The 144179-nt window shown below is 43.4% G+C and overlaps 1 protein-coding gene across 1 annotated transcript; it reads right to left on the bottom strand.

The window, feature by feature from the left end:
- Nucleotides 1–63891: 63891 nt before the first annotated feature.
- LOC146866030 (annexin A1-like) lies at nucleotides 63892–132539 on the bottom strand. The gene is made up of 13 exons (XM_085633047.1): nucleotides 132398–132539; nucleotides 105584–105666; nucleotides 100351–100435; nucleotides 96573–96667; nucleotides 94780–94893; nucleotides 93239–93329; nucleotides 87513–87592; nucleotides 83788–83844; nucleotides 76983–77076; nucleotides 75150–75245; nucleotides 71553–71611; nucleotides 65578–65700; nucleotides 63892–64232 (listed from the first exon to the last, which is right to left on the bottom strand). The coding sequence occupies exons 2-13, from the start codon at nucleotides 105650–105652 to the stop codon at nucleotides 64170–64172; spliced, it is 1026 nt and encodes a 341-aa protein (XP_085489173.1). The 5' UTR covers nucleotides 105653–105666; nucleotides 132398–132539; the 3' UTR covers nucleotides 63892–64169.
- Nucleotides 132540–144179: the final 11640 nt, after the last annotated feature.

The raw sequence follows: 144179 nt of genomic DNA, 5'->3' as shown, positions 1-144179 counted from the left end.
TTCAGACCAGCACCATGTGTAACCTGGGTGACTGACTACACTCCAGCAAGGGCAACCAGCCTTAGTGATGCTGAATGTATTTGTATAACTGACTGAAACCTCAAACCCCACTCGGTTGTGAATACTATCCATGATTCCACAGGATAACCAGCTGCCTGTGTGCTAAGAGTCTGCTTCTGCACAAAAAAATGGCTCCCCCTTTCCATCTAATACAAATGTAAAATCACCAGAGCAATACGCAATAAATCTCTGCCTGTAATTCCTATTTGCACACAGATTCATGTTTTCACAATAGTCACAAAACGAAATTTCTTTGCCAATTTGAAAGCACACTTACTACTCTTTTTTTGGCAAGTGATAAGTGCTTTTACAGACTGACACATTATGAATCCACTTTTCAGATTCTGATAAAAGCACATGTCCAAACTGCTTTTTAAGACCAGCACCATGTGTAACCTGGGTGACTGACTACACTCCAGCAAGGGCAACCAGCCTTAGTGATGCTGAATGTATTTGCATTACTGACTGAATCCTCAAACCCCACTCGGTTGTGAATACTATGCATGATTCCACAGGATAAGCAGCTGGCTGTGTGCTAAGAGTCTGCTTCTGCATACAAAAAAATGGCTCCCCCTTTACATCTAATGCAAATGTAAAATCACCAGAGCAATACGCAATAAATCTCTGCCTGTAATTCCTATTTGCACACAGAGTCATGTTTTCATATTAGTCACAAAACAAAATTTCTTTGCCAATTTGAAAGCACACTTACTACTCTTTTTTTTGGCAAGTGATAAACACTTTTACAGACTGACACATTTTGAATCCACTTTTCAGATTCTGAAAACAGCACATGTCCAAACTGCTTTTTAAGACCAGCACCATGTGTAACCTGGGTAACTGACTACACTCCAGCAAGGGCAACCAGCCTTAGTGATGCTGAATGTATTTGCATTACTGACTGAAACCTCAAACCCCACTCGGTTGTGAATACTATCCATGATTCCACAGGATAAGCAGCTGGCTGTGTGCTAAGAGTCTGCTTCTGCATACAAAAAAATGGCTCCCCCTTTACATCTAATGCAAATGTAAAATCACCAGAGCAATACGCAATAAATCTCTGCCTGTAATTCCTATTTGCACACAGTCATGTTTTCATATTAGTCACAAAACGAAATTTCTTTGCCAATTTGAAAGCACACTTACTACTCTTTTTTTTGGCAAGTGATAAACACTTTTACAGACTGACACATTTTGAATCCACTTTTCAGATTCTGAAAACAGCACATGTCCAAACTGCTTTTTGAAACCAGCACCATGTGTAACCTGGGTGACTGACTACACTCCAGCAAGGGCAACCAGCCTTAGTGATGCTGAATGTATTTGCATTACTAACTGATACCTCAAACCCCACTCGGTTGTGAATACTATCCATGATTCCACAGGATAACCAGCTGCCTGTGTACAAAGAGTCTGCTTCTGCATAAAAAAAACCTCCCCCTTTCCATCTAATGCAAATGTAAAATCACCAGAGCAATACCAAACAGCTTTCTGAGACCAGCAACATGTGTAACCTGGGTGACTCACTACACTCCAGCAAGGGCAACCAGCCTCACTGATGCTGAATGTATTTGCATTACTGAGTGCAACCTCAAACCCTTAAAGTATTCCTTATTTTTACCAGTACACCTTAAATTTTCGTGAAAACATAGTCCATATTATTTTACATGTTCCTCACATTTAAATTTCTCCCAAAACAGAAAATAATAAACACAACTTCAACAAAAGGAATTCCAATTCTATTATTCATTTCTTAATTTACCATATACATCCCCTCTCAAACTCTAAACTCACCTTTAAAATTAGTTAATTGTAAAAGAAATGTGGCACTCAAACAGCAGATTATCAGAGCCAGGATCTCTGTTCTGTTCACCTCTCTCCTCTCAGCAGAACCAGATAATGGCAAACTTTCCCTCTCTTTTTCCACACATATACATGTTAATTTCAAATCTCAGTGCTTCCCCCTTTTTTTCAAATGTAATCACACATTTCTATTGGTTGAAAACCAACCCTTTTCCAAAAGTACCCTTCCCCCAACTTGACTTCTGCCTAGTACCCTTCCCCCAACTTGACTTCTGCCTGCTACCATAGCAACAGCTCATGGAACACTGCTGTGTGGAGTTAGGTCAGAAGTTCAGCAGACAATGTTTCATTTTTAAAGTGCAAGAGTGCTTGACTTTTCAAACCTAACAGCAAATCCATAGTACTGTTCTTTGGTAACACATTTTTCTGTACCAATACAAAACATGCTTCTATAAATTTAGACATACAGCCTAGTTTTTATTCTAGAATGGTATGAAGCATGTTTTGTATTGGTACAGAAAAATGTGTTACCAAAGAACAGTACTTTGGATTTGCTGTTAGGTTTGAAAAGTCAAGCACTCTTGCTCTGTGGAATTGAAACATTGTTTGGCGAACTTCTGACCTAACTCCACACAGCAGTGTTCCATGAGCTGTTGCTATGGTAGCAGGCAGAAGTCAAGTTGGGGGAAGGGTACTAGGCAGAAGTCAAGTTGGGGGAAGGGTACTTTTGGAAAAGGGTTGGTTTTCAACCAATAGAAAGAGAATAGGAGAGAGGTGTAAAGAAAAGAGATCCTGGCTCTGATAATCTGCTGTTTGAGTGCCACATTTCTTTCACAGCTAACTAATTTTAAAGGTGAGTTTAGAGTTTGAGAGGGGATGTATATGGTAAATTAAGAAATGAATAATAGAAATGGAATTCCTTTTGTTGAAGTTGTGTTTATCATTTTCTGTTTTGGGAGAAATTTAAATGTGAGGAACATGTAAAATAATATGGACTATGTTTTCACGATAAATTAAGGTGTACTGGTATAAAAAAAGAATAGTTTAAGGGTTTGAGGTTGGACTCAGTAATGCAAATACATTCAGCATCACTAAGGCTGGTTGCCCTTGCTGGAATGTAGGCAGTCACCCAGGTTACACATGGTGGTGGTCTGAAAAAGCAGTTTGGACATGTGCTTTTAAAAAAATCTGAAAAGTGGATTCATAATGTGTCAGTCTGTAAAAGTGATTATCACTTGTCAAAAAAAAAGAGCAGTAAGTGTGCTTTCAAATTGGCAAAGAAATTTCGTTTTGTGACTAATGTGAAAACATGACTCTGTGTGCAAAGAGGAATTATAGGCAGAGATTTATTGCGTGTTGCTCTGGTGATTTCACAGTTGCATTACATGGAAAGGGGGAGCCATTTTTTGGTACAGAAGCAGACTCTTAGCACACACCCAGCTGCTTACCATGTTGAATCATGCACAGTATTTACAAGCGAGTGGGGTTTGAGGTTTCAGTCAGTAATGCAAATACATTCAGCATCACTAAGGCTGGTTGCCCTTGCTGGAATGTAGGCAGTCACCCAGGTTACACATGGTGGTGGTCTGAAAAAGCAGTTTGGACATGTGCTTTTAAAAAAAATCTGAAAAGTGGATTCATAATGTGTCAGTCTGTAAAAGTGATTATGACTTGTCAAAAAAAAGAGCAGTAAGTGTGCTTTCAAATTGGCAAAGAAATTTCGTTTTGTGACTAATGTGAAAACATGACTCTGTGTGCAAAGAGGAATTATAGGCAGAGATTTATTGCGTGTTGCTCTGGTGATTTCACAGTTGCATTACATGGAAAGGGGGAGCCATTTTTTGGTGCAGAAGCAGACTCTTAGCACACACCCAGCTGCTTACCATGTTGAATCATGCACAGTATTTACAAGCGAGTGGGGTTTGAGGTTTCAGTCAGTAATGCAAATACATTCAGCATCACTAAGGCTGGTTGCCCTTGCTGGAATGTAGGCAGTCACCCAGGTTACACATGGTGGTGGTCTGAAAAAGCAGTTTGGACATGTGCAATTAAAAAAATCTGAAAAGTGGATTCATAATGTGTCAGTCTGTAAAAGTGATTATCACTTGTCAAAAAAAAGAGCAGTAAGTGTGCTTTCAAATTGGCAAAGAAATTTCGTTTTGTGACTAATGTGAAAACATGACTCTGTGTGCAAAGAGGAATTATAGGCAGAGATTTATTGCGTATTGCTCTGGTGATTTCACAGTTGCATTAGATGGAAAGGGGGAGCCATTTTTTGGTGCAGAAGCAGACTCTTAGCACACACCCAGCTGCTTACCATGTGGAATCATGCACAGTATTTACAAGCGAGTGGGGTTTGAGGTTTCAGTCAGTAATGCAAATACATTCAGCATCACTAAGGCTGGTTGCCCTTGCTGGAATGTAGGCAGTCACCCAGGTTACACATGGTGGTGGTCTGAAAAAGCAGTTTGGACATGTGCTTTTAAAAAAATCTGAAAAGTGGATTCATAATGTGTCAGTCTGTAAAAGTGAGTATGACTTGCCAAAAAAAAGAGCAGTAAGTGTGCTTTCAAATTGGCAAAGAAATTTCGTTTTGTGACTAATGTGAAAACATGACTCTGTGTGCAAAGAGGAATTATAGGCAGAGATTTATTGCGTGTTGCTCTGGTGATTTCACAGTTGCATTACATGGAAAGGGGGAGCCATTTTTTGGTGCAGAAGCAGACTCTTAGCACACACCCAGCTGCTTACCATGTTGAATCATGCACAGTATTTACAAGCGAGTGGGGTTTGAGGTTTCAGTCAGTAATGCAAATACATTCAGCATCACTAAGGCTGGTTGCCCTTGCTGGAATGTAGGCAGTCACCCAGGTTACACATGGTGGTGGTCTGAAAAAGCAGTTTGGACATGTGCTTTTAAAAAAATCTGAAAAGTGGATTCATAATGTGTCAGTCTGTAAAAGTGATTATCACTTGTCAAAAAAAAGAGCAGTAAGTGTGCTTTCAAATTGGCAAAGAAATTTCGTATTGTGACTAATGTGAAAACATGACTCTGTGTGCAAAGAGGAATTATAGGCAGAGATTTATTGCGTGTTGCTCTGGTGATTTCACAGTTGCATTACATGGAAAGGGGGAGCCATTTTTTGGTGCAGAAGCAGACTCTTAGCACACACCCAGCTGCTTACCATGTTGAATCATGCACAGTATTTACAAGCGAGTGGGGTTTGAGGTTTCAGTCAGTAATGCAAATACATTCAGCATCACTAAGGCTGGTTGCCCTTGCTGGAATGTAGGCAGTCACCCAGGTTACACATGGTGGTGGTCTGAAAAAGCAGTTTGGACATATGCTTTTAAAAAAATCTGAAAAGTGGATTCATAATGTGTCAGTCTGTAAAAGTGATTATGACTTGTCAAAAAAAAGAGCAGTAAGTGTGCTTTCAAATTGGCAAAGAAATTTCGTTTTGTGACTTATGTGAAAACATGACTGTGTGCAAAGAGGAATTATAGGCAGAGATTTATTGCGTGTTGCTCTGGTGATTTCACAGTTGCATTACATGGAAAGGGGGAGCCATTTTTTGGTGCAGAAGCAGACTCTTAGCACACACCCAGCTGCTTACCATGTTGAATCATGCACAGTATTTACAAGCGAGTGGGGTTTGAGGTTTCAGTCAGTAATGCAAATACATTCAGCATCACTAAGGCTGGTTGCCCTTGCTGGAATGTAGGCAGTCACCCAGGTTACACATGGTGGTGGTCTGAAAAAGCAGTTTGGACATGTGCTTTTAAAAAAATCTGAAAAGTGGATTCATAATGTGTCAGTCTGTAAAAGTGATTATCACTTGTCAAAAAAAAGAGCAGTAAGTGTGCTTTCAAATTGGCAAAGAAATTTCGTTTTGTGACTAATGTGAAAACATGACTCTGTGTGCAAAGAGGAATTATAGGCAGAGATTTATTGCGTATTGCTCTGGTGATTTCACAGTTGCATTAGATGGAAAGGGGGAGCCATTTTGTGGTGCAGAAGCAGACTCTTAGCACACACCCAGCTGCTTACCATGTTGAATCATGCACAGTATTTACAAGCGAGTGGGGTTTGAGGTTTCAGTCAGTAATGCAAATACATTCAGCATCACTAAGGCTGGTTGCCCTTGCTGGAATGTAGGCAGTCACCCAGGTTACACATGGTGGTGGTCTGAAAAAGCAGTTTGGACATGTGCTTTTAAAAAAATCTGAAAAGTGGATTCATAATGTGTCAGTCTGTAAAAGTGATACAATTACATTTTAATTATAAATTAAATTGTTGGGTGGGACAGGTAAGTGAGAAATTAGAAGGTCTCTTTCTTCCACTTTATCTCAAAAAGATTTTTAAAAATTAGTTATTAATTTCTCAAGGATCTTGAGATGTGGTAATTGTTTTTTAGTGTTTTTAAAAAAAAATAAAAAATACGCTTACCGTGCGCGTACGGTAAAAAAAAAAAAAAAAAAATTTCAAAGAAAAAAAAAAAAAAAGTTGAGAGGTAAGGTTGGCTCTTATAAGAGCCGTTGGGTTCATACAGGGATGGAGGAAAGAAAGAATGGGAGTATTATGAGCGTCTACAAACATGCTGGTCTATCTTATTGTTAAGGAGGGTAAGACTGATCTCCCCAAAAACAATAAGACCACCACATCTTGTACACCTCATTTCAACCCTCCCAAATCGAGGGTTGGTGTCCACAGGAAAAGAAGAAGGTGATGCTCCAACATCAGAGGAAGGGCTCAGCTGAGCTGCCGATGATGTACTCGGCTGAGCATCTGAGGCTGGGCTCTGGTGACTTACTGAAGAGTTTTCTCCAGTATGTCGAGCAAAGGTCCTTGGGTGTCTGTCCTGGAGGTGTCTCTTCATAGAGTGATTTCCAAAGGAATATTTCTTCCTTGGATTTCCTCTTGATAAAACACGACCACAAAGTATGCAAGTGACCAATTGAGCATTCACCTTTTTCTCCCCCTCTGGAAAAGTGAAATACTCCCATACAAAAGAAGTCTTTTGTTTCCTCCTTCTCTGGATCATGGTGGTGCTGCTAGCCTCACTCTCAGAAGAGGTCTGCTGTTCTGCCATTGTATCCCAATGTCAATCCAGCTCCTGCTCCTAGAGAATCACAAGCAGAAATGAGGGGAATGGGTGTGGTGTGGGAAGAATCTGGAACTGAAAGTAGTTTCAACCAATGAAAAGTGTTCTTTCAAGCAGTAATGAGGGGAATGGGTGTGGTGTGGGAAGTTTTTGGAAGTGAAAGTAATTTCAACCAATAAAAAGTGTTCTTTGTAAGTCACATGACCTGCCGTGCGCGCACGTGACGCTTACGGTGCGCTTACGAAGCGCGTACGTCACACTCGCGCATGCGCATTACACGCCCCTGCGTAACCGCGACGTTGCTTCCGGGTGTACGCGTACGTCACGCACGTATTGCGTATCGCGCATGCGCATTACACGCCCCTGCGTAACCGCGACGTTGCTTCCGAGTGTACGCGTACGTCACGCACGTATTGCATATCGCGCATGCGCATTACACGCCCCTGCGTACCCGTGACGTTGCTTCCGGGTGTACGCGTACGTCACGCACGTATCACGTACGCGCACCGTACTTATGACGTACGAAGCGCGTACCGTCAGCTTACCGTACGCGCACGGAAAAAAATGCATTAAAAAAAAAAAAACCTTTCCATAATGCAGGATATAGTACATATATTATTTTATACAAAGGCTTACAAAAAATGACAAAAAAAAATTTGCATTTAAAAATCCATACAAATTCACTGAAAAAAACATGGGTTTCACACACGTTATAGTTAGAAATTAGCATTTTAAAAACCTTGCAAATCCACTGAAAAAACAATAGGTTTCAAACATGTTATAGTTAGGGATTAGCATTTAAAAAACCTTACAAATTCACTGAAAAAACCATAGGTTTCACACACGTTATAGTTAGGAATTAGCATTTAAAAAACCTTAGAAATTCAATGAAAAAACCAAAGGTTTCACACATGTTATAGTTAGCTGGACATTTCACTCGTAAAAAACCAATGAAATTTCCCCGTTATAGTTAGTTCAGCTAACTATAACTCGCGCGCCCGCAATGCACTACTGATGACGTCACATATTACATCACTCATGACATGGTCACTGACATCACTCATGACATCACTGATGACATCTCAAATGACATCACTGATGACATCACTGATGACATCATCCTTGGAAAGAGTAGCAGACCTCTTCTTCCCCTAATATAACCTTTAATACACACATTCAAAAATAGAAACTAAAATGTACAAAATAATGAACATATCAATATCAGTTACAACAACCTATTCAGTAATTCAAAGAACCACATACACATCCACTCATTCACCAACAGTCCTCTACAGTCACTCATACATGTACTCACTCATCATATGTATTCATACACCTATACATCCTGTTACACAACGCCACTCATCCATAGAGTTACTCACACACATAGTTACTCATGCTAATAAAGAATCAAACATCCATTTACTTGCATATACAGTTATACACACACCACCACACCTACTTCTACAGAAACTTACACATACTTAGTCTTTTAAACAATCACTTATAGAAACACATACTTATTCATACAGGAACTCTTTCAATCTCTCACTCTCACATATACTCACTTATATACACCAATAGTCACATATACTAGTTAAAAACATATGTAGTTACTCATGGAGACACTATTGAGACAGTCATTCACTCACTAACACACCCATGCACACACTCATCCACCCATACAGTCCTGCACACATGCTGTCTTCAACACATACAAACAGTGAGTCACTCATTCATGCACCTATGCACTACGTAATACCCCCCACCGAACCATACAGACACTCAGACACTCATACTGACAAAAAACCAACTAATAACCTCTATAGACACTCATGTAGCTACTCACCAACCCATGCAGCCACTTATACACAAAGTAAGAAACTGATACAGATATTTTCATATTTAAAGATTACTCAGTAAGCCATTTATTCACTATGATGCACTTAATCAGTCAGTTACACTAAAAATACCAATGTATTCTTCCATTGACCTTGAGATATACATAAATATAAAACATATTTAATTTTCAGAAAAACACACAATCACAAGGATGATGTCATCAGTGATGTCATTTGATATGTCATCAGTGATGTCATGAGTGATGTCAGTGACCATGTCATGAGTGATGTAATATGTGACGTCATCAGTAGTGCATTGCGGGCGCGCGAGTTATAGTTAGCTGAACTAACTATAACGGGGAAATTTCATTGGTTTTTTACGAGTGAAATGTCCAGCTAACTATAACACGTGTGAAACCTTTGGTTTTTTCATTGAATATATATATATATATATATATATATAAAATCATCTGATTAAAGGGTTTGCTGTGAAAATGACAAGAGACTATCAGTTTCTAGCTCGGCGTGGATTGCATTGTTCTAATCCTATGCCTAAGAACTGCTGCAAAAGCAGACATTTCAGGTGAGCAGATTCAGAGTGTCGCTGGTGGTGTAGGGTGCTCTATGCAGGAGCTGCTCTCCACGTAATCATGGGAACTACATAATTTATGCAGTACTCTAAGCCTGAAAGTATATTGTTTTGACATATACTGGGTGCTACCTTGTGTCTTGATGAGGCCTTACCTTTCTGAAGAGGTCATCACAAGAGCAAAACAAGTGCTAGAGTTTGCTTTTATTCATTCCAGGTTGGTTTGGGTGGCATTTTACAAATCCAAAGCTGTAATACTGTGCCTGGAATGGGAAAAGGCTTTTGTCATTTTTCATATCACCATGGTTGGCACTAGCTAATCCTGTGCTCAAAGACTTTGCTGTAAAAATGGCAAAAGGCTTCGTCACTTTCTAGCTTGGCATGGAAGGTACTGTGCCAATCCTATGCCTAAACGCTTTGCTAAAAAAAAAGACACTTGAGGTGAGCAGATTCAAAGTGTTGCTGGTGTCGTAGGGTGTTATATAAAGGAGCTGCTCTCCACCTAAACATGGGAACTACCCAGAGTTCCTTGCTTCCTTTTGCATAATTTATGCAGCCCTCTAAACGTGACAGGGTAATGTTTTGACTTATACCGGGTGCTCCTTTGTGTCCGGGCAAAGCTAGTCTTCTCTGAATAGCTCACAACAAGAGTGAAACGTGTCAGAGGTTGCATTTAATTGTTCCAGGTTGGCTTGGATGGTATTTTACCAATCCGAAGCTGTAATACCACTGTGCCTGGAGTGGAAAAAGGATTTTGCCATTTTTCAGATTGCCATGGATGGCACTAGCTAATCCTATGCTTAAAGACTTTGCTGTAAAAATGACAAAAGACTTTGTCACTTTCTAGCTTGGCATGGATGGTACTGTGCTATTCCTATGCCTTATAACTTTGCTAGAAAACAGACACTTGAGGTGAGCAGATTCAGAGAGTCGCTGGTGTTGTAGGGTGCTCTATACCGGAGCAGCTCTCCACCTAAACGTGGGAACTTCCAAGAGTTCCTTGCTTCCTTCTTTGCATAATTTATTAGGCACTATAAGCCTGAAAGGGTATTGTTTTGGCGGATAAGGTTTGCAGAGATTGGTCAAGAGGGTGCAAAGATCAAAAGGGGGTCCCAAAATGTGTTTTTCCAAGTATACATTTTCAACAGATTTTTGTATCTCACGTAGTGAGAGAAAATTTGCCAGGATTAGATATCATGGTGCGCAGCTGACTTTTTGGGATACTACAGGTAAGCAGAGTAAATATTTTTAGTTATAAGATATTTTAACCCCTTCAGCGCTGGGCGAATTCCGCCGCGGTGCTGAAGGGTTCGAGCGCGGGCGGGACCATGACGGAACGGTTCCGTCATGAGCACAGCTCAACCGTGGCTCATGACGGAACCGTTCCGTCATGAGCATGGAAGGGGTTAATTAAGTGATATATGTTGCTGCAGTATATGTTTGACATTTTATGGTATTTCGAGAAGTACGGTAGTGCATAGTGATGACAAGTCACTATGTGTTTGGCTAATAACTGCCTCTACAAAAGTTAAAGGCAGTCATGTTGTTTTTAGGTACTTAGGTACATCAATCTCTTAGATGTAGTTGAGGATTAGGTTTAATATTTTTCCCCTACATATTACCACTTTATTAAAGTGGCAATAGGGAGGGAACATTTCCATATAATTAAAAAATATAATGTACGGAGTACCATGGTACCAAAAACAAAATGTTAATGAATTTTAAAAAAACTCTGTAGTACTCTAAATCTTACATATAGAGTGTACTACAGTATATTTTCAATATTTAATGTATTTAAATCTTCAGTAAAAGTCAATGGAGCAGCACGGTACTATCTAAAATTCCTGGGATATTTAAAAAAATTGTTTTATAGGCACAGCTCTCCCTACCCACTGAAAAAATATGCAGAAACTCAAATAAATTTCTCTATTGATATTTTAATAAAGTGGTAACAGGTATGAAAAGACAATTTAACCTACTACTTACCTAGGTCTAAGACTTTAACCCAGAATGCAGCGAAACGCAGACAAAATGTGCTGAAAACAACATAGCTGTCTTTTATCCTTGATAAACACAGCCATTAGTCACTCACATAGTGCCTTATGTGCATGTACTATTGTATACTGCGGTTTACTGCTGCACAAAATATAACTATTTAAAAATTAGAACTTAAAAACTACTCACACTAATCATACATACTACCAACAGTTACCGTTTACGCCAAATAATATATTTTCCTGCAACATTTACATCTACATCCGTTAACAAACTTTCATGCTACATCTGTTTCAATCACCACACTTCACTGTATGTCACTACACTCTATTCCAGTCCATTTTATGCCAAGTCACTCTACTCTATTGCACTGTACCCCACTTCATTCTACTCAACTACACTTTACACCACTACACTGTATGCTAGTACATTCTACTCCACTGACTTTTATGACACCTCAATGTACGTCATTACCTTGCATGCCCTTCCACTCTATGCTACTCCACTGTACATAACTCCACTCTACCACACTACAATCTACACTATTCTACTCTATGCCATGCCACTGTACGCCACTTCAGTGTACACCACTGCACTGTGCGCTATTCCTCTGTACACCACTGCAATTTACACATCTCCACTCCACTCCACTCTACGACAATCCATTGTACGCCACTACATGGTACCTCACTCCACTCTGCTGTACACTATTATACTGTATGTCACTCCTCTAAAATTCCACTCTATGCTATTCCACTCCTCTCTATCCAACTCCACTGTACAGCACTCCACTCCATGGCATTCCACTGTATTCCACTCTAATATAAGGTATTCCACTGTACACTACTGCACTCTATGCCTCTCTACGCTATGCCACTCCACTCTATGCCACTCCACTCTATGCTATTCCTCTGTTCGCAACTCGTCTCTTGCCACTCCACCCCATGCTATTCCACTCTATGCGACTCCACCATACGCTATTCAACTCTATGGCACCATACTCTATGCCACTCCACTGTACAACACTCCACTATATTCTATTCCACTCTACGCCACTCCACAACACTCCACTCTGAGCTATTGTACTGAATGCCACAACAGTGTATCTCACTCCACTGTATGCCGCACCGCTTGCTGCATAAGTTACAACTTTGGAGTAACTCTACAAGGTGTGTTTTATGGCCCACATGTGACACAGGTGAACATGTTTTAGTGCAGCAGCGATGAATGTAAAAGACAAGTTATTGTAGCTCCAAAAAACACTAGTCAACATGCAATTGATTTAGAGGCATTGCTTTTGTGTTACTAACAATCTCATAAGGGGATCAGTAACACTGTGGAAACAATCACAAACCTATTTTGTTATTCACAATATCACACACACACTGTACAAAGAAGAAAGAACACTTAAGTAAAAAGCATTTATTACTACAGGAATAACCTGTTTCTCAGTACATCTAAAACAACTACACAGAATATAAAAATAACAGCAAAAGGACATGGTATAAGTAACAAGAATAATATGAACATTTCTAACATTGTTAAAATGTTGTTTAAAATCTAACACCTTAACATCCACTTCTATGTGCTATACTAAGAGAGCATTGAAGGTAGAGCAACTTGCAGTCTAGAGTTTATTAGTGATGAGATCCACTGCATACTTTGTTGACAGCAAAGGCTTTCTTTACCAGCAAAGGCATGAAGACAGTGTTCCCAGCGAAGGGCAAACATATGCTGCGGTAGCTGTTGGTCGGTCTCCTTCCGGGAATTGGCTTTATCAGCTTTGGGCTTCAGTTGAGATGTAGCTTCTGCGAAGTGTGCTGGCAAGAGGTGAGACATCTTTGGCAGAATCTTGGGTGATAATCTGGGGGAAGGACCTCTCCTGACAAGTGGTAGTCCTCATTTACATCATATTATCAGAAATTGGAATTTCTGACATAATTTTAGGAGTGTCTGACATAGATTATGTGCATCAAGGTGAGCATCCCAGACGTTTCCTTATAAACATATCAGCTTAAAACGGAATACGTCTCTATGTGTTCTTATTTACCTTAACATGGTAAGAGTAGACATTTGGTGCAGACAAATGTAGCGTTAATTGTTATGTCTATGTCATTAATCGAATGGCTTGACATTTGTGTCTACTGGCAGGAAAGGCAATAAATCTGCATAAATTGTGAAAGGTGGTGACTTCCATTGTTTGAGAGTGAGAATAGAGCAACCTCAGTAGTGAAGATGGAGTTGGACCTACATAAGATGGGGTAGGACCTTAGGGACTTTAATTCACACTCTATGCCACTACCCTCTACACTACTTCACTGTACGCTATTACAGTCAAACACACAAAACTCTTCGCCACTCCACCGTACGGTATTCAACTGAATGCCACTGCACAACACTCCACTCTACTCTATTCCACTCTACACCAATCCACTATACGCCACTTCACTGTACCACAGTGCACTGTACAACACTCCACTCTATGCCACTCCACTGTACAAGGTCTCCACTGTGCTCTATTCCCCAGTATGCCACTCCACTGTACCTCTATGATACTATAAGACAGTGCACATTGCGACACTCTCCTCCACTGTAATGTACCACACTCCACTTAATAACACCTCACTGGGTGACAGTTAACACTAAGATTCTAAAAAGAATTGGTATTAAAATTAAAAATGTAAAACAAATTGAAATTCAATGAAAAGCCAAAGGTTAAGCCTTTGTTATAGTTATGAAAAATGTATTTATTCTTTTTATAACAATCAAATTTAAATTACACAAACATTAGAAATTCTTCAGTTATAGTTATATATAGCATTTATAATTTAACATTTATAATGAATGCACCACTTTTAAATTTATATAACTTTAGTTATTCTTTACCTACAAACAAAAATAAAAGTACACAAAAATTGTAACTTCTAAACTTATACTTTTAATTTATAATTTATGCAAGACCTTCAAATTATTATAATTCACACCTCCATACACAGTGCATTTAACTATGTAGCCACACTCATTTTTATGATGTGAGGAGTTCTCTGCCCCAACTGCGGAGTCTCCGCAGTCCTAAGGTTAGTATTAAATCATAGTTAATAATTACCGACAAAATTATAAACTTACGCAAAAATGTACCTTTACCTTTGTGGATCAGACCCAAAATGTGTAAATGGAAATGTTAGTCAACCTGTAACCATCCGTGCATACTGTGTAGAGCTGTAGAGTCACATGTTCTGCATGAACCTGTCAACTATTATTGTGCATGGATGTTTGCAATTTGTTTTTCTTTGAAGAAGTTTGAGCCACAAGACCTTCTGTTATTCCACCGTTGGTCTACAATGCATAAGGACAAAGGATACCCCGCAGGTTGTTTTCCACTTAGCAGGGAAGCGAGTAAGTGGAGAGCAATGTTGAAGATAGAGTGTGCTGTGCATTTGAAAGGGAAAGAATGTGAGAAAATAACATGTGAGATCATCACTGGCTTCCAGGGAAGAGATGGGAGCATGTGAATCTACAAAAATATATGCTAGCATTACTTAACCTGTGGTCCACAACACCTACTGAGAGTATGAAAGTGTTTAGAAAATTAAATATGAGCAGAATAATAAAGTGTATGCATATAAAAACACAAAATTAAAAACTAAACATTTTATGACGTTCTGTAAATGTGAAGAAATTTGAAACTGGAGGCTAAAAATTAAGTTGACTTCCTTATCTTGATTCAGTGGAGCAGCACAAGTCCAGCAAAAGTGAATCTAGAATAAATGATTGAAGGACATATATACAATGACAAAGAGAGAGCATGAATTAGAAGCAAAAAAGACAAAGTGATGTGCTAGAATCTAGCAATCTCTTCTTCTGAAAATCAAACTCAATTTTGAAAAGCTGCCTTTAAATGTCATTGAGCATCTCACGAGTAGTGCAGTATATGAGGTCATAAAGGTGCAAATTAGAGTTAGCTCAGTTATCTATAATTGGTGAATTTCAGGGTTTTCGATTTTTTTATACATTCATTTTTATCTTATTTCAACACTAACTATGATGATGATGTGTTTTTTGTGTGGCTTTTTTAACGTAAGCTAAGATTTTATTAGCATCCCTAACTTGACATCACTTTAACTTTTTTCTTTTTCAGTCAATATACATTTGTCTACCAAAATGTTATTATTTTAAAATCAGGGAGCTGTTAAGTGACTAAGAAGATGAGTTGGATGAATAAATAAATGTGGAAAGGAGATGCTGTAGTTAAGCAGACATATCTGTAACAATTTTTAATCCCTTTAAAATACATTATCCCTCAAATTACTAAAAACCCACACCACCCCTAAAATTGTGAACCCCCTGGTTTCATACTTGCTTTAATATTTCAATGCATATTTATATCATTCTGCTTTCAGGAAAGGTTTAATTTTAATTCAACAGCTCATATTTCAGCAAAATAGTATCAGGAAAGCCTCACTTTTATGTTGAATAAAGATGTTAGCGTTCTAGCTGTTTATTAGAACTCTGTGGTGACACAGAAGTTGATTACTCAGGAGTTAACTAGAGAGCTAACTGATAGACTGTTGCTAGTTTTGGAAGTGCATGTTTCACCCTGCATGCCAGAAGGTTTTACTGATAAAGAAGATGTTTGAGAACTCAAACAATGTGTCCTCATTTTAGCTTTCTATAGTACCAAACATAATATCAATGACAACAACTCTCTCATTTTGTTAATTTCTAAAGAAAATGCCTAAGAATATATAGGTTTGATTAAATCAAGATGGCTTCAGTTGTGACACAGTTTGCTCATAAATACAGAATGTGATTGCTCTAGTTCTTCATTAGAACACTGTGGGACGCTGTAGTAGCACACTAGGGGATCAACTATAAGGTTTCTGCTGTTGTTGGAAGTACATGTTTCACTCAAAATATCAGATTTAAATGTCAGATTGCCGAGGAGCACAGTGTGAACTTATAGAATTGTTTTTCGAGCGAGAGGAAGTCCAGTCCAGGTTTTCGACCACATGCGGCCAGCAGCAGGCAGCAGCGGAGCAGAGCAGGAAGCAGGAAGAGCCACGCACCGCGGCCGAAAATTGTGGCCGAAATCGCGGCCGAAAATTGTGGCCGAAAACACCAGCTTGGGAGTTCGGGAATCAAGGCTGCGTGGAAGGAGGGGGGTTGCAGAGCCCGGGTGAGTGTGTGTGGACATCGTGTGTGGCGGTAACAGCAGCAGGCAAAATCTGACACCTGTAGCCATCACGGCAAAACGCAATTAGCTTGCAAATTGCCCGCCACTCACCACTATCACCGCCGCCTCCTCCCCCTCCTCCTTCCACCCCCCTGGCCCCCCCCACCAGCTCTGCCTGCCAGCTCGCTCCACCTCACTCGCTCTACCTCATTCTCAAAAATGTTTTTAAACAGAATCTGCCTTTAATTCCCCGCCAATCTATTGAAGAACTCCAGCCAGCCCCCAGCACTGCCTGCTAAAACTATCAGTTAAAACACCATCGCACCACTGGTCTTGGAGAGGCAAAAACTCGGAAAACCGTGGGCTGTGTGGATTCGACCCTTGGACTGATTCCAAATAAAGGTAGCGAGCAGAGTGAGCAGTCGATTGCAGAGCAGATTGCAGAGCAGAGCAGCAAAGCGGGAAGCAGGAGGACGCCGAACTGCTCACCCGCAACACCCCTGGAGCCGTGGGGTCGAGGAGTCGTGGAGTTGAGGGGTCCTAGAGACTTTTCCCAGTCGCTGCTCCTGCTCCAACCGGGGACCGGGATCAGTGGAGAGCAGGTGGCCAGCAGCGTCTGGGGCGGTTAGCGCAGGTGCGCTGATTTGCAGAGGAAGGCGGGAAGCGGAGAGGACGCCAAACGGCCCATCAACTGGAGCGGGTGGTCTAGGTGGACCAGGACTCATAAACCAAAGCAAAATAAAAAGTAAAATAAAAATATAACATTGAAGGCGGGGGGAAAACCACAGGACTCATCAAGGAGCTCCGCAAGGCAGGAGCTGCAGGAAGGACTCGGATTAAACGTTCACCACGGAAACCACCAAGACTAAGCAGGCAAGTGGCGAGAACAAGAGTCCTTCCTGATTTTGACGATTTTCACGCTTTTTATAGGGTGTTGTGCTTCCTTTTACCACTTGCAAAAGTCCAACCCATAAAGGAAGGTCCAGGTTGGGCATTAAATAAAACAGGATCAAAATCTTGTGTTTCCATCCTGATTAATACACCAATTCAGACATGTAGGCACCATTAAACGGTTCAGGAATTCATTTACCTTCCGTTCTTACAAATCCTACAGACTCACGGAGAGTTGCTTTTAAGCACGAAGAACTCAGTTCTAGTGTTAGCGTTCTGGTGTCAGGCTAAGTAAAGGGCTGCTCAAATGAGATCGGGGACAATCCGCCAAGCGGCAACAGGTAGAAAAACAAGTAAAAAATCAAAAAACAAAACACTTAAAGAAGAGGATTCACTGCTTAATCACTCAATAAAGGATAAAGGTCCAAGGGAGAGGCTGGTTTCTGTACCAACGCCAACAATAACAATGCCAAACCGGAAAAACAAAACAGGGATCCGCAAATTCTTTTTCTTAAAGGACCCAATGGCGGCATTATACGCTCCAACAATTGAAGCCGCCCAGTTGCCAAGTCCAATTTGCCCCGACAAACCAAGAGCAGTCCCTCTTTGGATCCCAGAAGATTCAATTAATGCCTCACATAGGGAACTAATCCTACAAAAAAATATGGTTTGCCCAGATGAGGGAAAACTACTAACCACAATAGTTCAGGTTCACCAGTCAACGCCTTTAACGTCAGCCACCATATTGACAAATAAATTTGAAGTGCTTAGAAAAACTCCTCACTCGAATATACCTGAGCAAGTGGTTAACGCCGTAGAGGGGTGTATTGAGATCTCCACGGAAAGGAGAGCACGGTTTAACCCCAATACAAGTTCGCCAGCCCATTATCTAGCCTTGGACGGCGATATACCACCAACAGGACCAAAGGTAGGAAAATATTCGGCATCCAATAATGAAGAAGGCCTCTCTAACTTAAAAGGGATATTTGAAACAAAAGAAAAATCAACAAACCTTTCAGCACAGGCATGCCCTATGGCAGAAGGACCTGCCAAATTATTTTCAATGCTAAACGACTCTAATTTGGTGGAAATCTTGGAATTACTGGAATCCAAGAGTCAGGAAAAAAATCCTCTAGGAAACAACTCACAACTAGATTTAAGTAACAAAACTCCACAGGGAAGTCTTAAAATAGCCGTATCGACACCTTTAAGTTCATCTGGCAAGCTTGTTTACCAGAGCTCAGTACCTGTGGAGGATTTCCAAGGCTCCTCCAGAGCAAGTCAACAAAACTTCTCTCCACCAATAACCATCTCTTCAGTCAGCAGGATTGAGCTTGGGTCAGAGGTCTCGATGAAACATAATGAAAATCAGTCAAACTCACATTGGACCCAGACTCTGATTCATTCTCTGGAACAAGCCATAAGGGTTTTAAACTTCCAATCAGATAAAATGGATGTTGAAATCGACCTTGTTAATCTCATCGCCAGTCACATTTCTGGCATAAACACCAAAATGGATCTAATAACATCTTTACTAACAAGAAGGGGAAAGATGGACCAGCTAATAGATAATAACAGTCAACCTTTTACCTGTGGCTGCGGCTCAGTTATAGAGAAGCTGTCATCCCTCCCAGAAATCCTAAAGGACATTTTAAGGGAAGTAAAACAATCCTGTATCAGCATGCAGTATAATCAACCGGATAAAACTGTTGAGCAAGAGGAGAAAATAAATTATCACAAACTATTAATAGCGGGAACCAGCAATGCAAACGACACAGAGAGAGTGGAGCAGCAGATCCAAACGGATCTAACAGATTTCCATACAGACGCTTCTCAAACCCTTTTGAAGGCCATGGGGGAGCGAATCCCACAAAACGGGAAAGAAAGCGTGCAAGGAAGGCTCGGCCTAAACAAAATAAACAGTTAAATCCAGTTCTGGAGAAAACTTCCTCTCCAGTCACATTAAAAGCCACACAAGAGGAAAAGACTCACACTTCGCCTTGCGGGGCAACTTACCAGGACCCAGAACACACAAAAACCCCTCAGGTCTTTAGCGAAATACAACAAAGCATTATCTCCCCTGCGTTACCTCAAAAGAAAGTCCAATTCTTTCAAAAGAGTAATGGGTCTTTAGAGGGCAAAGCTCGCCAGAAACTTAAGCATGAAGTGCAGCAATTGGAAAACAACGAAGCTGCAGAAAATGGAGAGGGACCTGGAAACACAATTCAAGAGTCTGGCAAAAGTAAATTTAGGCGTAAAAGTGGTCCAGTTATGGACACACAGGTTACGCCCAACTAGGAAACGAAAAAAGGTCCAGAAGCGGGAGATCGGCATTCGTCACCAGTTAATTTGTCTCAGGTATCCACATCCCTCACGCCCCTAAATCTTACCAACTTAATAGAGGTTACAATAAGCGGAACAGCCCGACACTGTAAGCTCCACCATCAGGATCCCGGCCCAGAACAAAATGAGAACAACATGATTAGCAAACCGGGCCCGATGGAACGGATAACGGAAGAGAGAAAAGCGGATCAGAAGGATCGTGAATTGGGACCCCCAAAGAGCCCACTATCAATAACAACTTCAGTGACTGGAAGCAAGGAAAATCCACATTCCTGCTTCAGTGTCCAAAATCAATCAGAAGGATCCGAAACGAAATTGCTATTCGTTCCTGAATATAAGACCAAAGGAATACAAGACACATTAAACAGAGGGAACTGGTTGAGGCTATTTAAAGAAATTCCAGAATTAAAAGGAATCCATTCCGGAGATCTAGTAGCCGTTGAATTTAAACAAAGGGCGGGAGTTGAAGAGACCTTGACTACTTGGTCCTCAAAGGACCTGGCGGATAGAATACACTCAATGAGTACAAGGTTTGGAGCATGGGGAATTATGCTGAAGACCTATAAACGCCCAAGATATCTGCATCCCCTTCTTAAAATTTTAAAAGATGGGGACGCATCGGCGAAAAATAATTTCACATGCGTGCGAGGTGCACGTTCAAACTCGCCTGTCACGCTATGTAATGACGACAGGTCAAACTTAACAGGAAGCATCAGAAACCCATCGGGAAGCTCTCTGGAGACCAGGGACTGGTCCTGGGTGTCAAGAACATTAAATAATAAGCATACCTAACGAAGAAAGGAAAGGAAAAATGTTATAGGAGCACGGAGGCCGGTCCCCAGCCAGGAAGAAGTCCACTCAGTCAACATTTCGTTTTGTTCATGGAATGCCCATGGCTTCAAAGATATGGGGCAAGACCACGAAACATTAACTTTTCTTACTCATCAAGACATCATCCTGCTTCAGGTAACCTGGAACATGTCACCAATTTCTCTCCCAGGATTCATAGAATTCCACATTCTGGCTGAAAGACTCAAGTTTTGGGCACCCAAAAGGGGGCCTCTCAACCTTCATAAACCTAAAATTGGATTGGTCATCGGAAGAACTGGATACGGGGACTGCATGGGTCCAAGTGACCAAATTAATCAGCAGACATTCGCCCGAAGAATACAAGTGGCAATTATTAGCAATTAATGTCTATATCCATCCCGAAAGGAAAGAGTAGAATGAAAAATATACTACACTAACGACTCTAATAAAAGCACTGCAGAAAAGTCATCAGTACTGCCAAATGATCATCTCAGGTGATTTCAATTGTAATTTAATAACTAGTACTTTGCATGAAAGTAAAATGCAGGACAAACAGGGAGCTAGAATGCTAATAAAATAACTTGAATCTCTTGGCCTGATAATCCTGAATGGAAAATCTCTGGGTGATATTCCAGCGGCAGTCACATTTCTGAGTGGAAATATTGCTTCAACGATTGATTTTGTCATCTTAAGTAATAACCTACTCTCGCAAGTCGATACCCTTAAAGTTATATGTCGAGTCGAGAGTGATCATCTTCCTCTTATCGTAAAAATGAACACCAAAGCTAAGCTTGCACCAAAAATTAAGTCCATAGTGCATTACCCAGAAAAATTTAATCTTCGAAATCTCAAATGGCTGGGAGCATACCCACAAATCATTCAAGAGACAGCTAGGGAATTTTTGGGCAATCAGGTTACGCATACAGAAGTCGGCTACGTTAAAACCTGGGAACAGCTGGTTGAGTTATTAGTTCAAAGATTTCCAGCTACCAGGGGTCGCAACTCAAGGATAGTCATCAAAAGAGAACCCTGGTTCAATTACGAGCTAATAGAACAAAAAAGAGGGCTCGCACGAGAGGTGCGATCACAAATACGTGCAGTAAAAGCAGGCAGGAAAATAGAAAAACGGAAGCTGTGCCAACTGAGGAGCAATTACAGGAAGAATCTGAAAAGCGCAAAATTAGCGCATAAGAGGGGCATTTGGATACATCTACTGACCGCTAGTAAAAAGTCCAACAGCAGTGACTCCTGGGGCATTATAAACAAATTGTCATCGGGCCCAAAACTACAGCAAGAAGCAGGAATTGGTCAAGAAACGTGGGTTCACCACGGGAAATCCCTGTACAGTAACACAGCAACAGGTGCCATAGAAGAGCAAAGTGGGCACTTCTCTGATCAGGAGGCAAAACAATCAGCTCCTTGTAGAAATCAAAACCTTCTCAGGGGCTTCACTGATACACCTGGTCCTTTTAAACCAACAAAGAAGAGATTGGCACAGAAGCTGTAATATAAAAGACATCTTTTTATTTAACCTCTAAAGAGGGAAAAAATGTGTCACACAGCATTCTCAAATCACTGTATGAGACATTTTCTAAGGAGTACAGAGAACAGGGGCATTATATACCCACACAGGGGCTGAAAAAAGGCGGTACAAGTACACATGAGAAGAGTTATGCACATAGATGGTCATACAGAAACTGCACAGTCAACAAGTAGGAGGAGTAATAAGCTGCTGACATCAGTTAGAACAGCCTGACAGTTCTATACTAGGAACAGGTGCACTCTACTAGCTAAGCATATCTGAGCATGTGCAAGACTCTGAGAGAGGGAAACAGCAAATGGCCAGCACATAGCTAACTAAAATGGCTGTCAAGTACAAAATGGCTTTCAGCTCATGCTAAGAGATTAATGCAATCTTCAACAAACCTGGACAATTTGGAAGATAATGCAGCAAGCCCAGTAGTATTTAGCCACGAGCTATCTAATGCAAAGGAGCTAAGAGCTTTTATATCAAAACTCAAGTCCAAGGGAGCGGCAGGTCCCAACGGACTTCCAAATGCTATTTTCAAGAGCGATCCAGCCTTTTGGTCTGTCCATCTTACCCCCGTCTTCAATGAGATCTATACACGATCTAACGTTCCGGCCTCCTGGAAAGGGAATATTATTTACCCTATATTTAAAAAGGGTGACCACCGCAATCCAGGTAATTATAGATTGATCTCATTGATAGACGTGGAGGCCAAGCTCTATGCTTCTTGCCTGCTGGCCCAGCTTCAAGATTGGATGGAAGAGAAGAATAAAATCCCAAAGTTCCAGACGGGCTTTAGGCAAGGGATGGGCACCCTAACTAACTTGACTATTTTAGCATTTTTAATTGAAAAAGCGCAAAAAAAGAAATTGCGATTATTCGCATGCTTTGTGGATATTAAATCCGCTTTCGATCGAGTCAATAGGGGTCGTCTTTGGAAGAAACTTGAGGCTTGGGGATTGCCGAGCACAATGCTTAATGCCATAACCACCTTATATTCGGATACTTGGGCCAGAGTTAAGTTGGGCGACGGATACAGTAGAACTTCTAGTATCCACACGCAGCAAGACTTGAAACAAGGATGCGTTTTAGCTCCTAGCCTTTTTAATTTGTTTCTTTCAGACATTGCTCCGCACCTTGAAAAAGCCGATTGCCATCCTCCCAAAATTGCCAACGAGTCAGTCGCCATTCTACAATACGCAGACAATATTGTATTGCTGAGCCAAACCCCAATTAGTTTACAGAGATCTATAAACAACTTGGCAACTTACCTGGAGCAGGAGCAACTCGAACTAAACTAAGAAAAAACAAAAATTATTCGTTTAGTGGATCATAAAAAAGCTAAACTTAAATGGTCGGCTAACGGGGCAACAGTGGAAGAACAGCATTCCTATAGATATCTCGGCGTAATAATAGGGCAAACCGCCTCTTATAAAGATCATAAATTGGCTCTCAAAGCAAAAGCCCAATCACTATTTTACTCTTATAGGCTTCTACGCAAAAAAAACGATTGCCCGAACTACACTCATTTGCTAAAAATAATGGCCGCACAAATCCAGCCCAGTTTATCGTATGATTTAGCCACCTGGTGTGGTAAGGAAGCTAACATACTAAACAAGCTCCTGTTAAAGATTTACAAGGCCGTCCTTGCGTTGCCAAAATCTGCATCTCCCACTCAGGTCCGTCTGGAATTTGGCCTTAAGCACCAAAACTTCAGAGGAATGAGCGGTTTTGTCAAACTGTGTCATAAATTTCGCTCCTCTGCCCCAGACTCTATGAACAGATTATGTTGGGACGAAATTAGGGTCCAGATGAAATTCAAAATACCGATGTCATGGGGCAGCTTCCTGAAAACATCTCTGGATGTGCTGGAATTACAACCTGCATGGGAAAATGGGGATAACAAAGTAAGTTTCAGCAAAGCTGCAAATGCTTCAGCAAAAAAGGAAATCTCTACTGGCAGACAAAAGAGAACTCAGTAAGCGCAGGCATGGGTGGACAGTCATCAACTCGTACAAAACCTTAAGGCCTCAAGTTTATTTATCTGCTCACTTCAGTCAGCAGTTAAAAAAGAGTTTCACAAATTTCAGAATGGGTGTGCACGATTCAAAAGATCTGTATCCAATCTGGAAAAAGCCCTTCTTTTCCGAGAACTGCCGACTATGCGGTTACAAATCAGAATCTTTAATTCACTTATTATGTGCCTGCCCAGCTGTTTTGCCCCAAAGGAGACAGTGCTTAAAACTTATTTTTAATGCCCTGGACATTTTCTCGAGTAGGCAAGCGGTAATAAGATGGCTGGAGGGCACGTCCATCATCTTGGCCTGCCGGGGCGTCAAATATATGACAATGGTCATAAAACTTTTATATCAGGCTGATGCCGAGTAATTTGGATTGTAGTCATCTCCTTATAGTCAATAAACTATAATTATCAAGCGGACAGTAAGCCATGCCTCTTTGCCAGCTGCAAATAGACAGCAAAGTCCATTAAAGCCTTTAATATTAGGGCAGTATCAAATTATTTCTCTTTTGCAAGAGGTCCTTATATTTTATTTATGCTGTTTAATCTTAATTTGCATCCCCCACCAGAGTGTAATATAGTCGCTACATAGGCACCGATGAGAATATTTTTGTGAGTAGGAATTTCTGTAAATGCATTCAACGTAACGCAATTGCACTTTTTAAATATGTAAAGTAACTTTTATCATGATTTTATGCAAATAGGGATGGGGAATTGTAATGGTTTTATCAAATCAAACAATAAATCGAAATTGAATTGAATTATAGAAATTGTGCTTTCACTTTAGCTTGTGGAGCACCTTCAATAATGTCTATATGAAAAGAAAACAGTTTTTTCTTGCTGGGGCTATCGCTTAGATAATCTACATGATAGTCATAGCACCGATGCGGGTCAGGGACAGTGTTGTTCTCAAGAATGGTGGTGATAGGGTTCATAAAGATAAGTTTCAAAACAGCTTTTCAAATAACAGTCAATAATTAAGGACTGGCTCATAAAGGCTAAATAACAATAAAATAAAAAACCAGGAAGGTTTATTAAAATATTAAAGTTCAATATCAAAGACAAAAATATATTTTAGTCTTAATTAATCAGTCATAGGCTTAGGAATCAATTGCCAAAAAGGTTCTTAGCAAATAAAATAGATGCAGCATTTGGCTAAGGAATTTATTATGAGTTTGGCAGCGCGGGACGGCCCCTCTTCTGCACTGCCAAACCCATGTTTGAACTGCCTGCCAGATTAGGAGTTTTGTCATGTTTGGCAGGCTGTTTTTTGGGGTTCTCACAGCGGTGCCTATGAAATAGGCACCGCAATGGGAACATCAAAATCAGCACCTGCACGGCATGGACTGCTGCAGCCCATGCCGTGCAGGTACTGGTGTGCATGCACATAGGGGGCATATGTTGTGCCCACTGTGTACATCCACATGGCATGAGGCACCAGGGGGCCACTACACTTTTCATGATGGTTGCACCGCTATGAAACGTGTGGCAGTGAAGAAACTCGTAATATGCTTGGCTGGGTCACAGTGGCCCCACCAAGCATATTGCGGCTTCAGTACTGTAGCGCAACCTCCAGGGAACAGCAGTTCCCTGGTGGTTGCGGTGGTCCTAGGGCGGCCCGACTGCTCTTGTCATAATAGGGAATTGGGGAGACTGCCACAGTGAGTCTGATCCATGTACTGCAAGATTCATAATAAGGCCCTAAATCTGGAAGATAGACTACGCCCAGAGTGCACAGCAAATTAATAGAGAAATGGGAAGCATCCTCAGTACAGACTCAAAAGCATCAGTCTCACCTCCAAAATCAGGGCCTTTTATAATACATTTCACAGTGGAATGCAATGGAAATCACAGTTAGCATAGGCTGAGCAATTGTATCAACACAAATTGAAATATCACAGTACAGTCATCAGAGAGAAACTGAAATGAGTCGATTGGCTCATTTATTTTCACTTACACCAGTTTTTGGGAGCATATCTCAGCCCCCCAAGCATTGATTTGGACGGGGGGGTATCATTTGAAAGAGGAGAATCTCCTCCTTCCAATGTTACCTTTCTCAAGTGGATCCCTGCTTAGGGACAACCACAGGAGGGTTATCCCCAAGCAGGGGGGAAGAGCACCCATGGGAATGCGCTAGTGTCTCCCCCCCCCCACGGCACAACAGACTTTCTACTCTATTGGCGGGGCAGATTGGAGTTCTTGAACACCAATATGCCACCCACGGGGTGCGAAAAGACCACTAGACCACAGGGTATTCCAATATGAAAACTTGGGGGATGGGGTGGCCATCCCACATGTCAAATCAAGCCCCACAACCCTAAAATGCATGCACATTCTTTCTGTTCCCTGGGGGTGCATTTGATGGGGTTTATCCCAATCTGCGAAACGGAGGCCAAAAGCCCACTGGGTATTCTTTTTGTTGCCTATATAGAGGGGTGGGGGCGGGCATCCCAAAAATAAGGCCAAGCCACCCATCCCCAAAATGACCCCAAAAGTCTTTCTTCCCCTCAGGAGCAAATAGGTCTTTCCCTCTAATCCCCCCCCCCAAAGAAGATTCCTTTTTTATTGCTGCAAGGGGTGGGGTGGCCTACCCAGAAATTGGGCTGAAACCCCATAATTAAAATAACCCTAACAGTCTTTCTGCCTCTCTGGCCCATGGGATCAGATAAGAGGTCTTTACTTCAAACATGCCCACCTGGGTGATATAAAAAAGATGTTGGGGTGTTTACCCACAAGCTGCCCCGGGGGAAGGCAGAAATAATAATGTACCCATTCTGTACTAGGGGTATGGTGTAAAGCATGGGTGAGCTGTCCTCACCCCTTTTTTATTTTTTGGTCCTATTTTCTCCTGGTGCCTAGTTGCCTTTCTGCGTCCTAGGGACAGAGTCTGGATAAACACTATCAATCCACCCCCAGGGGTACAGAAAATGGATGCACATATTCTGGGGTGCGAGCACGATGCAATGCCTCAGTGAGCTGCTTCCAACCTTTTTTTTGGGGGGGGGGGCATATTTTTCCCCTGGTGCCTAGATGCCTTCCTGTCCGCCAGAAAAAAGATTTTGAGTAAGCACCCTCAATACACCCCGAAGTCCCAAAAAGACTGATGCGCCTATTCTGGGGTGAGAGCAAGTCACAATGCCTCAGTGACCTACCCCCACCCCTTTGCTCATTTTTGGAAATCATTTTCCTTTGGTGTCTAGTGGCATTTCTGTCCCCCAGGGAAAGATTTTAGGTATACACTCTCAATCCACCCCCCTGGGAGGGTGGCAAAAAGACTGATGCACCTATTCTAAGGTGGGAGCAGGGCACAACTAGATACCTGGGGCAGTCTAAAATGGTGTACCTCACGTGAACCACCAAACATTGGGGCCTGGGCTTGGAGGCCACTAAGGGAAACCTACTAAACCCGGACATTTCTGAAAACTAGACATCCATGCGAGTCTAGGGTGGTGTGCCTCTTGTGGATTCCATTATATTTCCTTACTGATAATACAATTCACAAACTCTAAATAAAATCACCCATTTTCACTGTATTCTGTGGCATAAACCTATGGAAACCACAAGTATTCATAAAAATCTAACACCCAACATTTCCCCACTTGTCCCCACGAAAATATTACTCCACTTGTGTGACTGGTTCTAGTTCCTCCGACAGGCACAAATCTAACCAGGGTCCCATTGACTCCCGTTTGATATGTGCCAGTCGCGGCCACTAGGACTAGCCACACAACTTGGGTAACGTTTTTATCGAGACAAATGGGAACACTGGGTGTTCGTAATTTTGTGGATTCCTGCATATCCTGGAGTTCTATGTCACAGAAATACAAGAAAAACATGATTTTAGGCATAGTTTGAGGTTTGTAGAACATTGTAAGTAAAAACCATTAGTGGGATCCACGTCAAGCATACCACCCTGGACTACCATGGTTGTCTAGTTTTCAGAAATAGCTGGGTTTTGTAGTTTTCCTTGGGTGGCTGCCAAGTCCTGGCCCAATAACTGTAGCTACACTCATTGTCAAATCGCGTCATTTTTGTGACAGCAAATGTTGATGTTTCTACATTGTGTTTTGGGCCCTTTCCTATGGCGGGAACAAGGCCTACCCAAACAAGGTGTCATTTTTATCAGGAGACTTGAAGGAATGGCATACAGTAGGAAATGTAGGGATCCTTGCAGATTCCAGAACTTTCCATCACAGAAATATGAGGAATATTAGTGCTTTCAGTCGAAGTTTGAGGTTTGGAATAGATTCTGGGTTTGAAAACCTGGCGGGAGCCACAACGGTATTGTCATCCTTAATTCCGTTGGGTATCTAGTTTCAGTGGAAAAATGTGATGTCCCCATGTTCCGTTTTGGGGCGTTTCCTGTCATGGGCAGAAGGCCTAACCACAAAGGTGATGTACCATATTTATCAGGAGACATGGGGGAATGCTAATTGGTAGGAAATTTGTGGTTCCTTGCAGAATCCAGAACATTCCATCATAGAAATGTGAGGAAAATGCATTTTTCAGTCAAAGTTTGTGGTGTGCAAGGGCTTCTGTGTAAGAAAACATAATAAAAGCCAAATAACTCAGGAGAATCTGGATTCTCCTGAAAGTTTACTTTTAACAAATATGCAGGTTTGCTAGGTTTCTCTTGATGCCAAATGAGCTAGAGCCCAAATCCACAGCTACCCGATGTGCTCATGTTCTGTTTTGGGTGCTTTCCTGTCGCAGACACTAGGCCTACCTACACAAGTGAGGTACTGCTTTTATCAGGTGACTTGGAGAAATGCTAGGTGGTATGAAATGTGTGGTTCCACACAGATTCTAGAACCTTCCATCACAGAAATATAAGGAAAATGTGTTTTTAGTCAGTTTGTTGTTTGCAAGGGCTTCTGGGTAAAAATAACCTGATGAGAGCCACACAAGTCACCCCACCCTGCATTCTCCCGAGTGTCTAGTTATCAAAAATCTGCAGGTTTGTTGGGCTTCCCTAGGTGGCAGCTTAGCTATGGCCCAAATTCCACACTTGCCCACATTGGAAAAAAGGGTCCGTTTTCAGTGGGAAAATGTCATGGGCCCATGTTCCATTTTGGGGCCTTTCCTGTTATGGGCAGGAGGCCTACCGACACAAGTGATGTACAATTTTTACTGGGAAATGCTAATCAAAAATTCCAGAACCTTTAATCATAGAAACATGAGGAAAATTAGTTTTTAGTCAGTTTGTAGTTTGCAAGGGCTTCTGTGTAAGAAACCCTGGCGAGAGACAAGCCACTCTGTCTACCCTAGATTCCCCGGAGGCTCTAGTTTTGAAAAATGTGCAGGTTTGCTAGGATTCCCTAGGTGCCAGCTACACTAGGGCCCAATATCCATAGCTGCCCACATTAAAAAAAAAAAGGTTAAGGTTTGATTGGAAAATGTGATGTTCCCATGTTCCGGTTTTGTCCTTTCCTGGCACAGGCACTAGGCCCACCTACACAAGTGGGGTGCCTTTTTATGGGGAGATTTGGGGGAATGATAGGTGGTATGAAATGTGTGGCTTCCCCCAGATTCCAGAACTTTATGGAGGATTTTCTTTTTTTTTATGCACGGTTTAAGGGCTTCTTGCTACAAAAACCTGGTAGAGCAATACAAATCACCCCACCCTGGATTTCCTGGGGCATTTATTTTAAAAGAATTTGCAGGTATGCTAGGTCTCCATAGGTGCCGACTGAGCTCAGGCCCAAAATCCACAGGTACCTGAAATAACAAAAGGGTAAGTTTTCAGTTGAAAAAAATGTGATGTGTTCACGTTATGTTTTGGCCTCTTTCTTGTCACAGGCACTAGACCTACACACACAAGGTACCATTTTTATCAGGAAACATGTGGGAATACAGAATAGTAGAACATTTGGTATGATCAATTTTATATCTCTGCATTTGTGTCTTCCGAATGTAAGCCAGTGTGTAAGAAAGAAGATATTTTGACTAATGTCCTCTGAATCATATCCTAGGACGGACAACCACAAATTCAGAGATAGACACAAATCTACTGCTCCTAAACTCTGTATCTAGTGTCCATTTCAGAGATACATAGGTTTCCTTTATACCAATTGTTTGTTCTTTATATTTTATCATATGCATTGCTGTACACCCGGTACACGATGAAAAAACATTGTAAGGTGCAGCTTAGTTATTGACTCTGAGTACCTTGCATTCTTAGAAAACCTTATATATCCCCAGAAGAGTCTAGTGTATGTAATCGTATATTGCTTTTATAAATCAGCCACCATGACAAAAAGTTACAGACAAAAATGTTGTCACAAATGGCTGTTTTTCCTACTCATTTTCAATATTTTTTAGTACAACAGCTAGTTACTTTGACAACACATCGAGGGATTTACACAAATGACCCCTTGCTGAATTCAGAGTTGTATCTACTTTTCAGAAATCTACAGCTTTCCAGGAGCTCCCATGGGTTTTTCACCGGTTACCACCAAAAACTACAAGGAGGTTGAAAGTACAAAAACTAGGAAACATTGGTGACTTCTTTGAAAAACGCCAAAACTGTGGTAATAAAAATATGTTTTTTTATTCAACTCTGCATGTCCCTGAAAGAAGGAAAAGCCGAAGGACCTTGCATAGCGTGTACATAATAAAACGTGAACAAGATATATACCTTATACACTGCAAAAGAGAGAACAAGACCAGATACCCAAACCTTAGATATCAAAGAACACCAAATTAGAGACGCATACTACAGCCAAGAAATGGACCAATACCTATAAATATTACACAATGTCAATATATATTTACCCCAAAAATAGAATTGATTGTTGTCTTTGGTGTTAGTGATAAATGCTGAAGAAAGGCCACACTTATTTTACCTCCGATATGGAGTAATACCAATGATGATTGGCTAAACAAAAAAGAAAGAGACAGTAAAGAACATGTTGTACATGTTGGGGCCTGCCAATCAAGGGAGGGGTCCCTTGGGGTACCACTCACCCCTTCAAAAATTGCTCCTTGAGGTCAGGGAGTGCTCACACTGCCCCCATATATTAATTCATTTTCAGGATGAAGAGACCATGTCCCAGCGTCCTGTAAAGGCTGGCACAACACATTGTTCAAGTGGTGGCCAGCCAATCAAAGAAGACAAAATACTTGCTCGTTTTTAACTCCCAGCTGTTAATAAATCATGTAGGTTCTTTTCACTTAAAATGCAGCGTTTTTCATCAGTTTTGAAGTTCAAATAAATTTCAGTCTGCAAATACATCAAAATCCGATAGCTACTACAATTATATTCAAATCGCAGTTAAAAAACGAAATCCGTTACATTAGCATATTTAATGAATCCTTTAAATTCGCTCTCTGTGGAGCTAATTCAACAAATTCAGTGTTCCGGTTGAGCAAAGCAATATTATTAAGCCGCATTACTACCCCACGCATGACTTTCAAAATTGCAATAAAATACTGGTCAGAAGCGGGCAGTGTTGTTATGAAATTTAAGTCCAGTATAGTCCAATTCATGAAGAATAAATAAACGAATCAGTCCCCACCGAACAGCCACGTGCATTCGTTTCCCTGCTCCTGGTATCAGCAAAAATTCTCGAGTAGGTTAAAAGAAGCCGAATGCAAGGATAACATTCCCCGCCAAGGGAGTCTTACCTTCCAGTGTCAAACTTCAAACCCTGCTTGGCTCCATCCATCCATCTCAGTACTCCTTCCACGGGGCACGCCTGTCTCAAACATATGTCCATTTTAATATTAACCGCAAACTCCTTCTATTAAAGGAGTTCGAAGTTAATATTAAAAAGGAGCCAGCGGTGGCGCCTTTTTCTGCACCACCTGTGTTTTGGTGCATGCCGGGAGCAACCACGACCTTGGACGTACATTTAGATATATAATTTAAGGCAGTTCATGGAAATGACCTGAGCTGCATTCAGTACTTTGTAATCGACGCTGTGCAGGCACACATCAGAGGTGGGAACCGTGAGAAACGATTACGGCAATTAGAATCAAGATACATTATGCAACTAGATACTATGGCCCTGTTAGGTTTGAACATTGGTGAGGACCTATACAACTACCTATAACCTCTTACGAATCATCTTTAACTATTTGCCATTATCCTATACTCTTTATGGTCATTTATGAATTAGTCAGATTTCAGATTTTTTGTTCCCTACCCGTCTATTGTCCAAAGCCATAGCTTGTGTCAATATATATATATATCAGTTTCCTGATACCTTAAGGAGTTGATTAGACCTATCTCCTGGCACTGCACCTTTTATTGTATTATTTTTCTTTCTTATCCAGTATGGGAAAATATGTTTTGGGGGGTTTCCTGATATATGTTGGATATGAATTAGTGGGCTTGCTTGGATTATTGGATTATTTCTTGATATATGTTGAGGTCAGTTACACTACCTATTTTTACATACATTATCATGTTGTTACATAGAGTACATTTTCTAAAACTTTGTTTTTTTCTATTTCTAGATATATCCACCTGTATCTGTTCTCTGCTTTTCTATGCACTGTTCAAAACGGAAAAGTGACTCTAACCAGGTAGTTACAATTAGAGGGAAATAATGTTGGACCTAGGTAAAGGTCTCAACATATGTAAATACATCAATCAATCAATCAATCGCATTTATAAAGCGCGCTACTCACCCATCAAGGGTCTCAAGGCGCTGGGAGCCAGGTCTTGAGCTGCCTTCTGAAGGAGAGGTGGTCAGGTATGGCGCGAAGGTGGCTGGGCAGAGAGTTCCAGGTCTTCGCTGCTAGAAAAGAGAAGGATCTTTCTCCGGCGGTGGCTTTTCGGATGCGGGGTATGGCTGCCAGGGCCTGTCCGGTGGAGCGCAGAGTGCACGGGGGAGTGTAGAAGGAGACGCGGTTGTTGATGAGTTTGGGTCCGAGGTTGTGAAGGGCTTTGTGTGCGTGGGTGAGTAGTCGGAAGGTGATCCGCTTGTTGACGGGTAGCCAATGGAGTTTTTTTCAGGTGTCCGGAGATGTGGTGGTGGCGAGGGATGTCCAGCATGAGTCTTGCGGCAGCGTTCTGGATCCGTTGGAGTTTCCTCTGCAGCTTGGTAGTGATGCCGGCGTACAGGGTGTTCCCGTAGTCCAAGCGGCTGGTGACGAGGGCGTGGGTGACGGTCTTCCTGGTGTCAGTGGGGATCCAGCGGAAGATCTTGCGGAGCATGCGGAGGGTGTTGAAACATGCCGAGGTCACCGAGTTCACCTGTCTGGTCATGGTGAGGGAAGAGTCCAGGATGAAGCCGAGGTTGCGCGCGTGGTCGGTGGGTTGGGGAGTGCTGCCTAGGGCGGGGGGCCACCAGGAGTCATCCCATGCGGTGGGAGTGGGACCGAGGATGAGGACCTCCGTTTTGTCTGTGTTCAGTTTCAGACGGCTGTCTGTCATCCAGTTCGCCACTTCCTTCATTCCTTCATGTAGTCTGGTCCTAGCTGATGTGGGGTTGTTAGTGAGGGATAAGATGAGCTGGGTGTCGTCGGCGTATGATACAAGGTCGAGTCCGTGTTTGCGTGCGATGTTCGCCAGGGGGGTCATGTAGACGTTGAAGAGAGTGGGGCTGAGGGAGGATCCTTGAGGTACGCCGCAGATGATCTCCATGGCTGTGGATCTGAAGGGGGGAAGGCGGACTCTCTGAGTCCTTCCGGAGAGGAAGGAGACGATCCATTCCAGGGCCTTGCTTCTGATGCCGGCGTTGCTGAGGCGGCGTATCAGGGTGCGGTGGCAGACCGCGTCGAAGGCTGCAGAGAGGTCCAGGAGTATGAGGGCCACGGTCTCTCCCTTGTCGGTCAGGGCTCTGATGTCGTCCGTTGCTGCGATCAGGGCGGTTTCGGTGCTGTGGTTGGCCCTGAAACCGAACTGTGTGGGGTCGAGGGAGTCGTTGGTTTCCAGGGTGTTGGTGAGTTGAGCGTTGACGATTTTCTCAATCACTTTGGCGGGGAACGGCAGGAGAGAGATGGGCCGGATGTTTTTGAGTTCGGTGGGGTCTGCTGTAGGTTTCTTTAAGAGGGCGTTGAGCTCTGCGTGTTTCCAGCTCTCCGGGAAGGTGGCGGCGGTGAGGGAGGCGTTGATGACGTCTCGGAGGTGCGGTGCGATGATGTCGTCGGCCTTGTTGTAGATGTGGTGCGGGCAGGGGTCCGATGGGGATCCGGAGTGGATCGAGTTCATTATGCGGGTGGTCTCCTCGGTGGTGGTAGGCTTCCAGGTGAGGATGGTGGTGGTGTCGGTGGCGGGTTCCGGAGGGGGGCTCGTGTCGGCGGTCGGGAAGCTGTTGTATATGTCGGTGATCTTGTGGTGGAAGAAGGTTGCGAGGGAGTCGCAGAGGTCCTGTGAGGGAGGGATGGAGTTGTTTTCTGCTTCCGGGTTGGAGAGCTCTTTGACGATGCCAAATAGTTCCTTGCTGTTGTGGGCGTTGTTGTCAAGTCTGTTCCGGTAGGCTGTTTTTCGTGCGGCGCGGAGGTGTTGGTGGTGTTGGCGGGTGGCGTCCTTGAGAGCTGACATGTTCTCTTCGGTCTGGTTAAGGCGCCACGTCTTCTCGCGGGCGCGGCATTCTTTCTTGGAGTTCTTGAGGTCGGGGTGAACCAGGAGTTTTTCTTGTGGTTGTTGGTGCTGGCTTGAGTCTTCAGGGGGGCCAGGAGGTTGGTGCAGTCGGAGATCCAGTTTGTGAGGTTGTTGGCGGCTACGTTGGGGTCGGTGGTGCTGGTGGGTTGGTTCTGGGAGAGGGTTGATGCGAGCTGTTCCGTGGTGATACGATTCCAGTGTCTTCTTGGTGGTTGCTGGGTGTGGTGGGGCATGGTGGTCTTCTTGAAGATGAAGTGGACGCAGCTGTGGTCCGACCAGGTGAGTTCGGTGGTGTGGCTGAAGGTGATGTGTTTGCTGGAGGAGAAGATGGGGTCGAGCGTGTGTCCGGCGTCGTGGGTGGGGGTGTTGACTAGCTGATGCAGTCCCAGGTTGGCGAGGTTGTCCAGTAAGGCGGTGGTGTTGTTGTCGGTGAGGTTCTCCAGGTGAAAGTTGAGGTCTCCTAGGAGGATGTAGTCGGTGGATGAGAGTGCGTGAGGGTTGACGAAGTCTGCGATGTCTTCGCTGAACTTGGTGCGAGGTCCTGGTGGTCTGTACATGAGGGTGCCTCTGAGGGTGGTTTTGGGGTCGCTGTGGATCATGAAGTGGAGGTGTTCGGCGTCGGGGAGTGAGTTGTCGGTGTCGGTCGAGATGCGGATGGAGTTTTTGTGTGCGATGGCGATGCCTCCTCCGATGCGGTTGGTGCGGTCGGTGCGGTCTTTACCGGATGATTTTGTAGCCGTCGGGGATGGCTATGGCGATGTCGGGTGCCGAGGAGGGGTTCATCCAGGTCTCGGTGAGGAAGGCGATGTCCGGGTTCGTAGAGTTGATGAGGTTCCACAGTTTGATGGCGTGCCTGTGGATGGATCGGTGTTGACCAGGATGCAGTGGAGGTTGTTTCCGGGGGGAGTAGTTCTTGGCGGGAGCGGAGTGGGTTCAGAGGCAGGTGAAGCGGCAGTTGCTGCAGGTGAAGGGTCCGTGAATACGTTTCGGGGTGGCGCAGTAGCAGCCCGGCGTGCGGCCGGGGTTGAGGTTGGCGAGGAAGGCGGAGTCGTAGGTCAGGCGGGGGGCGCGGGGGCCAGAGGTTCGGGTGCTGGGCGCGGTCCAGGCACGGACGGGCGCAGACGGGCTTGCCTCGGCGCGCCAGCGGCGCGCCCGCTGCGCGCGGCCGCTGCACGGCCTCGCAGCGGCCGCCATATAAGGGGTAGCCGGGGAGGCGGGGACAGCTGGGAGGCGGGAGGAGGGCGGGTAGGGGGGAAAAAGAGCGGGAAAAGCGGCGAAGGGCCTCGGGGAGGCGGGGAGGCCCGAAAAAGCGGAAAAGTACCTAGAAGGGGTACAAAAGCCGGAAAAGCGAGAAAAAAACGACAAAAGCGGCGGAAGGACGGAGGGGGATGGCGGGGGCACGAGGGGCAGCAGGCACTCAGGGATACAAAAAGCAAGGGGAGCGCGATCACAACGGGGAAAGCAGGCACTCAGGGATACAGAAGGCAAGGGGAGCGCGATCACATGGGGAAAGCAGGCACTCTGGGATACAAAAAGCAAAAGGGGACGCGATCATACACAGGGGAAAAAGGCAGACAGTTGGCACAACAACAAAGCAGAAGGCAGGCACAGAGGATCTGGTGGCGCCGCGAGGGCAGGGGAGCGACCTACCCTGGGGTCAAAGGTCGCTCTTACATCTTGTTTCTACCCAGGAATTGCATACAACCCACTCCACCAAAATATCTATGCAGGAAGTACGACAGTGACACATCTCCCTTTCACTTTCTTTGTTATGTTTCCCCTCTTCCCCCATCCCCACTGTTTTTGGCTTTGACATTGTTGGGCTGACTCTGGTGAGTGTGGGAAGTTGGAACTCAGCATCAAACCTTGCATCTCGCTCCTGCGGAAACAGGTGAGATTTACATGTACAAAATACTTTCAGCCAGCTTTCTTCATCTATTGGTCTGTCATTCACATTTTGCTTCTGCCCTCTACAGCATACAGCATGGGGTATGGCATCAGCCCACTTCAGCCACTGGATAACTTTATTATGTAAATATTTGTATTGATTTTAATTATAACAAAAGTCTGTGCACATTGAGATACATATTTAGCACTTGAGTGGCAGAATCAAATTAAGTATGGAACACATCAATGCCGAGGGTCACGAGCAAGAATCCAAATACAAGTAAGGGATACAAATATGTACAGTTTTATGCAGAAGTGATTCCTCTCACACCTAGGAGAATAAAATGAGCAATAAGTGTAGCCAGGCAGTAAATCAACATATACATAAGAGCCAGGCCCCGCATTACCTCCCACCGCTCTTCATCCCACTTCTCCACCCAGCATGGATATATAGAATTTAAGATTTAACAGGAAGTCTGTCACTTTCCGGGGTCACCCATCCAGGGCTAGCAGGTCCCTCAACTTAGTCAGATAGTCATCCCATAGCCACATGAGGGTACATCTCTTGTTTCTGGTTCGTGTACCAGCTCGTATTGAGAGCTCTGCCGAGATCCTGCCATGCCGTAGAGGGGGCAGTCACTGCTTTCCAGGACATGGCAATACAGCGCTTCGCAAGAACTAGTGCTAGACCCTGAAAAGCTCATCACATATTTTGTCTTTTTCCCTGTGTTAAGGATGCAATGAGTGAGGTCACATTAGTGGTAGTAGAAATACAAAAGGTCATAGATTGCCAGTAATACAAGCTCACTGGCCATACCCACACCATATGAATAAAGTCTGCCTCAACCTGTTGGTATGTGGGACATTGTGTGGTAATGTTCCTAGGTTTATTTTGCATATTCTTTCTGGGGAGAGGTACGTGTCATGCAAATAGTTGAGTTGTTTAGAGCGGAACCGAGCGTTCCGTGTAATCGATTTGACGGACCCCAAACAACCCTGCCAAGCAGCATCCGTTAATTCTGTTGACAACTTGTCTCCCCACCACCCCTTAAGGTTCTGGAAGCAGGGATCAGAAGGATCCCGTTTCAAAGTTCCATAGAAAATAGATATTGCCCGTCTCGAGGTTGTTGTGGTCAAAATCAGTTCTAGTGGTCCAGTCACTCGTGACCGATCTCTCACGGGGTCCCACATCTTACTAGCCACCTCCTGGAAGCCACTGGATAACTTCACACAGAGTGACAGCATTTTGATCTTTCACAAGGAGCACATCCCGCACAAGCTAGTTCCCTCCTGTGCCAATATACATATATATTTTATTATTTATTGCTTTGATGTTGCCTTTGTGTTTAGAGTCTGATGTGACAGCAGTACACTTTATACCAGATGTGAGCACAGGCCACATTCCAGGCTTTATCAGTTCCTTTCTCCTACAAATGCTGTTCTAAGTTCCTTTTGGAGTGTCCTTTGTGTACAGTTTGACTGCTGGTATGTCACATCATAACCGATTGTGTCCATTTGAAACTGTTATGTATGAAGTCATCCAAAGCTTCTGTTTTGGAACACATTTATTCTATACTCAATTTCACCAATGGTTCTTTATTAAACTCAGCCCAATAAGAAAAGCAGCTTTAATTGTGTTTAATTTACAGCATTTGCAACACTTTTGTTTTTTCCTTGTTTCCTTCTTCTTTCTTGCTTTTTTTTATTCTTTCATTCCCTCTCGCTTCCCTTCACTTTCTTTTTTCTATCCTTACTTTCATTCTTTTATTCCTTCTTTACTTTTTTCATTCCTTCTTTCTTGCTGTCCTTTCCTTCCTTATCTCTTGCCTATCTTCCTTTTTTCTTACTTTATCACTATTTCACTTACTGCTTTCAATACTTCTTTCCTCCATTGATTTCTTCTTCCTTGCTTTGTGTCTTTCAATGCTTCTTTCCTTTTTTCTTTCTGTCCGTCATTCTTTTTCTTGCCTACCTTCCTTCTTTCTTTCCTTCCATCTTACTTTCCTTCCTTCCTTTTTTCTTCCTCTCTCAAAGGCAAGAGCCTGACAGCAAATGACACAATTGGCTTTTTCAAGTCTGTGCTAGCCAAGACTTTCGAATGTAATTAAAATTAGGTGTATGACATAAGTTACTTACAGGGTTTTTTAGCCACACTTCATTCATTTGCCTGTGGCTTTGCCATTCAAATGTTTCTTCCAGGGCAAGGGGTCACCAACCTACAGTCACTGGCTGTCTTCACTATGAGTTATGGTTTCTTTAATCAATGGTTTATTTTTGTTTTGGTTTTTTCTTTGGACTCCTAGAGCCAAGGCGCTCATTAAGGACCATCAGAAAGAACTAGATTATTTAGCAACGGGATTACATTTGTAGCTCGGAGTTTCTGGATTCACATGCAGTGTACTATTGCATCTTCTAGGGGGTGGGACCAGAATTGATCCTTTTTTTCCCTTTTTCATAGCGAGTGTGCTCTTGGTCTTGGGTCTGGTGCCATCCCCACCACTCTGTAACATATCTGGATGGTTTGCACTATCTATCTTGTTATGGTACCCTTTGTGTCTGATTCTGAGATATTCTGACTGGTGAACCTTAATTTGTTGTTGAAAAGTCAATGAAAAATTAAGTCCCCCTTCCTAAACTCTTGTTTCCTGCAGTAATACATCACTGCTCTCCTGACATCTAGTTTGTAAAGGGCGTTTTCTGCAAATGTTTTTGGTTGTTGGAAAAGGCTAATAATTGTACTTCCAAAATATTGTGGTAATGTGATATCAACCTTGGTAGGAAATGTGGATTTGTCCTCATGACCACCCCGCCTGTGTATTTGTAGGTAAGTTTATTTTGCTGTGAGTACTTGTAATTCCCAGACTTTGCTCAGGAATGTGATGGCAATCAAAGCAATCTTCATTGTTAGGAATTTGAGTTCCGCTTTGTGCATCGGCTCAAACGGTGAGGGTATTACCAGATTAAGATTGCACATTGGTTCTAAATTCAACAAACTTGATTATCAAAAAAAAAAAAAAGATTGCACATTGGCATGGGTGCTAACCTTGGTAGTGCAAACCCTTTTCCTCCTTCTAAAAATCTTTTGGTGACTGGTGTGTTAAGGATATTCCAATATTGCCTCTAGTGTATGAAATAATAGTTAACTGATGTTTCTTGATAGATGTGTATGATAGCTTTTGGTCTAGTGTGTTAGGTACATGTAGTACTATATGCCATAATTAATTATGGTTGTGTCCCAGAAGCTTTATGTTTATTCGTTTGCACAAGTGGATGAATCTATCATACTTTGCTGTACAACATTTGCACGTTGATGCTCTCCGAACCTCCCTCAGGACTTCCACTTATCTTTGACGTAGTCTGAGGAGCCCAAATTTTCAATGCAACCCAGCTCAACTCTAATTCGCATAGTGCTGCAAGTCACCCCTGAGGGTATCCAGGTGCTGTGTTCTTGCTGATGTCAGTCAAAAAGCCAGATCTTGAGTCCCTTTCTAAATTCCGGGAGAGAGGATGCTGTTCAGAGGTGCAGGGGACCATGTTCCAGGACTTGGTGGCAAGGGAGACGAAGAAAGATACTCTACTGTTGCTTCGGTGGATGCGGGGAGTGTGAGTTAAGGCAGGGAGGAGGAGCACAGATGTCTGGAGGCTTGTTGGAAATTCAGGTGACCATTGATATATGCTAGTCCTTGACAGTGGAGGGCCTTGTAGGTGTGTGTCAGCATCTTGAATTGGCATCTTTTCTGGATGGGGAGTGAGTGGACATTCCTAAGGTGGGGGTGATGCAGGTCTGTCTGGGGAGGCAGAGGATGTCTTGCAGCTGAATATGTATCATCTGAAGTCTCTTTCGGAGTTGGGTGGTGAGTTCTGCACAGTGTGTATTGTCATAGTCCAGCCCATTGGTGAATGACTGCTTTCCTGGTGTTGACAGGGAGCCATCTGAAGATCTTTCGTAGCATGAGAAGGGTGTTGAAGCAGGCATAGGAAACTGCATCAATCTGTAGTTCCATGGTTAGTTTGCTGTCCAGGATGACGCCAAGGTTGTGGGTATTGTCTGTTGGTATGGGTCTGAGTTTGGAGGGACACCAGGTGCCGTTCCACAGCGAGGTGTTGTTCCCAAAGATCAGCACCTCCGACTTGTCTATGTTGAGCTTCATGCAGCTAGTTGTCATTCAGTAAGTGAAGCTCTTTACGCAGTTGTGGAAGTTGGTGCTAGAGGTGGAGGGATCTTCTGAGAGCGAGGATGAACTGGGTGCCGTCTGCGTAGGATAGGATGTTGAGGCCATGGATTCTTACGATGTTGAAAGAGATCGATTCCCTTCGGTAACCCAAAAAAATAATTCTTCAACCAGTCATCTCAAATATACCGCAAACCATTCATGTCAATCATACAAAAAACCCATATACCTATATTTGCAATGCCACAAGACAACCACTAACTAATAATGGTATGCCACCTACATTTTATTTAAAAACTGTTGGAACCATTAAAAATGTGTCCATTATACAGAAGTCATAAATCTTCATATTCTATAAAACACATATATCAATATAAAGTTTTATGTATTACATAGACAGCATATCAATCAAGAGGGAGATGCAAAAATTCATCAAGTATCAAAAACAAATACATCACATATATAAATCCTACAAATAGTACATACTAAAAACAATTAAAAATGTATAGTCTAAAAGAAAGATAAAACAAAAGAAGGAGAGAGACGGACATCAATTGGGACAGTACACTAATTAGTGGTTTGTGGACTAATCCAGGTAATAAACCTCTCAAATGCCAGACATGTATGCAGTCCAAGTGTTTTATCACAATGACTGGCCGGTACACTGGATTTAGTTTATCCTAAGTGTGGACGCATTTCAATGGTGTTCAGAGAGTGATGGCACAATTATCAAGACAAATATAATGTGCCTCTCCTTTTAGAATCTTCAAACAAATACCTATGTATAAATAAACAGTCATTACTAGCTATACACATAGTACTTAAGTTATCAGTTCCTTAATTTCTCTCAGTATTAGTAACTCCCACAATGAAGATAAATAAAGATACTGTGTATTATCACATCGCCAAAGCAGTGTGTTGTGGCACTAACAAATATAAATGGTGCAAACACCAAATCACCAAAATGTGATCGCTCTCATACATATTTACATGTTCTTGACACCTCACATCGCCATTGTGTCCCCCACACTGTTCAATTTTAACCGACCCAATTCTACCTTAAGCCCATTCATTCATACATATATACCAGCTCACCACCAGTATTCCTTTTTGTATATTGATATTGCAACTCACCCAAGTAACTATGGCGAGTATATTACAGGCATGAATTGTCCTTGTAGGGAAATGGGTCTATCGTTTACTCTAGGGACACCATTATCCCAATTAAAAAATCCCTTTGTGAGTCTTCTGTATTTTTAAGAAATATAAAAACGATAGGGGAATATATAAAGTCCGCCCGACTCTCCGTGTCAGGACTGTTACCGAATTGGTAGAATTACAGTTTGTATTAAATACAAAGTTTACAAAGTGTGCACGGCTGTAAGCTCACCACAATATGTTGCTTGGCAATTACCCCAAGATAAATCACATTGCAATCATTGTTGTTTGCCTACTAAGAAGAAAATGGAGCATGAATCACACTGTAACCAAAGCTATTCAATTGTGCCCAAGGATTCCAGGTCATTCTGTTTACACTGTCCCTCCTTAGGAGTGGATATTCCAGGATCTCAAACCACGCGACCAACAATCTCCTGAAGGCATTTGGATCCTGGATAAACAATATACGATAAATATTTAAGGTCTCTAGGGTCTGCTGCCAAAGTTCCCTGTTTCACAAATGGTGTCAAGGTCCGGGCAGTACCTCATACTCTCACCTATAGTGTTTGAGTCCTTCGGCGACCGTGTGTCCGATCTGCTAATGTGGTAGATCACATCCAGGGTTTAAATATCCAGCTATGGGTGGACAACCCCCTGACTTTCTGCCACATAATTCAAAAGAAACAAACCATTTGCCCCTTGTTCTATGGTGGCCATTGTGGAATGGAGCTTCTACTCCTATATAGATACGATTGATATGTGTGGACACCTAAAAATATCTACATGTCAATCGATTAAATTTAAATTTACACTTTTTAATATAAAACCAATATGAATCTTGAAGTTATAATTAGAACCGGATGCGGATATAATCTCATATCTATTATTTTCACACTGATATAACATCATTGACAATAAACAGAGTTGTTTAAAATGTATTAGTTAAAAAGGTTAGAACGAATCATGTGGAATTCATATCCCTTGTGAATGGACATGGTCCAACCTTCTACATTCTTGTCACGTGTTTCAAGAAGGACCAGCCATATGCCCACCGTTTTACGTCGGCCATTTTGGAGTGGGGTATCTAATTCTATATAGGCACAATTAATATTATATATGGATCCCTAGAGTGTCTACAATCTCAATCGTTAGATATATAGGATAACACCCTTAAGGTGAATACTAAAACTTTACTATATGAAATAGGATGGGGGTATAGTCACATATCTTTTGTTTATAAACTGATACAGCATTATTAAAAAAAATTGTTTTAGTTGTTAGAGCAAATGTACTAACGAATCACAGGAAGCGAACTATTACAGTTTTAGAGTCTTAAAAAGGCCTTAGGGACCAGATTCTGTTTACAGAAATTTGTTCCATTCTTCCCTAGTGTTTAACCCATTTCTGCCCATATGGAGAACTATGCCACTGCTCTCTGTTTTCTCTTTTTAATCTAAATTGCATCCACGTTTGATACCCACTATTTTCTCCAAAATAAACCACTGAAAATCTAGAGGGCTATGCTCAGCCTTGATAAAATGCTCAACTAGCGGTGTATTGATTTTAGTAGTCCTCAGAGTTGACTTATGTTCTGTTAGACGCAATCTCCGTTCGCATCCAGTCTCTCCCACATATCCCGGTCCGAACTGATATAATAGGATATAAATAATGTTGCTGCTGCAACAGTTGTTGAGGCTTTTAGATACTATTTTGGCCTCGTGATATTCAAACGTTTTGCTAACAATACACTGGTCGCAAATGGCGCAATTCCCACATTTGTAGTTGCCTACCGCCTTCCGTTTATCAAGGGTGAAGTGTTGAGCTCTTGTAGTTTCTTTGTGTGTATGAGATTATTGCATACATTCGGATTGTGTCTAAAGGCAAAAATGGGTTTATTTAATTGAGCCGCTTCCCCTTCTTTAAGGAGATCACAATTTTCGTTAATGATGTTCTTAATTTGGTTACTCACATTGGAGAATTGACTCACAAAGACTATTTTATCTATTTTGTTTCTTTCTTGAACATGCTCCCTCTATTGTAAAATCTTGCTCTCTTGAATGAGTAATTAATCAACTTTTTAGGATAGCCCCCGTCTTTCAATTTCTTTTTCAAGATCTCAGAATGTTTATAGAAGTCATTCAGGGTAGAACAATTCCTGCAGAGCCACAGGAATTGTCCAAACGGTATATTGTCTTTGAGTGACTTCGGATGAAAACTAGAACAGTGTAATAAGGTGTTTTTATCAGTGAGCTTTGTATACAAAACTACCTCTAGAATGCCACCACTGTTTTTTTATCATAATATCTAAGAAGTTTACCATAGTTTTGCTCCACTGTGCTGTGAACTTTAGATTAGGGTCTCCCAGATTTAACCATTCCAAAAACAGAGTGTTTCGACAGAACCCTCCCAAATAAACAAATGTCATCAATAAATCGATACCACTCGAAAACGTTCTAGAAAAAAGGTTCCATATCGTTGTAGATATGTCTGGATTCAAATGCACTAACAAAGACATGCCAGACTGGGGGCACAGGTGGCCCCCATGCTGGTCCTCTTGCATAGTCTAAAAAGTTCATCTTTAAATAGAAAGATTATTTTTAAGTACCATCGTGATGCATTGAACAATGGATTCCTTATTACCTCCAAGGATATCCTCATTTGCTAAAATCTCTTTGATCACATCAATTGTATCATCTGGGGGCATGTTGGTGTAAAGAGCTTCACTATCAAGGGTAAGCAGAATTAGCGGTGGGCAGAGAACTCCGCTCCGCTGGTAGATTTTTGCCTACTCTGCGTTCCACTGAGAACACTGAGTTTAGGAAAAACTCCGACTCCGCAGCGGAAAGGAGTTCTGAGCCCCAGGACCCACCTTTAGCTCCACCCCCCTAATATTTAAAAAAATAAAATAAATAACATTTAAAAATAATACACCTACCTTTATAAGCGGCGTCTCCAAGCTACCCTCCTCCTCCTCGCCGTGGTCTCTGCAAACCCCTACATCATACGTATGTCGTGGTAAGACTGTGCATGCATGCGCAGCTCTACCACGACGTACGTATGACGTAGGGGTTTGTGGCGACCACAGCATGGAGGAGGACGACAGCCCGGAGACACTGCATATAAAGGTAAGTGTATTATATTTATATGTTATTTCTTTTATTTTTTTAAATATTTATAAGGGGGGGTGAGGCGCGGTGCCGAGTTCCACAGAGTTTTTGCCCAACTCCATGGAACTCCGCGTAGTGCAACTATGCCAGCTCTGCCTAGGCCTAACCAGAATCTGGTTGCCCTGATTGAAGCTCCTACCCTTACGATATTGGCCAGAGGCATCATGTACATGTTGAACAGGGTGGGGCTGAGCCTTGAGGGATGTTGCAGATGATGCTCTTGAATTCTGAACTGATGGGTGGTAGGTAGATTCTGTGTGTATGCCCTGTGAGGAAGTATGCAATCCATTTGAGGTTGTCTCCCTGGATCTCGATGCGGTGGAGTGTCTTGAGAAGTGTGTGGTGGGATACGGTGTTGAATGCTGCTGAGAGATTGAGAAGGATCAGAGCAGCGGTCTCTCCCCGAGGAGGGCCCTGATATTGTCATTGGCAGTGATTATGGCGGCCTCTGTGCTGTGGATGTAGCACAAAGCTGGTTAGGGAGGTGGCCAACAGGTTGTTGCTCTCCATGTGTTCTGCAAGTTGGTGGCTTTCTCAAAGACTTTGGTGGGGAAGGGGTGCTGAAAGATGGGCGGTAGTTCTTGAGTTTGATGGGATCGGAGGAGGGTTTCTTGACTTCTCTGACTTCTGTGTTTTTCCATTGGTTAGGGAAGGTGGCTGTGGTGATGGATGCATTGAGAAGGGAGGCTAGTTCACAGTGGATTCCCTTGCTCTCGAGGTTGAAAAGGTGGGGGTGGCAGGGGTCTGTGGGTGCTCCAGAGTGGATAGAGTTTTTTTTTTTGTTTTTTTTTTTAAAGCTTTATTTAGATTTGCAAAATCAAACGATACACAAATGCTAGTTGTGCGTTCACCAATGACAAAGTATGGAGGTACATCATAACACTTCCAGCTCCCTGACAAGATGTGTAACTTATGGACGGCATCCGACATCAGAACCCCCTTGATCAATCCCCCATCAATACTTGTCTAAATTGAAACAGATGAAACTGACATCAACAATCCACACCCAGGGCCCATAGCCACCCCATCCCTCCACGCATACCCCGCTACCCTTGTGAAGTCCCTGCCATCCACCCCCCCACAACAAACGCCCCATGGAACCTACCATCCCATTCATTCCCTGACGTCCCCATTCTTCCAATGCCCATATCGACTCGCCTACCCCACTCCCGTTGGAACTATACCGGAATGTGTGGGTGTCGAGGGGGAACCGGGGAGGCCCGCAATGTATGTTTTGTAAGGGCCCCAGATGTCCCTAGGACGCGCCGCCGCGGGAAGGAGACTGGAGTAGAGTTCGCTATTCGTGCTGCAATACGCCATGGCAGTGTGCCACGATTTGACCGTAGGAGCCCGTCTATCCCCCCAGCGCCTGGCGATTTCACGTTTGGCCAGAAGTAGACCCATAGCGGCCAACCTACGAACGTTCTTAGGGAAATTTGCTGTATAGCCCAACAACGCAACCTCTGGAGCGGGAACAAGTGTAAGCTCTAACATGTCTTCTAAGACCTTGTAAACTTGTGTCCAGAATGATTGCAGCCCTGGACAAGTCCAGGACAAGTGTGCGAAGTCCGCATGCGGTGCCGAGCACTTCCAGCAGAGGTGAGGTCGTGCAGGGTCAATGGAATGGAGTCTGTCTGGGGTCCTGTACCAACGTCGTAGGAATTTATAGTGAAGGAGTTTGTGACGACTGTTCAGTGACACCGCAGCAGTGACCTTACAGCAGGCCGTCCACTGTTCATCCGTAATAGGCCTACCCAAGTCCGTCTCCCACACCGCCCGCGCCCGGTCATCCGTACAAGGGAGCAAAGCCGCACACGCCTTGTACAGCCTCGAGACTATGTGGGCCCCCGTATCCCTGTCAATATCGATGGTAAGGGGTTCGAAGGAAGCAGGCTCAAGGGGGAAACCCTCAATTACCGCCCTGGCCGCGCAATAGAGTCTGCGAAGAACGAACCTATCCATGAAGGTAGCCTCGCTGAAACGCGCCTCTTCCGACACCGAGAATATGTGCCCTCCCGGGTATAAATCTCCCATCTTGGTAAGGTTAAATTTGCTTAACGTTCGCTGCACAAGCGCCTCATCTGTGCCCGGCAGTAGCCCCGGGTTGCGAATAGGGAGCGAAGAGGAATATAGGCGAGGGTGAGCTAAATAGCTCAAAAGTTTCTTCCAGGCCCAGCTAGTAGTGGACACTGTTTGGATATCCACTGGGCTTCTGGGGATACCCTTGGGCAAAACGGCAGCCAACTGGCCTGGGAGAACAAAGTCTGCCTCAGGGCGCAGAAACGGGATCCTAGCGTCCGGATGGTACCAGGCATAGGCATGTGCACACTGCGCGACCAGATAGTAGAGATATAGATCCGGTACGCCGAGGCCTCCCCTATCTAGTGGGAGTGTAAGAGTCTTCCAGCGAATCCGGGGGTGCTTCCCGCCCCAGACCAGTCGGATCAGGAGGGACCTCAAGGTGGAAAAGAAAGACCGAGTGAGGGGAACAGGGATATTGTTAAAAAGATACAAAAATTTGGGGAGCACTATCATTTTTATGATGGCTATTCTGGCCGACATGGAGAGCGGGAGGCGCAACCAACCCTCTACCTGCATCTCCAACCACGCCACCGCGCATCCATAATTGAGGCGGATGATTTCGTCTGTGCTCAAATGGATCTGAATGCCCAAATAGCGTACTGAATCCGAGCACCACTCCAATGGGAACTCACACTGCCACGGGCAGGTGCCGCTAGTCAATGGGAATATGATGGATTTGTGCCAGTTTATGCCCAGTCCCGAGTGGCCACCAAAGCGCAGGATCTCACGAATCAGGGGGGCAAGATTGATATGTGGCTCCCTTACATACAGGATAGTGTCATCTGTGTAAAGGGAGGCAAGCAACGGGCCTGTTCTAAACTGAAGACCCCTGTGGAGGTGTCGTTCCTGGAAATGCCGAATCAGGGGATCCATGGCTAAAATGAACAAGAGCGGGGAAAGCGGACAGCCCTGTCGCGTGCCACGCATTAGAGAGAAAGGACGGGATAATGTACCGTTGATACGCAGGCGTGCCGTGGGGCGGCTATAGAGGAGACGAGTCGTGGCCAGAAAGTTCGCCGGCATGCCCATGCGTTCCATAACGGCAAGAAAGAATGGCCATTCTAAGGAATCAAACGCCTTCTCGGTGTCAAGGAGGATCGCAGCAGCAGGTGTGGCCGGGTTAATTCTGTGCAGAACAGTGAATAACGTCCGCAAATTCAGCGACGTCGAGCGACGGGGGATAAAGCCCGATTGCATGGGCGAGATAATGAATTCCATCAGCTGGGAAAGTCTGTTGGCCACTATTTTGGCCAAAATCTTCTAGTCGGTGTTTAAGAGGGAAAGGGGTCTATACGACCCACACATCGATGGGTCCTTGTTTGGCTTCGGGAGCAGGACCATGACCGCCTCTCGAAGAGTAGCCGGGAGCGAACCACGCTCCAACGCCTCCGCATAGACCTCTATGAGCTTAGGCGCCAACAAATCAGAGAAGGACTTGTAGAAATCTCCGGAGAAGCCATCAAGACCCGGAGCAGAAGAGCTCCGGAGTACTTTAATCGCTCCCCGCACCTCCGTCACCGTTATGGGCTCCGCCATAAACTCCTGCATGCCCCGATCCAGAAACACGAGCGCAATTTCCGACAGGTAGGCGTCCCGAGCGGCCGTGGATTCACCCAGTTTGGAGGTATATAACTCAGTATAATAGGCCAGGAATTCATCCCGAATCTCCGCGGGCTGCGTGCGGAGCGTACCATCTACTTCCCGCACTTCGGTTATCAGGGACTTACTATACGGCGGTCTCAGAACCTGTGCGAGTGTGCGCCCCGGCCGATCCCCCTCCCCATACCGCCGAGCCACACGATATTTCCCCAGATATAGGATCTCCTTGTCCGCAGCCTCCCGAAAGTCCAACAGGAGGCTCAAGCGCCTGGCAGACACCTCGTCGGAGGGCGACCGTCACGCCTCCACGTCAATCTCATCCAGCTGCGCCTCTAAGCGCGTGATTGTTGTGCGTAGCGCCCTCAGGACCCCAGCCTGTTTAGCAATGCAAACCCCTCTGATATAGGCCTTGAACCCTTCCCACAGGACAGCCCACGAGTCTACCGAGCCAGTGTTTAGCGCAAAATAGCCTTCTATTGCTTCAGACACCTCATGGACAAAGATCATCCAGAAGGGCCCTTCCGGGAAAACGCCACTGCCGCTCAAACCCCTCCGGGCGGGGAACTTCCAAACCCAGTACTACAGGAGAATGGTCAGAATAGGTTCTAGGGAGGGTCCCTGATGCGCGGAACCAGAGGGACAGGCCCGGGGAGAGGAGCCAGTAGTCAATCCTGGTCCAGGTGTTGTGCTGCCCAGAGAAGTGTGTGTAGGCCGTAGTGTCTGGGTTGCGCCTGCGCCATACGTCAGTGAGAGAGAAACGGGTGCAAAAGTCCAGAAGCGCGCGTCTAGCCCTAGGTTTGGAGTCAGTTGCCCCGGAGGTGCTATCGAGCCCCACATTCAGTAGCAAGTTGAGGTCGCCTCCAAGCAGGATGGGAACGGGTGCCAGGGAGGCCAACTGGTCAGCAAGCGCATGGAAAAATTCCGGGGAATCAGTGTTGGGAGCATATACACATACCAGAGCGACCACGTGCCCCATCAGTACTCCTTTCACAATGCAATAACGCCCTTCCCTGTCCCCCAGGAATGTCTGGCAGTGGAACGGGAGCCTTTTATGAATTAGGACCGCTGTGCCTCTAGCATAGTTGCTGAAATTGGAAAAATAGCGGTGGGCGCCCCAGGAAGATGCAAAACTGGTGTTCCCCGATGGGTGTAAGTGTGTCTCTTGAAGAAAGGCAATGTCGACCCTGTGCCGATTCAAGTAATGTAGTATTTGTTTGCATTTACGCTGATTATTGAGGCCACGGACATTCCAAGACATTAAGGAGAGATTGGCGGGAGTTACATTCAGACCTATCTGGGCCATCGATGCCAAACATGCAGGAGCAGGAGCGATGTAGCGCCTCCGTGTACCAAAGATAACAGCTCACACACAGCCAAGTCATGAAAAGCAAACTTAAACATCCCCACCCCCCTCCCCCTACCCAGCCAAACCACGCAAACGTGAAGCAATTCCCAACCTGGAAAAAAAAAACATAGCTCTAAATAGTAATACCAAATGTATACCAAAAAAAGAAGGCAGAGCATCATAACCCAGAAGTGCTCCCAACGGTTTCAACCAAAGGGGGGTGACGACGATCCGCAATCAACCCAGCGCTGCATAACAAATATATACCAATTATTCAAAAAGTCCTCCAATAACAAGAGTCGATGTAAGCTAAGTTAGAGCCTGGGCGCCGTCTCAGCCGACACCTGAGGTCGCAAACAGGTCCTGGCTGTGCGCAGAGCCACTGCGAGGGGGGGGGGGAACGTCCATCCTTGTCACCCCCCGGCGGGCCCCGACGCGGCTTGTAGTTGCGACAGAATTCCTGCACCGCCGTGGGGGTATCAAAGAGCAGAGTACGGCCCTCGATGTCGACCCGTAGACGAGCCGGGTAGAGCATACCATATTTGAGGCCCAGATTTCGCAGCGCAGCCTTTGCACCCGCATATTTCCGCCTGGCCTCCTGGACCGTGGCCGTGAAATCGGGGTAGAAGGAAAGTCTCAAGCCCTGCCAAGTGATCTCACCCTTTTCTCTGGCTAGGCGCAGGGCAGTGTCACGGTCCCGAAAGTTCAAGATACGGGCAATAAGCGGGCGCGGCGGGAGCCCCGGGTTAGGCCGTGGCCCCAAGGAGCGGTGGGCCCTTTCAACCACAAATCCCGGAGTGAAGGCTTCTCTCCCAAAAATGTCAGTAAGCAACTGCTCTACAAAAACGTCAAGCCGGCCCGTGGCCGTGGATTCCGGAACCCCGGTTATCCGCACATTGTTGCGCCGACTGCGAGATTCAAAATACTCGTTCTTGATGGCCACTTCTTTCAAGATACGCTCAAGCTTGTCTACCCGCTTGGACTCCTGTACTGCTTTGTCCTCGAGAGTAGAGATCCGGGCCTCAGCTTCTCCCAGATGCTGGTCATGAGCCTGGATCTTAGCCCCCATGTTCTCCACGTCTTGTCCAGGGCATCGAAGCGGCCATCCAAGGCCCTGAAGCCAGCACGCATTTCCTGTAGCCAGTCCGGGGACGGGGCATCAGTCAGCGGGCCGCCGGACGCCCCCTCGGCCGGGCCCGGCATGGCAGGGCGATCCCCCGCAGGCTGTTCAGGGAGTTTCTCAAATGGCAATGTTTTCTGTTTGGGGTCTTTGCGACCCATGCCACCAACTGTCCGGGGGTCACCAGCCCGCGGCCTGTAGTGTAAGGTCGGCTCAGCTATGCCGCAGCAGTAGTCCGGTAGGATAGTACAGCCTGTTGTCAAGCCGCCCAGGTCTCCCAGGTGCCGCAGTGCCCACCGGATGCTGACGCAGACCCGTCTACACCTCACCGTCGGTCCGGGACTTCACCAGGTGCAGCAGGCAGGGTCCAGAGTGGAATGGGGGGGGACCATAGCGAAGCAGACTTCAGCCCAGCCCCAGCGGAGCCAGGTAGGGCGAGGGAGGACAGCACGACCAGGCCGCAGTGCACAGGTCACGTCCAGAGCAGGCCCGAGGAGAGAGGCGGAGACAGCCCGAGCGCTAGACCAGCGCAGCGTCCAACCCGCCCCCCCACAACGCCAGCGGGCCACCCCGCAGCCTCCCCCCGGTCCCCCGACCACGCAACCAGGGGCCCCAGGGAGGAGGACACGAGTAAGGACACGCCCGGCACGCCCGGCAAGATCCAGGCACCCGGCGCCCCTCAGCCCGCAGCGGCGCAGAGAGGACCGCAGACACCCGTCAGCCCGCACCCCGGCGCTCAATGCCCCCCCCCCACGCCCCGTCCCCGGGTACCTGATTCACGGAAGGCCCCCGGTCTCACACTCCCGTCTGTGCAGCCCGCAGTCGCCCGCCATCCTGGGACCTAGGGCGGTACGTCCTCAGCCGGTCTCAAGCGCCCCAATCATCGTCGCGGCTCATTCCGGGGTCTCAGGATCCTCAGCGGCGCCGCCAGGAGTACCGCGCCCGCGGCAGGAGGGGAGGAAAGGAGCTTTAGCGCCGGGCTGGCGGCGGAGCTTCAGCGCCGCGCGGCCATCTTAGCTCGCGGCTTGGCCACGCCCCCCGAGTGGATAGAGTTCATTGATGGCTGTGGTGCTCTGTGTGGTAAGCTGTTGCATTGTGTTGAGCAGATGGTTGCAGATGACATCCATGGATATGAGGAGGCTGTCAAGGTCGGAGGGTTGGGGTTTGAAGTTTCTGTAGACAGGGGCCGTCTTGTGCAAGTAGTCCACTAGAGTGTTAGAGAGTTCCTAGGAAGAAGAGATTGTGTTCTTGGTGGCTGATGGGCAGGTGAACTCTCGGACAATGTTGAAGAGTTCCTTGCTGTGGTTGGAGAAGGCTTTGATCCAATCTGCCAGGGTCATCCTTTTGAGTCTTTCAGGCATTGATGGTATTTGTTGAGGGCTGACTTGAAGGGGGCTCGGTCTTGGAGATCTTTACTGGTGCACCATAGTCTTTCTAGGCATTTGCAGTTTTGTTTCATGGTCTGGAGTTTTGGTGCATACCAGCTGGCTTGTTTGTTGGATTTCCTGGTCTTCGCGGCCTTGATGGGGCGACTGTTGGTACAATTGGTGATCCAGTCAGAGAAGTTCTTGACGGTCTGGTTCACGTTGGTTGTGGGGTCAGGATAGGTGGTGTTGAGGCCGTTCCTTCATTGGGTCCCTATGATTTGGTTCCAGCTGCAGTGGGAGGAGCCGAGAGGCTTTGCGGTGGTGCATGGGGATCCTGCTATGGTGAAGTGGATGATGGCATGATTAGTCCAAGTGAGTTCAGTAATATGACTGTGCTGACTGTTGCTGTCAGTTAAGATTGGGCCAACCATGTGTCCTGTGCTGTGTGTGGGGTTTTTGACCAGTTGGGTATGGCCGATGTTGTTCATGCTTTTCAGGAGGTTGACAGTGTTTGTGTCTTAGAGGCCATCGAGGTGGCAGTTGAAGTCACAGAGGAAAATGTAGTGCCTGGAATCAATGGCAAGCGGGGGGATGAATTTAGGAATGGCGCTGCAGAAGCTGAGGCATGGTACAGAGGGTCTTCAGGCCAGGTTGCCTCTGATGGTTATTCTGCCATTGGTTTATAGTTGGAAGTTGGTGTGCCAAAATAGGTGTAGTGTCATCTTAGGTGGTAGTGCATTGGATGGATTCTTTGTGGAAGATGGTGATGCAGTCTCAGTGTTTGTTGGTGTGGTCTCGGTGTCTTATCTTGTAGCCCCTCGGCGTCGCAGAGGCGATATCAGGGGTGGAGGAAGGGTTGAGCCAGGTCTCTGTTATGAAGATAACATTGGGGGTGAGGGTGATGGTGTCCCAAATTTCTTTAGCATGTTGGCAGAGTTCGGGAGCGGTAGTGGTCAGTGAGGTAGGTGTAAGGTTTCCATGGGGGCAAGTGCTCCTAAGTTGCAGGTGGAGACACCGTGTCAACAGGGGAAAGGTCCCACTGCTGATTGAGGGGATGCGAGGCAGCAATTGCTGCGGCGTCCAGGGCTTGGAGTTTTGCAGAGGATTATCTGTGGGTGGCCGGAAGACCAGGGTTCCTGGTACTGGGAGTGGTTTGGCACAGACGAGCTCACCTTTGGCACACCTGCTGCAGCCTCCAGTAAGTAGGTCCGAAGAGGGAGCAGGGCAGGGTGCTGGGTGGCAGCAAGCAGGAGAGCGGGCAGGCAGGAAAGGAGCCACAAGTTTCTAAAAACGACTCAGCACAATAGAAACAGTGGTGAGCAAATAAGGTTACATTAAACTTAGGGAACAGAAAAAAGATACACGCAGCATAAACCCTAATTTATCACAAACTAATTGGCACAAGGCAAAACACTGGCGATACCGGTAGGACACAGGCAAGCAGTGAACCTAGGCAGGGCCTGCTGCTGGGTAGCGGATCGGCGATCTGCTTAATGGGGTCGTGCTGTGGCCTCCATTAAGTAGGTCTGGGGGGGGGGGGGGCACAGTGCCGGCTGGAGGGATGCAGGAGAGCGAGAGGGCATGAAAGGAGTGAATAGCTCCTAAAAATAGCGCAGCACAGTACAAACATCAGTAGCGAGCCAATAAGGTTTCAATACACTTGGGGAACAGGAAATAAGATACAAGCATCACAAACCCCACTATATCACAAACTAATTGGCCAAAGCCAAAAAACAATAGCAATACCAGCAGGACACAGGCACGCTGTGAACTGTAGCAGAGTCAGGGAAACCTATTGCTGGGGAGCAGATTGTGGTCGTGCTGTGGCCTCCATTAAGTGTGTTCTGGGAGGGGGCAGTGGGCGTTGGGGGGTGGGAAGCGGGAGAGTGCTAGAGCGGAAAAGGAGCGAGCGGCTCCTATAAATCATGCAGGACAATAGAAACACAAAGTGATGAGCAAATAAGGTTACAACGGGCACAAGAAAAAACAGGTGATATACTGGCAGGACACAGGCAAGCAGTGAACTGTGGACCAGATTGAGGATCTACTAGGTACTCATGTGCCGTGATACTAGACTGAGGCTTGCTGGCTTCAGATAACATACTTGGCCCTTTTAGATTGTGAGCAGTTTCTGCTACACAGGTAGAGTTTTGCCATTCTGCCATGTTTGTCTGGCCATCTGTGATATGATCATAATGGTGGCTTGTTTGCATTGATTTCAAGTGTAATTGGTGGAAAAGCCTACTCAAATCTCCCTGATTAGTCTATGGACAGGGCAGTGGTTTGGAGTAGCTGAACATGAAGTCTTCCCATTTTGCATGAGCTGCAAACAGGTCTATTTGTGAGTTGCCATCTTTTTGGCTTAACCACTCTGATTCAGCATGTTTTTACAGCTCACAGGTGTATGGATATTAGTGTTATTTTTCTTTGTACTGACCGTTTCCATATTTCTTGAACTACTTTGGATAGGACACGGGATCTTATCAATCCTTGTTTGTTAAGGTTATGTGGAAAACAATTAATGCCAGAAAGGCAGTCTTGAATTCTAGCACATTTATAGGTTTCACTGCTTTGAGGGTTCCATTGGCCTCGGATGTTGAATTTCCACTTGTGTGCACCACGTCACAACATGGAATGCATTTGTTCTAAGTCACAGAAAGAGACTTCTGTTTACACAGCCTGCCTATTGTGTGTTTTTCTTCCTTCCACCATTGTATTTCTGTGTTTCTTCATGACAACCACTAGATTTTCTTCGTCCCCCATTGTCTGTGACCATTGTCTGGAGCCTTTCTTGGATATGTCTCATGGATTCTGGCAAAATGGGATTTGTGGGACACGTGATGCAGTCACTACTAGCAATTTGATCACAGTTCTCAGTGTCAGATACTGTCCTTTCTAGTACAGACGAGCTTGCTTTGTTAATGCAAAGACTCTTGCATAGGGAAGGCTGCTGGACCTGGCCCTTTCTTCAGGGTCACCCCAGGGTTTTTGCCTTCCGTAGCTCAACCCATATTTGTTTGCACTTGGACACTGGACACTTTACTCGGGCTAACCAGTGAGAAAGTGCTTGTGAGCTCCCTTCCAAACACAGTAAAATTGGTATACACTGATTAGTACATTTAATTTACTTGTAAATCCCTTGCATATAGTACTACATGTCCTCCAGGGCTGTAAATTGAAGACTACTAGTGAGCTGCAGCAATAATTGTGCCACCTACTAAAGTAGCACTGTAAAATGTCTCAGTCCTGCCACTGCAGCTTGTAGTGCAGTTTTAAAACTGCCATTCCGATCTGGCAACATTTTGTTAGTGGCTCTTAGGGCATGGTGTATAGTATTTAAAACGTAGGGAATGTGCTCCTAAGATTTTCATGTCCTGGCAGCGGAAAAACCTCCAAAGTTGGATTTTTACCATGGCAAGGCTTGATCTCCCTTAGACTAACATTGAGTTACCCTATTACATTTGATTAGAGGTAACTTCCGCTTGGAAATAACTAGAGAAATACTTCTTCCATTCATTGGAATTGAAATGTAAAATATTTAATATGAAAGACTTTGAGAAAGTTAGCCTTTTTCTGCCTAAACTAAATGTGCGTTTCTTCCAGTGTCACATGACTGTTAACGGCTCTCATGTGGTGCGACATGCATTTCTTCTAGACCGGGGACAACAGGGTCAAGGGTGTAGAGGGAGTGGGTCTTCCTAAGAGGGAAGCTTAGGAGGACTAATGCCCTACTCTGATTACACTTCAAAGGAACTGGTCTAAAGACACAAAGAAACCAGACACCACACCTGCTCTTGCCTTTGTCCTCTTAACCAGGCTGGAGCCAAGCCCAGGGAATAACTGGCAGGACAAGTCCAGTAGTTGCCCCCCCCCCCCGCCCCCCTTCCCACTCCCACACAGGCAGGATCTGGGTTTGAAAGTGGCACCCTTAGAACCTGGAATGAGAACACTATGCAACTTGTGGACTACCCTACTGTTGAAACCCTGAAGGATGAATACTTGACTTGCTCGCTTTGAACCCTGGACCCTAGAAGTGACTCCAAGGGTCAGTTGGCTGGCCTGTTTCAACTACAGAAACACAAAAAAAACTGAGGCCTTAACTACAACTGCCCAGCTGACCAGTACCAGTTGGGCCTGCCTGAACCCTGCTGCTGGATGAAGTCCTATCCCTCAGATGTTAAGGCCTTAGACCCTTCTCTATTAGAGTTTATTCCACCAACCTAAAAACTGCAAGTACTGAACTCCAGGTGAAAATGAGATCTTTGCATTGAAAAGAACGGTCCCTGGTCTCCTTGTGAACAGGCTTCACTGAGACCAACGTGGGAGCCACAGCTGACTGTCAATGTGACCCTCCTGGATACAGACCCCGTACTTCACTGCCCAGAGCACTTTAGATCGACAACTGCTTTACGTTAAGTTCCTATTGTTGACCAGCTCTTTCTGTACACTATGATCACACTGCCAATGGGAGGTCCAGATGAGGCCTAGGAATTGAGCAACCCATTGTTGATGAGCCAGTCTCTGAATACAGCCTGCTGCCAACCGCCAATGACCCAGTCGCTAAGTGCTTCTCACATGAAAACTGGGCTAAGTTAGATGATAAAACATCCCACCGGCACAAACCTGGTCCCTGTATCCGATCCACGCTCCATCATGGTTGTGCTTAACTTTCGAGTTTCACCCAGCCCAGTGCGATCAGAACTGCAATTGCCACTTTGTGCTTCTTGGTGCTATTTCTTCTGAAAACCTTAAAAATTCCTATTTTTGGTTCTGCTGATAGGAGTTTTGCTGTTCAAGTCATTTTATGTATTAAAATGTAAATAAATTAATCTAATTGGTTTAAGATTTTTTTGTGTCGCATTTTCACTTTATTATTGTGCAAGTGTTGCATAACTGATTTATGCATGGTCTTAAAGTCAAACCTGGTCTGCTTTTGTACTAAGATACCAGAGGGTTAAGCATTTTTATTGACATTTGTGGTTCACCTTAAGAGGGTCTGTTTCTTGAGTCGGGATTCCAACTCTCTAAACTAATAGCCTAATTTCTTACAAAGGCCTTCTTATTGTATGAGTTCAGTCACTTCACGAAACCCTGAGCTAAATAGTGTGGACGATTTCTCCAGATTTTGGGAGAATCCAAGCTTGTGTAATGTCCATAATGTTGTCTGTATACCGTGTGTATTTTCTTTGTGATCTCTCCTTTACCAGCCACTCATCTAGGTAGGGGTATACGTGTATGCCACATTTCTCAAGTGACAAATGCAAAAACAGTTGATGGACAGAATGCAGAACAATGTCATACATTCACCCCAGTACAGAGATCTGGGCCTAAATCCATCGTTTTGTCCTCACCATGCCATTCCAGTTGGAATCCAGCCATATGCAAATCAGTCTTGACCCTGTGCCTCATGGGAGCAGTCCAGCCCGAACTGCCAAGCCAGGTCCTCCCTGGACTGGAAACAAGCATCCCAAGACCGGTTTCGGGGCTTCACCCCTCTTCAGCCAGGATAGCTTGATTCCAGTGGCATGGAGAGCACGGGACCCACGTCTGGGCATGCCCGTCCCACTCAGGGTGACAAATGCAAAAACAGTTGGACAGAATGCAGAACAACGTCATACATTCACTCCAGTACAGAGATCTGGGCCTAAATCCCATCGTTTTTTGCTCACCATGCCATTCCAGTTTGAACCCAGCCATATGCTAATCAGTCTTGACCCTGTGCCTCATGGGAACAGTCCAGCCCGAACTGCCAAACCAGGTCCTCCCTAGACTGGAAACAAGCATCCTAGGACCGGTTTCGGGGTTTCACCCCTCTTCAGCCAGGACAGCTGGATTCCAGTGGCATGGAGAGCACGGGAGCCACTGAATAGTTTATACAATAAAGAGATTCATTATTATGTTGGCTTTTTTTTTTTTAATTTGCTATAGGGATTCAGCAGCAGTTACCCCCACACAAGCGGTCTTCAGTGACTTGCCCATTGATAATGGAAGGCTTGAACCTCCCGTTTAGAGCCAGAGACTCTAAGCTATGCCTTTCTAAGTGTGGTCCCAGAGCACAGACCTGCATGCCTCACATTTCTGCTGTGTCCAGCACTGACCATTTCAGCTTTGATCCGACGTTTCTTACTTTTGATTTGTTGTGTATGTTGCTCGGTCATCAAGTGTATTAGGAATTTTCTTTTTCAGAGGGTGAGCTGTCCTACCTCTTCAACTATTACTTCTCTTTAACTAGATTCCTTTTTGCAGTCATTAGGTTTTAAAAGCCTGACACAAAAGTCCATTGTGGGACTTGTGTTCTTTTTCTTCTCTTCGACTGCAAAAGGCTTCAGAGACTAAAGTGTTTTCTGCAGATTTGTAGTCCAAATATCTCAACTCAGTTCATGCACGCTTCTGAAGCACTGTGGACATGCATGTTTTTAATGGTCTATGTCACTCAGTTTACTTTTTGGCACCTCTATTTCAAGTTTAATGTAGGTTTCGTTGAAATTGAACCCCTTTCCTTGAACCACCAAGTTGGATCCCTCTCCTTGAACCACATGATCACAGAGGTGTGTGTGATCAGGGGGAATACGGGGTAAGTCAGGTTTTGGATACTGAGCATTCCTTTATGGGGGTGCCTCTACCTCAGACCTTGGCGTGGTTACCCCAAAAGGAGCCCCTTGAAACGTCTATTAGCCTGATGCTGGAAACCATGCTGTCTGCTTTGGTAGGAGTGGGACCGTTCTTGAGAGGTGGTGGTGGAATCTCTCCTGTAGTGTTGCCTATGAAAGAAGCCTCTACCCGAGAGGGGTCTGTAAGGCATCCATCCTCTTTGCAGTGTGTCCTTTTTTATCATCATCTCAAGCATTGTCTCAACTTGAAGCCCAAAGAAGTGCTCCCTCTTGTATGGCAAGTTGACAAGGCACCTCAACATTGAAGCAAGACATTCAGAGCCAGAAAGGATACCTCAAGATGGAGGGGTTTACTCCCCTTATAGCATTATCAGCAGCATCCAAGGCGCATCTAATATTGGTGTTCAAGATTGCCTTGCCCTCCTATACAATCAGTTCTTTTTCCCCCAGTATGTGTCTGAGAGGTGCTGCAAGTGCCTATTTCATCCCAATGGGCCCTTCGTATATAGATAGGAGTCCTCCTAAATTAGCAATACACTAGTGTCTAGCCGCAACTCATTTCCGTGCAACATCTACGTACTTTCCATGTCAGAATGCGGGGTCTCCTGTGGCTTGAGCTATTGCTAGAGTCCTAGTGGTGGTGACCACCAGGGAATCAGTTTATGTATGTATACAAAGTGCTGTAGGCATCATTGTGTCAATGGGAATCACACTCTAAATTAGCGAGTCCCGCAATAAATGTGACGATTGTCGTTTTTAAATGGAGAAATGTTCTCTATATTGTTCCAAACAAATCTGACAAGGGTTTCGTTGTTCTATACAAACTGCAATACATAAATGCTGACAGTGGTCCCAGTAGGCTCAAAGTATTGTCCTTGTAATAAATCACATCACACCAGGGAATCAGGACCACGTATGTACAGTGGGTGCGAGGGAGCTGGCTGATTTTTTTTTTTTTTCAAAGTGTGGAGTACCCACGCAAGATTTTACAGGCTCTTTCAAACTATCCGGTGCAGATTGGACCATTCCCTTGAGCATGGGGAGATTTTGCATAGAGCGCTCAGTCTTTATGAAGAATGAAAATCCATTTTTTCTCAGGTAGTACATGGTGAGCTGAAGAACAATGGATTGGAGTGCCAGCCTGAGTCATTGCCAGTGGTTGAACAAATTGCAAGCATTCCTCCCATCACCTTTTGTGTGTTTCAAGTACTACCCTAGGTGGCATGGGCATGCCCAGATGTGGGTCTCATGCTCACTGTTACCAAACTGTACTCAGCTGATGAGCCCATAACTAGGGCAAAACCGGTCCTGGGTTGCTTTCGTTCCTGTTCATGACCTGGCTTGGGAGTTCGGTCTGGACTGTACCCATGAAGAACATGGTCAAGACTGATTTGCATGTGGTTGGGTCCAAACTTAGGTGACATGGTAAGCAAAAGAACTATGGGTTGGAGTGCTACCCTGAGCTATTGCCAGTGGATAGACCTACTGAAAAGCAGCCTCCCATCATCTTGTGTGTAGAATACAAGTCCACCTTGCGGTATGCGTTAGCACAATGAATGACGTTATGGTATGCCGTGGTGCAGGGAACTCCAACCTTTTCTGAAATAAGAGCTACTTATGTTCAATGAAACTCCCGGGAGCTACTAATATTAGTGTTGTAATAGTGACCACGTCAGAAAAGATTAGTGTCCACAATATGAAAGATTACAACCAGCAATCATACTCGTTTGCCAGCAGCGATGTAAAAAACATAAAAATAGATAAAGACTGTCAACGTGGAATGCCACTTGATGGGTAATAACCAACAGCCACAGCAACAAGACCTCTGGCAACAAGACTAACATTTGTAAAATGTCTCCCAAATGTCACATGATTGATCACTCAAATATCAGTTTTAAACATATTCTGGAAATTGACATTTTTTCTCCAAATATCAGTAATTCTGAAAATAAACAAATTTGTCAAAAATATACACTCAATTTTGGTATACATTTATTAATTCAAACAAGGAAAAGCTTCTACATTTAGTAGGCTAGGTTGCACATAGTATAGCTACTTACAGGTAGCTGGAGAGCTACCAGTGACTCACAAACTACTCCTTGGAGAAGCCTGTGCTCCAAATCTTATGGGTGGAGGGGAAGGTCCACATCGTTGTGCTCCCATGGGTCACCAAAACACCAGGGTACACAGGAGCAAAATGTTCTGCCAGTGAATATTGGCTTGGGCTGTCAATGCTGGAATAAGACTGTCTGAGTGTATGTACTCTGGGCTGGGCTGGCAGGCCAGAAGCTCTGGTGACTCACCAGTGTCCTCTTCCTGCTCTTTAGCAGCTAGAGGGTCAGCCTCCCCAAAGAGGGGTCTCCAAAGTGGACTGAGCCATCCGGTTGTGTGCCTACTTTTCATCTCAGCGCTGACTGTCTTTATTATGAAACTTTGAGCAGCAGTTGCAGCAGCTCTCGTCATGGGCCAGCAAGATGCACAAGCTGCACACGGAGAGGAGGTCGGCCCAGTGATAATTTGAGTGACACTGGGGCCACTGTGTCAGCCATTCATTCCATCACCTTGAAAGCATGGTCATTCTCTGAAGGGAGGACGGAATATGTGATGCCCCAAAGGGACCTGAGCAGTGGCCCGGAGATATGTCGAAGAAACCTACACACAAGTAGAGTGGTGTGTCAAAGATGCACTCACGACAGGGTGGAAGTCAGCAAAATCGCGACTAGGAGGACACTGGATCACATCTGGACTGGACGGTAGAGAAAAACAACCCAACAATTGAGTTGCTGATCATATGCATCAACAATTACAAAAGGAGTCACTGAGACCTTGTGATTCAAAAGACTTTTTTGATGAAAAATAAATTGCAACATCTGAGCCCAACATTAAGTGGCAGGAGTATGCACACCATGTGTGTCTACAGCCACATATGCTACGAACATAGTTATGCAGAGGATATAAAACGTTTGTTGGTGCCCAGTAACTCCCCAAGCAATGGGTTTGCGTTTTGTAACTGACTTACTGTGGTCTGCAAGTGGATGAGACTCTAGTGATTAAAACTCAAAACAGACAAGATCAAAATCTTGATCAACATGAAGTAGATCTTCTAGCAGGCCACCTTTTGGGCTCCCGGTTTCTCCTGCCACCAGTATGTAGAGTTTGGGAGTCAAACTGAAGGTCCTGCTCCAGCTGGATAGCCACTTGTGCCACTGCATCTTGTTCATTTAATTTCTGCAGTCTTCGACTTGGTCCCTACGCTTCCTATCAATGCAGATGGATTTGTACTGCAGCCATCAGAGGCTCTCAATTAAGATTATTTCAACAGCTAGAATTTCCTATTAAAAACATTTAACAAACCAGGCACCTTAGTGATTCAAAAAATGTACAATCGTACTTGGCACTCCTTGCCATTGTCAAGCTAAACTGATCTTGAAAGAATTACCCTGGTGATCTGTGAGTAGCCAGCGTTAATGACAATCTGTATATCAACCTCTCTCTCAATGGCAAAAAACCTGTATGGATTTCAAGAGGAAACACATACACGTCTATTAGGAACTTCTGTTCTATATTATCTATCTCCATAAATGAGTCCTCACTTCCACAGACAATGATTGGGCGGCTGGGCCCTCTCTGCTCAAGCCACTTACATCAGTTTCCTTGCTAACTGAAAACCAAAACCAATTCTCACATTTCAGAAAAGCGTGATGAATGAACTTAGGGAAAAATCTGATTAAATATATACTACACTACGGCCAAAATCAAAAAACTTATGCAAGTGCATAAGAGGGGCATGGTTAGTGAAGCCCTTTAACCCTTTGCAGAATGGACATTCCAGGAACCCAAATACCGTGTACCCTGCGACGGTGAAAATGAACGCCTTTCTATGGAATAGTGAGCCTTGAAACATGTGGTTCTATGAAGTGGATGAATATGTAGGTGTGACTGATGCTGGCGATAAACACATGAAGAGTAGGGTTGTTACAGATATTGGCTAGAAAAGGAGAACCTTCAAATGATGCCAGTAACTAGAGAATGTAGTACGATGATTGACAATAATATGTTCTAATGTGGTAAATCTTGCTTTATTATGCAGGAGGCACAGTTTACCTGCGAGTGAAAAGTAAAATCTTACTTGGACTCGGAGAGCAAGTCATGTTTCGAAGTACAAAAGAGCCTAATGGTATTGGCACCAACAAAAGGGGTGATACGGTCCAGTGCCAAACTTTTCACCTATAAATCATTGATTTCAGGTGCCCTAATCTAGTTAGTTCAGAGGAAATAAAACAAGAGCACAACATACATAGTGAGTTAGGCCTCATTACAAAAGTGCAGGAATGGAAATGGGTCTACGTAATGACCTGGAGGTAGCTGCTCACCCTAAAAGGCCAGTGTTTTTCCCAACACTGCACTTCTATTTTTGTGAGATGGAAGAACAAAAGACCAGTTGAAAATGAGAAAACTATTTCAGTAATCAGTGGCTGCTATGAGCTGGATTTTATGAAAAATATTTTCATCGTAGTGGGGGCTCTGCATCAGATGACTGGCATTCAAAGTAAAACTTGACTGAAGAAACTAAATAGAAAAACGGTTTTGGGACAGCATAATCTTTATACAAACCACTGCTTTTACTGAAATTTTAATGATCAAGACTACTTGGAAAAACAGGGAAAGAGAAATATTGTAAAAGTTTTTAATGAGTATTTATTACATAAACAGAATACAAACAGGTTTCGTGATGCTGTGATTTTGCCTTATACAAAGTTTAACTTTGTGGGCGCAAGTTTGAGTTTCCTACATCAACTCATCATGAAAAAATGACGTTCACATCTTGTGTATGGATTATAGATCAGATCCAATGAATCGCCTCCATCTTTTGATGCAGGACAAATTAGAATATTACATCTATTTCCCTTAATGGTAAATATTTGGACCACAGGAAAAGAATGTATGTAATCTAGCTATCGGTTCCACAGAGTGCCAGCAGAATGCGTTCATAGTCTCCTTTGCATTTCTCTTCCTGTGTAGCAAAAGAAAAACGTAAAATGTTAAGTGGGAAATATCCATAATCCACTATAGACAAGCTAAAAAAACTACGCGAGATTTCTTAAAGATGCTATGGTAAACCAAAGTGTAAATATGTACGTCTTGTAGTCTGGCACATTGTAAGCCTTTTGGCTGCCATTGTAGGTTGCCATATAAAATGCATTTGGTGATCACATAATTCAATGTATTTGAAAACTTCCCACAAAAAGGCATTTGTACGTCAAATAATAGTCCAACCTCTTCCATAGGAAAGGATCATGCACATTTCCTTTTTAAACCCCCACCCCCACTCCACGACATAGGGCTGCAGTCACATATGGTATAGGTGCAGAGTAGGATGGTGGGGAGATGGGGTTGCAAAGCTTGAATGACTACTCTTAAGTGGCTGACTAGCTCTACCTGCAGAGCAACACAAATGGTGTGAACGGCCGCTCATCATGGTTTGTTGGTGCTATGAGGCACATGCAGGATGAAACAATTGTATGGAGCACTGTCCTGGTTGATGCCAGGCACACTTCTTGAGGGGGCAGATCGGGCAGATCAGACTGGGACTGTGCGCCCACTTTACAGAAAAATATAAAACATTTAATACCAGGCAGCAGCATGCCTCATCGTTTGCCACACCTGTATTCGAGGCTTACCGTTGAGGTTAAATGGTGCAATATTTGTGTGAGGTAGAGCTTAACAATAAGTTATTTACAAGTAAAGCTGATAGTGGACTACATAGTAATGTTAACAGTAAACTATGGAAGCCTGATTAGAAGAAACGTTTCCTGGTCCCATGCCCAGTTCATTCTCCAATCACTTCTGTCCCAGACGCTGGTCAGATAGATGAATTTCTGAATATTAAAGAGCAAGTGTATCTTGACGTCCTATGAAGAAGTACTTAGATGAAATTCTGTAAGGGGTGGTTGTAAATGCACTTGTAAGCAGGCGGGCGGGAGAACTGTCACATTTGTGGGAAAACTACCTTTACAACGCGGTCAAAACACCGCAATACATTTACATCACTATTTTAACAACGCAAGTTGTTATGACTTGCGCTGGATGGCGCTCTAGACTAAGGAATATTGTGATTTACTATTCCAACACCTTCCCTACTGTTACGTAGGCTGGAGTTGGAATAGTAAATCATACTATTCCTAAGACCAGCGCCCTCCAGAGCAAGTCGTTGTAACGGCTTGCGCTGTAAAAACAGCAATGTAATGTACTGCAATCTAAATGATAACGTTGTATCGTCATACATTCCATTTGTGACAGATTACCCGTCCCCCAAAGTCTAAATCAGGCCCATTAACTTTGTCTAGTGTGTTACATACCTTAATAGCTTGGTAGAGCGTCTTGCCATACTTTCGCTTGTAATGAACTTTGATTTCTGTTAAGTCAATCTCAGATCGAGAAACCAGGTTTCTAATCAGTGCTTTGTGGCGTGTTCCAGAGCCCTGCACGAACAAAGAACACACTATTACAAGAGAACATAGAACATGGGTTAAAAATGGCACACCATTCTTCTATTTGCCCATAAACTCCATACCATGCATATGCTCACAAAAACAGATTAACACTAAACCCCAAAAAACCTCCAGACACAAATGCAGTAATCTCTAGGATATATTGGAATCAATAAAATAATCAGGAACATATTTTTTTTTAAAACCTAAGCATTTGCCATTACATTAAAAAAAAAAAAGTAAATTACATTCTGAGCTCAAATAGTTGGTTTCAATGCTCCCAACTTTTGTATGCCTCCATTTGAGGGTTCACCAATACGTAGGCTCACCTGCTTCCCACATTTATGTATCAATGCTGCTGGGATACTTTGTCAAAGCGAACCTTCAATAGTACATCATGAACACCAGAAGACAAATCAAGCAGCTTCAGAGTGCTTACACAGGAAATGTCAGCAATTTCACATATACATGACATTTTTAGATAAATAATGTCCTGATATGCGAGCCTGATTATATGCAAAGATGAGCATCTGGGAGGAAGTAGCATTGAAGTTGTGTAGATAAGAAACCACAAAACTCTGATAAAAACTTTGTTTTTTTAAATTAGCTCTCAAAGCATCACCCACTCAAGCACTGTCAAAAAAAAAATAATCTTGCCTCTCAGTGCCATCTGCCAAACTATACCCAAAGCCGGTCTACAAAATAGATGACAAGCACAAAGTTGACATCACATATGCACACTTGTGCATCATAATGCTACACCGGTAAATGAAAAATAAATATATATAGGAAGTATACTACTGCACATTTTTTTTTAAAGTTAGGACCAGTCCAGCAGCAAGTGCTCTTCAAAAATAAAAATAAAATTTAGACAAAAAAAAGTGACTGGCTGCAACAGCGGAGCAGGGACGGGGTGGAGTGGTAGATTGGGGGGGGGGAATTGATTGGCTGGTTCAATATTTGAGAGGTGGAGGGATGCAGTGAAGGGTTAGGGGGATAACTGGGAAAAGGTAGGATGCGAGGTGAAAGCTGTACACTGCAAGAGAAGAAACAGAATGGAGGATCATGCACTGCATAGGAAGAGGTATTTTCTCCAGAAAGGCAATTCTTCCAAATAGAAGGAACTAGAAGCCATTTGTCTGGCTTCGATGGGGGTTATCCTCATCTCGTAGCGAAGGCAGTACTCAGAGCAAACAATGATGACAAAACCCGACAAACAAGAGGAACATATTAAAATCTTCTGTCCAAGATCTCAAGCCAGGTTTTTTTGGTTGGATAAGGAAGAAGGTAATTTTCCTAGAAGTGATCCATTTTGAGGGTTTCAGACTTTCTAAGCAGGAAGTTCCTGTTCTTTCAGGAACTGTGTAAATTTGGAGGTGCTTTCTCATCTCTGCCAGATGGAGGGAGCTTCGATGTTAGATCTTTTTGCAACCCAGATAAACTCTTCCTCCAAGGTTCTGATCAAATGGAAGATGGTGCCTGCGGGACAGATGCTCATTGAAGTCTGACCTCTAGGTCTCCCGTTTGCATTTCTCCGGTTCTCTCCAGTTTTAACATTTCTGATTCAAGTGAAAAAGTGTGTCATTCTGGCTGCTCGGTCATAATCCCGATCATCTTTGTATCCTCTTCAGGTTTTCATAATGGCAAGCCAGAAGACCATGCCTCCTTCAGTCCCTTCTCTTCTCAGCTTACCAGTTATTCAGAAAACATTGATCTATCTCCACTTCGCATGGGGAGAACAAGTAGGTGTGAAGAGAAAAGGTCTAAGCAGCAGGCTTTTGTGGTTCAGGCTCCCAGATATAGCTCTACTTTGAAATATTTACTTTCATCATTGCAACATGTTGAGAACTGGACATGAAAGAAAGGAGGTAGATCCTGTAAAAGAGAGACCATCTATATTTAGATTTTTTGGCAGAAAGGTTTCCATTTCGGTTTTAAAGGTCCCTCAGTCAGGGATCAATGGACTAATTAAAGCTTTTAGAGAATCCTGGAGTATTATGCTAAATTGTGACTCTTTGCTGAAATACTTTTAAACCGATTTGTTTTTTAAACTTTGTCCAGTGAACAGGGGTGGTAACCTTCAACCCAGACTATGTGAGTGGGTCAGGTCTTTGATTTAATTACCACAACAGGTTTTTTTTTTTGGTTTTTTTTGAGTCCCTTGTCCAAAGAGAATTCAAAGAAGATTCACTAGGGGACTGACAGCTTGAGTGGAAATTCCCTTTCAGAAACGTGTGGGCAGCTACCAAGGAGACCATTTTAAACACTTGTGATTCATTATAGACTTGCTCATGATTTTGACTTACAGGATGGTTTTTGGTTCAAATGTTCTCCCTACGATGATCGAATATGTAAAATAAGATTTGTGCAAGATCATATTTTTACATTTTGGACATTGCTTCGCAAGTCATCCTGTTCTTCACTTTGGTATACCTCACAGGTAAGGACTTGAATTAATAATTTGATGAAGAGGTAATTTCAATGAGTTAAATCTTCCATGTTTCATTCATTATGATCTCCCTCCATGTTGCGGTTTCAGGGAGACTTGAGAAAGATGAAACTATTAGGATTCATCTTTTAACTTGAATAAAACTGAAGAGGAGAGGCAGAGAGAAGCTTCTAATTGATTACTTTTGGAGTAGAAGTCTTTGGGAGAAAGTCATGTCTAGGAAGAGGCAGACAGGCCTCACATGTAATGAAAGAAAATAGGAAAATTGGTCTCAGAAAAATGGGATTAACCGGTAAATAATTTAAACATTAGTGTAGATGGGTGACTGGGAACCACAGCCATTTAGAAGACACTCGGTGGGAAGCCCACCGACTTTCCTCAGGTAACAGACAATTGAATCAGACTGTAGGAAGCTGGCTCTTCATGGGATATATCAAAAGTCTGAAATATTGTGTAAGGAGTCCAGGGGTTCCCTTGAGAGTGGACTGGAGCTTGCTATGCAATCCCAAAGTGGTCCGTTAAGGGGTAGAGTGGTTGAGCAGCCTTCGGCTTAACACAGAGGAGTGCCTGACATCTGAAAATACAATCAATACATGATACACATGACTCAAGGAGGAGATCCACACACACTTATAAAATAGTAAGCATCTTTAGTAAGCATCTTTATATAGGTTTATGCATCAGAGAAAAATCACTAAGGTAAGTAAGTTTTTAAATAGAATATATTTTCTCTTCAAAAAGAAAACAGTGTAATTTTTTAGTTCTGCTATGTTAACCTATGGAGGGAAGAAAAAATTCTGCCAACGGGTACAGTACAGCAATTTACAGGACCAATTTCAAGGCGTTAAGGTGAGCGGTGGCCAAGGAAGCACCATCGGTACACCAACAGTGGCACAGGGGGCAGCGGGTGAAAAACAGCGTTGAGCCCAATAGGTTTCTATGGCGATTCGTCACTGCGAAAAGCGGCTGCAGCCTCTGGCTGGAAGGCCAGTCGGGTTGAACCCCCAGGGGGGCTCAGGGCTCGCAATGCTCTGACACATAAGTACACATTGGGTCCTCTTCTCCACAATACAGGGGCAACGGGTGCAGAGGTGTCTTTAGGAGTTACTGGGAGCAGCCGCAGTAGAGGCACTCTACGTGCAGCGGCTGCAAGCAAAGATGGAGGGTCCACGAGGGGTGAAGAAACGATGGACTCTAGGTCTGGAGGGCTGGGGGACCTTGCTGGCACAGTTGGCTCCTTCAACTCTGGCTTGTAGCAACGGGTGCAGTGGCGGCTTCAGGAGTCTGGTTTTGGCGGATCCGGAGGCCTCTGACTCCTTTCTATGGGGTTGCTGCAAGATGCAGGGAACAGTTCTTCAGTCCCACAGGTTCTTTTTCAAAGGCAGGCAGTCCTCCCAAGTTTCTGGAGTCAACAGCTGCAGGACGAGTCAACTTTGGCGCAGTTTTCAACAAGGGATGCAGACAGGTCGACGGGGCTGGAACCAGGTCAGCTGCTTTTCTCCTCTGCTTTTACGGCTCTTTGGTGTCATCTCTCATTAGGTCATCAGGATCTGTTTCTCAGGTGACAGGGACTTTCCTAAATACAGAGCTAAGGGGTATTAGGGACGTTTTGGGTAGTAGTCAATGGGCTACTGCCCCTTGGGGTTACTATGCCCCCTGTATGACCACTTCCTGCTGGAAATGGGCATAACCCCGTCTCAGAATTCCTAAGTATGCCATCACGAAGATAACTACTTCAGAAACCTAGTGTCCACCTCACAGTAGCCCACCTCAGGAGAGGTACTAGCCTGGAGGTAACACGCCTACCCAACTAGCTAATTTTCCTGCTTAGGGGCCCTTAGACAAAGGGGGTCTGTTTCCTCTCCTGTGCGGGGAAGACAGATGTGCATTTCAAAGGCAGCAGCCCTTTGAGGGTTGTTGCCCAAGGAGGCTAATCAACAGGTCATTCTGTGGGAGGGGGTGTTACACCTTCTTCCCAGGCAGGCTTTTGTTCTGGGTCTCCCGAGAGCAGAGGCTCTCACCCTAGGAGGTTAGAACACTATCTCGGGTGGCAGGCTAGCAGATAACAGTCCGCTAGTACACCAGAAACTGGTAGGTTTTTAGGGGTCACCTCTAAGGTGTCCTCTGAGGGCATGTATTGGTAAATCCATCCCTGGAATCAGTGTGGGTTACCAATACAAGATGTTGGATACCAAACATCCACATTTTCAGTGAAGCCATAATGTAGCTAGGGAACTCACTTTCACCAGTACCCAGCACGTTTTAAAATGGCTTCCCTGGTCACTTGTACTGGCAGGAATAGGACTGACCAGCACAGGGGCATATTTGCTCATGAGGGTATGCCCTTACATGCAATATTCAGCACCCTGCCTTAGGGCAGGACTGCTGTAGGGGTGGCTTACAAATATTAAATGCAGTGTTCGGGACCTGGCACACAGGGATGTGTGAAATGTCATGTTTCCACTTTGGTCTGCACCAAGACACACAGCCTGAAACAGCAGTCTTGGACAATTTGTGCTGCAGCCCTTAGGGACCCTCTTTAGTACCTCAGGCCCTAGGTACCAGGGGACAAGGGACTTGCAGAGGGTGCTAAAGGTTTTTCCAATTGGGGAAAAAAATTGCACATTTTGGGGAAAGAGCTCTGTCAATGGGGACCTGGTTAGAAGGAACCCAGTGCACTTTCAGTCAAAATCACATCAGTTATCAGGCAAAAAGTGTGGGTAACCATGCCAAAATGGGCTACTTTCCTACATAGACTATTTGGTGATTCTTCAAGTTCTAGCTTTGGGACATAATTTCTGTATGCCAGACACGTCATGAATATTTCTGAAGAGACTAAATTACTTTATACATGTGTAGGCTGGCCGTATTGCTTACCCTCAAACTATGGTGGTAATTGAGCATGTAGTCCACTGTATGTTCAGATTTGACTGGAGCGGACAAGTGGTTGACATAAGTAGCAGGCACCTGCCTTTGCCTCTCAATGAGCCGATGATGGCCAAGCCAACAAATATGCATAATACACTTATGCAATGTCTGCTATTGCTGTAGTTAGTATTGGACCTCGGACAGATAACATTGTGAGCAAGGTGAAATGAGGAAAAATAGCAGCAGAAAAAGACAATTTCAGGTTGCCAACTGTGGCCAATTTCAAAACAAAGGTGATGGCACACAATGGTGGCAACAGGCACATAAGCTTTTTCACATACAGACTGGCCTCAAATTTAATTTTGACTCTTAAAATCCTCAATTTGCAGAACATTTTGGAAAAAAAACATTTGGTAAGGTAAGAAGCAACGAAAGCTGTTCTGTTAAAGCCATCAGAAAGAGGCATACACATTAAGAACCCAATCACTTACTAAAACTCAACTGAATAAAAATGTGAATACAGTACCTTCATAGCTAAAAAGAATCTTTCGGCAAAGTAGGCTGGTTTGCTGGCAGCAACACTCACTGCATGGAAATTCAGAGACGATATTATAATGTGCAATTATATTAAGATCATAATACGTGTGAACAAATCTAGGCACAATAGATCAAACATTTCATTTTCAGATATTTCTTCATTCTAAGTGTGGCTGATCACAGAATGCTTGCATGATGGTTATTCTCAAACATTACTGCCTTTCCAAGGCGGAAATCGCACAGAGAGCAAAATTGCCAGTAATTATAGCAAATATTGAGTGACCTCTAGCATGACGGGCACATTTCCTAAAAGAGTTTTAACTTATGACAAGTTCAAATGTGCACAACAGTGGATGAAATGTTCCAGCTAAGGAACTGTGCAAGTACTGTGGTAAGTTCATTTTATTTATAAAGCGCACATACGCACAATTTTGGTACTATGCCAAAACACAACGAATATATGTTACTTAGCAGACCATTACTTCGCAGATTTTTACTACGATGTTTTTACATTGCAAATACCATTACTTTTAAAAGTACTAAATATGCATTTACTTCGCAGTATATTACTAAGTATACAACTTCTATGCATTTTTTGACTTTTACCCTTACCCTCATACACTACATTAACCTACACTACCCAAACAGCACTACACAACCCTAAAAGACTACCCTACACTACACCACACAAATACCACAACACTAACCTAAACCCAAATAAACTACTCTACATAAACACAACCCTAAAACCTAAAAGACAACCCCCTGCAGATCACTACCCTAAACCCTAATACACTACTCTACACTACATAAGCACAACCCTAAAACCTAAAAGACAACCCCCTGCACAACCACTACCCTAAACCCAAATACACTATATAAACAACCCTAAAAGACAACCCCCTGCACGACCTCTACCCTAAACCCAAAGACACTACATAAACAACCCTAAAACACAACCCCCTGCACGACCTCAAAAACTACATTGCCCCACTTAACTCTCTCCCCTCATGGCCCCCCTCTTCGCTTGCTACAGGCGTCGTCAGAGCTGCACGTCGTTGTTTGGAAACTGAAGCACCTCCTTTTCCGAACAACAATGTTAATAGTCAGCAAAGTAATGGACTTTGCTAAGTAACGATATATGAAGTAGAAGCATGCGAACTTAAAGCATGCAAAGTAAAAGATTCTGCTAAGCAAAAAATGCATAGTAATGGTAAGTCGTAGTAGTGGCCTCGAAGTAATGGTAGATTACCAAACAGCTAAGTAAAATACAGATAAAATGCTGCAGTTGGCCTAGCCAAGCACTTGCTAAAATGAGCAGTTAATTAACTTTTGTAAACTTTTAAAGATGTAGTTTAAGGAGAATTCATCCAGCAACCAAAAAGGGCCATATGTGGCCGCTCTCATTTTAGGAGGAGAAAGGAGAACATGGGAGTAGAAAATTAATGACTGCTCTTTAAGTTGGCAGCATTTTAGGATCTGATCGGTAGGTGGCACTGTGGGCAGTGACCACGTCCTCCAAGGGCACAAAGGGAGCCCGTAGTGTTGGAATGATAGGGTTAACGTGGTGCTGTCCAGAGAGCCCATTTAACAATGGGGCTGCAGTGTTCTGAACCAGTTCAGGTCCGTTTAGCAGGGGCTCTCAAAAAAGAGTTTCCACAGCCCAACCTGGGAAGCACGTGAATTACTGGAACAAGATGGTGGGGCTGAATAAGAGGCAGTATTCCTTAAAGTGGTTGCAGTTCTATAAACCATCGGCTGGAAAGCTTGGTATCATGGGGCTTGATACTGGACAACCAAAAGGGATCCCCACATTGGACACATTTTTACAAGGAGGCAAAGAGTCAGTGGGAATAGACCACGTAGATGGGTTGTAGTTCTCACGGTCATTTTTAGTAACCACAAGCTCAGTCTTAGTAAGACTCCGGGGCAAATCGTTGGCGGTCGTCCTCCAGCCGGTGATGGTAAGTGTGTCAGCTTGACTGATCGAATAAGAGATTTAAAACTAGCGGTTTTGTCCTAAGCATGTGTTTGATGGAGCAATTCGGCCAGAGTTTAACTGTAGATGTGGCACCAAGGACATAATGGAACCCAGTGGAATGCTAGCATTAATCTGTTTTGGCTCCGAGCTGAAAGGTGGAAGCTCAGGTGTCTTCTTTCACTGATATTTCCTCCATTCTAAGTTTGAACCAGAGATAATCATGTGATCAATCATTTTGAAGGCATTTGACAGCTAACAGGCACAACACCTGACAAGCACAACACTCCTACACCTAAATCCTCGTAAGATTAGCTAGCATTGCTAGATCTATTGAGTTATTCCTATGGCCCTGATGAAATCCATCCTGGCACAGGTGCAGCAAACAAACTTCCACAATAAACTGTTGGGACTCAAGCAATTGCAATCCGATGAGGCACCTTCTGTATTAAGGAAGAAGGATTGCAGGACAAAAGTTGTTGAGGTTGTCAACTTTAAGAGATGATTACTTAAGAAATAGTTTAACTGTGGCAAACCTCACTTTCTTCATGTGGGTCTCTATTAAATTCTTGAATTATACTATTCTTGAACAGAGGTAACATGCAACTGCCTTTCTCTATATGCTTTTGATATTCTCTGTTTTAGCATGTGTAAACTGTTGCAAACATTACATATGCAAACCTATGTCACAAACGAAAAGATTTGCCTTTGAGCAATTTGTTCACTTTTACAATTTGTATAAATATATGTAGAAGAAATAGCTTTGTGGATCATAACCACACACAATTTGAGAGCTGTACATGTGTGAATTACATGTATATGTGGTGATTGATTCCTCTGTGAAATTTTACTGCTGGGTACGTAAAGCTCCTGCAGGATGGATGAAAGTCATACATCACATGGGTATGAACATGTGTGCATATATTTGCATAGGTCCTTCACTGTTTTTCTATAAACAAATGGTGCAGAGTGTGTTGAAAGCCACTCCGATCTCCCACCTTCAGACAGACACATTGTTGCATACAGACATTCTCAAAATTTCATGATGGTTAGTAATGGGTAAAAACTCCCTATAGGGGTGTACATTTGTGCTTTAGGAAGGTTTTCTACAATCAGTCTTTTTAGATATTTTGTGAAGATTATCAGCAGGCTATGCAAGATACGACCATTTGAAGTGCCAGAGAACACAAAATGATGGCCTACTGGATAGATTCAAATATCAAATGCATCTTCAGCTTGCACATGTGCCTGGTTTAAGACAGCGAGAGTACTGGAGAGGGTCTTGACATTCGTGCTTGAAGAATGTAAGGTGCCATCTAAATAGATATCTGTATGGCATGAAGGACATTAGAAAACTGTTCCTCAAAAACTCCACAGAACACAAAACAGGAAGACTGAAGACTATTATAAGTGCAGGTTATTACCATTACTGTGATAAGATATATGTACACTAAAAACGGCTAACTTCTGGGAAGTAGGTATATTTTTATTACTAATGTTGAGCACCACTGTGCAATGCTTTCCAATGAAAATGTGAATCATGCTAAATCTCCTAGCCACACGAGAGTATGTAATGTTTCTTTATCAGTTATGCACAAGATGACTTACCGAGAGACATTAGGCATTTTTCAATATCTCCTTTAAGTTCTAGATCTATGGCCTTGTTCACATCATGCTTGCTGTATTTGCAGTATTTCTGAAAAACTGAACAGATAAGAAATATGCTAGAACGTGTATTTTTGTACAAAAAATAAAAATAAAAAAAGGAACCTCAAATAATCACTTAAGTATATGGCAACTAACAAAAGCAGCTAAATTAAAAACTAAACCTAGGAGGAGAAAACAGCGCTCCTCACTCACCACACACTTGCTTTGCGTGGATAAGATAGAAAGGGTCCAGAAAAAAATCTAACAAGAGAATATTCAAATTAGCAAGTCAAAAATGCATTCGACAAAGTGACAAACTCTGGCGATAAAGTTTGAATGTGTTAAAGGGAGAGGAGTTTAAAGAAATCGTGGAGACACATGACAAAGTAAATTTTTGTTTTCATAGTAGTTTATTAAGACTTCTGGGAACCGTGAATTGGATAAGTGCACTGGAAAGCATACAGCTTTAAAAACAAATGCGATCCCATTTACCACCTCTTCACTTTGTTACCTGTGCTACCTTGGCCCCATTTATTTTAATGAATCACTTTAGAACCAGTATGGATGTAGCATCAAATCTGGTACCATGGGTAACACATTGTGTACCCTGTATATTCTGTACATACAAGGTACTAAAAATAACTTCCTAACACTTTTTGAAGTATTCACCATCCAAACCTCAAGTAACAAACTACAACATATTAAAGAGTGCAGAGCAGATTTCAGGACAGGTTAATGAAAGGCTTTATGCAACTGGAAAAATGCTTTTAGAGCACATTCCTACCATAAACTAGTGTTTAAAGCACTGAGACAATAGATTTTGTTACGAAACATCGTAGGTTGAAAACCAGGGCGAGGAAGGTTAATGTAGGTTTCTGTTACTTGTTGTAGTAGGGTGGGCTCCTACGTCATGGAAGCCTGGTCAGCATATTTTTTAAACAAATACCCACATTTTTTTTTCAAAGTATGTTCTGTTTCATCTTGAAAACATAAGAGCTAGAGCGGTGTAGGGAGTGAATCCCAAAATGTGTCTAGTAAGAAAAAGGCCATACCACCACTGGTTGTGTTTTACACAATGTATAGTAAAGGAGACAAAGATCACTGATGCAGATTTTCTAAAGGGGCATAACTAGGTTTACCTCTAAGATATGTTGGAATCAGACTGATCACATGGAGAAGTCACCTGGTTTAATCAGAATCCACTCTGGACTGGGTTATCAGTCAAGAGTGGATTCTGATTAAACCAGCTCGCATATATTTACTCTTGTTATTTTGGATAAACCACATACGGGAAAATAGCTTTATGAAATAATTTATGTGGTGAACAATGAAATACAAACACGGGCAACCCCAAGTGTGGGAGGAGAAGAAAAGTCAAAACTGTGTTTGAAATTATTGTATTTCTTTACATAAAGCTGCAAAAATATTTCAGTAGAGATAAATAGGTGATCTGACATATCTTGTATCCCTAGTTCCAAAAATCTCCTTTCCTAAAGGGCTTTGATGCAAGTTGTCCCAAGAAGCATTTACATTGCCAACGTATGTCCTATAACACTAATCTAGGTCATGTGGACAGTTGTCTATAGGAAAGTTCACCATGGAAATATTTTCAGTTTGGGTGACATCACAACATTTATTGAAGAATTTAGTGTAAGGTACAAGTCGATCACTGGCTGATTTCCATAGAAGATAGAAACGTTCTCCAGGGAGTCAAGCATATGTATTAAATAACTATATCTACTAAAAAAAAAAAAAGACAGTTAAGACATTGGTATCTGCAGAACTACAACGTACCCTTTTGCAGATGTGGGAAACTTCTTTTAGTAAGAATGTCAATGAACACGGACACATCTGTTCCTTTTCTCTTCTCTCCAGCTTCGTACAAGGCCTAATGAAGTTAACAGGAGCAAGAATAAATAGCATGATATATACGCAGAAATTCTTTTAAGCTGATTAGTTGGAACACCATTACCACACCATATTTTGTATAGAAAAACACTGACCAAGGCAACATGTTTCAGTTCAGACTCTACCCATATGGATTTTAACTAAAGCCATTTCCAGAGCCATTTCCTTAACTATCAGCATCCTGAGTGACTGGAAGAAAAGAGTAATGTGTGCTTTCCAAACAAATCCAGTACTTGGACTTTTCCAGATCATGTGCTTACAAATTCTGCAATTATGATTTGTGGCTCATAAGTGTGTAGAAATTGTTTAAACTATCTGTTCGCTCTGTCAAAATATATATACAATTCAAAATTTTCATTGGGTTACATGAATCTGAAATGCAGTGCTTCCACACAAAGAGAGCCCAACACCACAATTTACTAATTTGTCAGGATGTATATAACATAGTGATTTCCTTTAAGGCTGCATTTCAGAAACTGACAAGGCCACGGGAACAATCTAGAAACGGGAGTATCATGACTTATATTCTTGACACTACACAATCAAAATTGCTCTCGTTAAAGTTGGTGAGCTAGCACCTTAAATCAAGGCCAAATTCCATTCCTAGTTCAAGCTCTCAGATTTGCAATCTTCAATATGCAATTTGTGTGCGTCTGAGTATGTTGGGTCAAATGTTGTCAGCAGTTTGAGGAAAATTAGGAGGTTTGGAAAAGAATGAGTCAATCGAGGTAATCCGAGTTGGAACTGGACAGATGTTTACCTGTACTGAGGTACTGTCAGGATACTCTGAGGCTGAAAACTTTATTAATATCTTTCATCATTGGTGAAATGGCTTATTTGTTAAATTGTAATGGACATTGCAACAAAGCTCCATAATGTTTCAAAGTGTTTTAACGGAACATTTTTGTAGTAGTAACTTTGTATTGTCTTTATAAAACTATTAAAAATATATTTTTTTTATTCTGTCTATACTCTGGTGCACCATTCATTCACTGACCCTATTAATTACCATTTCAACACTAATAACACGAACATTGATAGAAGAACACAGATGTGTGGAGAGAAAATAGACTACCAGGTATCGTTGTTAAGTGTTGTGTCAGGGTCAGCATGCCCCAAATTTTCTTGTTTGAGGTCAGGCACAGCCCCGCTCACTGATAGAACACACACAAGATGTCTTTGTACACAAAGGGGTGTGAGGATGCTGCAATGGAGATTACAGTTGTGTTTAGGGTGGTCTACCAGTGTTTTAGTTTGGGATGGCATCCGTCCAATGATGTGTTAGGACCTGGGTCCGATATCTTTTCTGGCCAATCCAAAGTAAGGACAGCACAGACTCCTCTCTAGCTCTTCGTTGACATGAACCATTGAGGACTTAAAGTGTGGCTTGACTTACAACTGTGATTATATGGGATTTGGTTTGATCAGGGTCTGACATTTGAAGCTCAATCTAAAACAGTGGCTGGGGTGTGTTTCGGGCTCTTACGGGGTTTAAGACCGTGATAGGCTTCTTTTCCCCTAAAGTGCGACAAACCATACTCCAGGCCTTAATCCTGTCAAGGCTGGACTATGGAAATGTCCTCTACTTAGGCGCTAATAAGGCCAGTATTAAGCGTCTGCAGAGGGTCCAGAATGCTGCTGCACGGCTGTTGGTAGCACTCCCTAAATCTAGCTCAGTGGCCTTTCTGCTCCCTAAGCTGCCGGTAGAAAAATGCATTCAGTTTAAGGCATTATGCGTGGTGCACAAAATCTTGTCCTGTCAGGCCCCTGTGGGCTTGTCCAACTTACTTAAGTTGTATGCTCCACAACTCCTATTGAGATCAGCTGGCTGTGCCCAGGTCTGCACCGCCCGCATCTTCAAAGCTAGAGCAGGTGGCCGTTCCTTTCGGAATTTGGCGGCCAAACTCTGGAACTCATTGCCGGTTTCTATTAGAGTAATTCAGAAGCACTTGGCCTTTCGCAAAGCCATAAAAACCTGGCTCTTCTCTGGCTTGGTTAAATCATCATCTGCTTAGCATATATCTGGCTTCTGTCTCCGGTAAGCTGGTCTTGGTTGGGGTCGCGCTGGGACGCCCCATTTCTGGGGCAGATGATATTACTAATACTAATAATACTACTACTAATACTAATACTAATACTACTAATACTAATACAGTAACATAATGCACATCTAAATGTTCAACAGTCCTTTTTTTCAAAATGCTCAAAGTCAAAAGTATTTGCGTATGGACAGGTGTAGAGCCCAGCCCTAATGGCAAAAATTTGGATAATTTCAAAACTTGTGGAGCGACATTCTACTCCAAACATCAGTCGCACAGCCAATGAGGACAAATTCCAATGAACTCCATCATGAGTTAATTTACTCCATTTTAATCCATGTTTTCCCATAAATCTCATTGTTTTCCTTTTTCTTCCTTTACATAAAAGGCTGCATGTTTCCCAAAATGGAGTGAATTAACTCATGATGGAGTTCATTAGATATTATCCTCATTGGATGTGCGACTGGTGGTTGGAGTGGAATGTCGCTCCACAAGGTTTGAAGTTAGCTTACAACTGCGCCAGAGGTCCCACCAGTGTGTTTGGAAAATGATAAAAGTGTCATGTGTCTCCAGGTACTAGGTGTATTTAGGTTTGCAATCTTCTTGGATTTCACTTTAAATACACAGCCTTGGTTGGATAGATTTCTTGTCCAATGCAAAATGGCTGGAATTAGGTTTGTGTCAAATTCCTTGGTTTCATTTCCGTGCTATCAAAACAGACCTGTAATATTGGTCTTTGTATTGCAACAGTGCTTTGCTAGCGGACTGATCACTCACACTTGTTTCTTGAGCCTTGGGTTGAATTCTGTTCCCGATTCCTGCTTCTGCCTGATGTTCCCTTTCAGGTTCTTTTGATATTTTTTCCTCTGAGAAAAGAGTTTAAATGTTTGCTTCTTCCATAACTTCTAGTTCAGTATTTCCAAAACTTGCACTCGCTGACCACTTCGAAGGAAACTCCAACACCTGAAAAGAGCTCTTCTCTGTCTAATGGACTTCACTACACCTTCTGCATCTGTCGACATCTACCCCTCCCAAGTACTTTGCAGTAACCACTCAAACTTTTTGCTCAGCAAATTCACTAACATCTACAGCAACTTTGCCCACAATCCTGACCCTGGAGACCTCATTGCCAAACTACTCACCACCAACCAAGATCATTACCTGACCAAATGGACACTCCTCAAAGAAATACACAGTGATGGCCATGTGGATCATCCTTTCACGGGGTCACCCACAGATCCATGCCCCCACCATATCTACAACCTAGGAAAGCCACCAATCAGCACCGCCCTCTCCCATATCTACACCTCCATCACATTTGCCACACTCCCGGCCATCAGCCAACCTGAACTGTGCAACTTACATCTAATATCCTTGCTCCTGCACCAAGCCAAAGTGATGGAGAAGTCCAACAACAAGCAGCTCTCAACCCACTTGGAGCTTGACAACCTACACAACAATCCGTCAGGTTTCACAAAAAACCATAGCACTAAAACAGTTATCACTGGTGCCAGACATCAGGACCATCCTGAACCACAGAGAAAAATAGTCCTCATTCTACTAGACCGGCCCTCAGCCTTCGGGCTGGTCTCTCACTACACTTAGACCAGAGACTCCAAGACTGGCACCCAAGGATCCACACTCAACTGGATGTGCTCCTTCCTCACACGAAGAAACCAGAGTTAGAATGTCCGCATTCACATCACATCAGAGACCAAGAAACTGATCTATGAAGTTCCCAAGGGTTAAACACTCAGGCCCATCTTCCTGAACGTCCACATGATGCCACTAGCCAACATCATCCGATCCCAAGGCATCTCCATCATCTCATACAGCGACAACACCCAACTCATCCTCTCCCTGATGGGTAAGCCATCACCAGAATCAACTTTCCGTGACATGGTAGCAGACAAACAGTTTGAAGCTCAATTCTGATCTGAAACAAGACCTCCCCATCTGACTCTACCTGGTGGCCAGCAGCGCTTCGACCAAAACCCACCTACCACACAAGAAACCTGGGAATCATCCAATTGTTGTTTTGCATTTGTCACCCCGAGTGGGACGGGTATGCTCAGACGTGAGTCGCGTGCTCTCCATGCCACTGGAATCAAGCTATCCTGGCTGAAGAGGGGTGAAAACCCAAAACCGGTCCTAGGATGCTTGTTTCCAGTCCAGGGACGACCTGGCTTGGCAGTTCGGGCTGGACTGTTCCCATGAGGCACAAGGTCAGGACTGATTTGTATATGGCTGGGTTCAAACTGGAATGGCATGGTGAGCAAAAAAACGATGGATTTAGGCCCAGATCTCTGTACTGGGGTGACTGTATGACATTGTTCTGCATTCTGTCCATCAATTGATGTTTTGCATTTGTCACCATGACGGCACAAATCAATGTAATGAATGCCTCCTACTTCCACATTCTATGCATGAGGAACAAACTCCCTCGGCCCTTCAGGGACTCCTCCTCACTTCTTCGGTTCCACAACAAAGTGAAGACCTAGCTTTTGAGTAACTCCACAGACACTATTTGCACATTCACCTGGATAGCCTGATGGGCAATTAGTGCGCTCTACGAATCTACATAAAATACCAGTCGGGATTCAGGCATGAAGAAAAGTAAGACCCAAGACCTTAAACAGAGCTAACCTTGAACACTTCAAAGACCTCCCTGTGACATGTTGCCAATTACACAAGAGAGAAATTTCAAATTGTGTACCCCACGTAGGATACCTAACTGCATCTTATGTAAGTCGGAGGCAAACATTTTAATAAATTTAGACAGAAACCCGATACAGGACATTTGGTTGCACTGTTGTATTGGGGAGTGCACTGTTTAAGGTTCTAACTCCATAATGCATCATTCTTTAAAATACAAATTTTGACACATACCTGTATAGCCCTGCATTATGTGTACTCGCATCCCACTATTCTTGTTAGATTAAAACCATGGCTTTGAATATTTCAACTGTGCTAAACTTGTACGATTACTTATGCCTTTTACATATACATTCCATTTATATGTGGTGCCACATCCTTCCAAGATAAGTAGAGGTTTAATAAGTATAAAACACTACTTGTAGGTGAATATCTAGTATTTAACTACCCCTACAATGTGCTTTGGTGTGTAAAGATTTTTTTGTAGGCTACAGTTTTGCCAAGTTCGTAGTGCTGCTCTTGGTGTACTTTTCAGTGTTTCTGATTTTTTCAGTGCAACTTAAATTTCCATGCTGCTAGAACCCAATCGCCTCGTTCTAGACTCATGGAGTGAGATTCATGCTACCTGCATGTGTGTCATAATTCATGCTGGAAACCTTTTCTCTGCAAGGTTAACTTTTCCAGAGGAATTCAGTGCACAAGACCCCTGCAGTGGAGAAGAACTAGAATTTTGAAACAGATCTTCAAAGATCTATTTTGTTATAGTTAAAATAAGGAGTCAAAATAGTGACTTGACAGTTTGTTTCACATAAGTGCTTGAAGATAATCACTTTGCAACTACACAACGGTAAAGATTGTCACTAACCTTTGCTAACTATTGTGAACAAGCTTTCAAATTGGCACACTGTCATTACATAGTTTCTTTGTTTGATACGAACAGACAACAATAGAGAGGCAGAGGAATACAATGGTATTTGAGCTGGAAACTAGTGACATTTTTTCAATAACAGAACATTCATTCGGAACGTGGAGACTACACGCAGCATGCTCCTATGGCATCATCTTTACACAGCAGAAGTGTGCAAAGCTGCCATATATTTTGCTATTCATTAATGCAGTTTATAAAACATTTATGACAGTCACAGCTACTGGTGGGACCTTTTTTGCACTAAATGTAATTTGTTCTAATGCGCACACGCAGCAGGGCTGAGAGGAGCAGAATCTGATCAGATCACTGGACAAACTCTGGGTTTGCTTTAAAGCCAAATAAGACGGACCTCCTATTTTAAGGTCAATAGAAGGACTGGTCGTGCTGTTAAATCAACACTGTTACACTTGAACACCCTATTCACAAATCCTTTTCTCCAGATGTGATCTATTAGTGTGTGCACTGAGTGTCAAGGGCTGCATAAGAAATACATTCCAGGGCAGCCCTCATTTAAATAGATGTGGTGCAATGTGGGAATGGCACTCCTCACCTTCCCCTACAGTAGTTCAAACCAAGTTCCGAACTACCACAGGGGAAGGCAAATTGTACCAGGGGACAGATCTATACCTGGCCTGTACTGTATATTCTTTACTCCACTACTCATAAAAATACCTAAGTAGTGGCATGTACATTCCCAGTTCCACCCCCAGGTACACATGTAAATGCAAATTTATGCACAACCAGATCCTGTAATGCCACTGATCGTGTGGGCAGGGAGGGTGGAGACTGCCGACTTTCCCTCTGTACTCCACTGTCAGGTCTTCATTTTCAGATGGCTCAAGGAACCCAATGCACAACACAGCAATGGGCACCGGCTTGCTGCTTTGCTGTGCTCGTACCAGGCTGAAAAAGACACTCATGGTATGACCTTCCTGTACATTTATGAAGCTCACCAGATGTGTACGGTCAGTTCCGAGTGTTGGGAAGAGACATTCTGTGCACTTATATTTTCTGTGACCAAGGTAATACATGCATATTCATTAAGTCTGGTAGTTCGGACAAAGCTTACCCTTGCATCATTATCAGCAGCTTCCTCACTGGCAGGAGCAGTTTCGTTCCTTTCACCCTACGGAAGCAAAACATTCACGTTTGCAAAATCAAAGAAAATCTTGCTGAGGAATGCTTTATTTTCTTAACCAGTGAAAACCTTATTTTACATGGTTATTTTCCACTACTTTTTTTTAGCACTATCATACATTGCATTAGATTAAGCAGTATGTATAAAAATCCTTTGTTATCAACGCAATTTAATCTGCCATCTTGAAAGCAATACTAAAGGGGCAAGAAGTCATAACCATTCTAAATCATGTACATATTATTCACTGAAAAAACTGAATCCATTTGACAAGTCAAAACCATCCTTTCAAATATTAAGTCACCCCTATGGAGTCCTTGTCACCCATAAAGCAGAACTAAATGTATTTAAAAGTAGGAAAAATGCATTTAATGTTAACACGTCCTTACAGTGACTGGCACCGTAAATCAATTTTTTACCGTAGCAGGCCTAGCTGTCCTATGTATAAAACCAGAGTACAGATTTAAATTCCTAGTACTATGTATCAGGAATGGGTCTAGCTAGATAAATAATTAACTATTCAATGGGGGAAGTTGGATTTGTAATAAATATTAAGTAAAGGTAGCTTTCAGAAAGTTAACTTTTACCTGCCTGTAGCTCCCAGGGAATAACTTTGTAATTGCTCTCCCACTTCTGCAAGCTAGTAATGATCATTTGAGTAGCTGTGAAAAAGGTGTGAGATACCTCCCAGGAGCCAACAGACTGACCTAAATGGGCAGAGAACACCTCAACTTGCAGAGAGGGGACCTGTGAGCACCCTTTGACATTACAGTGTCAAATCCTGCTTTAATGTCAAACCCTGCTTGAGAGATCTCCTGGGTTTATATAGAGCACTGGGGGTGCACTTGAAAGAAAGGGGCATAGTATGCCCAAACTATTATAGTGTGTCCACTGACTAGTTGCTGAAGGACCTGCTTTATACTGCCGGATATCTATCCCTTGGTTTAGTAGAAGTACAGTGACTGCCCCAAACTGGATTTTAGGAATAGGTGTGGGAAAAGAGGACTATTACTCAAGGTATACTCCCAAAAAAAACACCCATAGACCTCATAGTACAGGTTTAATGTGGTCAAAAAATTCTTTCATCTTGAAAACATCAGTGGGGAGGGTTGGAATAGGGAACTTTTACTCAAATTGGTAAGGGCATATACGAGCTCGTGCCAGGCATAAGTGTGGCATCCCCAGGCAACCACTTCAGAACACTCCCAGACCAGAAGAAGATTGAATGAGTACTGCAAATGCTGTCTGCAACATGACAAGAACCCTGAAGGGCTAGACCTACTCCTGCACCCAGTGCAAAGAAGAGGACTCCACAGTCATAAGATGGACTTCCTGTTAAAGCTACAGAGACACAACAAGATAAAAGACGCCTTTTCTTGCAACTGCTCAGCTGACCAGTAGGAACTGGACCTAGACTGGACCTTGTTGCCCAGTCTCTGCCCAAAACCCTGTGTGTCTCCAAGTGCCTCCCCTGGTGTCCTAGGGGGCTTTAGAAGCCTATTCCTGTGGTGATTTGGGAATTTAAAAAAACTTAAGTCCAAAGGTAAAATCTTTGACAAGGACGAACCTGATTGATGTAGAAGACTCCATCCTCAAAGCAGTCAGTGCCAAATTGCACCTAGATTCCGGTCTACCGAACCACTGACTATCATTGGCACTTGTTGCTTCTTCGTGCTAGCCAGACTTAAAAATTCTTATCTCCAGTTCTCCTAACTAGATTCCAGCCATTTTGGTGTAATTGTGTTTAATTTAAGCCTGGGCAAAGCACTACGCTACGCTCGCGTAGTTTGCAAAGTTCGCACTACTTCGCACTACGCGAACTGCACGTAGCACAGTGCGAACACGCGTAGCGTAGTGTTGCTAGTGCTGCGGTCATTTTTTGCTTGCTCTCGTTCCTCAATTTCAAGTTGGCCACCGCGAGCAAGCAAAATGACATCCTTGTTCGCGATCAGCAACATCAAGTTGGCGATCGAGAGCATGTAAAAAAAACCTCCCAGGCGAGATTCCCAACGCGAGGAGGTCAGGTTTCTCATTGCGAGTGGTCGCATATGCTCGCGGCCGCTCGCGATGAGAAACTACCAGTTCGCGTTGAGAAAGCTGCCGCTCGAGTAAAAATCTACTCGAGCAGCAGAAAACTACAGCTCGCACTGTGCAAGATGCCATTTTCAATGATTGCACAGTGCCGGTTGCTTGTCCGCACTGTGCAATCATTTAAAACGACATCTGGCACAGTGCGAACAAGGTACTACGCAGTTCGCGAACTGCACTTTGCGTAGCTTCACGAAGTGCTACTTCGCGAACTACGCCCAGGGTTAGTTTAATTACATCTTACTCATGTTTCTAATTCATTGGGAGATATTTTTTGTTTTTAATTTTAACTTTATTACTACCTGTGCCATAGCTACTACGGGGTTGTGCTCAGGTTAGTTTAGCGAGTTTGAGGGTTCACCCTGTTAAGGGTTGTGATTATTCCTTTAGGTGGGAAGTCACCCACCCCAATTGATATTTCCGTTTTGTACAGATATGCAGATGAAGCTTGATGCCATACACCTGAATTCATCAGGAAGCTTTATGCTGCCAAATGACCTATTGCTAAATTTTTTGGGGCACTGTGCAAAATCAATATTTGTGGCTGGTAATACTTTAGTTTTTTGGGTAGGAAACGTGTGGGTTTAATGGTTTCTTATTAAGAAGGCTATATGCATTATTTGGAAGTTTTAAAAAAAATGTTCTAGGTCCTTTGGGATTTCCTCAAATACAAGGAAGTTGCTTTCTTCAATTATTTTAAAGAGGTTGTTTAAACTCCAATTAGGTCTTCCAACTTACTATACATATTTTGAAGTTGTATTTTACCGTTATAGCCCAAGTATCTTTCAAACTGCTACTACTTGAATGCTTCAAACCTCTGCCTTTTTGCCCATCACCTACCAACATCAACGGAAAACATTTAACCAATTTTAACATTCAAAATATAATCTTAAATTTTTTGAATTTTGCTTTCAATTGAAAGGTTTCTTCAAAAATTAACTTTAAGAAACTCCAATGTTTAGGAACGTCAAATTGTCTTAAAAGTTCAAGATAAAGATGTAGGCATTCTCAGTGAACAATTGCACACCTGTGTAAGGGAACGCAAAACATACCAAGCTAATCATGAATCATCCCGGTGTATTGGGTGATGATGACTCATCGCATTAACTCTATTGAAAGTTGAGTATTACAGAAATTTGGGTATGAAACTTGGTTTTGTCATTTCGATGGATGAGTTCGGAGCATTATTGTAGGTTTTGCTGTCAGCTTATGTGCCCATATTGTACTATAATATATGTGGTTTTGATTATAAGTTGTTTGAGCCTGTATTTAATAACTTATGTAGACCTACACTAAATAAAAAGATAATTTTATTTTGCAAAAGGAATTGGTCACGCAGGTATGTATCAAGATTCAACATTCTAGGCATTGCTGGAAATATGTGGAAGAGAAACACTCCAGTCTTTCAATGTTTAGTCTGTGCTCGAAAGGTATTTTTTTTTTTTAAATACCATTCTGCAATATGATAATTGTTAAAAAGGTCAGGCAGGTTGTATTACCACATGGATAAATACAGTGCATCACGAAACATTGACATTATTCACCCACACAAGCATTAAACCCAATTGTACCTTAGCAAGGGCAAGTAGGACCTTTTGAAAATCTCCAGATGTATCAGCTGCAATATCCTTATTCAACTCCTTTTTATAAACTGAAATTAAAAGAGAATTATGATTTTTTATGTGGAGTACTTTCACAATTACTAAATGTATGTAAATAATACAGGCTACATACTTAATCACTGTGCAGAAGCAATTAAAACAATGGGATTTTTCTTGTCTTGAGCCAGTACACTGACCTTACTGGGGTATTTGTGCCGTAAAGCGTAAAATAAAATTTAATGTTCCAAAAATTCTAAAAGATGATCGGCATGTCCAAGTAAATTGAAGACCTTTGACCCCTCTCTACATTGAAATAAAGTGCCTGAACACTCCATTAGTTTAAGAAAAATAGAGACAAAGTCATTTGATAATTTTGTAAATGAAGCATACCACCATAGTGTTGACCCATGGAATCCTTAAACATGCTTGCTGGCAAACTTGTGTACTTCAATGTATATTAAACTATAGGCATAAAATCCTTTCCTTGGTTCAGCTGGTTAGTGACCATTCAGATGTACAAACTGTTTTCAGTGAGATTAAGTACTGAATAAATCTATTAGTATGTATAATATTTCGTTTTTAGACAACAGGCAAGTGAAGAACAAAATAAGGTGTTGATCAGCATTTTATCAAAAGTTAACCAGACAATGCTCCTTCAGATTAAGGGTGTGGTCAGTAATTCCTTCGTTCCTGGTACCTTTTGTCCTGCAAAGAAATCAACATGCATCCATAGTGCCTGCAGTTGTAATTTTATATATAGCTTTTAGCCACTATAGATCTTTAATAAATGCTTTCTTAAATTCCCTGCCATACATTATACGGTTATTGCAAGGAGGATTTCCATGGCAATATAGGAGGTACAAGGCTGAAGGCAGACTTCCTTTATAAGGTTATAGAACTCTGAAGTGACTTTCAACATCCTCATCTTCAGCAGGGGTTCTTTATTTCTTATAATACATGGTAACACCATCACTTTCACCACAAAATCACTTAAACCCTTGGGTGTGTAGCTTATGCATATGAAAGAGCATATTTGCAAACAAAGAATATTAATAGGATCACTAGTATAAAATTAAACACCCAAAAAAGTTCTTTACTGGAAAAAGAACTAGAAGCAAATCGAATAGAAATCAGTTAATTTTTTTTGTTTTTTTAGAGTGTAGCAGAAACAGATTCTAAATAGTTTAAAATTTCCCAAGGAGTGCAAAAAATAAGCCTGTTGCTATAAATATCTCCTCTCTGCTTTGTAGAGTTAATTCAACTGTAATAAGTTACTACCTTGGAGTTCTGATGTCATTTATTTATAAAATCGGTGACTGTGTGCATCACAAGTCACCGATTAGAAGAGAAAGTGACATTTTTATAGAGGGATTGAAGAATCCAATAAATTAGAAGTAGAATTATTAATTACCACACATATAATAAAACATCTTTCACTTGTTTAAATAAAATACTAATTTGCAATTTACCTGCCTGTACTGCAGTGAAAGGAGAAACGTAGTTCATCTTCAATAAGGCTTATATTCCTTTCATCAACTGCTGAATAAATGGTTCCCGAGTCAGGTACTGTTGGGTTTGAAAATTTTGCTGCATGGAATTAGATGTGTTCCCCTGCCCTGAGTGCATGACTGTACTGTTGTCAGGACCCCAAATGCTTTGTTTTTTTGTCCTAATCGAACACAGGTCATGTGTGTGTGCCAGGACATAAACCAGTCTCTTGAACTGAGGCCTTTTTGGACCGGGAGGGGCACTCAAAGTGCTACCCTCAGTGGTGGTATGCTACAGTCTTCACCAGGAGTTAAGCAGCATGAGCACAGTAGTGGCAGCATACCGATAGTGATCATTAGGTGTGAACAGGAACTTTTTATCCTACATCACTGAGTGAGGTGTACAGGCTCACTCAGCTTTGGCCTACATCAAGTGGATGTAGAGTGCTGCATAGTGAAGGAGTAGTCACCCTGCGTAGTTGTACATGTGGCTAAGAAGGGTACAGTACAGGTCTATAGTAGTACATGTGAAATTGGTGCATGTGCTGAGCGTATGAATGCCTGTGTGGAATGCAGGACATGAAAGATTTAGTTCTGTGCATGCGTAAAGAAAGCACGTGCAGGGGGGGGTACATGTACTTGCGTGAGGTACAATACGTGTGCTATAAACACAACACAAGGAGATGATGGACGGAGCACTGAAACTTTTCAGACACTCACCCCCAGTCACAGATCTGGCTGGATTCCATCATCATGCTCACTTTGTCACTGGATTCAAGCTAGCCTGGCTGATGAGGGGTGTTACCCGAAACCGGTCCCAGGATGCTGGTTTCCAGTCCAGGGAAGACCTGGCTTGGCAGTTCGGGCTGGACGGTTCCCATGAGGCACAGGGTCAAGACTGATATGCATATAGCTGGGTCTGGACTGGGGTGGCAAAGAGGGGGGGGGGGGGGGGGGGTCTGAAAAGTTTCAGTGCCCCGTCCATCAGTCCATCATCTCCTAGTGTTTGCTGTGTTATAAAATAGGCATACCCTGGTTGAATATAGGAAAGCTTCAGTATTGTACAATGTGTGCAGACACTGTGTGCGGAAGGCATGTATACATGCAAGGGTGCAATGTATAAAAGATTAGTGCAGGTCATTAAGTGTGCTGTGCGTGCACACAGAGTAAATGTGCCTGCAAAGATGCATAATATGGAGGACCCTGGGTTCCATTTTGGGAAGCCCAGGCCTGCCTGGTGGAGCCATGAGGAGGAGACGGAACCTCCCAGACAGATTCATGGATTGCTGTATTCCAGTTAGCGGAGAGGGTCACACACAGGAGGGAGGGTAGTGACTTCCTTTGCATTTTAAGAGATTGCTCTTTGATTCAGTGATGGATCACAAGGAAGGGGCCTGGACCCATCTCAGGAAGGGAGAAGGGGCTGTTAAGGGAAGCCTTGGATTAACCGGTTGATGCACATACCACTGGGGCTGACATTCAGGTCTTATTTCGGACCGACAAGTCTTGGGAGTGGACCACACCACTTCAGAGTCATGCCTGCTGTGACCGACAACTTTCATGACAAAAGGAGGGAAGTGTCTGCTTCAAAAGAAGCAGAACCCAACATAAAACTACAAAGACTTAGACCCGAAGTCACATTTGGTGTCTGGAAAAGGAATATAAGAAAGGCAAGCACTGCAAGACTTTTGGCTATTACCAGGACTGGGGGCCAAGGCCCGCTAGTCTCCTTGCTGATATCACCCAGGGAAACAGACATCACCCGCCTTGGAGCCTGAACACCTGTGCCTGCCTACTTGACAGGACCTGGGTGCCTTGTAAGGAAGTGGAGATTGAGCGAGGAACAGGATGCGAGGTTCAGTGGGGAACCTTACCGGGAGGACTCCCTGTGGGAGATGGGAGCATTCAGCTGTGCACTAATTTGGCTGTAGCCAGTGTGCAGAACTGTTTTCAGTGATCCCCGTTTGCCAGAAGACAGCAGCCATTGACTGAGCCAAGTATCTAGTGATGCGCAGAGGGTGTCGAGCCCACATAGGCTTGTAGCAGGGACCCTTTATGCCAGAAGGGGTCGCTTGTGAAGTTGTGTTACCAGGGTGTAAAACTTGGTAACACCCAAGCAGCAACCCGGTGTGCCAGGAGAGGCTGCTGGGAGAAACGCATCAGACTTCGGGCTGTCACCCAGGAGGGGAGAGAGGCGGTTACCAGAGGGTCCAGCCGCTGCAAAGGATCTTTCCTGACTAACCGCTGTGGAGCAAGAGGACGCCAAGGAGAACAACCTGCCCTCGTGGGACTCCAGTTGGGAGTCAGAGGGCTGAATGACACCTCCCCCACCCTTCGCAGGGGAATACTTGACTTACTGCATCATTGCTAGCTGCTACTGGGTCTGATCACTGGGGAGCGCTGCTGCATAGTGAGCTTGCGTCCCTAGAACGCTGCCGTGTGGACTGCTAGTGGCACTATTTCTCCAAGCAGGAGCTGGTCTTGCCAGTGCATGTGCTTAGGGCACCCACTGTAAGGCTGAATTCTTCAGTTTTGCAGGAGCGGTTAAGTCTTGAACTAGGGCCTGTAGTCTCCGGGGATTCACTGCTGAAGGTGCTGCTGCATCATAGACCTTTTTAAGTAAAATCCTGAAGAGTCAAAGGGACTATGGAGTAGTGCGCAATCCCTGAATGAGACCACCAGTGAATGGGGAAAAACACCGAACACGTTACATGAAAGACGGTGGGACAGGAATTTGCCTGAACACTACTAAAGCTAGAGGGGGATTATGTTGTTGCATTTGAATGTCACATTTCTTTGCATGTGCAGAGTTGGAAATAAAATACAACTTTTTCTTATAAAAGCAAGTATTTGTCTGGACATGGATTTATTGTTCGCACTTTTTGCACTTTGAGTTAGGAGTTGCGATCACAGACCTGTATCTGCATTCCCAAGATGTGTTGAAAGTAGGGTTGGGGGAGTGAACGGTCATAAGACTAGAACATGAAGCAACCAGTTGATTATTTCAACACTATATATGTGCGCATTTTGAATAAAAAAATATTGCTGCAAATTTCCCACCGGCAAGATTAGAGAAACTCCTTCCCTTAAGTGTCAATTTTGTTAAGTGTCCCCTTTCTATTCTTACCCTCCAACTCTTCTAAATACACACCTTTCTTAAAGTACATTTAGCGATATTTCCACGGTGGAAGCTACTGTTTAAAACGTATTCTTCATTTCCAACTTCATGGATAAACCACTCATTTTACATTACTAAAACAAACACTCCTTTCCTGCGACAAGCACTAAACTGCTGCTAATTCCAATGAATACAGAACGAGCATGACATTACAACTGTAGATGGCTGTTTGGAACACTCCAATTAAATATAAGTGGCAAAAAAAGGTTAACTCGGAATCTAGAAGATCACCAATATGACAATAAAATATCTGGTTATGCACAATCAGTGCTTCTACCCCCAAGAATATTATTTTGTGGTGCAAGCAATGTGGTACAATTCAGAAAGGGTATAATATCCGGTAGTAAGAAAAGTAAGGATTTAAATAAAGAAAAGACTTAATGCAGAATACAATGAATGTTATTAGGCCATGGCAGGAATATTTTTCATTTAGCATGTTGGCTCCAACACTCTCCAATGTGACCCAAACCAATGAATGTTGTGCACAAAATAAGTCTTAACCACACACGAGAATTAACCACACCCAAAATACTATAAAGCTATGCCTTATACTTACTTAAATTGATTCAAATATCAAGTTTAGGTGTTCTACCATATTGTATCCATCCAAAACAGTTATAATTCCTAAAATTAAATGTGTCCTACATACATTGCTACGTTGGCTTTGAATTATACATGTGTCTGTATTAATAAATTACTACTTTGAGAACCATAAGATTAGTCACAGCATTACTCGTAGGATGTCACTGAGGTCTACCATGGAAAACACTTATCAATACAGACAGGTAAGGCAACAGAGGTGTTGTGAAAATTACATAAACAAAAAAGTGTGAAATTACTGCCAGCACCGATGAATACAGACTACTAAACACGAACAAATTATTTATGCTCTTTTCCACCCCATAAATGAGTTCCAACAGGGCTCTAAATTAGCCTACGTCTCAATGAACATTGGCAAATATTAAAATAATTGTTTCATAGTTCTTAATGAAGGAAATATAGTGAGATTTATTAAAGCGCATATACTGTACCTTCTTTGTATACTTTGCAGATTTCCCGCATCTCTTTGTTGTCTCTTGATACCATTATCTCAATTAAGGTATCTTCATCTGTTCCAAGCCCCTTATAACAAGGTAAGCAGAATAAACTTGAGAAACTAACAGAGCAGTACACAAACAATGCAATACAACAAGTCTTGCACAATTTGTTCTTGAATGGGGGTGCACTCACATTCATCAGTAAAGCAATTCAAGGAACAGCAGCATAATCAATACTATACACATATGTACAGTGCCAGGGATTGAACATTTGAACAAGGGTGATACAAGCTTAGTAACAGGCAAGATTAGGATTGGTAAATGGTAGAATAATGCCTCATCACCAGACTCAGCACATCTGCCATGAGAAATAAGCCCTTAGAACGAAAAGGCTTCCAGTAGCACCACTGAACCTGGGGTCGGCAGCTCCACAATCCTTTACTCCCAGCTCTCCTCCTTGCAGGGAGCTGTTGGAAAATGCTGGAGAAACATATCATCTTTGAGCCCTGGGGCCTATGTGTCATGTGGTTCTAGGATACTGCAGAATCAGGAGCCCGACCACTGGCATAAACCAGGTCACAGGGGTGAGAATGTGGGACCAATAGGCTAGGGTCAGAGAGGACAGACAGGGAGCAGCGGAAGGAGGCAGGAGACTGGTTGTGGCAGGGATGTGTGCACGCACAAACAGTTGCCTCTCACTGCACGTCCTTGCGGGATTCAGCCTTCTCTCGTTGGTTGATTCTATGCGAATGAGCAATTGGACTGAGGACTGGCAGGCTGGGCTTAGCACGAGTCCGTTTATGAAGAGCAGATTGCATGCCAGATTCCTGGCAAAATGGCTGCATTTAGCAATGCATCCCTGCCCTCATACAGACTCTCAGAGCCATGAAAGATTGGACGGCAATTTATTAAGCCACCGACACTTGCATGTCCAGCGCACTTGTATACAATGCTCTGCTGCATGCAGACTCATCCGTGAGAGACCAGAAGACCAGCCCGTCCGTCAGTCTGAGGTGCCTCATTTTCTCTCCTTCCTGTTGAAAGTCTGGTTTGGCACATTTACAAGAACCTCTAGGGCCACACCGCAGATGAGCATCAACTGAGCTGGGTTTTAAGGGAATTTCAATCTTACAATATAAAAAGGAGGGACATAGGAAATATACCCACCCTCCAACCAGCAACCCTGTATATTAAAAACAAAAGAAAATGTGATCACGGAATGAAAGATGGGCATGGTTTAGCTCCATGCAACGAGGGCTGGGGAGTTCACAAAGTATGATTTACTCCGGCATCAATAGCCTACATACCCCTTAAATGGGATCCCATTATATTTACATAACAAATCATTAAACAAATGACAACCGGTATTAATAAAAAATGAATAATGTGCAGTTTTATTCCAAGTACATTATAAATTCAATATGCAAAAATTGATTTCTGAATAACTTGAAGACCAAATACCGATCCCCGTTCCATATGTCAAAGTGCAAATTAAGTAAAGTAGATTTCAATACGAAACTGGCTGATTCATTTACCTTTGTGGAACTTTTCAGCTCCTCAGCGTCAAAAAGAGCTGGGGTTTTCAACAAAGCCAAAACAACCTCTTCAAGATGACTTGAGAGCGCCTTCTTCAGAGCGGCATCCAGAGGCTGCAAAAACGTACAATGACAAATGTTTACAAAGAAATATCAAGTGCTTTAGTTGTTGCAACCGTGGCACTATTGTTGTCCCATACCTTATTGATTTTTTTTTTCTAGGTAGTAACACTACCTATTAAAGTTGAAAAATCATCCTTATCAGTTTAAACACAGTAAACAGCATATCACAATGGATGTCTTGTGGCCTCACTCCTGATTTTAAAAGTCAGCAGGCAACTGTTTTTTTTATGGAGTTTTATATAGAGCGAACTAGACCCAAAGGTATCGGGTATCAGAGCACTTTACATAGCACCAGTTGCGTTACATGAAGACACATTCATTTTTGTTAGGCACGGGGAGATTAAGTGATTTGCCCAGAATCACAGGATGTTCAGCGTCATTGCCGAGACTCGATCCCGGTTCCCCAGATTCGAGGTCGACCGCCCTAGCCGTTAGGCCAACTCCTCTCCAAAGTAACCACATTTTAGTAAGGGAATGGAAGTAAGAGCCACAACTGAAGGATTTTAGACTGAATATCAGTTTACATTTTTTGCCAAGGTAAGAATAATGTTCTGTGGTAGTGTAGCTTTAACAAATTGTGAGCAATAACGTACTGAGCAGAGAGGACCTTGAAAAATAGCCATATTTGATATGATTTCATTTTTGTGGGTTACTGGATCATTGAAAGCCACCACTATTAATGCTCTTGGATGCCTTAAACGGTATTAACCATAGGTACTCCCCAATGCCCATGAACCCAATATAATATTCAAGAGACTGGTAATAGATTAGTTCGGTGTGACTGGTATAACATATCATTTCAGTGACTGACTATTTAAGGAGTACTTAAAGATCTGGTCACCCATATTTAATATTTTTAAGGCGCCACTGAACTTAATCAACATGAAGCCCTTGCCATCCCTCCATTAATTTATATTAGGTAGATTGACATAGGGAATATTAATAATTAATTGTTTTAATCATGTTACTTACATTTTTATGACTGGTGCTTTTTAATCTAGGAGTGGCTCAAGAAATTGATAGCACTATTCCTTTAAAAGATATGGTTTTAGAAATTATTTTTCTTCTTTTTTATCCTCTGTCTTGGTGTTAACTTTCACTTAAATTTGTATTATTAAGGCATTTCATAATATGATTAGGTTTTGATTGTGGATATTCTGATTGTTTGTACACAATATTATAAATGAATACAAAAACAATTTAGTTGTCCCGATGAAGCAACAAAAATTATTAAAATGTTGCAAAACATGTTAGCTTGTCTTTATAATATTAAATGTATATAATTTGTCCTCATTTATCGCCCTTTCAAATGCTATATTTAACACGTCTTATACAATATTTTTTTGCATGATTCCAGGACAATTTTTTCCATGACCGACTCGTACTTTGGGGTTCTGGAGAAGTTACCTCGGACTCAACCATTGTTCGTCTCCCCCCTTCAATTCTCTGGCCTGACCAGCTCCAATGATACAAATTCACTTGGAAGGTATACAAAGCCAAACTGGCAAAAGATCTTGCATCACCGTCAGTCAAAAGCAACTCAACATTCAAGATCTTGATTTTCATTTCGTGAGCTAACTCGCAGTCTATCTGGTACGTACAGTTCCAATAGATCATTCTGTGTTACACGAGATTTAAAAATGTTCTCTGTAAATGCCAGAATCATTTACCTTCCCAGTCAGCGATTGATAGGCAGCTTTGATTTCTTGGCGCTGTGCATTGTTTCTTTTTGTCAGGATATCAATGATGGTTGCTTCATCAACTCCTGAAAGCAGAAAAAGAAAGTTGCAAATATTAGAGTAATGATTTCAAAAAGTAATCTTTCCCCGTAAACAAGCCTTTGCCATTAGAGACGGAACAAATTCACTTTATAGTACTTTGCGCACTTAGAGTATCTGCCCCCCTCCTTAACTGGGCTGAGTCTGGTTGCAAGTGAGACCAGAATGGAAGCCTTTCTGTAAAAGATGGGACTTGGACAGAGGAACCTAAATCTGCACAACTCTGCTAGCTATGCCATGTTACAATGTGTGAAATTCCATGCACCGTCAAGACCAGATCATCATCCTATAGCAGAATTCTAAAACCGCACCCCCAATGGCAACTGAACGGTTGTGCGAAAGGCAGGGCAAGCATTGATGGTACACCATATTCACCATGAACGTAATTTTTCATTATTTTTTTTCCGGATTCTTTATACCACATTACCAAATAGTTTAGGTAGATTTATTGCAAGAGAGAAGAGCTAAATGAATATAATGGTCATGCTGGCCAAGCAGCACCAGACAAATTTTCCAGACCTAATTTCAAACAAAGAGCAAGAATCTAATACATCATCTACATAACGAGGAAGGTTCTTAAGCGGTTGCTAATGCTCATACAGCATGTGCCACTGGTCATTTGCATAGGCCAGATAATGGGGTTGTATCAAACTGTCATAAGCATCCATCAGCAGCATTGGAAAGAACAATTTCTAGAATGTTACTGTAGTGCGTAGAGGGTAGGATATGTAAATATGGAGGGGCTGGGTCTCAGTTAAAAAACAGGTATTAGGCTGACATTGGCATGCACAATGTAAACTAGTCACATATCTAACTTAACATAGATGTGTACCTTCGCGAAAAGAGAACATGGCACATACATCAGTGCATAAATGCAGGATATAAGCCTTTGTATAAACATGCACATTGTTTTGGTTACAACACTTCTAGATAGGATAGAAAGACAACACTTATTTCTTAAGGACCAAGTCGACCCAAAGTAGTGTTGTGGAGTGTTCAAGGATATAGGTTTGTCAGTGTTTAGCCTGGTCCCAGATCATATATTCTTTTAGAATCAGTCCACAAAAAAAAAAAAAAAAAAAATATTAAAACTTGGTCTATTAACAAGGAATAAATATAATGGTCACCTTTTTTTTTTGTTGAGGTGTTTAAACCCCGAAGGGCTGTGTGTGCTGTTGTAAACAGGACTGAAGTCCTGCAATTTTAGAGGTATTTGCGGTTAGGTAGTGATTCAGGCTAGAGTGTGTTCAATCAAACTGACAGACCTGGAGACTTAGAGATCCCAGGGAGGGTGGGATGTATTGTAGTAGCTGCCCATATTGCTCTTGGATCAGCCTGTGTGGAGGTTGAATGAAACCCCATACCACAAGCACACTTTGTGTCCTTCACTCTATGGTGAGTATGGCCGGAAAGCAATCTTATAGGCACCTGCTTGATTTGGGGTACACAGAGACCAATAGCAGCACTACAGACCAAACTGATCTAAGGGCAAGTTTAGCACACAGCAACAGAACTTCAAAATGAGTGAGTCTGTAGACCTTGTGCCAGTGGTACAGGTTAAATAGACCTGTTAGTTCCTACAGAACACTAAAACGAACGTGCTGCTCAACTCCTGAAGGCAGTAGCCTCCCACCAATATGAGGTTAGTGCTTTGCAGACCCCTTCCAGTCCAAGAAAACCGCAGTCCGTAAGACAGGCATCCGTCATGGAGTGCATGCATGATCCATGTTTGCCTATGACAAAATTTAAAAATCTGCATTAGCGATCCAGACAACAGTATTGTTGGACACTCAGAGCATGGGTGGGGATGACTTCATGCAGGTATTCTGGAGCATATAAGATAAAACTATTTGTGAGGTCCCTAGTCCGTACCTGTTCAGCTTGGTTTTCAATGGCAGCGATTATACAGTCAGATATTCTCGCCCTCAGCTTGCTTGATTACCCAGGTCATCATCTTGTTGCTTCATCCGTAAATAATATTTAGCTTTGTGTGTGACTTGCAATTTAACTTGTGCCTTGGCAGCTGTAAGTTTGTGCCAAATTTTCTGGGACCCTGTGTTTTTTGTGCATGCTTAACTGCCTTTAAAGTGTCGCAAACGAAACTCCAGGAGATCTTGTTATGGTCTATTTTATATAATTCTCTAGGCTTTCCTAAATCGCCTATATTTGTTTGCTACTTATTAACCTCCATTATCAGCATACAAACTTTTATGGGAGGGATTAGCAGTATAAGTAAAATATGGGCATGCCCATACAGTGAAAATCGGTCCTATGGCAGAGGCTATGAATCTTTACCTCATTAAAGTAAGCTATGAAGTGATCCATTTGTACATGAATTTAATATTCTGCAGAGTAATGTGTGAAGTCATTGGGATGTTGTAACTTCTATAGGTCCTCTAAGCCCAGCTGCCCCATGCATCCTACCCATTCTGTTACCAGGGAGATAGATGGTCTATCCCAATCTCTGAGCAGACTTATCTTACGTCCCAACCAGAACAATGCTCACCAACCCCGCTTTTCTTGCCTGTGTTGTGTATAAAGCGAGGTCACTGTAAATGCGAATGATCCAAGTTTTAGAGTCAGTGCTAGGAATCTCCTATCTCCACTTAACCACTGTTGTGTTACCTCCGAACTGAAGTACTGGCATAGAAGAAACGCTAGCGCTCCCGTTTTGCCAGGGCAAATGTGAAAGAATTGTCTAGGAAACTATTTAAATTTTATTCTAAATCAGCCTTTCATTACATAGGTTTCCGGATGTAGGTATATCACTGCCTTGCTTAGGAGCAGAATGAATACTGCCATTCTTTTGGTTGGGAAACGTAGCCCCTGTACATTGCAGCTAATTTAATCATGTCACATGGTTATTTGCTATGTGAATTTGCTCTGGGTGGGTGATTAACTATAAAAAAAATCCCTCCTCCTTACCTGTATGTCCTCGTAATATTTGTTGTCAATTTCCTAGGAGTCTCCCTCCCTTCACTGCCTAAGGAAATTATGGACAATGTAAAAAAGATCATGGAACCCTGGTAGCTGCCAACTTTTAGATGGAGAGCAGCTCCTTTATATGAACACGGTTGGAAGAGTACCCCAGGATCCTTGGTCTTTTTTTGCATAATGGAAACGATAATCTCCACAACATTAATCATTTCACAACTCTCCCCTCTCACAAAGTCTCTCACCTTGCCTTTTAAGAGCTAGTTTAGTGGATGCATTCAATCGCAAGCACCTCCCCCTCACCCCACCCCATCTTCTCCATTACAGCCATCCTACAGTAAATATTAAATTAATTCAATGATACCCTCAGATTTTTATTGGTCTTACTCTAGACTTTTTGGTGAGAATTTCCTGTTGTCTGGAGTCTGGTATTCTTGTTTCAATATAAAACACAACCATCAAATCATCAATACGTTCTATGCTCACATCCGAAGAAACCAGTCATGTCATTATTTACAACAGTATTGTCTACTTTTATCTTATCAACTATCTTCTCGCAAGTCTAAAAAGCCTGGCAGTAGAAACGGACTATTCTATGGATTTCACATTATTATGATTCTGAACTTAAACATAAGCAAGTGGCCACAGATTTGTTTTTTTTTTTTTACTTCTTTGTGTAACCGATCAAAACATGGCCTTAATCATCATAAATCTGATATGCATTCAAAATTCTCACCTTTAACTTTGATGGCTTTGTCAAGTTCTGCTGCATCTGAAGAAGGATTGAAGCCACTGGATGCCTGCAAAGTCGGCCCATGCTCCTAGTGATTCAGAATTAATTCAAATTCAGGATTGTGAAGGTTTGCAAAATAACTTCTGCCAGAAGCATTAAAAGGAAACATAGCATTATTGCTTCCAGGAACGAATTCCAAAGACACATTTTCGAAAGTATTCTCAAATCTACTGCAAGCATACGAAGTATCAAAGCAAAAGTGTGCAACACACGTCATTCATTCAATGATATCAGAAACCATTTTGTAATTTTTCCCTTGGACCACAGCAGGTGATGTTGTACATTTGTCACCAGTAGCAAAAACAAATTAAAAACTCACTTTCAAGAGTTAGGTTCTAAAAGAAAACCCCATGTCAATACTGGCTAACCAATAAAAGTAGTTTTCTTTACTAAGACTTGCAATACCTTTTCTGGTCTACATTGCCCTCTTAAGCACCACCATGCTGATTTAACCTCAGCATTTTCCAGAACTAGTGGCCTGGGTCATTGCAGGGAGTGGGCAACTTAACCATCTAAGGTAGCCCTTTTCTGAGGGGTGGCTGGGGGCTGTAAATACTGAGTCAGGGCACCTCCCACAGGCTAATTAGCATTTTTAACTGACTACAAATTGAATTGTTTGAGACAAGAATGTATTTATTCTACCAAAGTTTTGCAAGGCCTTTGAATTCTCTTGCTCTTATGTATTACTAAAATAATGTTCTGGAAAAAGTCCAAGCTGTAGGAATCAGACATGTGGTGTTTATTTTGGATGAAAGAAACGGACGCTGAATTACTGCAACAGTTCCAATACAGAAAACACGCTCCAGACATACATTTGAGAAAGGTTTGACATGTAGGCACCTGTAATTTAATACTAAGGGGCTGATTCCGATGTCGGACGGACCCGAGTCTGTCCGACATCGGTCAGGAACCGTAACAGACCAACCGACCTACTGTCGTCTGTTACAGCCCTGCAAGTACGATGCGACCGAACCCGGTTCGGTCACACTTGTATGTTGCACAATGGAAGCATGCATTCCGAGTGGAATGCATGCCTGCATTGTGAAATGGAGAGGTGCAGTTAATCCCTGCACCCTGTTGCCGGCGCCCCGGGATCGACAGTGGGGCACCATTTGGCAGCCTCGCACCCATAGGGGCCCTACTGGGGGCCCCATAGACTGTTTCTGACTGTCTTTTCGTGCCTTAAAGACCGGCATGAAAAGGCAGTGGAAAACTGCCATCGTACTCCCTCGGTCTTAAAAAAGAGCCGGCTGGGGGACTACTGAAGGACTTCCTGACGGCAGACAGGCTCTCCGATCCCATCAGAAGCCATCCGGGAATCAGAGGCAGATTCCTTTCCAACCGAGCCCATCGGAATGGCTCAGTCGGAAAGGAATCTGAACGGCACCTTCCAATGCAGACGGAAGGGCTCCGACCAAAGGTCAGAGCCCTTCCGTCCGACATCGGAATCGGCCCCTAAGTGTGCTACTGTTCTAGGTTTAGTATGGCTTGATGCTGTGGGTACACATCCGAGTTGCACATCCCAGCTGCACAAGCGGACACCCTTGAGCAGCAGACAGTGAGTTTTTCACAGTGTAACACCCCTTATAAAATACACACACACCAGGAATTACCAACTGTAACAGATTGGGACATTCTGGTAGAGAGAAGAGCAACAAGAACTGCTACAGCCCCTTTATAATTAATGCATGAAAACCTGGTACTGAAAACCCACAAGCCCATTTCTCCTCCGCAGCCAATATTTTAGTGTGTCCAGTATACAAAGAGCGCAATGCTACACTGGAAAAAGAGTTAGCGCCCCAACCAGCTAATTAAGGATGTAGAGCTGCCCTCCCATATAAGGTGCTGTGCATCAGGGTGATGCGGATGCATCAGAAAACTCCAGTTCAGGGTGGGGGTGGTGAAAGGTGGATGGAACAGATTGGGTGGGGGTGGTGAAAGGTGGATGGAACAGATTGTGTGTGTCGGGTAGAGGAAGAAGCAGGAAGGTTCAGTTGTGGTAAAAGTGGAGCAAATGGGACATTGTAGGAGCATGTAATGATTATTAGATGGAGAAGGGACACAGGAGCAATGCACAGTCTCCAACTTCTTGCTCTCGCTATGCACATCTAATCTCTACTCAAGTGTAGCCGCCGATTGCTTGAAAATCACACATATCTAGGGTGGATTTGGTGATTGTGGCATTAATTAAAATAGAAGGGCAGGTTCATAAGATACAAGTCAATTTTAAACATAATGGGTTAAATTCACAGAGGAAAGTTTGCTTGTGTACTATACTCGCGCATAGATCTACTCCCAACACCTAGGTGTAAAACTTAACTTCTTTGCTGTTCATGAAGTGTAGATGTACATGAAGTAGTGGAGACTTAGGAGTTACTATTTGTAATTTTCCACCTTTGTGGAGATCTCCATCACCAGGGCGGAGCTCACAATAAGGAAAACAAAAAGTGAATTGTAAACAAATATATTATTTAAGAAAAATAAACAGGTCAAATCACTTTATACAAATACTAACCTAGGAGTACTTAAAGAAAAATATACTGCACATTACCTATTAAATTAACTTTGCATTAAATTGTAAATATATATATAATATTTTCTAACAAGACATTAAAAGTAATATCACAAATATGGTAAATTGTTAGGTTCTAGTTAATTAGAATATTCTTGGGACATTTGAAACTACCTTAAGATTGTAATTTTAATACAACTATTATGTGTATGCCGATTGGTACCCAAGTGTGAAAACCATACATAAAGATGTAAAAAAAAGTCAGTCATTTCTTTCAAATGTAAGTGTATTACAATTAAAAAATTATAAAATTAAATTAATTCTGCTCATGGTTTTTTACTTGAATATATATGGATATAATAATTCAGTTAAATGATTTCCCATCTGGTGTCAGGTGCTATAGCTTGCCTTCATCGATCTATGAGTGTGCAGTACCAGTGGCTGGCCATGTGTGGGGCTCGACTTACTCAAGGGCTGGGTTGGGGTACACCGAAGGCTTTTTCATAACCATTAGGATGTAGTAAAATTAGAAGTATATTTTTTCAACAATGGTCTTACTCCAAGTGGATGTGTTTATTATTAGCATGCCCCTCTACATTTACTACTAAATTCAAAACTTCAGTTAGCACAAATCTCCACCACAAAGACCGGGCGCTCTGTATAAATCGGACAGGAGAGGTGGATATCTCTGGTTATTGATTGTGTTGCATTTTGTAGTACGCGAATTAGTACTACTGGAATACTACTTGGCATACGCCAAAAAGGCTTTTGTGAATCTAGCCTTAAGTTGCTGCAGTAGCTCAAACAAACATAATATTCCAAAGGCTTACTTCATGTATTTAAGAACTGTGTGATCAAAAACAGAATATCTAAATGTGTTGACAGAGAGGACAACCATGCCAATACTCTAAATGTTAATCTTTTGCACTTATAGGCTATGCACCAATTCACACTTTTTCCCCGCAGCACTTACAAAGTAAACCAATGTGGTTCTCAATAAGCATTAAAGATTTGTGTCCGTTTCAACAAATGACTGAAGGACCTTTGAGATTGTAGACAACTGAACTCACCACTAACATGTGCTTGTTAGCATACAATTGACAAGATAAATCATGACCATGTTAGGTGTGGAGAATCAAAGCTTTATCACGTGGTAGGAGGTGGAGGCTCTATCACACAACAGTACTAAACTGTTTAACCTGCAAGTAATAGAATCCCATCTGAGGCTCAGCAACGCTGACTTGCACAGTCAGGTATTTAGAAAATATGAATGTCTTCATCACCTCATGAATTAAATAAAAGGAGCCATGTTGGAATGGTATGAGCTTTTAATACAAAGGTACCACAATAGACATCAAACAGAATAATGTAATGTTTTGTATTCATTTTTATTTTTTTAAGGGTTTACTAAATTTTCAGGTATATTTCAAAATGAATATTGAAAATGATTGGGCCGGCCCAAAACCAAGCGCTGGGGTGCGTTAGAGTTGAGGAAGCACTGTCCACAATGATCTTTTTGTTCACATCCTTCATGGCTCCATGCCTTTGACTCGTGCCCAAACTGCATGACTTCCTATTAAGCTGGTGAAGTTAGACACTGGAAATTGAGATCAACCTCAAAGAGATAAGGGAACATTAAAGGTGGTAATTGAGTTCCGAGACAATCAGATAATTTTGAGCACTTCTGATTTAGAGAGGGGGCTCAATCTAATTAACTAGCTTCACCTAGGGGTTGTGGTGGGCATGTTGCTCATGTTGATCAGTCAATGGAGCAGCAGGGTTGAACGGTCTGCTTGGGTCTCAGTCTCATGCCATCCACCGTCTATTCCAACACATGAACACAAATGAGCTTGAGAGGACTCAAGCAACAACTTTACCAATGAAATAGCTTTCATCATTAATGTCAGTTACCATCCATAAATGGCTGATGTAAGCCGATAAGGCCTGGGCGTGATATTCAGCTCCCGCAGTTTTGCCCACTCCGTGTAGTAAGTGGAGTTCTGAAAAACTCAGCAGAGTGAAGTTTCTTCCTCGCTCCTTCTCAATGTGGGCGGTTGCAGATGGTCGCCATCACTCATGATGAGAAACCTTTTCTTCACGTTGAGGAAGCTGCCGCTTGAGTAGAACATCTATTCGAGTGGCATAAAGAAGCAACGCCCTCTAGCGCTGTATGTGGTTCAGTTCTTGCCGATTCTATAGCGCGGGACAAACATCCGGTGCTAAAAATCCATGCGAATAGCGCCAACATAATTCACTCCACCGCTTGCGGAATGCAACATAGTGGAGTTTTTTGGTCACTTAGCGGAATTCCGCTTAGCAGAACTGCACCCAGGCCTAGAGCTAATTGAAATTGAAAAAGGACACAATAAGCAATGGCTGAAGAGCGTTGACAGATTGGTACCTTTGCTCCCCCCACAGAATATTATCGGCACAAAGTGTGGGTACAGTCGGAGTGTGTTTTAGTCCGAAGCAGAACGCTCAAAGGATGGCAGCAACCATGAAATAAGCAAGTCATCATAAAATATGTTTATCATATTGAACAGACAAGGATAACTTTTACCAAGGTTGTGATGTGGTAATTATGTAGAAAATGGCACGATCTTTAAATTTTACTTTCTACTTTAAAAGCATTCATTACTTTCATGCTCAAGAAGAAAAACTCACAGTGCTCTTTTGCATCTCTTCGCCTTCTTCCTCGAACTTAGCATTCATGAGAAACGCTTGCATCATCATGATGGAAACTGTTTCTGAAAAAAACATTGCAAATACGGTTTAAAGATACAACATAAATAATGCGACTGATGCACACCAACACAGTTGAAACATACATTTTTAGGATGTAGCAACATTTGTGTTCGTTTCCACACGAAACGCCATCTCCACTCCCACAACTCAAGACTACTTTGTTCCTTTTAGCTGAAGTGTGCCAAGAAAGAGGAACTGCCTGGTGAAGGCTACCCTGGTTACAAATATCAACCAACCAGTCACAAAAATACCATTGAAGCCCGGCACTTTGGGTGAGAAGTAGAGAGCCCTGACCCAGAACTACCGTCCAGATGATTTCAGAAGACTAGACTGATAAAATGTCTAACTGATGGATCCTGAACCACATCACAGGGAATGGAATAAAGGAGCCTATGTGGGCACACAGTGGCACTTTGGATGGCTCTATGTCATCATGTCAGAAAGAGGAACCATAGCACCAACTGGCAGTAATTGCAGAGTAAGCAGATCTAGCCTGGTGAAGATTTGAAACATGAAGAAGCTATGGCTAGACGTATCCACCAGTTCATCCATACATAGCATACGAATATCGAAATGTGAGGGTGAAAGTTAGGCAAAAATATAAACAATTAATGAAGAATGGACTACTGCGCCATAAGCATGGACAGCATACAAACTAAATCAAACACATTTAATACAAGACAAGTACTGGATTTTCTGCCAGGGATCTGCGACAGTGGCCCATCAACAATGTTATGATATCTTTAAATTTAGAAGGTGGAATAACAGCCTTGGAAGCTCAGGTGACTACTGTGTTAAGTAATGTACGAACTTCCTTGTTTGAGGTGTTTATTTATGGACTCTTAATATTTGAAGCTGGACACCTGAATAGCAGCTGATTTTTTATGTGGCCATCAGAGATGGTTTAGGTGCATCCGTGTAGGTGGAAATTGCTGTTGAGCAAGATCGATGGGAGGCAAATCTCAGAGAAGGTATCGCCCAGAGATAAAGAAGGACTGTATTGTAGTGAAGAAGTCAAGAACGTAGAATAAGTGAGAAAACTGCAAAATGGGCGTTTGGGAGAAGTGATTGGTTAAAGCTTAAAAATGCGCACATAAAAATCAGCATTTCAGGAGGGGTAGGGTGTGTGTATGTGAATCCAAAAATCACTTTAGTAACCAGTACAAATGGCATGAACTAAGTAAGCTCTGCTTCTGGAAAGATGACAACCAGCCTTTATTCAGTTTAGGGCTAGGGTCCAAAAGAGAGCTTGCGAGTTACAAAGTTGGACTGGTAAACAAGAGAGGAGAGATGCTTGCGCAACCCAATAAAACTATTTCAGTACACTAGATTGCTTACGATTGGTAGGTGTAGGAGGGAATTTGCAGTATGGAATGGGGCACAGGCTGGTATATCTAATAATGAGCAACTGATTTAGAATATATTGCTACAACGACTGTGGTGGAGCTGGAGTGTGGCTCAATTTTTGTGCAGTAATTGTAGGCAGAGCATGAAACCAGTCATTCTATCAAAAGTAGTCATCTGATGAAGCCCAGCATGAGAATAGGATGGAGTCTGCCCAACACAGGTGAAAGAAGTCAACAGGTTTAACAGGCTCATCAGGAACCCACATGTTAGAGCACAGGTCTAAACAGTTTCTCCATGGAACCGGTCACACAATCTTTCCTGAACATGAAAGTGTGCTTCCAATACTCATAGCCACTCAAAGAAACACATTTCAGCTGAAATGTCCCCATAGAAATGGTTACTCCAGGGGCATTTTGCAGATCAAACTTCCCACCATGCAGCTTATGTATTAAGATGACAACAGGAAAAATGGGATGCCAGAAGTTCCTCCTATCATTGAGGCAGGAAGGTCAAAACCTGAAGGCCTGGAGAGGGCTACTGTAGGACCCCATGGAGGCTAATATTCTAGCAGGTGCCGATCCCCTCCAGTGAACTGGAAATCAAACCTCACCTTAAAGTAAAACACACCAGGCAAAAGCCATAAAAAAAGATTATAGAAAATGAAAAGATTATAAAGCAGACAAATCAAATGCAGAGGAGTAAAAGGTAGAGCTTCATCGTAAGTGTTAAATAACATGACACCTAAACATATTTGCTAGGTAGATGCTCCACAAATTGTTAGTGCTGTAGGCACATTTTGACAAACTGATTGGAAGAATTTTTTTTATCAATGGCTTCCATACATACAAAGCTGAAAACAGAGATCCCCATACCTTCCCCACCCACCTCACTCCTTTCTGGTTTCCTGTCTGCAACTTCATCGTAAACTAAATCACCCCATACGGACAGTTAAAAGCATCCCTAAATGTGGACCATGAGAGTCCTGTCACCAATTCTGGAACAACGCTTGCACTCTAATCTGCACTGCCATCATGGCCCTGAACTCACACCATGTGGGTGCTGAAATGAAAGCAACAGCATATTGATAAAGCTTGCTTTTAACTGCCCCGATGTGTCAACTTTTTCTTCACCACTGATGTCCAACCTGCACACGGGTGGCCATCTTTGCCATAGCCAACTTTGGTAGCCATCTTGATGCATCATAAGAAGTCATAACATCTATGAACCAAAAATTCATTTCGAACAACTCAACTTCAGCAACACTAATCCATGGTAAAAACAACTCGTTTGATTTTACTCAAGGTTAGGAACTATTAATATCCTTGAATAATTCCATTGCTGATTTACTTGAATGAAGGACCCTTCACCAAAATCCCAACTAAATTTTCTATTAGGGGCGTCTTAACCTGGTACACATTTAATCACTAAAATAGCAGACAACCATGACAGTTTGCATACATAAATCACAATGGTGCATCGCAAGCAGAAATTGTTACTTTACACTCCTCCAAGCAATCTCGAACACTTATCTAATCTGCATGCTGCACAAAGTCAGATCAGAAAATGCTTATGCGGAGACCTCCAGCTGCATTACTCACAATCCAGATCTAATATGCATTATTAAACTCAAACCTAATCCACAACGGACTCATTCATAGGTCACGGTTAATCTAGTCTCTGCGAAGATAGTTTGCTAAACAATGAGTAACTATCATTCTTAGCGATTCTTTGCTGCAAAACAATACCAGTCAAGAAATCAGTCTATTTATATGGTAGTACATCAACAACCGTGGCCCTACGAACTTCATCCCAATCACAACAAGTAAAACAAGCATTAGCAGTGCCAATAGGTCTCGTCGTATATAAAAAGTATTAAAGAGCAGTGGTATAAAAACGGAAAACAAACCCAAACGTCAGCAGAAAAGGAAAAAATAAATGATCAACCTTATTTTTTTGATAACACGCAGTTCTTAATATTAGCAAAATAAAATGCTCTGTTTTTTTAATATTATTTTTAAGTTTGACTGTTTGGTATAGTTGGATTAATCACACCAACAGACACAGATTTAATTGGGCCGGGTCCTGCCGGTGCTCACCACTGTTAGCTCTAAAAAAAAAAAACTGGTGTCGAAACAAATGCATATACACCGCGATTTAGTTCCCGCCACACCTTACATGACTCCCGCATCTCTGCCCATGTCCGCTGGCAAAACGGAAAACAAACCCCGACAACATGAACAGAAAAGGACAAAAAAAAAAAAGTGATTTTTTTCTTTTAACACAATGCAGATTACTACTAAAATAAAATGACCGTGGTTTAATATCATTTTTAAGTTTGACTATTTGATATAGTTGTATTAATGAGCCCAAGAGAACCAGCTTTAATTGGCCTGGGTCCTGCCGGTGCTCACCATCGTTAGCTCTAAAAAGCTGTTGCCGAAACAAGTACATATACACTGCGATTTACTTCCAGCCACACCTTACATGACTCCAGCATCTCTGCCCATGTCCGCTGGCAAAACTGAATACAAACCCCAACAACTTCAACAGAAAAGGAAACTAAAAACTCTGTACTGTATTATTTCATTAATAACACGCAATGTTTATTAGTCAAATAAAATGCTCCGTGGCTTTTTAATATTTTTAAGTTTGACTGTTGGAATAAAAGTCATACTGCAGTTACCATCAGGATAATTCATAACAGATGCACGTTAAAAAAATAAACAAAGGCACAGGGCTTTTTAGGTCTCGCCTGAGACAGCGCTTTAGCGCTGCACTCGCGAGAGCTTTTGTAAAAGGGGGATCTGGAAGTGCAAACTAGTGCTTTTCAGGCCTCCAAATACAATGCATGTGCACCGGGCGCGCGCACCATTTGGCAGCCTGAAAAGCACTTCCTGATCACGTTCGCGGCCGCTTTGATGTCCTCAGTGAGCCGCGCGGCCACTGAGGACATCAAAGCGGCCGCGCACACCATTTGCCACCCCCTTCCTGCTTGTTTAAACATTCTAAATAAAAACTTGGAAATATAACTATACTACATAGCTCTGCCTTCGGAATAGCCTTGAGAGCCCACTCGCTTACAGTTCCTGCAGGCATACGCAGCACACTTGCCCCACTTCAAATAAACTTCAGTTCGCCCAACGCCAAACTTTAGCACAAATGTGATCTCTGCCTCCGGCGCTCCTATTAACAAATTAACAAGTTGTTGTCACAAAGCTTTACAGGAACCAGCCCACCGACGCCATGTGAACAGCAGGCAGCCACAACACATCTACCCCAGTACTCTTTTCCTCCAGGCCATGTTTTGTTCCTCATACGCTTCCGTCCAATTTCTCATGATTCTACACAACTTAAAGCACTTTCTATAGCATCCTCCTGTCTCCTATACTTTTTTCTATTACCGCAAACACCTATTTCCCCTTAAACTCCATATTTCTTTTTTTAGACTAAACACTCTGCAGTTCTTCTTTCTTTATTTCTTCTTATTCCCACCATTCCCTCATGTTACAACTGCTTTTAATACAACACAAAGCATCCACTAAAGCCATAATTATCGCCTGCAGGGAACCTTTGAATGAAACTACAAACAGTGCCGTAGTTTTATCGCCTGCAAGGAGGGACTGTGTTGTCACAATTCTTGTTTGGATACGCACAGTAGCTTTCCCTTCGCGTCTGGGATATGCTTTTGGGGGGGGGGGGGGCTAGACACACGCGCTGTTTACATGCAGACCCTGTGCTTGTATTTACTTCACTAAAGCACAGGCTATATTTAGCCACACACAGTGCTGCTGTTCACACACATTTTACTAAGCACTTCACCAGATACAAGCACGCACTTAACGGGGTTCACGCTCCTGGCTTCCGTTTGCTCATACCCTGAACATGTATAAAGTTTTAACAAAGCACTAAGCAATTTTATAAGGAGGGACGGTGTTAGGACTGCAGTGCATGCTCCTTCGCCACTGTGCTTTTAATACACCTTTGTTGTCCTTGTCTTACAATGTTTACGGATCAGCGTGCAGGGGGCGTTTGTTTTTTATTTTACTAATTAGCATGGACGGGCTTCTCTCCCACGCAATCTGTCTACCCGTTTTGCAGGCCATAGTTGCAATAAAACTCATTTGCTTGGCCCCAAAGTCACAATTGTTGCCGATGCGCATCTTATCCGCTAACAGAGCAAAGGCACACTATATGTAACACGGCGGTGGGCTGTATAAGCAGTGACTGCAGTGTGTGCTCCTCCGGCTGTAGGGTAATAGTGTTTTCAATTTAGCTACAACCAGTCAAACACCAGAACGCTCATCTTCAAACTCAACTGAATTTAAAGGCATAAAACAGAATGGGTGGAAACAAAGGATATGCAGTTCCTAAAGTAGACGCAGGGTGTGTTAGATTAACAGAAGGGTACCAAGGTGATGTAAGGGATCTGATGTGAAAGACAGGAGTTAAGTGGCTGGTGAGACGTTAAGCGGACGGTGCTTCAGATACTACGGAACCGACACTAATTTTAGTGTTTACTCACCCCGGCCTTGAATACAGCACAGCCCAGGAGGGTGTGCTCTTTTATCTACGGTACCACACATTTTTAGGGTGCTGTATGCGTGTCCACAATTGTTAACTCTTAGAGACTGTGGGCACCACCAAAAAGGTGTAGGTAGCCGCATTATTTTCCCGGTCCTGAAGAATTGCCATTTACTATATTCTAAGGTAAGAAACATGTTGACCTATTGATCCCCCTAGCACATTCACTCACATAACTAAAAGGTGAGAAATGTGCGGATTATTTTTTGTTTTAACCAGGATGATGACCATGCTTTATTAAAATTTAGTGGATCACCTACCCCTGTTTTTATACACTCACTCTCACCTCATTTGCACCTACACTCACTATTGTAACTAACTCTCTCCCCCCACACACACCTCACTCATCGGCATTGGAAATAAAGATCTCCGCTAGGAAGGCCCCATTGGGTGCCTGATCGGGCATTGCACCTGCCGGCCCAATAAGGAGCAAAGACCTGGTGATGAAGCAAGACACCCGCTTGTTGGGTGTGTGAGGGTCTTCTTTTCCAATAAGGAGTTAACTTAACTCCTGTCTTTCACATCAGATCCCTTACATCACCTTGGTACCCTTCAGTTAATCTAACACACCCTGCGTCTAATTTAGGAACTGCATATCCTTTGTTTCCACTCATTGATGGGCATGTATGCTGGACCTGTGATAATAATAAGTGATTGTTATTATTTAAAAGCCCTCCTTTCCCTCCATTTGTTTGATATAAAACAGAATGGAACACTTGCGGATACGTCCTCTGCCCTCTGCCACAGCGCACATATAGAAACATGTAACCTACCCAATCGCGGATTTATCAAAATCTGTGAATGAGCGAGCGCCTAGCAGAAACTTTGCGTGGCTGATCATGGGTCTGATACTTTGACGTGACAAGGGCTGAGGTGACCTTTTGCTTTTTGTTCTGGGCAGTAAATGGAACTCTTTCTGTTCTGACGTAGCTGCATGCTTAGCACGGATTGTAAACTTCACAGAAAAGGATGTTAATTCACCTCTGCTGCGAACTGTCATCGCTCTACAATTGACAGCTTTGAATCACAGTTGGGCTGTATCTGCCTTTCATACTTCTGAGGTGCGGTTACCAGGGAACTAGATGTCACCAGGGACACAATTTTCCAGTTCTCGTCTTTCCTTTAATAACGTTATGCATTTTGGGAGGTGTATATTGGAGTCATTTGTTCTGCGTCCGCTCTGACCATGTTGCCTTTTAACTTTATTCTCTGAGACTGCAGACTGGTGACAACAGGTGAGTGGCAGCCCTTAGTACTGTGTCACAAGCGTCTCGGCCTGCCCTTTGCCATACAATTATCTTTTCAACTATGAGTAAAGCCCTGGCCGCAGGACGACTTCGCTAAATAAGAATCCTGGGCTTGGAGTGTGGTGACAACCTGGCCAATTCTGGAAGTGGGACTCGCTCACTCGCCAGGGCTCATGCAAAATTGTTTGATTTCCGTTCTTCGGTTTTCAGTACAATACAAAGTGGTTTCATCGTGCCAGCGAAGGTCACAGGGGTCAACGAAGGTAGGCATGGCTCTGATCAGTACAGCATAGAGGTGGGCGACCAACCAGGGTCGTCAGATTGGGACAAAAAATAGGCCCGGACACCAAACAAAGTGGCCCCAATTAGCAAACCAGATAGTTAAAACAAGCATTTGCAATACTATAGGTCTCGCATTTACATGAGTTTGAACTATTGGCATTGTAAATGACAATGCCTTTTATTTATGTTTTAAACACCAAAACAAATAAAAGGCATTGTCATTTACAATGCCAATAGCTCAAACTCTCGTAAATGCGAGACCCATTGCATTGCAAATGCTTGTTTAGGTTGGAATTGAAGGGAAACTACAGTTAAGATAAGGATAATTGCTAACAGATGCCCGCTGAAACAGAAACAAAGCCACAGAGCTTCTTCAGGTCAGAATGGAAGTCAGACTGCAGTTACGATAAGGATAATTGCTAACAGATGCATGTCTCTGTAAACAGGGACCATCACAGGCTACACTACTCACTAAGTGAAATCGCCAGATGGAGAGAAGGGAGAGACTTTTACAACCCAACACCAACACAAAGGCTACATTTTTGAATGGCAAAGCCAACAGCCAATAGAAAGGAGTTCATTTTTTAATACACATAGAATACAATACAAAAGGTCTTACTGTGCACTGATTCCTGCTACACATTGGATAAGATTAGAGCTCTGTTGTGGTATTCTTCTTGTGTTGTACTAGGCTCACCAATGAAGTGAATATGGACTTGATAAACGTGCCGTGAGGAAGTCTGTTATAAGACAATACACGTGTTGACTAGAACAGTGATGCTATTAAATAAACAAGATCAATACCAGATATTAACTTGGACTATTGTTTTGTGGCGCTCAAGGGTTTTTATTTTTATTTTCAGGTTTGGAAGAATTCCTGCTGTAGGGTGTGTGATGTCGACCCCGTCCCTCTAGGAGCACCCAAGTACCTTTTAAGGACTAAATAACATCTTATAAGTTTATTTATAAGTTTATAAATGAGTATCTGCGCCTGCAGAGGAGTTTCCTAGCCATCAGATTTGAATAGCTGGCTACCTTGAAAAGTTTCACACTGGATTCTGCCCAAATTTTGTTGCGGAGCCTCTACTCCTGGTTTGTTCAAGATGACCTAAATTTTGTGCCCATCTCCACGCAGGACACTCAAATTTTGAGACCAAAACTTTACAGACAGTGAAAGGTTTTAGACAATTGATGATGTAATCGTGGGCCCAGCGAGGAATCTGTAATACCAGCGTCGGCAGCGTTGGTCAGATGCAATACCTAATTTGTAAAAGAATAAGTGCTGAGGCCCAATGTTTTGCTCAGAAGCCCGCAGCGGCATATTTGAAGATCAGCTTGCCGAATACAGTCTGCACAGTCTTGATTTCAACTCATGCCTCTTTATTCCACCAGAGGACACTCCATGTTTCTTTATCTCACTGTTCTAGGTTCCAGCTTTGTAGGGGTTTTTCGGTCTTTCTTTCACTACATTCCCCATTGTGTTTTCCCTCTCTTGTTCTGGTTCAAAACCTAATGAATTCCAGAGAGCCTCCTTAAAAGGGTCAGGACGGCACATTTCACACACTCAAGAAGCACCATATGGTTTAAAGTAGGGGCATTTGACTTTTCTGCTAGTCCCTCGGATATGAAGACCAAACCCGTTGTTTAAGTGTGGAAACAAACCTGGTTAGGTATGCACAGAACATCTACGATAACATGAATATGTGGTTACATTTGAATCTCACAGCGTTTTAATCCCACTTTCATAGTCTGTCAGGCAATTGTAGTTTTCTGTTATACTTTGGTCTACGTCTGCCTCAGGACATTCATTGAGGAAGCCTGCCTGGCCTAGACATTTTTATTAATAACAGTTGTAATGAGCCCAATTCCAAAGTTTTGCGCTCTAACAAGTCTAAGCCTGTGTGTTTATTGAAGGCTAGGAGCATCTACTGCAGTATGGAGTAAGAAACTTTTCCGGCAAAATAAAAAGTGAAGTGATCGCTCCACCTTCAAAGCTCAAAGGTAACAATTGGTGAATTTTGTACGCACCCTCATCCAGGTATAAAGAAATACTGAATTAGGGCAGCGAGTGTGTAAAACGTGTGTCACCACAGACCGACAGTCCAGCACAAAGTAGGCGAGAATGATCTGCAGACAGAACACAAAGCGCGCGCTCTACCATGACGACTGGCCTAGGAATCAATTATTGATGAATTGCTGTAGAAAAACTGATTTATTGTGTGTCCTTAGCACAATGCAGATTAGTTTCTCGTGGGAGGAACAAGAAGCATGTTTTCTGACACAGGTTAGGGCGAAAAAGGTCTTGTCAGCAAAGACAGACCCAGGGATGGGTTTTCAAAAGAGACATGGCTGTAGGAACAGCCATTATCGGGAAGAAAAATAGTTTAATAGCATTCCAAGCCAACAAGTCTTCCGGTTCTGACCTGTTGCAGTGAGGTCTGGAATAATTCTCTATTTTCCTATTAAGATGCGCCCCAAGTATTAATTTTGAGCAGAGTTTTCAAATAAGGTTTTCAGAAAAAATAAAGTTTAAGAGTACTACTTTATAGTATTCTGGGTCTGTCAAGTCATGGGTAGATATGGTTTCTCTGCAGCAACAAGTAATGTACGTGCTTATAGAAAGACTGGGTGCTACTTTCTTGAAGGGTGGTCTGTGGATCACTCTGTCCTATTGAACCCAAGGAAATAAGATATTGGTTTTATTGGGAGATGACTTAGTGGCCTTCTATAGTATCCACGCAGAACAGCACCGTGTACATCTCGAATTCATGCAGGCGTGCAGAGGAGCAATTCACAGGCATGTAGTCGTAATAAGGTTTAGAGACCACCCAGGAGCATAAGTGAGCAGCTCTGCAGGAATGCAATGGTTCCAGGCATACAGTACGGCTCTATAGGGTCCGCGCTGACTGGAGAGGGGGCCCACATTACAGCACTGGATGCAGGCAGCTAGACTAAATGACTTACAAATGGTTTACAAAGAGATCATCTCTCCGCTTCAATTGTAAGCAGCCAGCCGTCATAGCTGATCTATGCAAGCCGCTCAGGAGCGGTGAAAGCTAAAGCATGTATGGAGAGGTTTAGCCACAGCAATGGCTTTTTTAAGAAATGCCATGATGGGACAATCATTAGCGTCTATCCCGGAGTTATAAGAGTCAAGGAACAGGCATACACTGGCTACAGATAGTCGGGGCCAAAGTCATAGTTGGTGAAGAAACAGTGCAGAGAAAAACAATCCAAATGTGTTCAGTCAGACCAAGAGGATTTGGCCTGATTCTCAGCTCATTCAAAAGACATCCACCACTTTGCTACTGAGAAGCTGCCCATTACAGTCTTTGCTTGCCATGGGCTAGCTGGGGGTGAAGGATAAACAGCTCTGGAATAGAGGCAGGGCTGATAAATTCTCTGTGGATGTGATTCAAGAGTGACAGAGGAGCAGTCTAGGGGGGTAATCGCGGATTACAAGTCCCCTTAATATATGTTCTTCAGAGGTCACCCAGCATTGAAAACGGGAGAAGCACACAGGCTACAGCTTAGTGGCCTCGCGTAGGCGGGGCCACAGGGACCGTTGCCCAGAGTACAAAGTTCTTAGGGGCATTTTCAGGGAACTATATTTTAAATGAAAAGTGGAAGGATACTGGTCTTGCTCTGGGTGCTGCCAACCCACGCTACTCTGCTGCAAGATGTAACCGAAAGCATAAATAATACATTCACATATGCCTAGCTCAGGATGCATTTACGTAGAATGTATAGCTAACGGTATTGTAATTACCTTTATATGGTACCTTCTACCCCAGACAAGGCATTCAAGAGCTTTACAGCAAGTAGCGTGCTATTTCAGATCCCATGGTTGGAGATTATTCCAATGGATATTAGGATTCGATCTTATGCTCATGGAAACAATATAATGCAGCTAATCCAGTTTTTTTGTATTAGAATACATTAATAGGAGTTGGATGTGTCCATTAGCAGGGAGCATAAGAGTTAATGCGGGATGATAATTAGCCCAAAAGAGAACACGTATTTTTAGGTTGCATGGATGTGGTTTCAAAGGAGAAGTTGTGATCACTGATATGAGGTGTGGGCAATTTGCAGAAATACAATGATAAAGAATAAGGCAAACAAAAATGTGACTAGGAGTTGGCTCTCAGAGGGAGAAGGCATGGAGAGGATGAATGGTAAGGAGAAGGTCTATCGATAGAAAGAAACAAGAGGGAAGCAATCAATAGTTTACGGGAAGTACAGGTTTTTTATGCAGGGGCTTAGGAGCATAATGGAGGCTTTTTGAGAGAGTGTGCCATCTGTGGATGTAACATTGTAGAACAAAATGACATTACATTCATGTAGGATTGTGTATTGTAGCATTTGTATGGAGTTTACTACCGTCATGGGAGTTGCTGAACCGCATATCCACACTGAGCATGCTACACAATGTGGAGTGTGTTGTCTTTACCCAGTATCCATCCAAAGTCACTTGACCTCATTATTAGGAGCCACATAAAGTAAATTATAACCTTACTTTCAGCTGATGACATCCAAAATCAATGTAAACAAGGGGCCATTCCCCATTAAAATAATCTAAAACTGCACAGTAGGATACTTGTAAAACCACTGTTCCATAATCCTCCCCCCTGTACATGGAAAACTGCTGGGAAAAGTAGTAGAGTGACAACGGTCTTCCTTCCTTTATGGGATGAACGCAAATGACTAATCTCAAATGGGTTTAGAGCTGAAGCGAGATATGGAAAGGTCTCACTAATGTATCTTTGAGGAACACTGGAAGATAAAAGATCAGAGGAGCCTGCCACAACGTTTGACAAGTGGACTACTCCATCTTGAGCCAGAGACTGAAGGTTCTCTCAGGTGTTATCCAACTGGTTAACCTATTCTTTGTAGAATTGATCACAGGCAGTGGCCTTGCATCTATTTTGGTCCAACTGGTCCTGATCAATTATGGTGTCCCGCAGGTCTCCACACTATTGCCATGCTGAGCCAATGTATCAATGTGGCCACACCACTGAAGCCAGTTAAACATTGCGGCCTGCCAGGCAGTGTTCTATGGCAATGATGCACAGCTTGTGTTCAATATAGGCAAAGACACCTCACTACCTTCATAGCCTGGGCGCCGTCTAGGCTCCATGGTTATGTAAGCTTGAATGGGTCTGCTTCTAAAACAAAGAACAAACCCGAGCTACTGTAAATTGGTACTGAAACAGGGACGAGAAAGTCTCAATTTGGTCTGCATCGCTGGGATCTGAATTGAGGACTCTCTAACCCTCACTGAAGGCAGACACCATTCCTCCAGCAATTTTTCCATCTTGTTATCTTTATAAAAAAATATTTTTTAAAAAAAACACACACACACACACACACACACCCTTCTGTATAATTTTATGCTTTTGAAGCAACAATAAATAACTGCTTGCATTGTTATAGGATAGGATTATTTCAATGACTTATTACAAGACCTACCGGGTGAAGTACTTGACAAGCGACAATGTGTTCAAATCACTGCAGTCGGAGTAGCAGTGGGCCTAAGAAAGTATTCACATGACTGGCAGGAAACCCTCTAATGGCAATGAAGCAAGGGACTCCCTACTTTCAAAGCCATTTTTTACCTTAACTTAAGTCTTTGAAGTCACCTTATCAAAAACGCACCCAAGTTCACTCAAAGTTTGTGCAAGCAGCATTTCATTCAGATGCCGAAAATAAAAGTATGGCCTGGAAGAAGAACATTGTTTTCTGTGTGATCCTTCTGGAATGTTCATCCGCTACAGCCTCAGTCACCAGGAAGCCATCCCTTGTTTTAGAAGGACCTCAAACGTTTTCGGTTTTGTTAACATCTTGTTGATTTGGTGTTTCCATTTGATTTTATTATGGGCATTTTTTTGTTTTTGTTTTTTAAACTTAGCACCGTGATGCTCCTTGGAGTGTAAGTGCTTCATAACTAACTCCTTAAAAATAAAAAACATAAAAGATAAATCTTAAAAAAGAAATTTCAGCATCTATGCTGCTTTTGTGTCTGCCACCATCTTCACGACCACCATTTGACAGTCCGTTTGGCACGTTTTCCTGCAACAGCAAGTTCACAGCTGGCCATAGGAGGTGGTTTAGTTTACCCACCTAGGACTTTCTCAGTTCTTTCTCCTCAAATTCATCTCTGAACTTCACCATTCAGGTCAGCAATGTGCTTGCCATTATTTGCAACACTGTATACTTTATGCATGGGTACACAACAGAAATTCGGGCTATTCCCCACACCTTCTCCTCTTCCCCTCTTAAACGGAAGATACTAAAGACTCAAGATATTATCCATCAGCCTTTACACCAACGCATTGTAAGACCTTCTCCTTCCATATCTAATGCAGCTTTGCGTCTGTATATGGTGGATGATACTTCATATTCCAAGTTCAGAATGAGTTATTGAACTGTTCCTAGTCAGGCCCAAGGAGCTCACTCAACTACACGGTCATGCATGGAACACGTGAAGAAAGCAGAAACAGCTTGAACAGGAATTCCTGGCTAAAACGGATGGCAAAATACCCAATTCATAGGAGTCGTTTCATGAATATTTTGTGACATACCTGGCAGCTCTATGAACCCTTAGACTAAACCTCTGGCATGCTAGTTGAGTCAATCATAATATCACAATCTAACCACTCAGTAAATGAGCATCATGGCACAATCAGAGAACCTGCCATTACTCTGAAACTACTGTATTGGTTCATGTTTTTCCAAGGCTGAGCATGCACAAAATTGTTTAGTTGTACAAAGTCTCAATTTTTCCTTGGACCCTGGAGCTGTTCTGCAGCATCAATAATGAAATAATGAAAATGACAGTCTTTACTTACACCGCTCGTTTTAAATTTGTGATGCATTCAAGAGAATAACAAATGTAATAAAATCTAGAATTTGGCAAAGTACGACTATACCCAGAGAGTCTTCCTAACACAGAGCTGAACTTCACAAAGTCGAAACTCAATGAAAAGGAGTAAAAGAATATTGGTACAAGATCCAAGGGCCGCTCCTCCACATGGGCAGAGGAGCTTCGCCCCACTGCTTTCTCACAATGTGAGAAGCAGAAACATAAAATGGTATTTTGAATTCCATTTTATGTTTCTGCTTCTAGCACTGCGAGAAAGCAGAAGGCAGGGTTTAATTAGGGACAGGAGGGCGTTCCAGCTCCAGGCAGGTGAGGAGTGGCTTGCCCAATTTTGTGGGCGTCGATTGTTTGGTGGGCCCCAGTCATGCACACTCTGCATTTACTCTATGTAGGCTGCATGCAGCCTACATAGAGAAAACAGCCTCCCCATAGACGCCTGTTGGGTCGGCGTCCTAGCCAACCACAACACTGCCATTGCAGCTTTGCGATTGGCGTAGGGGAGGGGAGAGAAAGGCTGCCTGCTTCCTGTAAGGCACAGAGAGAGAAGACGCAACACCGGAGGTGAAGGTAAGTTAATATTTCTAATTAACCCCCTTCCCCAGGCAACCCCCACCCCGCATGACCCCGCCGCGAGTCATGCCCGCCACATCTGGAAGGAACCAGTCCATTCAAATATGGCAAGCATGAATGAGATGATCCTCTACCTACAGACATTTTATCTGTCTGCCACCATTCCATGGCTGGTCCAAGTTGCATTTTGCTAATGCATCAGAGAGTGTCAAGTAAGGCTGTGTGTGGCAGGGCTTTCCTTGTATTTCAAACATGGTACATACAAACCAGGCCTATTTGTATTTCAAAATGAAAATAACTATTTAGAGTTTGTTTGTTATGTCTTCGGGCCTAAAAAACCCATAAGCTTGTCTCAAATATTTTATTTAGCAGAGTCATCTTTGTCATTATCACGTGAGAGCACCTTTACATGTTTGACTTCAGCATGTTTGCTGTACAAACAAAACTTTTGCTCCATGTGTAATAGAAATCTATTACACATGGAGCCCTGGCTTGCCTTAGTTCTCTAACAGCATTGTCATCAAGGGTGTTGCAGCAATGTCTCAGTTCATATTTAAAAACTCTTGCTTTTAATAAAATATTTAAAAAAGCATGATATGGTAGCAGACTGTCATTAACAGACAGACATTTTCTATGAAAATGTCTGTAAACTTTTCCACTGACACGCAGTTTTAATAATAAAACTATATAGTGCACAGACGATGACAAGGAAATCAGGTTTCACCAAATATTTATCAATTGCACATTACCAAGTAAATGCTATTAAAATCTTTGTTTCCATTGGACTTAAGAATTACAGAATCAGTGCTCTCCTACATATGGATATAAAATTTCAAAATATTTGTACATTTCATGTAGAAGCAACTTAAATGTTGAGAGCCCAGCAAGATTGTCAGACAGTTCACTTTACTTTGATTGCAAAATTAGAGGATTTTGTAAACACCAATCTCAAGGATAAAATATGCCGCTTTTTCTAAGAAGACAACCTGACTTTTGACCCCTGTTGAGAAAATAAAAAGATTTAAAGAGACCTATTTATTGTTCATTTACTTTCTGAATGAATAGAACACCTATTTGGCAGCTCAAGCTCTCTCCCCAGATCTTGCCAGTAGGCCCTAAAAATAGCTCACCCTGATCAAATCTGACTCACCATGTCATGTGTTGCAAGTAGATTTCGAGGCCTGCTCTGCCTTGTCATTTTGTCTCTTCTTTTCTGGCATTTGGCTCACGTCTGTCTTGCCGCTGTCTTACAATTACAATACTTGAGTAAATATGTGCAAATATTTGTATAGCCTGCTGGTAACATTTCAGTGCATTATGAATGCACAACTTTCTACATCCTGTTCATAAGTGCAAGAAGTGGCTAGACAGGTAGGCTGACTTCTTGTAGGTTGTTATTGAATAGTTCCCACACTTTGAAAGTGGATCTGGATGGTACTTTGGTCAGGAAGCAAACAACAAGATGCACAAAAGCGGAGTCCATCTGCAGCCTTGAACCACTTAATTTTCCTGTGATATAGGTCGATGTGGTTTCTCCTAAAGCTTCAAAAGACTGCATAATACTGAGCAACTTGCATACCAAACATCTTCCGCTAGGGAAATATGCTGCAGACAGGTGTACTAAGGACATCAATTTGTAGTCTAGCTAGATACCAATTCCTTTTATCCACTTTCAAAATCTGGAATTAGAGGTATTCTAGTAGGCCTATTAGCATCACTTCGAAACAAATCTAGATACTGAATCTTTGATTGTAATCGGTCAGATATTCATAACTGTGCACTTTTCTTGCAGACACAGCCCCCAACAATTGTCCACAGACAAGACTAGGTCACCCATGTTTCCATCAAAACTGCCAAGAGTTTCTGCTGTTTTCGGCTCTACATAGGGCTTCAAGGAACCCCTAAGACTCCACAGTGTGTACGTCTCATGTGACAGCCTAATACCCTTATGCAGCAGTGTCATCTACTTTTCTAGGGCATAATAGCTGCTGTTCACGATAAAGGGGATAGTGAACAGAGCAGTGGTGGTATTAAGGTCAGCCATTTTGGATGCGCCAGCAGTAGATAAACCATTCTACGACAAATAACTCAAAAACAACTGCAGCTGTACCAGCCCCTCATATATGGTAACAGATTATTGCAAGATACTCTGCCAGATATGCCACCAATGCACCGAATGGCGTCAATATATTTAAGCAAATTGGAAGTGGTTTTCCATCATAAAATATGATCCCTACCCTGCCAGGGACTACCCAGATTGAACAGCAACTGCTACAGCAACCGACGGCGTGGGTGGTTCTTTTCAAAGTTAAAACTCAAAATGCAGCACGCAACCAGAATATTTTTCCTCTTACAATGTCTCAGACCATCGCCAGAGATAGGCTTCTGCCACAGACACAGAGCAGTTCAGAAATCCTTCGCCATGTATGGTTCCTGATCTTTAACCAGTTAGATCTCTTTGGCATAAATGTGTCCCATGTGGACAAAATGGTCAATGGGACTTCAATTTTGGAACTCGAAGTGGACACTCATAAGGATGTCTCCCACTAGAGCATACTAGACAGGGAATGCACAGAGTACCATCATATTTTTCTTTTCTTTAGAAAGTGTAATGCTTGCACTTCGAGAGCTGAGTGGTCCGAGTGCTGTATAGGTGTCCATTATTCCTGCATCAGACTACCCAACATCAACTTGCTGTGCAAATCTTAGTGTGTCAATTCTAGGGACATTCCAATGCGCACACATCCAATTACCCAAGGCAGAGCTATCTTCATAATTGTACATAATCCATTTACTGAAGGTGCACAATGCTGATGGCACTTATCTCTGCAGTAAATTCCAAGCACAAACCGCAAGGCAGTAGTCATTAAAGCCAGTCATGACATCTGCCATTAGTGATAATAGACCCAGATTGCAGCCCTCACGATACTGCACGCAATTCACCAACATCCAATGTGCAACTCTATGTGCACGCAACCATAATTTTCAGGTGTCCACATCCCCACTGAGGCATCTATTGCAGCAGCATGTCTATTTGACTTATTAAGCTGAAAATGCCTTTCATGAATTAATCACATACTGAACTTTACACAGAGCTTTCAAATATGCACTCAGGAATGCCAATCAGACCATGACAAATTAATTGAACCTATTTTGCTGTATGAGGGGAAAATAATGAATATATACAAGTGTTTATCGAGGTACTTTTATGTTTATGGCACGGCCAGAAATTGTGTAATTTTTCAGCCTGAAATACTCCATGAATGAAATGGCTAAATATGGCAATTTATTTCTGTGCGCGTTTGACTAGTAAGAAAAAGGCGCGAAGCCGAAACGCGCCCTGATGATTTTTATACGGAAATAAATACCGTATACCACTTCAACCAGAGTGCGGTCCATTCCTTTGTTTGACGAGGGAATTTCTTTGAGAGATATATATTTGTTTTGACGTTGTTTTTTTTGTTTCACTAAACTTATCAGAAAACGCTGGCAAGTGTTATCCTGAGTGACCAATATTTGAAATAAAATGCATCTCTCAATAAATACGACCAGAAAAATAGCAAATTTGATTTAGGTACCGCCCTAGAAGGTACAAGAGCAACATGAGGGCTCTTTCACTATATCCAGTGTTAAACCAGAAAACTAAATCTATAGTTGAAACATGAACAGTACAGACGCATCAGACGAACCGAGAGTTTGCATAAAAGATGGATTTCTATAGAAGTTATGAAGTTCTACAACGCCACGAGGCACTGTCAAACTACAAATCATGTTGAGTGCCATCTTCACCAACTAAAATTTTAACACACCTTTAAGGCAGTCAAGACAACAAAGTTCTCCAGCTTGTCATCTCGAAGGGAGTCCAATGTGAACTATCAGGAAGAACCTCTCCTTGTAACTCGTTTGAAAGGCTCACAGAGGTCTGCTGGTGACCTCAGCAGTTCATCCCCTAATTTGTGCAAACACACACAACTACCTTTCCTTTACCATTGTTTATTTAGAACAGAGAGAAAGATAACTTAACATCTGTAGGAAAGTCTACAGTTCCATTAGCAATATTTAACACGTTGGATTTTCCTTAATAAAACAAATATGTGAGCCCACTTTTCCAGGTACTACCCAGAGAATAACTGCAAGCCAGTCAAGTTGATTCCGGTTCTTCCTAGTGTTCTGTACTTCAAGCAATTCCCCTTATGCAGTGCTTAATTTGAGCAGGTGCTTTCCGGTGCTCAGCACCGGCACCTAATCCTCAGCACCGGTGCTTATAGCACCAGTTAAGGACACACTCTTTTGAAAGGCAGGTGATTTTCCACAGAATCACAGGATGTTGAGCCACGCAGAGACTCGAACCCGGTTCCCCAGCTCCAAAATCAGCAGCTGTAGCCATTAGGCCAAGTCCTCTCCAGAAAAATGAGTGCCGGGGCTCTCGTCAGGTGACAGTTTGCCCCAGCACATTCCTCCTGCTAGCGCTGCCTACTGAGGAGAGCCCCGGCACTTTTTATTTTACAAATTAACCACTGCCCTTATGTGTAGAGAACCAGACTTCAATGGGTTTTGTTTGATAGCCTTCTCCTACCTACCTCCTTGTCCTTCTCTCCTCAGTTCTGACATTTTGGCTGAGATATCTCGTCTGCCAATTTTATTGAATGTTCCGGCTTGTTTAAAATCACTGCATCCGTTCGTTCCTCAGTCTCACTGCCTCTCGGAGTTCACAGCTCTGAGTGGAAAGTTTAGGCTTCAGAATATTTCTCTTAATATATTACCTGCCCTGACCAAGATAAATTTGATTGCCCGATTAAGGTCTCCTAAAGGCTGTAAGAACGCACCAAGTCTTATATCCTAAATCTAATTATAATGTTGCCTAGCTGGCTTAGCAAATTTGCTGCAGTGGTCTCAAATATGGTCTTTATACAAGAGATAAGCAAACCTTAGGTATTTTGAAGACTCAGAAGTAAAGCCTTTAATGATTGTGGAAGATCTTATTCAAGACTTCCCAACTGGATTATCTGGTGTCAGCTGGTGGTTGCACTGGATTCGAGGTCTAGCCTTAAACTGCTGCCTGGAAAACACCACTAATGGAGGAATACAGGCAAACAAGTGACTATAGTAAAGCTGACTAGAAGAATTGAAGTTTCTTCATAACACCATGCTGTATCCCATTAACAAGTGTTAAAATACGTATACGAGTTACTCTATGCAATATAAGGATAAGTCTCTGAAAATCAAGGATCACGAAATTAATTTAATTCAACATGAGGCATGTCATGTTTCATGACTATTAGGCTAGTGAGGATTTACAAGAAATCCACTGAGGTAGGGGGCCACTCCCACATTGGACTACAACCACTTTTGAGGCACTTGGGGAGTAGTGGGGCAAAAAATAAAAAAGCCAAATGGCTTTCAGAGCGTCACAGTGCATGGAGGCACACAGTTATCTTGGAATTAACCCATTCCTAAATGGCCGTAGTAGGCACACATTCACGAGCATGTACAGAAACCATGCATGGGTATGCAATATGATTCTGTACCGCTTTACAGTTATTGGTCCTCATCCTTCAGCAGATAGAACATGGACCACTCACAAAAGAGGAGTAGATGCCTGCTTACCATCTGAACAGACAACCAATCAAAGCAGTGGGCATCTCCGTACCCCTGTAAAACAAAAATGAGCAAACTTCTGCCATACCTTCTGTATGTAGATCGCGCTGGCTGCTTTACAATAGAATCCAAAGCTAAACAACATATTAGATAATTCTGATGTTCCCAGCTACAATTCAATAGTTGCCACCTACAATGATTACTAAACAAAACCAAATACGATATCCACTGACTTTAATCAACAAGAATCCCAGAACTGCAAGGCATGCCCAGATTCCGAAGCATTCTGGGACCATACAAAGGGAGAACTTAACTATATAAAACCTTTGAATAGATTATTAATTGGGCCATGCATCGCCTATAAAGATCTGCAAACCATCTCCAACCAGGAACTGCTCACCAGATGAAAGCAAGAAAGTAATGGGACCTTTATTGAGAGAAAAATGGCGGATATGAATAGGACACACCATCAGAAGATAAATAGACCCCATTGCAAGAACTGTTCTCCGCTGGACTCCTGAAGGCAAATGTAAGAGGTAGGCCAAATATCTGGTGACAAACTACGGAAACAGAAATGAAGGCCCTGAACCAAAGCTGTAGTATTGTACAGAAACTTGTCCAAGACAGCAGTGGAGGTCCTTTGTAGGCCCGAGCCGAATTATTAATTCCTCCAGCAGAATCGGACGAATTGCGTCATAACACATTATACTTGTGCTCTTTATGTACAGTTCATTGAAGACAGAATTTAAATCTATTTCAGGGTGTTGGTCTGCAGGATGTTCACCAAACGATAAAAATGCATACTACAGTTGTTACTTTGGTTCAGTTTTCCTAAGCATGTCTCCAACACTATCCTTCAAAGTTGGAACGGAGGCTATATTTTCTGTGTGCTTCATAAAAGAACAGGCAATACCTGATAAGGTTATGGGCGTCTCCACCTTTTGTTCCAGCCAAGTAAGCATAATGCATGTGAAGAGCTCTACATGGGACCTGTCACTCTTACCCAATGACTGTTAAACCGAATAATTGGGTGGAACCCACAATATATTAAGGCCTAGCGCTAGCCAGGGTTACTAAAACTAAATATGTACATAAAGTAATTCTTACAGGGGCTTTCAATTACCCATCTTCATCCAGTGGTCTTTTATTGTGTCATTCCCATTTTTCATCTGCCCACTAGCAGAACGCTGCATAAGACAATTAGTCAGCCCACTTCAACAGCTGACCAACTCCACTGTGAGTAATGGCATTCTGCCATTTCCCAAGAAGAAGAGCCATTAAGTGCCAGTTTCTACTATGCAAATGTGTGCTTTTTGAGATCACAATGTAGCTTTATATTAAGCCTTTTTTTTTAATTTTTTAAAGATTGATGACCGCATCTCCCAAACTATAAAACTTTTTAAAAATCATGACAAAAATTGGCAAAGCCAAAGGGTTGGTGTTGGGAAGGAAGAGTCCTCTGCATGGTAAAAGATGCGTACCCATGCCCCAAGCACCCAATGGTACCCTTGCTGTGTGCTTAACACGCACTTGGCCTACATCAGGTACATGTAGATTGCTGCGCAATGCAGGAGTAGTGACTGCGTTGGGTGTATGTTGGCTTGGAAGGGTACAGTACAGAGATAGAGAAGTGCTGTGCAGTACGAGCATGGTTGGTGCATTGTACTGTACATATATGCCTCTGAGGAATACTTTACGTGAGAGATGAAAGGTTGTGAAGTGCATTCGCAATGAAAGCATGTGCGGGGCATATGTGTGCTTGTGAGAAATATAATACATGATGGGTGAAGTGTTGTGCAGTGCACGCATGGTGACTGCGTGCACTGGCAGTGCGTGTATTTGCAAATTCTACACCATAGCACAATACAGAAAGGGTACAGAACTGGGCAGTGTGCACTTAGTGACAATGTACTGCATGAGTGTGTACCTGGGGTGGCACAGTACATGAAGGTGACCGTTCAGGACAGTGTGCGTGCTGCGCATGTACAGTGAGTGCAAGTGTGTCTGCAATAGTACATTACATGGAAGACCATGGGTTCCATTTTGGAAAGCCCAGGCCTGCCTGGTGAAGACATGAGGAGGAGCGGAGTCTACCCCCCCCCCCCCCCCCCGAAAGAAATGTGGATTGCTGTATTCCTGAGAGATGGGAGGAACACACACTGGAGAGAAGGGCAAGACTCCCCCTTTACACTTCATATGGGTGTTCTTTGATTCACTGAGAGCTCACAATGAAGAGGCCTGGATACATCACAGGAACACAGTTGGGATAAATGAACCATACAGAGTAGAGGTGGGAGCCCAGAATTAATATTTTGATTAACATATCACTGAGGCTGACAGGTGTGAACTATAGTCACTCCCAAGGCCTGTGTTGTGGGACTATCAACTATGGAGTCTCTCCTGCTGGGACAGACAGCCTTTCAAGAGCAAAGAAAAGAGAAAAGTGTACACTTCAAAAGAAGCAGCACCCCAACATAAAACTTCAAAGAGCCAGACCCAAAATCCCATTTGACATCTGCAAATGTACTATAAGAAGGGGAGGTTGAGACCCCAAACTTTGTCATCTGCCAGGCAGCCAGACATGTGGTAAGTGAAGTGAAAGCTCTGCAAGACTTCTGCCTGTGACCAGGATTGGGGCCAAGGCCTGCTAGTCTCCCTGCTAGGTGAGGGAACAAACCACAGAAACCAAGACCAGCTGCGCTAGAGCACCAGTGCCTGCCTGCACAGATCAGTGTAACCTGTCAGAAAGAGTAAAGCACTGAAGGGTGCAAGGTCCCCGTGAGGAGCTCTACCTAGAGAACTATCTATTCAAGGTGTGAGGTTATGACAGTGCATCGATCTGGTAGTAGCCCATGTGCAGGAGTGATTCAGGGCCCTTCATAAGCCAGAAGAGGGCCGCTGTGGACTGAGCATCGCGCGACAAGTCCGCTTCGTTGCAGTGACCCTGTATGCTAGAGGGGGCCAACGCTGAAGGACTGTGCCAACAAGCTCATGTGCCAGGAGGGGCCCAACGTCTTGAGGGTGACTGCAATGGAACAATCTGGGATTTGACCGCAAGAACTGCAACAACCCAGTATTACAGGAGGGGCCGCTGGTACTGTGTTGGCCAAAGTTCAAGCCATTGCCAGGGTAAAATAGAAGCTGACCGGTGGGTCAAGCCTGTGCATCAAGCTCTGCCCCTGACAGTCCAGGAGGACTTTGGGAGGATGCTGAAGGCCTCTGTGCTGCAGGAGCGGGTACACTTAAATAGGGCCTGTTGGACCCTGGTAAATCATTGCTTAAGGTGCTGCGGCACCACAGGCACTTGACTGATTCCTGAGTCAAAGGGAAAGTCTTGCCTAAGGCCTACTAGTAAGCATTCTTTGAATGCGGTCAACAGTGAATGGGGAATAATCCCAACCACACTGCAAGAACTAGGGTAGGACAGGGATTTGTCAGAGAAACACTAGAGCCCAGACATCAAGCACATTGTGTTGTTCCTTAGAAATGTTATTTCTTTGAATGTGTAGAGTAAGAAAAAAAACTTCTTTCATACAAAAGTAAGTGTTTGATTGGACACTGATTTGCTGACTGCACTTTGAGTTATGAGTCATGTTCACTAACCTTTATCTACACTTCATCCCTCCCCCACTGAAGGAGCCTTGGACTCCCGAGCCCACAGCAACCACAGAGTCAAGCGTAGAAGGGGTACTTGAACCAAACCAGTTGCTCAGGATCCATAGTAGATCGTGCCCCGGGACACCAGGAGTAAAAGGCCTCAACCATCCCCATTGGGCCCAGTAGCCCATGTGTGTCCTGTGGCCCTCAGAAAGGGGGTTCAAGAAACTGGCTGCCAAATCCAGAACAACTGGTTTTCTTAGTTTTGTTTTCTATAACAGACGTTGTTTTTGACCAGAACACACTGAGGGACTTCCAACACATGCCAGTCCAATGACAGACTATAACTGCCATATCACTCCAGGCCATCAGCTCTCAATCTTGACAGTTTATTAAACCAATACACACATTAAAGGAGTCACGTGCACTCGGGTATTCTAAGTTACTTTGCGCTTCATTTTAATCAAACCGACCAATTACTGACAGAAATTCAGTCTTTTTCACAAGGAAGATAGCATATGCTACCACGACTTGAGGTACACTGCACTTACACGTCCCCTTTAATTATAAATATTAGAGAAACAACTGAGCTGGATTCTAATCAATACAAGTTTGTGTAATTAACAATAAAAAACACAGGATTATCGTTTCTCATTCGGAAAAATATGGATAGCAGAAGCTAGTACAAGTCGCAAGAACCAAAACGTTATGAATAAGCATGTGGAATATAGAAGTCTTTCTGGGTGTATTATGGGGCATAGTCACAAATACATTTTGGAGTAGTAGCATTCTTTTAAAATCTTACATGCCTTTCCAAATTGAGGCCATAACATTTTTTTTTTTTTTTTTTTTAATGCCTCCATCTAGTTAGTAGAAATAGCAAGGTCTGTGCCGGCTTTGAACAAAGCGCGTTGGATTGGAACATTCACAACAGCTTATTTAACACTGGTGATACTCAAGTTCTTTAGCAAATCGACCCCTACGTTTCGATTTTGTTCAACTTAAGGTAAGTGCATAGTCGCCGAGTTTGTAAACTCCAACTCCACAATAAACGCCAAATTCAATATGAAAATGGCATAACCCAATGACGCAGCACCATCCTTACGCGGGCTGTTTGAGACCGAGGTTGCCAACATTTCCAAAGCAGTTTTAGGATTGATTACATCACTGGCCACACCTTATGTACGGGTCTCCGCCTTAACAGAACTCCCCCGCCCTGGAAAACCGGTTCCCAGGAGAAACGCCAGCCAGGTTGAAAAGGAGTGGCTTTTTTCATCTTCACGGTGGGCCAAACTGGTGGAAACGTGAGACAGAGGACCAGGGGTGTAGCTCTAAAAAATGAATTCTGTAGTAAATAGTTGGGTACAAGCGCTTTCAGTCGGCTAATGTAAAGTGCCTGTTGAATTTCACCAGGGTTTTTTTTATATGCTCACACTGACAAAAACACCTGTACTATTATGCTTTAAAAGCCTTAAAAACCGTAGATCAGTTTGCCAAATATGGCGTTTTCTGTACTCCGAAGTATTCGCACTCCTCTTTCCACTGCCCATTAAGCCCCCACCCCTCCTTGCTTCTCATGTAATGTGTTTTACCTAGATGTCCCTAGTGTGATAGTTGGCAATCCTGAAGACCACACCCCCACCCCACAATTCATACCAAGCTACGCCACTGCAGAGGACCGGTAAAGTTTGCCTTCCAGCTAATACAGTAAAGTGCAGATTACTAACCCCCGCACTTCGGCCACATCTAATGTACGGGGGCTCCACCTTTACAGAACACTCCCCGTCCAGGCAGCCTGGAAAACCGGTTCCCAGGAGAAACGCCAGCCAGGTTGAAAGGAGTGGCTTTTTGTTCCCCCCATCGTCAACAGTGACTCAAAACTGGTCTAAACGTGATGCAGAGGACGGCTGAAGGTTCCCTTCCAAATATTACCTCGAAGTCCATTTTAAATCAGGCTGCACGGTCTACTCTGAAAGCTCACGTCACAACTATCGAAGGCAAACGAACAATCGCACTTCCGGCTTTCAGATAACGCACCCAACTCCCTAGAAACAGTTAACGAAACATTGGCACAGACCCCAAACCGCAAGAATGTCCAATTTCCAAATAAGGAAAGTAGACTGCAATCCGGAGTTAAGCTTGACGCAACCCGGCCCCTCCTAACGGCACAGACGGCGAGACGCGTGGTCGTGCAGGAACTTCCGAACCCCCCTGTGGCTCGGACCTGTTCTGCCATCCAGTCTGTCGCTCGCAATTACCCCAAATAGTAAATAATTTTATTTTGGCCCTCCGTTTGGCAAACCGCCCCTCCACTGGTTTCAAAGTGCAAGTAATGAGGTGCTTCAGCACCCCACATAGGGGTAGTACGCGCTCCATAAACACAATACATTGAAAAAACATGAATTCGTAATAGTTCAACAACTTTTGTCTAAAATCACACATTACCGGAGGTAAAACACCGCAGGTACAAAATGGGTTTGCTGATGGCGGTTTGAAGGCAAGAACGTCTTCCAAGCTGATATAAACCAACAAGTGTGGAAAAAAGAAAAAACCTGCAGAAGAAACGACTGCAAAGTCTAATGTATCACGCACTAAAGTAGCGCACGACAATAATACTTTACCGACACTTACCAGTTGCCTTTACAAGCCGCAAGAAGTTACTGCCGAGGAGGTAGAACGCAAAAAGAGCGGAGCTACAGGCTTGTGATTTTTTTTCTACGAAGCGGACGTGAAACCACACCTAGTAACTAAAGTCTACTTTTCTCGCTCCAGTGATTGGCTGCAGTTTGCGAGCGGTTAATGAGGAAATGACTCACCCAGCCCAGCCCACGCAGGAGGAATGCTTCGGGGCTGTGCTGCTCGGCCCTCTTTCGTAAAGCAACCGCTCTGGCAACTTCTTTGTCAAATAATGTTTATGGAGCAAGAACTTTGTTGCAGTCGAAATGCATCTTATCGCTGTTTTAAGCAACATATGTGACTCTGCAAGACTGTATCAAATTCGTTCTGCAACAAACAGCACGCAGGGTGTTAGCATACGGAAGAGGAATGTAGAAAGCCAGGGGGGGTAGCTGTCGAAGGTGCAGCAGGCGCAGTGACACCGGGCCCCTGGGTACGAAGGGGCCCACTGCATCCATATTATTTGTTTTTTATATATTTGTTTAATTAAAAGCCGGGGGGAAGGGCCCCAATTTTGATTGCTTGTATTTGGACCCACAGCACCTTTGCTACTTCCCTGCCAATACCCACTAAACGAGTAAATCATCACTTTTAATTAGGTTTCGCATTTGTGACCAGAGAATCTGTACATTTATGATGAAAACAGGTTGCAAGAATATATGTATGGCATTGGAGTAATTGAAAATATAAAAAGTGCAGTGTTAAGCGACAGATTATAAGTAGCCTAATTTGAGTGTTACACCATGTCACAAATAGAATATTAACCAACATCCTTTAACATGGTGACTTTATTCCACAGTACATGCCTAAACTTACTACTTAAATATTACAGTAAAAATACATAAAAAGTGGATGAATGCAAAGTGCTGCTTGGTAAAAAATCATAACTGGGTGATGTTACACTTGCCGTTAAGACATTTAGGGAGATATTCTGAAGAACGTGCGATAATCACCGCCAAAATGGTTAACGCAATTTTTCATATCATCGTTTATCGCGGGAAAATAACTCGGTGTTAAGGTCGTATTCACAACACGGCGGTAACATGCAATAGTTTCCCCATAAGGCGTAAAATGTCCGCAATAAAAATTACTGGGACGGTGATAAAAATCTAAACCTGAACGTGAAAAAAGTTGCAAGGGGCCCAACCACGATAAAAAAATCTGCGATAAGCTGTGCCAGGCCTGCAATTCACACACGTCAGGCGGGTAAAATCACTATAAAGCAGAAGGAAAAAAAACCAAACAAAAACAACTGCGAAGCACAATGGAGGTAGCCGGAGCAAGTACAGAGGACAACCAGAACCCCACGGAGGACCAGCCTGGCACCTCGGGGTCAGGTAAGGGCAAGGAGAGAAGAGTTGACCTAACGGCTAGGGCGATCGACCTCGGACCTGGGGAACCGGGTTTGAGTCTCTGTAACGACACTGAACATCCTGTGATTCTGGGCAAATCACTTAATCTCCCCGTGCCTAACAAAAAAAATATGAATGTGTGTCCTCATGTAACGTAACTGGTGCTATGTAAAGCGCTCTGATACCTGATTGGATTCGGGTCAAGTTCGTGCTATATAAAACTCCTACAAAAAATAAAATAATAGGAGAAGAAGAAGAGGAAGACCGGTTCAGTCCGCAGGAAAACAGGATCCTTATAACGGAGATGACAGGACACCATCAACAACTGTTTGTCACCTCCACTGTGTCATTGGCAACAAAAAATGGAATATGGCAGTCCATCGTGGACAAGGTGAATGCAGTTGGAGTGCTGAGGAGAACAATAGAAGAGGTCAAGAGGTGCTGGAATGATGTGAAGCGCAAAGTCAAGCAGAAACTCTGCAACAACCAGAAGGCAGCAATGCAGACTGGAGGTGGGAGTCCAGCGCCACAGGAGGAGCTGGATGAGATGGAGGAAATGGTGTTCACAGTCATCAGTGTGGAGACGGTGGCAGGTGTTGGAGGACCGGACACTGCTCAATATGACCTAACACAACAGCAACAGGGTGAGTAACGACCAGGGACTGGGGGGGACGGGGGAGTTGGGCACAACGGCACACATGCACAACTAAGTATAAAACAGTGCACACCCACAATGATTCTGGATCATGTTCCTTATCCCCTTGGCACACTGCAGCACACCTAGAAACAGCAAGTAGGCCCCCATTGACAATGTGCCCAGAGGGGGCCCTTCCCACACATCACCAAACTCACAACCAACCCATGCACATGTGCCAAACTCAGCATAGCGGCGTGTCTGTGAGCCACACTGACAATGCAAGTGACACTGCATGAAGAATAGCATGGCTGCAGTCAATATATCATGACATGTTGCACGCCACGACACTTAGGTGGCTGAGTGTGGACCACATGCGTAAAGGAGCAGGACACACTCTGACACATCCATGTGCACAAACAACCCCTGACTTCAACAACACATCTGTGGACAAACCATGCCCCAGAGTCCCAACTCCCACCAAGAGCCCAATTTACCCAAGTATGCAACATCTCAGCACTGTATAAGCACAGACGTCAAAGGCACACCACCTGAAAGGGATAAGGGGCAACAAAATCAGAGCTGCGGGGGTGACTCTCCCAATATGCAGCACACACACATAACATTCAGAGCACATCAACATTGACAACAATGTGGTGCAAACTGCAACACATTGACAACAGAACAGAGGACACAACTGGTGCAGCTTGTGTGTAGAAACTGGGCAATCACATTTGGCATAGCAGGGAAATGTGAGATGATAATGTACAAGTACAAACACACATCCGTGATGTTGTCAAAATGTCCACTGTCCCGAATCAAATAGGCAGCTCCTCCCAAACTGTCACAATGTACTTTATCATGCAGTCTGTATATAAACTTGCTCAATGCTTCAACATACATGTTAACACAATGTTAAACTGCATCTCCCCTTCACATTGCAGAGGGAAAATCAACACCTTCTGCAGAGCAGACTGAACATCTCTTCACTGATGATGAAGAGGACCTCCACACCTTCGACACCGACTCACTCCAAGAGCTCATGGACAGCTTCGGCACCTCACCTCCAGGAGCAGGGCAGCCCAGCTACATCGAGGAGACCCCACCCTCTGCACAGACTACACAGCATGAAGCACCCACCACCACAGCTGTTTCCCAGGACCCCCATGAACAACACATGCCATTCCATCGCCGTGTATTGGGGTGCCAGGAGAAGATAGCTGATCAGGTGCGGGTGGGGTTCGACCTCATGGCAGCCAAACTTGATGCCATAAGTGGGTGTCTAAGTCCCATCAGGGACCACTTACAGTCCCTAACGGACACCCACAGTCTGCTCCATACTCTCCAACGATCCATGGATGACATCGCTGGAGTCCTGACTCTGAGACAAGAACAACTGTCTAGTCAGAGTGGCTCCAGCGATGTCATCTGGGAGTTGGGACACATGCGGAGGATCATGGAGAACATGGAGCGGATGCAGGAGGAAAGAATGGCTGTCACAGCTGCACACCAGCGAGATGTAGCTGGGTTCTTCCATGCCCTGCAGACCCTCATCATGGCATTGCTGCCACAAGGCCTGGCTCGGATGAATGCTGCTGCTACTACTCCATCCGCATCTCCGCCCCCTGAAGTGTCAGTGACACACAGTGCTTCAGACATCCACCTCCGGCCACTGATGTGTCACTGCCACACAGTGATGCAGACAAAACAACACCACCCACATGTGAGGCACATGAAACATCAGAGGACGAAGATGCGGATGATTCTGCCTTACTGGTAAGAAGAAAGCAGTAGCATTCATCTCCGCCATATGGCCTGTTTCTGCTTGGTTCTGCCCTCTGCATCATCACCTTCCACTGTCCCCCGATACACTCTGTGACACTCACCTTGGACCTCGACACGGACTGCCATATTCTGTTTGGTTACCAATGCCAAAGCAATCAGACTGCGGACTGAACTCTTCCTCTGCCGATGAACTTGTCAATCCCTAAAGGACTCTGGCTGGCCCTCCATGGGACAACAATATAAAGTGGGGTTTGCATGGCCCTTTACTGCTCCAGCTTCAATACTCCACCGAATGTGAATAAAACATTCTAATTCACACAGATGTGTCATGTCTATGATCAATCAAGTATGAAAGTATGGATGAATGTAGGGGCAGTGATTACCCCTCACGTCCATGTTGCTAATGTTGTGGGACTTGAGTCACAGGGTGCAACTCTCTGCATCATGGTGGCACATATTTGACCCCAAAAGATGCCCTGTTGTGTTTTCTTGGTCACAAATGACAGCCTTTATGTCATGAATTTGGACACATGTGATACGCTGCTGAGTGGGATCATGTACTATCTTTGACACCCTGAAATGGCATTTTGAATACGTGACACCCTAAACAGCCTCTCTGTTTAGAGGTGACACACCCACCATCTAATTGCCATTTGTGAGATTGCTAGCACTAAATGTTGCCCTTACACTTGTCAGAGTGATGTGCTTATGCAGAGGAGTGACATGCACACAGGGAATGTGTGTTGGAATGAATTTATTTGCACATGCTGTGCCTGTGGTCATTTTGTCCTGTCCCATGATTGCTACGGACAGTCACAATGTGACGTGCTCTTGTGAAGAAATTGTTAATGATTGTGTTCCTCCATGCTATTCCTGCTGCAGCTGCACTGGGGTGTGGTCCACCTGCCTCATCGTCATCATCATCGTCCGGTGCATCTGGCACTTGGATCCATGGGGCATTGGTGCGTACACATATGTTGTGCAACACACAACATGCAATGATCATCTTGCACACTATTTCCGGGCTGTACAGGAGTCTTTCACCTGTGATTTCCAGGCACCTGAAACATGACTTTAACACGTCAAATGAGCGCTCCACAATGCCCCTGGTGCGTTTGTGGGCCGCATTGTACTGCCTCTGGGCCTGGTTGTTCATGTCTCGGAGGGCTGTCATCATTCATGGGCAGAGTGCATATCCTTGATCACATGTGACAGGGGAGAGAGATATGTGTCAATCGGAGGTTCTGCATTCTGTGTTGGAAGGCTTATTAGTTTAGTGGTGTGTGATGTGTGCGACTTTGGGATTCATGTTTGACATGTATTGCTTGTGGCAAATGAACGGCATCCATGTGCATTACGTTACCTCACAGCTGCTCCTCACTCCCCCGAGCCTATTTACTTGTGTGCAGTGCGTGGTTGCATCACTTGCACTCCTAAGACACACCATTGTCATGACTGTCTGCGCATGTCCACTAGCCTGACAACAACACTGTGATATTGGCCATTGAAGGTGGTCGGCCACGTGTGTTTAGGCCTATGGTCAGGATATGGCGAACACAGAGACACACGCTGCATTTACTTTGGTGGCCATCCTGGAAGTGAACCACGCCCAGAGCCCCGGACTATTTATTCCCACTCCAACGCTGGACTGGCGTATGCCGGCCCAGCCTATTCCGCTAGGGAGGACGACATAGCTACATGTCCAAGGTCTTCCCCACTGCCTGAGGTAACAAGGTTGCATCCACTGTCCACAACACTACAAACACCAGCAGTATATGTCAACATGGACATGTCTGTGCTCTGCATACTGAAGTCTGTCCAGCACATCACCGCCACACTTGGCATTGTGTACATCCTTATTCATGGGTCATTTTCCTCCTTCGCACAGACTTGGTTTCCACCTCTCCTCACATTCTGCAATTGTGTGGCAGAGGTGCCATGACGTGGATGGTTTGTCTACATGGCTGGCCACAGTTACCACAGTTACTTGTGTTGTTGTGTCTGGTAGGTGGGCATGTTGTTTGGCATGTTGTATGTGATTTTGTAACGTGCATTCCCACAGTTGTGAGTTGCATGATTGTGGCGTTGAGGTGTGTGGTGTATTCATTTGGTACTTCCCAACGAGCAGTGCATTTCCATAGGTGCCATCTTGGAAGCTCTGGTTGATCATGGACTGTTGAAAGATATAGGAATCATGCACACTGCCTGGGTAGTTGGCGACGACGTTGGTGAAGAGTCCCGGGTGGTCCACTATTGCCTGGACATTGATGGAATGCGGGTGCTTTCTGTTGCGGTAATTGTGTGCAGTGTCGGCAGGGGGCACAAGTAGGACATTTGTGCAGTCAATTTCCCCCAACACGTGCGGGAAGCCAGCTATGGCGTAGAAGCCTTGCTTGGTCTCCAGCTGTTCCTGTGCAGTGTGGGGAAAGTGACGGTTCTGGGGTACCAAGCTGATGAGCTGATGATGGCATCCAAGACAGGTGTGAGGAACTTTGATAGGGCTGGCAGTGAGACTCCACAGACTCTGGCAGTTGTTGGTTTGAAGGTACCAGAGTCCAACAGGTGCAGCACAGCCAGCAGCTTTGTCTGCGGAGGGATGTTGGTTCTCCGCTGTGTTGGTACCGTCAGCCTGTGGGCAATGTGGGTCAGGATGCGGAGTATGGTTGTCCTTTTGAGCCTGTAGTGGGCAACATCCTCTGGCGTTAAGTCTGTGAGGCTGGTGCGTTTTCGGAAGTTCTGCTGTCTTGTTCTGCGTTGCCTCTGTGGTAGTCCGGGGGGACCTGGGGGTGGTGGCGGTGGGTGTTGTGGTGCTCTTGGGTCTCTGAGCTGCATGATCAGTAGCTCCATACATGTGTTGGTCTCCAGATGGTCTCCAGATGTGGCTCAGGGCTGGACTCCCTTTTATACTGCAGGTTGTCGTCCTGCTTAACACTAGTAGAAGGCAGGTGTTAAATCCCTGCTGCTACAGCGCCTTATTGCCTGTTTTGGATCGCATGGCTGATCTGGCTGATCGTTGAGAATATTGTGAGGTGGTATTTTCGTGAGTTTTTGCCCGAGAATGCCTACTCTGCATATGATTAGCGTTAGTTGTCGCTCTCATCCGTGGCGATGCTGTTTGCTGCAGCTATCGCTGGAAAACTGGTGATATCAGCAGTTTGCACCAGCCTGAGAATAGGGTGATATATCTATCGCCGCTTTTGCCGCGCTAAATTGCCAATAAATCGGCGATAAGTCCTTGAGAATGTGCCCCTTAGTATTTAAGCAGGAAGACAAAGGTAACACAATAACGGAGTCTTCAAGATTGATATGTTATGTTATCTGGCTTTTCCATAGCATGCAGTTGCCATTAGTGTGGAACTTTTAACTCACCGGATGGATTACAGGAGGACCTATAGTATGGGTTGGAGAGGAGTGTTAATGTTTCTATGGCTTATATGGGAAGAGTTCAGTGTGGCACTGAGTCGAGGTCTAGTCATATGACATGAAATTTGGGACTGCTAATCTGCATGCTCATGTTTAAAGGGTGTATGAGACTCATGTTTAAAGGGTATGTGAGAAATATAATAGGTCATACTTCAGGCACCTTTATTATACTTAAAGTTGGTGAGGTGTCACCTGGGAGATGCATTACCCTGTTGGTGTTATTTTCAATTGAAATAATATTTGATTTGTAAAATGAATATTTTGCACTTGAAATGACAATGCTGTGAAGAACATAACTACTTTTTCCTGACATAGGCGAATTAGGCCTCAATTAGGCCCGGACTCCATCTTGGATTTGGAAATAGCCATGTTTTTATTTCTCATTGTCCCCGCACAAAGCAAAATGTACCCTGTTGTTTTATGTTGCCACACTGCTATTTAGTTAGATTGCCGCTTTTTCTGCACACTCGCTGTAGGTCCTGTCCATTCCTAAGGCAGATATTGTTTACGTAGCCAGATTTGGGCTAAAACGTCTGATGACTTTAGGTCAAACTTTAGGGGTGTATCATAAACGAGCCAAGATGGCGGCCACCTGATGTCGCCATAACACAGCTCTGGGACTGGTCGCCGGGTAAATCGCTGTAACTCATGGAGGAGAATGAAGTAACAAAATATAGCAAACAAACCCTGATGTGGAGTATGCTGGTGATTGCTGCAAGTTTTATCTTATGCCTACAATATCGATAAGGCTTACCATCAGGAGACGTGCAGATACATTGTTGCAAAAGAAGTTTCATTCTGCCTGTCAGCGTTTGCTCGCAGCTGCTTTGAGCCATTACAGCTGCTATTATCTTGTTTAGGAGGACAGAATGGGTCCAAAGGCAGCGGGAGATAGAGCAGGCATTCTGAAGGCAAACGGTGTAGCAGCTCCAGCGGCACCGTCAGCTCTACCAGCTTTGGCCGGTTCCGGAGTGGAGCCACGGCAGAGTGGGCAATGTTTTCTAGCATTAGCCAGGAGAGACTCGGCTGAAGAGAAGAAGGTGAGGTGGGAGCCCCTACCCTCACAGCGCACACTGGGTGCTATGGTCCTAGAGCTACTTCGTAAAGGAGCAAGTACTGCAGGGGAATCAAGGCAGCAAGTGACAGCTGAAGTGAATTCTGTAATTAGGGAGACACCATTGGACACAAGGGAAAATTTGTCTCCCAAACCAGCAGAGACAAGCCCCCAAGAAGCTGTTCCACCTGAGATTTTGGCTCAAGAGGGACCCAGTGCAGCAGACAAGGTAAGTTCTAAAGAATTAATTGAGCCATATAAGGGGGGAACAAATCAAGAGCTGGCGGGCTCCGTGTAAAGTCCAGACATGGGGCAGGTGATGCTCGGTGATGATTCAGCCCTAAGCACAGGCTTACCCCCGAAAGGGAGGGCTCATGGTAGACCTTTCCAGGCCAGTAAAAATGTGCAGAACCGGGCAGGCATGATCAGCTCGGATCCTGACATGAATGACTGCTTTTTTTCATTATCAGATTGAGCAGACTGGTCAGAGGATGGCTCAGAATCAGTTACTGGCTCCAGTGGAAGTGAAAGTGTTCCTGAGGATCAGGAGGGTGGCACGTCCCTATCTACTGCAAGGAAAGTGGGCAAACAACATGAGCGACGGTCTTTGGGGGGGAATGGCTTAAATTGGATTACTCACCAGCTAATCAGCTGGTAGGGGCAGTGGTTGGAATGGTCAAGAGGCTCCGTGTTCTAGCCCCCCCTCGCTCGACTCAATTACCAGTTCATCAGGTCTCTTAGAGAAGATACCCGCTTGAATTGTCAAAGATCCCAAGCAGCGTTCTGCAAGCTTCAAGGGGCAGTTCGGAAAGTGGACAAATCATGTAGTGCTATGCGGCAGCGCTTGATGGACATTGAGACCAGAGTCACAGCTCTTGAGACTGGCGTGGTTAGAGCCTGTGGTCTGGTAAAGGCCCACGAGGCTCAGGTCATAGACATTCTGTGGAAATTGGTGGAACAGGACAATGAAGAAAGACTTAACAATTTACAGGCGCTCGGTGTGCCAGAAGGAAAAGAAGGATTAGACACCCGGGTCTTTATGGTAGACATGTTTCCTGAGCTTGAGAAATGGAACTGGGCACAGGAGGCACAAAGGAATCATCGGGGTGCCCTGTACAGAAACAGCCGGCAAGGAAGGACAGGAAACCACACGCTATACTAGTGTAGGGAATTGTATCCTGAGGCAGGCAATCTTTGAAAAAGCCGAGCCTGAGGCCAAACACACCATAGGAGATTGCGCCTTCTTTTTTCGGCTTGCCTTTTGCCATATACCGGTGGAGCGGAGATAGCATTTGCAAAAACGTATTAAACCGTTTCAGGATAAGGAGGCTCAGGCTTTCCTGTTAGACCTGGCCTGTTTAAACGTGATTTGGGGGAACAGGACACAGTTTTTTGTGTCGGAAATCAAAGCCAAAGAATGTATGCAGTAAATGAGTAACTGAGCATGCGGGCTCTGGAGGGGGTCTCTCCATTGTTAAGGTTAAGATTTCCAGGAGGGAAAGCAGAGTGGAGGGGATTATCTTACAACTTGGGGTGTCTATAATTTTAAAATCGCTCATCCTTCTCTTTTCCTTGTTTGTTTGGTTCTTTATTATATAGTATTTGGAATAATAGTGCTACGATGTATCCTCTGTGGTCTGGTGGTCGACCGGAGATTGTGTTTCTCATCACCACAGACCAATGTATGGTCTGTTAGCTTCTTATGGGTGGTGGGGTGTGGGAGGCCGGGGGTTCTCTAGTTATGGATCTAACCAGGATGACCCAATGATAATTAAAGACTTAGAGGACGAATAAGCTTCTTGGCTATCACCTTTAATTATATGTGGAGACCTAAATATACATCTCGAGGTAGGAAGAAATTAGAAGACCAAATATCAGAGGAGGAAACCGCAAGTTCACCAGGCTTTCGCGTCACTCATGGAGAGCCATGGCCTGGTGGACATCTGAGATACTCAGAGTGCCCCGGATCCTGGATTCACATACTTTCCGGCACCATATAGCGAATTGGGCTGGTTAGATAATTTGTTCGTTACAGACAGACTATTGGGTAGTGTTAATAATAACCAATTACCAAGGGTGTTTTCTGACCACAACCCTTAATACTGAAAATTGAATGCCAGGGTTGTATTAAAACACATGCAAAATGGTATTGTTATAGAAAACGACTTCTGAATAACTGTTTTATCGAACAGATTAAGAAGTGGGTGGTGGAATATTTCAACTTAAATAGCTATAGCGCTTCTAGGGGGGGGTTGGGATTCTTTCAAGACAGAACTTAGAGGGGAGGTCATTAGTTTTGTTCCATCAAGAAGGAAGGAAGCAAAACGTGATATTGGAGGGATGTACAGTAAGCTAGGAGCACTGGAAAAATGTCACACAAAGCAGATTTTGCAGGGGCAGGAGGAAGGGCACATATTATGCGTACTAGACAAAGGAAAAATAGAAATCATCATCATCATCATCAAAAACTTTTATTTCGGTACGCAATGACCATAAAAAGTGAGCACATAAAATAAGGAACACATGTGAAGAATCACAATCAACCAAATAATTCAATCAGTGCATTCTGGAAATCGTAGGTAAAATGCCGAAATAGCTCAGGGAGACAGAACATTAAAAATGATTCATAAAATCAAGAAAATTTAAAACAGTGAATAAAAAAGTAAAAAGGATTAAAAACTAACATTGAGTTACCACCACTATTAATACACAGTAATAGTCCAATCGATATTAATAACCAGCAATATAGCTGATTAAACCAAATTTCTACGCTTGTGCCACATAGCTGTTAAAATTTGGAGACAGCAAATACAGTACATTCGGATGTGTCAGACTTCAGTATTCTTAGCGCTTGCATACAATAACGAAACCCCATATTTTTACATAGGGGCAGCAGCCAATATCTCCTGGATTTAGCATACGCCGGACAGAAAAAAAAGACGTGAGTCTCCGTTTCTTTCTCATACTCACAGGCTGGGCAATTCATTGGTGCTAGAAGTGCCAACTTACAAGTAAAGGCCCGGAGAGGGAGAACACCATGCCTATACTGAACATACAATTTTCTGGCTAGGATGGGGTATATAACGTCCAGAATAGGCTCAAAAAGATAGGAATCCTTCACAGATAAAAAAGAACAAATGGCCGAACCAGAGGAGGGATTAGATTGAGCGCCTATTTTTTTTTTAGAGCGAAAAATAGCTACTAGCATTTGGCGTGAAATTAGTTTACATTCACTTTCTGGATCAGCCCACAAGGCAGGAACACCAATTCTTGTCAATTTATTCTTAATGTAAATAAGCCAGGGGATTTTTGGAGCTCCAGAGAAGGACAGTATTTCTTTTAGTTCCTGTCTGTAGCTGATCAGCTCTCGGATCACCCAGAGCCTGCGACAAAACCTAAGGGGTTTTAATGCAAGCTCGTCGTCGATTGACCTAATCCCTAGGTCAAGCCTCAACGGTAAAAGCGGGGCGCTCGAAGGAAGTCCGAGCA

The sequence above is a fragment of the Triturus cristatus genome, chromosome 2_1 (genome assembly GCF_964204655.1).
Source record: "Triturus cristatus chromosome 2_1, aTriCri1.1, whole genome shotgun sequence".
NCBI classification, from domain to species: domain Eukaryota; kingdom Metazoa; phylum Chordata; class Amphibia; order Caudata; family Salamandridae; genus Triturus; species Triturus cristatus.
This window is presented reverse-complemented; position numbering and strand designations above follow the sequence as displayed.

Excerpts from the sequence above, each read along its gene's own strand:
- LOC146866030 (XM_085633047.1), bottom strand. The coding sequence starts at position 105,652 with ATGATGATGCAAGCGTTTCTCATGAATGCTAAGTTCGAGGAAGAAGGC. Across the intron at positions 100,436-105,583 it reads AAGAGATGCAAAAGAGCACT|GAGCATGGGCCGACTTTGCA; the intron begins GTGAGTTTTTCT and ends CTGAATCACTAG. Across the intron at positions 83,845-87,512 it reads TCCTACTTGCCCTTGCTAAG|GGTGAAAGGAACGAAACTGC; the intron begins GTACAATTGGGT and ends TTGCTTCCGTAG.